This window comes from Mesoplodon mirus (assembly GCF_964341445.2).
Source record: "Mesoplodon mirus genome assembly, chromosome: 1".
Taxonomy (NCBI): domain Eukaryota; kingdom Metazoa; phylum Chordata; class Mammalia; order Artiodactyla; family Ziphiidae; genus Mesoplodon; species Mesoplodon mirus.
The window spans coordinates 23,566,005-23,680,100 of record NC_138976.1 but is presented as its reverse complement, the minus strand read 5'-3'; the positions used below and the strand labels follow the sequence as shown (position 1 = coordinate 23,680,100).

The 114,096-nt window shown below is 39.6% G+C and overlaps 4 protein-coding genes and 1 long non-coding RNA gene across 9 annotated transcripts; 2 read left to right on the top strand and 3 right to left on the bottom strand.

The window, feature by feature from the left end:
- The first annotated feature begins 809 nt into the window (after positions 1–809).
- On the top strand, positions 810–17,616 carry SLC25A51 (solute carrier family 25 member 51). Of its 3 annotated transcripts, none has more exons than XM_082644503.1 (3): positions 810–1,131; positions 4,946–5,220; positions 13,380–17,616. In XM_082644503.1, exons 2-3 carry the CDS (start codon positions 5,141–5,143, stop codon positions 14,308–14,310), a joined length of 1,011 nt encoding a protein of 336 aa, XP_082500629.1. In that variant the 5' UTR covers positions 810–1,131; positions 4,946–5,140; the 3' UTR covers positions 14,311–17,616. The 3 variants fall into 3 exon arrangements, with proteins under 3 accessions (XP_082500629.1, XP_082500628.1, XP_082500630.1); XM_082644502.1 differs by lacking the exon at positions 810–1,131 and adding an exon at positions 1,392–1,698; XM_082644504.1 differs by lacking the exon at positions 810–1,131 and adding an exon at positions 1,407–1,698 and having other exon boundaries at positions 4,946–5,068.
- Positions 17,617–22,028: 4,412 nt separating this feature from the next.
- DCAF10 (DDB1 and CUL4 associated factor 10) lies at positions 22,029–80,781 on the bottom strand. Of its 2 annotated transcripts, XM_082643004.1 has the most exons (7): positions 80,173–80,781; positions 66,225–66,338; positions 44,858–45,055; positions 34,662–34,864; positions 32,863–32,976; positions 30,405–30,550; positions 22,029–29,505 (listed from the first exon to the last, which is right to left on the bottom strand). In XM_082643004.1, the coding sequence occupies exons 1-7, from the start codon at positions 80,721–80,723 to the stop codon at positions 29,137–29,139; spliced, it is 1,695 nt and encodes a 564-aa protein (XP_082499130.1). In that variant the 5' UTR covers positions 80,724–80,781; the 3' UTR covers positions 22,029–29,136. The 2 variants fall into 2 exon arrangements, with proteins under 2 accessions (XP_082499130.1, XP_082499131.1); XM_082643005.1 differs by lacking the exon at positions 66,225–66,338.
- Positions 80,782–82,873: 2,092 nt separating this feature from the next.
- LOC309817180 lies at positions 82,874–89,269 on the bottom strand. The gene is made up of 3 exons (XR_014296099.1): positions 88,385–89,269; positions 88,124–88,236; positions 82,874–83,518 (listed from the first exon to the last, which is right to left on the bottom strand). It is a non-coding gene; the product is annotated as an uncharacterized lncRNA (long non-coding RNA).
- A 68-nt stretch (positions 89,270–89,337) lies between these two features.
- On the top strand, positions 89,338–94,662 carry EXOSC3 (exosome component 3). The gene is made up of 4 exons (XM_082644992.1): positions 89,338–89,674; positions 90,412–90,561; positions 93,084–93,235; positions 94,314–94,662. The coding sequence occupies exons 1-4, from the start codon at positions 89,351–89,353 to the stop codon at positions 94,513–94,515; spliced, it is 828 nt and encodes a 275-aa protein (XP_082501118.1). The 5' UTR covers positions 89,338–89,350; the 3' UTR covers positions 94,516–94,662.
- A 116-nt stretch (positions 94,663–94,778) lies between these two features.
- On the bottom strand, positions 94,779–110,233 carry TRMT10B (tRNA methyltransferase 10B). Of its 2 annotated transcripts, none has more exons than XM_082644307.1 (9): positions 110,184–110,233; positions 106,501–106,703; positions 105,817–105,925; positions 105,070–105,194; positions 102,922–103,074; positions 101,680–101,758; positions 100,966–101,033; positions 97,380–97,503; positions 94,779–96,781 (listed from the first exon to the last, which is right to left on the bottom strand). In XM_082644307.1, the coding sequence occupies exons 2-9, from the start codon at positions 106,684–106,686 to the stop codon at positions 96,675–96,677; spliced, it is 951 nt and encodes a 316-aa protein (XP_082500433.1). In that variant the 5' UTR covers positions 106,687–106,703; positions 110,184–110,233; the 3' UTR covers positions 94,779–96,674. The 2 variants fall into 2 exon arrangements, with proteins under 2 accessions (XP_082500433.1, XP_082500432.1); XM_082644306.1 differs by lacking the exon at positions 110,184–110,233 and adding an exon at positions 109,842–110,108.
- Between the last annotated feature and the right edge of the window lie 3,863 nt (positions 110,234–114,096).

Genomic DNA, 114,096 nt, shown 5'->3' with positions numbered 1-114,096 from the left:
AGTAGGTACCTCAGCAGAACATTTGCTGAAATTAGGTAGCATGATCTCTCACATCCCAAGAAGCAGTTAATCAGGCCAACTCAAGCAGATGAGACAAAATTTTGGAGTCAATATCTACAAAGTGCTCTCAGGGGAAGTGGGCCGGGAGAGCCACCCACCTATAGCCATCCCGTATTTCACTCCAGTGGAGTTGCTTATTGGACTAATTCCAAGTAAAGAGCATACACTTCACATATTTGATGAACCTCCTGAGGAGCCTCGCTGTTGCTCTCCAGGCTGACCTTTCCATTTCCTTCAACCCCTCACATCTGTGTGCCTTCCAGTTTATAAGTTAGAGTCAGATCATTATTCCCAGTGATTCTTACAAGGGCCAAAGGATGCATGCAAGGCCGGCGTTACTTTTCAGAGATCTGGGGCTCAGGGACCAGTGACTTGTCCGAGGTCACTCCCAGCAAGGGTCAGGGCTAGGCCCTGACCTAGGCCTAGGCCTCCTAACTCCGGGTGCAGTGAAGTCCAAGACGTGCAAGTTGTCTGAGACTGAAAAGAAACAGGTTTTTTTTAATGATTTGTATATTCTAAAGCACACACAGGTGTTCTGTGAACTGCAGTATCAGTAGCTGACACAAGGCCACTCCAAGGGTTTGATGAAATCTAACGAAGGATACAAAGGGAAGCGAGGCGGGGACTTTTAAGGCCTGGGCGCACGTGCGCTTGCCACGCACACTATCACTTCCCAGTGGTCCTCCCGCAGGCTGCGCATTAGAGAACGCGTTGGCTGTTTGTGGCACGGCAAGGCCACCGTACGGCACCAAAGGTACGGCATTCCAGCAAGTGGAACCCGAAAGCCTGACAATAGGTGTGATGGATGACCCTACACCTGCCCTGCCGCGCCGAACCGCTGCCAGGAGCTGGCCAGCGTCACTCGACCCTCCGCGGGTTTAGAGAGAGGCGGCGCGGCGGCGTCTCCCTCACGTGACCGGGCTCGACGGCATAGAGCGCGTCACGCTCCGCCCTGAGCTCGGGTCGGTCAAGGTCTGCGCCTGCGCCGGCTCGCTGGCTCGCGGGCTCGCGAGCTCGCCGACCTGCAGGCGGGCCGTAACCGGGCGTGAAGCCGGGCGCCCGCGGCGATGGGTGAGTACAGGAAGCGGCCGAGAGGAAAGCACGGGGCTCCCCCGGCCTCCGCGTGGAGTGAGTGGAAGCACGAAGGAGGGTCTGAGGAGGCCGCCTGCACGGCCCTCTGGCGCGGCCGTTGAGGACTCACCCGCCCCCTCCGCGCGCGCGCAGTGCGCCCCCCCGGTGCGCCCCGCCGTTCCCGCGCGCGCCATCCCGGGTGGGACCTGCAGGGCCCAGTTCTTGCCTCCCAGCTCTGCCGCCCGCTGCCGGGCTTCGCTGGGCCGGGAGCGCCGTCCGACTACCGGAACGAGCCTTTCCGGCGGAGGAGGCAGTGCGTTCATTTGGGCGCGCCCCGGGAAGGAAGGTGCCTCGCGCCTCGAGAGCGGGGCGGGGAGGGGCCGGGCTTTGCCTGCGGCCCGGGAGAGCGGCGTTGGAACCGCGGAAGGGCGCCTGCCCTCTCGGGGTCTGGGATTCCGGGACCCCTGGCTCCGTTGAATGTCCGGGACGGAAGGGCCTTGGTCGACCCCGTCCGCCACCATCCCCTCCCCCTTACTACAGACCGGGGAAATGGACGCCTGGAGAGCGGTAAGTTCAGCCACACAGTCAGACAATGGTTATTTTGCGACACCATGTTGCTTCGCGTTGTGGGAAACTCGGTGGTACAGTGCTTTTTTCGGAGATGCGGGGGGCATTGTTGTTAATTGAAAATCTCTGTACCAATTATTTAGTGTTAAGCTTATCTAGGTGGAGCGTGTCGATGCCTCAGCTATATTTACCGTTTTTTTTTTTTTGCTCCTTAGAGCTGTACACGTCTGGTCTTAATCCCCACCTTCTGTTTCTCTACCTGCAAGCTGTGAAACAGAAAACCTTAAATAACTGTGTAGTGCCCTTGCTAGTCTGAGCTTCCTCTGACCTTGTTTCGAAGGGATTCCATAAAATCAAAAGGTGCTAGGACCGGTCAGATCCGCTAGTGGTTCCAGAGCACAGGTCAGGCACTTTGGATCTGGAGTCACCTTGAGTGCATCTCGGGGAAAGATCACAAGCTGTTACCTTTAAGAGGAGTGGACTTGTCTGGTCTCTCCTTTGGTAGATTAAAGTAAGCCCAGAGAAATGGATTTTTAAATTGTAGACATGGCTTTGTATTTATAGTAGTAAGATAGTGTCCTTACTAGGACTAGAACCCAGTTTAATCTTGTCCTGAATGCTGACTCAGACCTGCTGACTTGTGGGAGTTAACATCCTTTGAGAATTACAATTGCTTTCTCCCCAGTTTTTGCACAGAGACCTTTGTGATGGATCACATCTCGGTCTTATCCACGTGGGCTATAAATCACAGTGAGCATTTAGACCTTACACTGTTTTCTTACGCCACAGAAGTTTGATTGACTCTTGGAGTTGCTTGAAAGTCAGCGTAATTAACTTTGCTTCCTAATGTTAACATAGGTTGAGTGTTTTAGGTAGCAAACAAATGTAAAGTTATGGTAGATAAATTTTGCAATAAAGTGCAAAGAATTATTATCCATGTTAAAGAATTTAAATATAGAGGAAAGTTTAGCAAAGAAATTTAGTCATGTTCACAGAATAAACATGAAAAAATTTAAAGTCCACTGCTACAGAATACTGTGCACACTAGCCTTTGTTCTCTTGCCAAATTAAGAACCTATTCACACGATCCTGGTGTGTAGGACAAAATGAGGGGGGAAGCTTTAAATCTGTGAAGTCTGGAAAGGTTTCATTACATTCCTTTTTTCTATGTCCCGGCCTGTTTTTAAAAATCTGAGACCCTAAATGTACACTAATGTTCTTTAAATTTCTTAGAATAGTTCAGTACAGCGGTCAATAAATGACTGGCTAACTTCTGTTAGCCACAGTTTTCTATCTGTTTAATAACAGACCCAAAGAGTCATGACAAAACTAGTTGAAGTAACTTTAATTTGCAAAATTTTGGAAAGTAATGCAAGTGCCATTCCAGTAAAACTTAAAAGTGAACATGGACAAAATTTTGTTGTTCAAGTGTTTAAGTAACTGGGTTTGTGTTATCAAGGAACATATATTGTTAAACAGCTGGTAGGTAGTGACTTTATAATTTAAAATATATTGTTATGTGTTTAGTAGGTAAAAATGAAACTTTTTTACATTCATAAATTGTCACAACGTGTTATGGTATAATAACACATACATCTGGATACTTCTGTTGATTTTAACATTTAGTCCTGAAACTGAAGAAGAGCAAAGCATTACATAAAGTATTTCTATGCTAAGTTGTTTTTAACTGTTGGTTAATCTTAGATTGGCAAGTATAGTACTGATGAGAGTTTAAACTCCTGTCTGGCAGCTAAAGTGATAAGCAGTAAGTGTGTAGAAGACTGATTAATAATTATCAAACTTTGTACCCTGGGGAACTTCTCAAGCATTTATAAAACAATTTTTCTTAAAATGCCATTGATTCCTTTCACTGGTTAACAGCACAAAATGTAACAGACAGAATGTCTGTTTTAAACAAATTAAAAAGCTGTGGGGTTTTTTTTGTTTGTTTTTTCAATTCTCCCTAAGTCAGACTTATGCATACCCACAAAAGCTGTGTGTGAAGGACAGCTGTCATACATAAGGAGTTGTAGCTGAATTAAGGGAAACAGCTGTTGAAAGGGGAGTTAGCACAATTAGTCAGCAACAGGTTAACAAGTTTAAAAATTGAGTCTTCAGATGTTCCTTGGCACAATGCTCATACTACATGAAGTACTTCAGGTGTTGAAGAAGTCTATACAGCTTTTAGGAAAAACGCTTTCCTAGAAAAGCACGTCAAAACAATGGGATCAGCAGGTTAGGGAGGTCCCACCTAGATATCAGAGCTACAGCTTCTCATATCTGTGCTGGAAAATCCTATTTTTCCTGGATGGACTAAAAGTTCAGAACAAAACAGGGACATTTTTAACATTTCTTTCTTTCTTCATTTTAAGATCTCAGTTTCTTTCCCCCTCACCCTGTATTTCAGCATGATCTAGCAGAAAGATGGCTGCTTTTAGAAGTGGCTATTTTATTTTTCTTTCTGGGGTGAGACTGTTATGGAGCCTGGATACTTCAGGCTCATATGCATCCATGACCAGTGTCCTGCTGTGGTCAAAAAACTTAGCAATGGACTTGGGGAACTTGGCTGCCTGCTGCTGCTTTGTTCTGCCACTGATGAAGGTCAACCTCAAGGTGTATTTGTCATCAAACCTTTTAAGACTGGAGGCCAGTTGCCAGATATCAGGGTCCATCCCTGCAGGATCTTTCCTGTGGGCCACGAGAAAGATGCTCTTCCCCTGAGCGTAAATTAAGGATATGCTGCGATGTACGAAGCCTAAACAGGCTTGGACTCTGGAAAGGGTGCATATCACCCCAGGTCAAAGCCACTGTGGTGAAGAAACACAAGATGGTACAGATGGTAAGGTGACTGCCAATTAGACCAAAACTCTCCATGGAATGTCTTAAAAAGTAATAGTCAAGGTTTTGCTTAAAGCAAAATATATAGCCTTAAACACTCAAATTATGAAACAAAGAATAAATAAAAATAAGAAATTTCCCTTCAATAAATTAGAAGAAAATAAACCCAGACAAAGCAGGAGAAATGAGATGATAAAGAGGAAAAAGAAATTTAAAAACTGAAAAATAGTAAAATTGCTAAATTTAAGAACTGGTTCTTTGCTGGGATGAGAGGAATGTGAATTAGGTAAACTGACTACCCTGCTCAAGAAAAAAGTGAATATAGGCACACAAGATTAGAAGTGTTTTTTTAAAACAGCAAGTGCTTTATAAGACTATATAAATAAACCAGACTTTTTTTTTTTTTAAGGAACTCCAGTTATCAAAGTTGACTCCAGAAGAGAGAACCTAACAGACCTAACAATGGAAGAAATTGAGAAAGTTATCAAAAAGCTACCATCCCCCAAAACACCAGTCCCAGATGGTGTTTCAGGTGAATTCTTTTAACTTTCAAGAAAAAGATAATTATAAGATTTAAATTGTTCACCAGCTTAAAGAAGGAAAAATGACAGATTTCTTTTACAAAGCCAGTGGAACATTGACACCTGAACTTGACATGAAGATAGTACTGAAATTGGAAACTTGGTATGTTATGAATAGTGATGTGAAATTTTAAAATTTTTAAATAAAATGTTAGCAAACTGTATTTAATGACACATTAAAGGAATATTTCACTGTGGCCAAGTGGGATTCACCTCCATATTGCAAGGGTGAGAAATACACTAATGTATACACCAAATGAATACATCAGAAAAGAACAATAATAATAGTTTATCCTTGTTGAGCCACCTGCTGTGCTGTAGACTACTTTCCTGGGTGCTTCACATGTATTAATTCAGTTAATTGGCCGACCTATGAGGTAGGTAACATTCTTATTTTATAAACGAGGAAACTAAGCCACAGAGATATTGAGTAACTTGCTGGAGGTCACACAATAGATGTGTAGTGGAGCCAGAATTTGAACCCAGGCAATTAACTATCTGTTAAATGTTACACTGGCTCTGTTTCCAGTATCCGTATGATCTTCTCAGTAGCTTCCTAAAAGCATCTGACCTAAGTTCAAAATAGATTCCTGACTTAGTGGCAGTGGAAAGGGGTGGAGGTGGTAGTAAAACAGGAATCAATGTACATCCCTCCCGTGTTTGGAAATTCTAAGAGACCCTTATTATCAGTTGACCATTAGTACTAGAAAAATGGAATCCATTTTTAATGGGAAACCAATTTCCTAGTAAATAACAGGGGACAGGGGCTTCAATTATAATTGCGGATATACTGATTCTTAGCATGAATGCAGAATGAAGATTTGGGAGTTATAGTATAATTTGTCAGATGAAATTATATGATAGCACTGGGAAGACATGCTCCACTTCATGTTTGCAGAACAATCCTAAAGATGGGCAGGGATAGATGGCAAACGGGAAATATTACTTGAGAGGGAACAAATTTTATATGGGCCAATTGATCAGTGAATATTTTTGTGTCATGATGACTTTTTTCCCTCTGTAAACTTGAAACTGCTAGGACTTGGATTATGAACACTCAGATGACGAGAACTTCCTCCTCAAACCAAAAGCCAGTGTCATGCTTCACAGTTAATCCCTGTGGAGTTGTCACAGATGTCAAAGTATAAGGATGTTTACTATTACCATAATTTAATTATGTTCAGGAGGTATATGCCAATCCAATAAGAAGAAAGAAAGGTGCATACTATAATGGAGAAGGCAAAATTATTTGTGATATATAGTAGAAACAAGCAAATCCACCAAAAAACTGAGAAATACAGGACTATTGGCTGCTTCTAACTTTAATACACAGGAATTGGTAGCTTTTTCATATGCAGACAAAAAGCAGTTAGAAAATTAATTGGAAGAAAACAACCCTCTCATAATAGGGACCGAAAAGGTAAAATACCTTTCAAGGTCTATATGAAAAAAAAATTTTAATGCTAAGGTTTGTAAAAAGAAACAAGTAAACAGGAAGATATCACATCCTTGTAAAGTAGGGTACAATTTTTTTTTTAAGGTTCAATTTTGAAAAAGTGACAGTACTTTAAATTTATAAAGTCAATTCTGCCATAAAATACCAAGATTTTGGGGAGGAATATGACAAAAATACACTAAAGTTTACCTGGAAAAGTGTAAGAGCCCGGAAAACTGATGATTCTGACAAGAGTAAAAGGGAAAGCCCTACTAGTTGATGAAATCTATTCTGATGCTACAGCAGGTTAAAATCAGTTGGACCTAGAGAAGAAATACAAGGCTATTGTGGAACAGAGTGGAGTGCAGAAATAAATGCAGATGCTTGTGAGTATTTAGATGATGCTAACCCGTGAGGAAAAGAAGGCTCATCAGTCAGTTTCTAGGCAATCTCTTATCTTTGCTTCATTCCTTATACTGAAATTCCAGAGAAATTAAAATACAGATGGTAAATGAAACCATAGAAGTTGTAGAAGGAAGCATGGATTACTTGTTTATAATTTTAGAATAATGAAGGCCTTCTATGAAGGACAGAAAACCTAGAAGCCAAGATCAATAGATTTCATATCCATATTAGGAACTTCAGCATCACAAAAATGATACAAAGTAGGGAAAGTATATGCCACAACTTGATTAATATAACTAGGATTGATTTTCTTCATTCACAAAGAAATTTTCCAAATCAACAAGGAAAAAAACAAAGTGCCTACAGAAAAATGGATAATGTGAAATTTTACAGTACTAAAAATTCAAATGGTCAATAAAAATGAAAAATGCTGAATTGTGTGTATGTATGTATGTCTGCGTTGGGTCTTCATTGCTGCGCCTGGGCTTTCTACAGTTGTGGCGAGCGGGGGCCACTCTTCGCTGCAGTGCATGGGCCTCTCACTGCAGTGGCTTCTCTTGTTGCGGAGCACGGTCTCTAGGTGCACGAGCTTCAGCAGTTATGGCTCGCAGGCTCCAGAGCGCAGGCTCAGTAGTTGTGGTGATTCAGTTATACATATATGCATTCTTTTTCATATTCTTTTCCATTATGGTTTATCACAGGATATTGAATATAGTTCCCTGTACCATAGAGTAGGACCTTGTTGTTTATCCATTCTCTATATAATAATTTGCATCTGCTAATCCTAAACACCCACTGCATCCCTCTCCCAACCCGCTTCCCCTTGGCAACCATAAGTCTGTTCTCTATGTCTGTGAGTCTGTTTCTATTTGGTAGATAAGTTCAAGTTCGTTTGTATCATATTTTAGATTCCACGTATAAGTGATACCAAATGGTATTTGTCTTTCTCTTTCTCTTTCTGACTTGCTTCACTTAGTTTGATAATCTCTAGAGTCATCCACGTTGCTGCATATTTCTTTCTTTTTTTTTTTAAATTATTTTTGGCTGCGTTGGGTCTTTGCTGCTGCGCACGGGCTTTCTCTAGTTGCAGTGAGCGGAGGCTACTCTTCGTTGCGGTTTGTGGGCTTCTCATTGCGGTGGCTTCTCTTGTTGCAGAGCATGGGCTCTAGGTGCATGGGCTTAGTTGCTCCGTGGCATGTGGGATCTTCCTGGACCAGGGCTCAAACCCGCATCCCCTGCATTGGCAGGCGGATTCTTTGTTTTTTTTTTTTAATATAAATTTATTTATTTTATTTTATTTTTGGCTGCATTGGGTCTTCGTTGCTGCACGCGGGCTTTTTCTCGTTGCTGCGAGTGGGGGCTACTCTTTGTTGTGGTGCACAGGCTTCTCGTGGTGGCTTCTTGTTGGGAGCACGGGCTCTAGGCGCGTGGGCTTCAGTAGTTGTGGCTTGCGGGCTCAGTAGTTGTGGCGCACAGGCTTAGTTTCTCCACGGCTTGTGGGATCTTCCCGGACCAGGGCTCAAACCTGTGTCTCCTGCATTGGCAGGTGGATTCTTAACCACTGCGCCACCAGGGAATGGCAGGCAGATTCTTAACCACTATGCCACCAGGGAAGTCCTGCTCTATTAAGTGTATTTTTAATGTATAAATTTAATGTGTAACTTTTTCTAAAGTAATATACATTTCTTCTGTGAATTTTTGTTTAAATGATTCATTTGTTGTTTTATTGGATCTACGAGCAGCCCAGCTCCAAGTATTCTGGCCTCTTGGTAAAGCATATTGGTGACTTCATAATCTAACTGCTTTAATACCTGCCAAAGTTAGAAATAATTCCTCTCTCTGAGCCGGGCCTTTCTTTGGTTATTTAAATTACAGTGGAACAAATTTTTAGAATGTCAGGGGACAGTTTTTTACTGTCCCTTTATTCCCCATCATGATAGTGCTAAGCAGCATTTAGAGACAAGTCCCACTCCTCTAGCCTATTCCAAAGGAGAGGTTTATTCAAATGAACACAGAGTTTTGGTGCCCAGGAGTAGTGTGGCTGCCCTGGTGTTGGGGGTGGACAGTGAAAGGTTGGGGCTCTGGTGCTGTCTACTTCTACAGGTGTGACCAGGTGACAGCGGGGAGAAGATTCCTGACCCCTTTTATTACCTTCCTTATGGCAGACTTCAGGCCTGCAGTGGTTTCCAGGCATAAGTCTTCTCAACTGAGGGCACGTTTATCTTTTCTAACAGAAATGTGATAGCAAGCCAGTCCAACTACAAACAAAGAGGCATTGGGCTAGAGTGTACAGATGTTACATTTTCTTCTTAATATAGTCTGTCTTCTGGGAAAAGGGCACACAGATCTAGGTGTAACATGCCTAAGGAAAATAATTTGTTTCTATTAGTTTCACATGAGAAAGGAAAAAAATAGTACATAGTAGCACCAGAGGGTCTTGGGATCATCCTGAGGGTCTCTGGTAATGCAGGTCCTAGCCTGCTTTTCCATCATCGTCTGCCACCCATCCAACTCACACCCACATTAAGCTCCAGCCAGACACCCTCCTCAGGAATGTGATGCTGCTGCTCCTTTGACACGGGGCCTACACCTTAGCCTGTGCTGCCTTTGGCTAAAATGTGCCTCACCCTTAGGTACATCCAGAGTCCTATTCACCTTTCAGAGCCCTGCCCAGAGGTCACAGACCCCCCTGTCTTTCCCTCCAGACAGCTAATTAATGACCCCTTCCTCTGTGGGGCCTTGATACCTTCTATATATTTCTGTGGTTGCATTTACCACACTGTGGTCCAATTGTTTGCATGTCGTATCTCCCGAGGCCAGCGTGCTTTTATCTCTAATCTCTGAACATTACAGGAGTTGAATAAGTTGGTTGAATTAAAATCTCTTAGTATACTGAGGAGGCCAGTGTAAAAGCAGGCAAAGAAGAAGAAATTCCCAACAAAAGTAAATGAAAGTCTTCTTGATAATGTTATCCTGTAAGTCTGAATGAAGCAAATACAAAAATCAGTACAGTGCTCACTGTGTCCCCAGAACAGCAGTGGGACCTGGTGCACTGTACTCTTTAGCTGACTTCTGCCTCAGTGTGCAGGGTGGGTGGCATTGGCCCGTTATAACTGTGGAAGCAGCCTCAGAGAGGTACAGCAATTTGCCTTTGTTCACTTGGGAACTTTGTCACATCCTTCTGTCACTGTTGGCCTTGTCCTGATTAGACCTTAGTTTTGTCAGTCTCCAACTTTTGAAAATAGAGTAAATTGAGACAAATTCAACTTGAAAAATATAGAAAAGGAAAATACAGCATTATTATGAAATTAGAAAATGTAAACTACTTATTTTGGCTTTTCTATATGTATATTGATAAAAGGATTGTGCCAGGTCAATAAAAATATTCTCCTTTATTTTTTCTTCTGTAACACTTTACTGATCAAAAAAAGGACTCACAGCTATCCATTAATACCATTAAAAATTCAAAATTAATATACTGAACCTTAAATATAAATACTCTTTTATTTTTAGTACCTATATGACATCCCATCAGGTGGCTACATCTTCATGTACGCAGTGTGTCCCTTACTGTTGCGCATTTAATTTTTACTCCATATTTCTGTTAAAAGCATTGTAATTGTCCTATAGTTGAGTCTTTGTGTACCTCTCTTGTTAATAATTCTTTCCCTAGGCTATATTTCTAGAAGGAAAATTAGAGTTGTGTATGTGTGTTCCATATTTTATGTTACATGTGTGTGGCTCCTGCACATATAAGCTCCTCAAGAACTGATGCTTTCTGATTATGTGCCTCACTCTGCTCTGCCTTCACATGATGACATTTCTCTTTAACACCTTTTGTCCTGATGCTTAGCGGTTTACAGCAACGTGTGTGTATGGGGAGGGGGAAAAAAAGGAACTTGTTTTTTGTTTGTTTTTGTCATAAGTCAAAGAGCTAGATGGTTTACCTGACTTATTTTGTTCTTATTTATTTATAATTGAAACTGTGGTTTAAAAAAAAATCAGGGACTTTCCTGGTGGTGCAGTGGTTGGGAGTCCACCTGCCAATGCAGGGGACACGGGTTCGAGCCCTGGGCTGGGAAGATCCCACATGCCATGGAGCAACCAAGCCCGTGCACCACAACTACTGGGCCTGCGCCCTACAGCCCGCGAGGCACAACTACTGATCCCACGCACCACAACTACTGAAGCCCGCGTGCCCTAGAGCCCGTGCTCCACGACAAAAGAAACCACTGCAATGAGAAGCCCACGCACCACAACAAAGAGTAGCCCCCGCTCACTGCAACTAGGAAAAGTCCGCGCACAGCAATGAAGACCCAACACAGCCCCCCTCAAAAATAATAAATAAATTAATTAATTAAAAATTAAAATTCATAAGATTTACCATCTTAACCAATTTTAAGTGTAAGTTCAGTAACATTAAGTATATTTACATTGTTATAAAACAGATTTCCGGAAATTTTTCATCTTGCAGAACTGAAACTATACCCATTAAACAATAACTGTTCCCACCTCCCCCAACCCCTGATAATAACCACTATTCATCTCTATGAATTTGACTACTTTAGGTACCTCATATAAGTGGAATTACACTGTATTTGCCATTTTATGACTGGCTTATTTCACTTATCCTCAAGGTTCATCCATGTTGTAGCATGTGACAGGATTTCCTTCCTTTTTAAGGCCACATAATATTCTGTTGTATGTACATACCATGTTTTGTTTATCCATTCGTTCATCAGGGGACACTTGGGATGCTTTCACCTCTTGGCTATTTGTGAATAGTTCTGCTGTGAACTTGGATGTACAAATCTCTCTTGGAGACCCTACAGTAAATTCTTTTGGATATATACCCAGAAGTGGAATTGGCGATGATATCATATGGTAGTTCTATTTTTAATTTTTTGAAGAACTGCCATACTGTTTTTCCATAGTGGTTGCACCATTTTGCATCCCCACTAACGCTTGTTATTTTCTTTTTTTTTTTTTTTAATAGTAGCTGTCCTAATGGGTATGAGGTTTTCATTTGCATTTCTCTGATAATAAGTGATGTTGAGCATCTTTTCATATGTCCGTTGGCCATTTGTACATCTTCTTTGGAGAAGTGTCTGTTAAGTCCTTTGCTTGTTTTTAATCAGGTTATAGATGACTGGCAAGGAATGATCTTGCCATTTTAAAAAGCAGTTGTATTCTAGGGGTAGGACCTTGCCTTCATTCCATTCAGTGGGCTAAGCTTGTGTATTTAGGCTTCAAATCTTTTTCAGCATGGTCTGGTACGGCCGTCTGGTACGGCCACTCTTTGTCCCAAGGCAGCCTCCCAAAGTCATTGCCATCTGTGGTATGACAGCAGGAACATGAACTCTGCAGGCAGACTTCATTTCAAGATGCCAGCTCCACCAGTTACTAACTACCTTGGATGAAGATGAGTATTGGTTTTTCCATTTGTAAAACTGGGAAAATAATGTTTACTTTATGGAGGTGTTTTGAGAATTAAATATGTGAAAATTGTGCTTAGTATATACCTGCAGGCCTTCCTTGACCCTGTTCTCGCAGCCTCCACCTCACAAAGTGTATACTCACTGTCCCTTAACCTGTGTTCCCATAGTATATATTTATCATAGAAGGTATTACACTGTGGAGTGATTGTATACCTTGGCAGAGCCTTCTGTTAGATTGCAAGTTCCTTGTCTTTGAATCTCTAGCACTTAGCAGAGGGCCTAGTTTACAGTAGATAGTAAGTGTTAGTGAACAGAATGACTGAATGTATGTCTTGCTATTTTATTTCTCATGAGAGGACTTTGTTTCAGAAGGATAACAGCATGTACCATTATGTAGTGTAGGCATTACATATGAACTAGTCCAGTGGTTCTCAAATTTTTTGGTCTCAGGACCGCTTTACACTTAAAAAATTTTTGTGGACCCCAAAGAGCCTTTATTTATACAGATTAATATTCATGGTCTTAGAAATAAAAACAAAATTTTAAAATATTTATGAATTCACTTTAACAATGATAAACCCATTCATGTTAATATAATCAACACATTTTCATGAAAAATAATTATTTCCCCCCTAAAAAATTAATAAGTATGTTTTACAGTTTTGTAAGTCTGTTTAACGTCTGACTTAAAAGGTTGGTGGAGTCTCATATCTACCTCTGCATTTGTTCTGTTGTGATAAGTTGTTTTAGTTGAAGTATGTGCAGAAAATCCAGCCTCACATGGATATGTAGTTGGAAAGGGGAGGACCTCCTGGACTGCTGAAAGGGCCTCAGGGCCCTCCAAAAATACTTGAAGAAACACTGATCTAGTTTAAAAGGGAAAAATGTAATAGAGTCCAGAAATTGGAGGAAGGATTAGGGGAAATTTTCATATGTTTAGCACTGTATATAAAGGTTTACCTATTATCATTTTATTACTTATAGGTTAAAAAAATCCTTCCCGAAGAAGATCTTAAGCAACACGATGGATTCAGAAGCTCATGAAAAGAGGCCACCAATCCTAACATCTTCAAAGCAAGATATAGCACCTCATATTGCAAGTGTTAGTGAAATGAAGCATTACTTGTGTGGCTGCTGTGCGGCTTTCAACAATATAGCCATCACATTTCCCATTCAGAAGGTCCTCTTTCGGCAACAGCTGTATGGAATCAAAACCCGGGATGCAGTACTTCAGTTGAGGAGGGATGGGTTTCGAAACTTGTATCGCGGAATCCTTCCCCCTTTAATGCAGAAGACGACTACACTGGCACTTATGTTTGGTCTGTATGAGGATTTATCTTGCCTTCTCCGTAAGCATATCAGTACCCCGGAGTTTGCAACCCGTAGCCTGGCCGCAGTACTTGCAGGAACGACAGAAGCAATTTTCACTCCATTGGAAAGGGTTCAAACATTGCTTCAAGACCACAAGCATCATGACAAATTTACAAACACTTATCAGGCTTTCAAAGCACTGAAATGCCATGGAATTAGAGAGTATTATCGAGGCTTGGTGCCTGTTCTTTTCCGTAACGGATTCAGCAATGTCCTTTTTTTTGGCCTTCGAGGTCCCATCAAGGAGCACCTGCCTACGGCAACAACCCACGGTGCTCATTTGGTCAATGATTTTATCTGCGGGGGCCTGTTGGGGGCCATGTTGGGGATCTTGTTTTTTCCAGTTAATGTTGTAAAAACTCGCATGCAGTCTCAGATTGGTGGGGAATTTCAGTCTTTCCCTAAGGTTTTCCAAAAAATCTGGCTAGAACGGGACAGGAAACTGACAAATCTTTTCAGAGGTGCCCATCTGAATTACCATCGGTCCCTCATCTCTTGGGGCATAATTAATGCGACTTATGAGTTCTTGTTAAAGATTATATGAAAGAAATCAGTTAAGTGCCATTAATCAACTGAGTAGACCTAAGAAGAATGCAGTTTGGCCTTGTTTCTAATTGGTCAAATACAAGTTGGTGTCATAAGTCCAGGGCACAGTGAATTACGGGCAAAGCTGTTTTTCTTAAGCACCAACAAATTCAGAATAAAAGGTTTCAGTAGGAAAATTTAAGGTTTTGGGGGGAGGGTGTTTGTATTTTTTTTAATCATTATCTGAGAACTTTAGGCTAATTGCCTGGTTAATAGCTGTCTATCTGATGGCTTTTGACAAGGAAACTAACAGCCAAGATATATGATTCTTTTTTCCACAAGTCTTCTGTATTGAAGCATAAGTGGCCATGACCAGCCAGAGGAAAGGCTCTTAAGGTCCCATGATTTCTCAGGCTTGCTTCTATTACTCCATTTCTTCTCTGCTTTTGGGAGGAGTTACAAAGGGTAGTTTTTGTTAACTTAAACATATACGTGGTAGGACAAAGGAGCAGAAGAGAGAAGAAAAACAGCTTATGTGTAGGTTTTTCATGATAAATTGTTTGTATTCGTTTTGAAACTAAGCACCTGTTGGGATGGTCATTATCCAAATTATTTCTCTTTAGACGTGGTAGACTAAAGCAACTAATGATATCTCCCATTTCGCTTTCTAGGGTAGAAAGTTTTCTCTGTATTTCTCAATGTGACCTTAAACCTTCCCAAAATATTTTTATATTAATTTCACTATTTTGTTGCCAAAAAATGTGGAGACTTAAATTTTGTTAAAGGTGTCTCATCCCATTAAGAAGGTTCATATTACAGGTATCCCCCACTTCTCCAGAGTTTCCTTTATGCCACTTCGCTTTTACAAAAGACCTACGTTAGTACCTGTTTTCACTAACCAAAAGAAATACGAAGATGATTTTTGCCTTTACAAGAAAAGGTGATTGCTTCCTCACTCTATGCCATTTCGGCTTACAAAAAGTTCCACGGGAATGCGGGGGAAACCTGTAATTGCATTACAGATCCAATTCTGTTTAGCTCAGCTTCTTTGAATTGTTGCCAACTTAGTGAGGAGCTTTGGAGTTTTGGTACTTTTTCCTTTGAGTAGTAGTTTGTCATAGTCAAGTATCCTGTTCTCTTGAAACTCCCTTTAAAAAAACAACAAAATGCTTCCATAAAATTTTATTTTGGAAGTCTATTAATAGGACCTCATATTTTTTTTTCTGGTTTCTAAGTGTTCTAGGGAAGGGGAAAAAAACTCAGTACTTTTTCCCAGATAAATAAGGCAAAGTGACTCATACACCAATTGAATAACTAATAAAACATACGAGACATCCTAGAAAAGTGGTTTATCAATATTTTAAAACTCCACGTCTGTAAGTATTATGCCGTTAAGGTTACCTTCCAGCATCTGACATGGGGCAGAGCACGTAGGTTTTATTACCAGGCTTCCATCATTCTGGGTAATTGCATGTGAATATGTGCACACGCTGACCAAAATAAAGTCAGGGTCTCAATTGGTAGTTTACTCAGTTTCTGGACAGATAGTCCAAAAAAGATGTTTACCTCTCAATGCAGGGCGGCTGGTCAAATGACAGGAACATCTTCCTTCCAGCTGTGACGGATTAGGAGGCATTATCAAGCATTTGCCAGGCAGTAATGAAGCTCACTAGCTTTACGAAGGCTCTGTTTGACATCGTTGTGCTGGAAATGGCAGTTAATTCTAGAAACCAAGGTGCAGATGTAGGGATTTGAGAAAACAAGAATTTGACCCCAAATAAATGAGAGGAGCATCCTTTGGCCTATGGAATAGAGTCAGGATTTCAAGTGGGTTGAGTTTCAGGAATGAGTGGCAAGGGCACTATGGTGCCTGACCCCCTTGCTCACGTGTGTGTCCAGCACTCCTGGGCATATCTGAGTGCTCAGCATGTGGCCGGTGAGTTAGCCTGGGGTCACACCCTGACCCTGGGAGGAGACTTCACTGGCCTTCAGTTCCAGGGGGCTTCCTTTTGCCTATACACTCCATGTAGGTGATAGAAATCTAAACTCTAAAGCACTTTTGTGAAATACAAGTGAAGTGAGAATTTGAAGGAGGATGCTTCCTTTTCTGCCATCTCAAACGTGGCATTTAAAACAAATATTTTTTAATGGTTTTAACTCATTATATTTTTTTATTTCTTTGTCACTTTTTACAGCTTTTGAAGACCAAACTGCAAATACGTTACCAGGGTTGGTTTTATGTTGTCCTATATTTTCTTAAATTTGACAAAAAACTCAACAGAACTTGTGGTAGCCAACAGCTTTGTCTGAAATTTAAAAGAAGTCAAAATGTGTTATTAGTAAGGAAGAGATTCTAACTATTGTTTTTGCCTCAGTGTGAACTAGTATGGTAATAATTTTGAAAAGGCAAACATGAGTGAATAACTTATCTGCAAAGCTTTAAAAGTGGCCTTTCTGTGGCACAGACAGCTCATGAGCGCAGGGCACTTCTGGTCTTGCCTCCTATACTTCATTCTTATGCCACCAGAAATATGTTATGGATTCTATACTTAACACCCTTAGAGTGGTATGAGCCCTCAGGACTATACTACAGAGTAAACACAACCTCTGTACGGTGGCAAATATATGTGTCTTTGTTTCATTTGTGGTTGGAGACAAAGTTGATGCTTTAGTCTCAATAGTCAATATTCATCTTTATGGTTGGTTATATAATCACCTGCTATATATTACGAACTGTGCAATGAGACAGAATTGTGCATATATAATCATCTTTGGAGACCTGAAATTCCCTGGCTTGATTACAGTGGTGATGCTCAGTTATAAGGCTGTACAAACCTTAATAAGAGGATAACGGGTGGTACTGGAGGGCTTCATGGTAAGCCAACCATGTTGACCAACACTTCAGTGTAGATGAAGTACTGTCATGTGAGGGGCATGCAGTCAAGATGGAAGCGAGGTGGTAGATCACATTTAAAGAAAGGGTAAGCACTCAGACTTGGTTTCTTTTAAAATAGTCTTTGTTTTCTCACGTGCTTATAAATGTGTATCAAAGACTTGAATAGGCATTCTCCTTAAATCTGAGGATTTTTAGTTTTTAATGCTGTCCTTTTGCCTAATAGTGAATATTTGCTTGCCTAAATGGCTCCTAAATTGTGGAGGAGTCTACATGTTTCCTTTTTTAAAGTTTCATTATTAAAAGTGGTTGTTTTTGTTTGATATTTTGAGTTTTGTGACTATATGAGTTTAAATGAAATCTGTTAAATGTTTCAGAGTTAACATGTTTCTTTTGGTATTTCTGATTGGAATAAATTTTTTTTTAAGTCCAGTTTTCTGGTCTCTTGTGGCTGGGTTAGGGTTAGTAGCACTTTCCTTTTTGTGGCAGATTAGTCTATTAGTCTTTTTGTTGGTAAAACATTCAGCACACTACTTTGACTATTAGTGACGTCACCTGATAACTTTGTAGGTAGAACAGTTCTTCATTTATCCATTTTGTTTGGTCAAGAGGAGTTCCAGATAAGTTAATTTTCTACATAGGTTAACTACAAAGCATTTTGTTTTTTAAAGGTTGTTGTCAAATGAAATAAACTTTTCCCTACTGAGTATAAACTGTTCTGGTAAGTTCGGTATATCAGTACTTTCTGTTGTAATTATGTACCTTCAGGTCATGCTTACCCCCAGGCTAAATGATCTGGATGTTTGTGCTTTTTGAGTTTTTTATATCTGCTTTTGATTTCATACTGCTTGTTTCTGTTAGGAGACTGAAATCATATTAGCTACACTGTTGGTTTACACATTAAATGATAAGGTGCTTCCTGACTCTAGGGATAGTTGAGGCTGCCTGATGAGGTCCGCCAAGTAAGGGAGCAGTTGTCATATAAAACACTCCTGTTTTAGAAATTTTTTTAGAAATTCAGTATAAAAGTGAATATCCTGAAATCTAGAATTCATGAAAGGGGTTTGACACATCATCTGATGAAATGTCATTGTAACCCTTCGGCAGAGTGAGGGGAGTAGAGAGCATTGCTCTTGGTGTGACGGGGAGGGGCCCGAGGGAGGTCTGCCGTAGCTGCAGTGCCTCCCAGTCTCCAAAGGCTGGTCCCAGCTTAATCCCTTCAGCATCTAGTTTCCAGTGGGGAACTTTTTCTCCAGATGAGTATATGTGATTTTGAAGTAGAAATTGAGGATAAAATAGGATTTATCAAAATTCTCATCTGCCTTCAATCCATTCTTCATATTCCTATCATTTTTCTAGATGAAATGATCCAGGCCCTGTCTCCCTTGTTGTCATCTCCAGCTAAAACTGCCCTGCCCAGCCACTGCCGTGGGGACTTCTGTACTCTCTAGCCTCCCAGCCTTACCCATGTGGAGTCCCGCTGCACTGAACCCTGCTCTCTCCTCTGGTTCACGCAGTAACTCTTACTGAGGCCTTCAGATCTCAGCTCAAACGTCACTTCCTCGGGGAAGCCAGCTCACACTTTAAGGACCAAGTCAGGTTCCCCTCTTACATATTCTTGTGCTGCCACATTCCTGTGCTGTTTTCATAGCACTTACCTGTTTTAATTATATTGTCATTATTTGATGTCTTTGGCCCTTTTGAATGTCAGCTCCATAAGGCAGGGACTCTGCTCTAGTTTCCACAGTTTCAAGTTCCTGGCACAGTGCCTGACACCTTGTAGATGTCTGACAAATGTTTCTTTAAGAATCAAAAGAGTGAAGGGACGCGCGAGTATTTAGGATCACAGCATTCTGGAATATCCTGACTTTAGTTCCTTGATGGGTCATGGAAGTTGTTTCAGAAACAAATTTTAACACTGCTTGGGCTGCCATAATGAAATACCATAGACTAAATATTTAGGCTTAAACAACATTTCTCAGTTCCAGACATTGGGAAGTCCAAGATCAAGGTGCTGGCAGATTTGGTTCCTTGTGAGAGACCTCTTCTTGGTGTACAGACTTCTGTGTCTTCACATGGCAGAGAGAGAACCTCTTGACCTCATCTAAACCTAATCACCTCCAGATACCATCACACTGCGGGTCAGGGCTGCAACCTGCAAGCTTGGGGTCGTGGGGGACACAAGCATTCAGCCCATAACATACATGAGCTAAAGGATGAGGCTCTTCTTTGCTCTCCTTCATGTGTAACACTTCGCTATGATTTTTTTTTAATTTTTATTTTATATGGGAGTAGAGTTGATTTACAATGTTGTGTTAGTTTCAGGTGTACAGCAAAGTGATTCAGTTTTACATTCACCTATCCTTTACTCTCAGAAATATCCAGCCAATCTGAGACAAGTCTCTGTACTAGTCAGGACTCCAATGTACAGGCTCCATTTTTCTTATTCTTGCACTGTTTGTGAATTGTGGATCTCAGCTGAGTGAAGCTGACCAAGAAGGACAAGAAGAAAGTATTCCTTAAAATAATTAGTGTGTCATTGCTGCTTTGTTACTGTAGAAGTGCCATGAAGGCAGTGGCTTGTTTTGTTTAGAGCAGACCACCTCAGTAGTTGCTTTACCTTTCACCACCACCATTCAGTTCAGGAACCAGTCATTAGTCAGCAGTGGCTTGCTCCTTACAGAGTACACCAAAAAGGGGGAATGCATCTATTTACATTGAGATGCTATATACCTTTTTGTTTCAGAGATAATAGGGAAAAGAAACTAATTTCTTTCAAGGGTCATCATATCTATAGTAATACGAGGCACCTGGTATATAGCTTTCTCCTTTCCTGTTGGTAAAAAGGAAGCCTCCAAACTTTCCTTACCCCTCTCATACGTTGCTGAAAAAGAGTGATTAAACAAATTTCGAGGTTTTCCTGGCCTCCCCACTTCTCACTCCCCACTGAAAAAGAGCCATAGAGTTTTCAAGACATAATAGGGAAAAGTGGGTATGTAAGGGATCCAGGTACTTTTCATTTGTAATTTGTGTGTAAAATATGAAGGTAACAAGTGAAAAGGAGTTAGGAGGTGAGGGCCTAAACTTGGAGATATAATGGGTGTGATAAGCCTTGAGAAAGCTAAGGCAAAGTCCAAGAAGATTTAAAGCTTTGCTGTTGCTGTTTGGAGGCCTTCAAAACTTCTGCCACTTGTGGTCCAGGAACAGAAAAGCATGGTGTTTTTATGTTTGGAATCAATACTAAATATATTTGAATTATATCAAGTCAAACTAGAGAAGAAAACATCCCTAATTTCAATTTGTACCTTTTATAGTTTCTTTATCTTGTTTAGCAGATTTGCCTTACATCTGCTCAGTACTGTAAAGCTGCCCTTTTAAGGACAAATCATTTCGAGTTTCAAGATTCTAGACTTGTGGACTATACAGAGCATTGGCTGCCTGTGACAGGTAAAACCTTAAATTTCCCTTGATTCCCTACTGGCTCCCAGGCTGGATTAGGTCTCCTGTGGCACGTGATGACTGTCTCAACCCCAGCTCTCTGGCCAAGATGTTTGTGCTGTATCCCTTAAGACAGTGTGAATGCCTTGAGGGCAGGGGCTGTCTTTCTGATCTTTGTATCCACGGACTAGAGGTTCTCATAATACCTATTCAATGAATGACTCATACTCTGATCCCAGGTGTTATCTTTATCACTATTCTCCCTGTTTCAGAGACACTGAATTTTTTCGGAATTTATCTTTTAAAGATCATCATGGAGAATACATAATGTCTGATTCCATTTATGTAAAGTTCTAGAAGAGGCAAATCTGTTGGGAAAAAAAACTGGTTAACTCTGGGAAGGGGCATGAAGGAACTTTCTGCCTCTGGGGTAACGGTAGTGATCTATATCTTGATAGGGGTTTGGGTTACACAAGTGTATACATTGGCCTAAACTTATTTAGCAAGCATACTGTTAATATTTGTGCACTTCATTGTATGGAAGTTTTACAACAGAAAAATATTGAACTTTAGTTAATGATATGTATTGCTGAGGAGTTAAAAGGATGGGTACAGATATCTGCAATTTATTCATCAAAATACATCAAAAATTAAGATGGTGGGGCTTCCCTGGTGGCGCAGTGGTTGAGAGTCCGTCTGCCGATACAGGGGACACGGGTTCGGGCCCCGGTCCGGGAAAATCCCACATATACCGCGGAGCGGCTGGGCCCGCGAGCCATGGCCGCTGAGCCTGCGCGTCCGGAGCCTGTGCTCCGCAACGGGAGAGGCCACAACAGTGAGAGGCCCGCATACCGAAAAAAAAAAAAAAAAAAAAAAAAAAAGATGGATTGATGGATGGGTAGAATATTGGATAACTGATAAAACAGGCTTAGTAAAGTGTTGACAGTAGAATCTTGTAAAATTCTTTCATCTTTGCTGTATGTTTGAACATCTCATAATAAACTATTAAGACAAATCATTAGGGTGTTTATCACAATACTTGATGTTGCAATGTATTGAGGGACTCAGTTCAGTTCAGTTCTTTTAATATACTAGTTATTCTAGACTGCCATGAAGTCATAGAATACTACAGAAATACCTGCTAGAGGGGAATACAGGCCTATGGCATATTACTAACTTATCCTTCCCACTAGTCCTAATGACGTGGTGGCCACCTCCTCTCTCTCAAGCCCAGAATACACACCAGATTGTGACAGGGCTGGTGAGTAACATGGTGGCTGATGGACTGATGTTTTTCTTAAGTTGGCCCCAAAAGTGAGTGGTCTACTCACCCCTGAAGTGACCAGGGTAGGGTTCATGATCTTCCCACCAATACTCTGCAACTTTCAACAAAGGCCAGGAAGTCCTTCTTTTATACATACATTTATTATGTACACACACAAAACCTCTTCAGTAATAACTGCCTAAGAATAAATTCAATGTATTCAGAACAGATCTGATACTTTGTATTTAACTTTTATAAAGTAATCCTTTTACAATGAAATTTGGATCCTTCATTTTACCCAAAAACTCATCTTTTATAGTGATGGGCTTTTGCAAGTTAACGTAAGCACAGCAGCCTCGTGTACCCATAATTTAAATAGCTTTCAAAGGAGACAGCTGTTTCCCCCCAAAAAGGGTTGAAAAGCTGTTCTGAGTTGTCTGTGCTCTGCTTAGAGCTTCTGTTGCTCCTGTTTTGAATTTGTCCGCAGCAGTTGGAAGCTGTTTGGAGCTCACAGTGTGTTTCTGTTGCGGCTCCTCTCGTGGAGTTAGAAGATAAGGCACACAGCACCAGGTCTGTTCCTGAGAAGGTAAGATGATCATAGTGTAATTAACTGCTCAGTAACTTAAATACCACTTAAAAATAGGGAAGTCTTAGCTCTCGCTGAAGGAAGATGGTGTAACTGATGGGATGCATGGTTGTCCATCTCTCAAGCTCCAAAGTTAATATGTTCTCCAAACAGGCTTTCTTTATCTTCACAGAGATCCATGGAACTGTCATCCATGAAGAATCTAAACCCTAACTGCATTTTCTAAACCCCTAGTTCTCAAACTGTGGTCCCCAGACCTACAGCATCAACTGGGAACTGGTTAGAAATGCAGAATGGGGCCTCCCACCCCAGACCTGTGAAATAAGCAGCTCTGGATGTCAACCTAGCAATCTGTTTTAACAAGCCCTCCTGGTGATGCTAATGCCTGCACCACTTTTCATGTTCTGTGCCAGAAGGGAAGGGCCTAGAAGGAAATCTCAGTGGACATGTATTTGTGCTGTTTTAAGTTTGTGGTAATTTGTTACGTCAGTAATAGGAAACTGATGTAAATATAAATCGTTAAAATCACTTCCTTTTAAATAAAAAAATCAATTTTTAAATAGTCCAAAATATGTCAATCGTATTTCAGGAATAACTGAAATAGTGATCATTAGTACTATGGTCAGTTAAGTTAGCTAAAGAATGATTAATTTCTCAAAAAATTAATTTCTCAAAAATCTGAAAGGGATTCACTCTTTTTCTTTTCAGTGACTTCCCAAAAAAGCATCCCAAATAGGATTGTCATTTTTCTAGTAAATTTAAAATAGTATGGCAAAATGAACCATCAATCACAGTTAAATAACACAAGAAAATGTCATTCTAGGGAACAGTGTGGAAATTAGCATGTTATAAATTTATCTATATGAGAACCAATCACTGTATACAGCTTGACAAAAATTTATCAACTATGCTTCCTACTGGTATGAATAATTTTCACTGAATAATTTATAAAACTACACACGATTCATATCAAACTTGTAAATGACCAGAACATTAGTGAACAGATGTGAATGGTTCAGATCTTAGTAAATGTGTTTTCAGTGCAAAATGCCATTTCTATGTTTGAGAACAGTAGGCTTCAAAAAATGAAGTGTGCATATGCCAGTGGAAGGACAAGGTGAACCCTGGAAGTGCAAGAGGTAATGTAGAACTTTGATTTTTTAAACATCTTATCCTTTTAAAATTTCCTTATACATGTTTTATAATGTACATAATAGATCAGTATAACAATATATATAATTTATAAATGATCAAAATTTGGAGTGTATTCTCTAATTTTTTCTGTTAAGAGTTACATGATCAAAAAAGTTTAGAATATCACTAACAAGAACCACCAAGCCACTGCCTCTGTCACAGCCTTATGCTTGATTCTAAAAGTGAACAAAATGTAAACAAAAATTTTCAAACTAATGCTAAATGCAAGGTTGTTGTTGTTTTTTCCAGAGGTGGGGTCTCTGACAAGATTAGGGTGTGAACAGGACTTGCACTCCCTTAATCTAGCCCCAGGTGGTCTCCTAATCTTTTTTAAATTTAATTTATTTAATTTTGGCTGCTTTGGTTCTTTGTTGCTGTGTGCGGCTTTCTCTAGTTGTGGCGAGCGAGGGCTACTCTTCGTTGCGTTGCGCAGGGCTTCTCGTTGCAGTGGCTTCTCTTGCGGATCATGGTCTCTAGGCGCGTGGGCTTCAGTAGTTGTGGTGCGTGGGCTCAGTAGTTATGGCCAGAGGGCTCTAGAGCGCAGGCTCAGTAGTTGTGGCCAGAGGGCTCTAGAGCGCAGGCTCAGTAGTTGTGGCGCACAGGCTTAGTTGCTCCGCGGCATGTGGGATCTTCCCAGACCGGGGCTTGAACCCGTGTCCCCTGCATTGGCAGGCAGATTCCTAACCACTGCAATGCAAATTTGCCATCAACCTTTTAAATAGGTTAACCACACACAAAAAGTGTGGCACCTGTATAGAGGTGTGTGCATGTGAGATGTATTGCCTGGAGTTTTTGATAAAACCCATTTTTCTATCACTAATTCATTTACAACTAAAAAAGTGGCATACAGGTAAATTTGAGACTTTCCTTTTGATAATAATTTCCATTATGTTTGAATGGAAGAAATTCTTACGAATTGTGTTCAGGGTATAAATTTCGGTACACTCTCATTTTGCACTGAGACTTAACTGTGTCTTTGTACAATGTGTGATAATTTAACCATTTATTTTATTTTATTTTTTAACCATATATTTAATAACTACTGACAGTTTAATGGCATCAAAAATACTCTTAAGTCTATCTGGATTTTCACTTTTTTTTCCCCTCTGCACTCTTCTTTTTTCTTAAAAGCATGAAAGACCCCTGTGCAACTACAGAGCCTTTGTTTTTGCTTCCCTGTACTTTGGTACATTGCTTCTCCTTAATCTAGCAGCATCCTTAGCTTGTAGTATTTTACTTAGTGGCAACTGAAAAAAATCACTAGCTTGGGCTTTAACTGGGAACTATTATCCAGAAGGTTATTATGAACCTGTCAGGAAGGTGGTGAGCAACCAAAAGAGCTGTCTCACAGACTGTGCACCCAGAGCTCACCCAGCCCATTAGAAACTAAGCAGGCTTGGTTATCTCACGTCCCAGCTCATAACAGATGAACACAGCACATTAGAAGGAAGTGGGGAGCCTGTTAGAGGCAGGTATATTGATAGTGTGGTAGGAGACCACTATATAAGCAAAACAAACTGCTTAGCAGATACAAAATTTTTTAAATTAAAAAAAAAACAAAAACCACACCAGGAATCTGAGGCAAATGATTATATATACCTCAAGGCTGAGGGAATCGCTTTATAATAATTAATATCAATTTGTTATAGCCCTTTACAACTTATGAATTATTTTACATACATCAGAGCTCATTAGATATTTGTAATAACACATGAATATAACTTTTACTTTCATCATGAATAAGTGAATTGTACTGAGCATGCTGTTTAGGAAGGCGGGTAGGTATACTGACATATCTGAAAGACTTGCATCAAAAATAATTACAAGTTTTAAATTTTGGCACTTAAGATATATGCATTAATTATCCCAACATTAATATATATGCTTTCCTTCATGACCAACACTGTGTTACTGAATTTTCATAGCTCTCAGTGACTGCTGGTCATTAAATGGGGATGATTGTCATCAGCAAGTTATCAGACCATTTCTCCTGTTAAACACAAACTTAACAGATTCTTATGGATGCCAACACCATATATTCTAATATGGGAAACACTAGGCTCCTAAAAGAGTCTCAGAGTGTTTTTCCTATATTGCACTTTCTAGAAAACAGCCTTAACAATGATATGATGTGATCTTGGTTCTAGACATAGGAGTGAGGAATATGTGATTTACCTTTACCATGTTGTTTTCCTAAAATTTTTGGTATAGCCTCTTCTCGGGGATGTAACAAGGAGAAAAAAAATATACATGCTCTTTGGGCTTCTGAGAAAAAAGACCACAGACATTTTCAAAAGATAAAAATAGAGGTCTCTTCTGCATCAGCCACTTCATTTTCACAACTGAAAATAAGGAACTGCGGTATATTTGATGTTTTTAAACTCATTCAACATAGCTTTGCCATAAATATACTGTTCTGCAGAAAGCTTTTTAAAACAGTTGTATAATTTATACTATACTTACCAACAATTATATCATCAATTATAATACATTTACCAATTATCATTAAAAATGACTAAATAAAACTTTAGAGTTAAAAACACCAGATTAGATTTTATACACTAAGTGAAATGGGACCTTGAAATTTTAAGTGTAATCTCCAATAGTATGGCATTCCTGATGCCCTTTAATTCCTTGATTAATATCCCCTGATGACTTTCTAATCATGACAATACCTCAGAGAGGACAAAGGTTTTGTTGAGTTTGCTATTTTTAATTCTCATCTGTGAGGCTCTGTTTTTGTATAACGCTATTAATCCTCCATTTTTCTTTATTTTATAGCTACTTACCCTACATGAGGGTTTTTAGTTAGGAACGGACCGTATGTGTGCCCTGCAGTTTATGGCATTAATTCTAATGGAAATTGTCTATCTTGTAAATATTCTTTTGCATGGTGCAGAAAATGAGACAGCTCTGAAATAAACAACTTCCAGAGGGTGTTAAAATAATTAACAGGCCAGTTTACCATCCTTTACAAACTAAAGGGCAAAATGGTAGAGTAAGTAAGCACAGGCTTGGAACTCAAACAAACATTGAGTTTGAATCTCAGTGCTGCCACCCCATCCATGCCAGCTCTGTGACTTATGGCAAATCAACCTTTCTGACCCTCCATTTCCCCCAAAGTACATTGGTGCTCATGCCACCTACCTTGCAGTTTTTGTGAGAGTTAGTAGTAAAGTATGTACATTATTTGACACGATAGATATTCTAGAATCATAGACTGAAATTTATTAGAGTTGGGCAACATTTGGGCCCAGCATCTGACATGGAGCGCTCTCCCAAGGAGATGCAATATATGGAAACTTCTTTTGATTATCAATACAACCATCGTACTTGGTAGCTTATTTTTAATGTCAACATAAGGTGTTTTTGTCTCTTTATTTTCTCTTAAATATGTGTTTTTAAGAAAGTTTATGGCAAACCTGTGTTTTCATTGTGGGTACTTTTTTTGATGACTAAAAAATTTCCAATTTTTTTTTAACATCCATGGTAAGAAAGATCTAATTTTTAAAATTTGTCCTAGAGCCAACATTATCCAAGTGAGATGTAACCTCTGTACGTGTGTGAATGGCTGTCTGGCAGGTTCTACAAAAAGTGTCATTTTTATTCATGTATTTGGGTTGCTTAAACATTTCTATAAGATTTAAAACACTTTTCTTCTTATGGCTGGAATTCTCAGCATTGATACTCCCATGCCTTCCTCTTTCAATCTACTGGCCAGTTTAAAGGTATTCACAATAATACAACTTAAAGAAAAAAGAAGTGTTCATAAGTCACTGTTTTAACAGCCAGCATAATACAGTAGAAATTGCCCTGAGCAAGGAATTAAGACTTGAATTCAAGTCCTGGCTCTGCCACTAATTTTGCAGGATGACTTTAGGCAAGTCACTTAACTTCTCTCATTCATCTAATAACGAGATTGAGTCCATTTTAAGTTATTTTCTACCTCTAAAATTGCTTTTATTTGCTTATTTTTTTTAATAATCAAAACACCTTCTGGGAGTTGTGTTAAGCACCTGATGGGTACAGAAATATTTACTGATGTTTAAGGTAGTAATATTTGAAGCTGTGATCCAGGAACCACCTGAATACAGATTACTTGGGGTTCGTGTTAAAAATACAGATTCCTGTCCTCTCCCTGTCTGAATCAGAACCTCCTAAGGTGAGGGCCAGGTTTCTCTGTTTTTCACAAGCTCCCCAGTGATTATAATGCACCCTAATGTTTGAGAACCACTGGCCTAAGAGAATGTGTTCTAAGAGGGAAAAAGCTAGCATGTGGCTCAAATTACTCCAGCCTCTGGCAAATCTCTTCTAAGGATAGTCCCATTCAAAGTGGAGGAGACTAGAAAAAAGCTGCTTACTTCAGCAGAGTAGTCAGCCTTATGCCTGGCCCCTGAATGATGCTTTCTACTTGCTGTGTTCCATAACAAAACATAACAAAAGGTCTTAGTCACGACACCGAAGTCACGGACCACCACAGTTATGACAACAGCTTGAAAACAATCACAGTTCTCCATTAATGGTAAGAGAGCTGAGCTCAAGGATGATCAGAAAAACACAACGTCTTTACTCTCGATTTTCCCTCCACCTGTCATCCTCTGTGATTCAAATAATCTGACAGAGGAAACAGAAAATCTAAGCCACATTGTTCTCATCACTCTGTGGCCAGATAGAGAGTATAATCTAATAAATAAATTCTCTTCTATATAATAGAAATGACCAAAGCCCATTCCTTCTCCTCTTTTCCTTTCTAATGCTGTTGACAGGAACAAAATACCAAGTAAGGACACATGCTACAGATTTAAAAATTCGTACAAATAAACTACAAAGAGGTGGTAATTTTTTTTTCTAGAATTTCACAACAAAATCCCTCTCACAGTAAAAAAATATGTATAACTTTAACAGGAAACTTAAAAGACATTTTGCTGCAAAACTATAACAGTTGTAAGAATAATGCCATTATCTGTGCTCATTATAGAGAAACAACAGCAACTTTAAAAGGCCAAGTATACTGATAAGATGAAATTTCTTTTCAACGACCAGTATGCCAACGTCAAACTTCTGGGTTTTATTCAACACTAGCATCACGAGTTTCTCCTAATCCAACCAAAACTCCTGCCAAATGTCCACAAAATTCACACCAAGATCAAAAAACAGAAAAGAGAATTAAAAGAAAGAAACTTGACAAGAGCTACCATGCAAAACAACCAGCAGAACTGGAGTTCAGTGGCACAGATCAGCAGGAGCCTAGGAATGCTGCAAAAGATGGTGCTGCCTGGAGTCCAACTTGGCGATGCCCCTGTGATGCTGGACGACCAAGTACTCAGGTCACAGGTGTGTTCATGGACCCGTAAGAACTAGGATCTTGACCCAAACTTTTAAGATCTTCTAAAAAGAAAATACTTCACCTAAATTGAAGTAATATATAATTCAAATACCAGAAGAGTTCCTTATTTGATGTAAGTTGTGCCTAAAACTTTGGCTGATACAAAGAAACCCGTCCACTAAGGCACCCAGAGGCGATCTGACAATGTGTTGGAGAGAACTTTGTCGTCAGTACCACATCATTATGAGAGTACAGAGAACGGATCACCCGCAGGGGACTGGCTTCTTTGGGCAAACAGTCAATAAGTTCACTGCACTGTTTGTCAAATCCCAACAAGCGAATCCCGTAGCCATGTGGGGAAGAAATCATTCGCCCATCGGGGCTGAAGCAAAGTTCTTTGATATAACCCCTGCCTACATTGGCTTCTTCAATGTAATGAGTCAGTCGTAGAGAACAGCGAGGTGAGACTGGTCGCACGGGGGCTCCTTCTTGGAATTCATAGACACAAGTCCACTAGAGGGAGAGAAGAGAGACAAATCATAGAGCCTCATAAATGGAGTATAACCTTTAAAAATTGTGAATAACTATACTGTCACCTGTAACTTATATAATATTGTACAGCAACTATATTTCAACTAATTAAAAAACAAAAAGTTACAGAGTCCCAAACAGTGCTACAGATAATCTTTTTTTTTTTAAAAAAAAGCTCCACAGAATGCCAAAGCTTCAGAATTGTTGCAAGAAATCATTCAGATGAATGCTACCCCTCTCCCAACTAACAAAACTTGTAGGTCCCATACTGTCTTATCTACATTCATACCAAGGTTATTCTGTACTATGACACTTTAAAGCCTTTTATTCCCTGAGGCCACTGTGACTTCTGAAGTAATAATTCCCTTTTCTGAGAGTAACAAGAATCTTGATATTTTAGGGTTAAGACATCTAAGCCCTAGAATACCTCTCCTCCTAAACACTTCAAAGACTCTAGAGCTAGTGACTAGCTAGCTAGCTCTGGAAAGACTCCTGCTTTCCAGAGTAAGGAGAATCATAAGGTCATATAAGATCTTTTCCCCTAGTTATCAGTTCAGTCCCTTCCTTTCCCAAAGCTTTCCCTGGTTTTTAAAAAGAGAAAATCATAGTACTCCATTGGCTTTTATAGCAAAACCTCCCATTTAGCCAGCTTAGCTCAGTCCTATGTTTACTATATAAGGGGTTTTTTACAATGAGATGAAGGAGGCAAGAATTAAGCTGGGCTCAGTCTGAGCTGATGACTCCTTTAAAGTACTTCCTGCTTGACACACACAGGCCAGAGAGGAGGAAGGATTTTGACGGGATAAAGACACCATGAGCACACATGGCAACGGCAGTTTGTTCAGTCAGCCCCACTGAAGGTGGGGTGCTGCTGCCCATACCTCCTGATCATCAGTGTTGCTTGAGCACCGAAGAAGAGTGGCCCAGCCTTTTGGGTGCAGCTGTAACGATGTGATGCAATTTCCACGGTCTCTCTCACCAGGAACTTCAGGGGTTAAGACTTCAAGACTGTTCCGTGGTGAAATTCCTGAGATATGAGAAAATTAGGATGTGGAATTTGTATTATCAAAGGACTAAGGTAGCTCATCAAAGCTTTGATTTCTGGCAGCCACCCTCATGCCTTTATTCCTTTATCTGCCCCTTATGCTACCACATGTAAAAAACCATGGTGCCCCTCAACGTTTGGGGTATGTGTCTTTGGGGTGGGTATGAGGGAAGGGGTATGATAGAACTAAAGAATCCAAGTTCCTGCAGCAGGAATCAACAATAACCTAACGCCAAGGCGTTAAAGCTGACTAGGAATCCTTTTGATTTGGATCTACATCTCAAGTTATGTGACATGAAAGGAATCTGGAAAAGTAAAAGACAACAATTCTCATCTCAGAAGACCTGATGCTCTCTAGTCCAGAGAAGGAAATACCTGGAAGCCATGAGGACTGCCTTTATATAGATGAAAGATGTGTGCAAGGAGCAGGACTTATGGCCCCCAAGGACAGTACTCTAAACAACAAATCAATGTATAATTTTGGAGGTAAGAGAGGACAACTCACAAAGACATGTCAAAACAAGGGGTGGGAGATACTGCCAATTGTACATATTCCTGGTACTCTGCTATGGCCCATCATTTCTTTCTACCTGGCCCCCAATGAAACTGACTGCTGTAGTGAGCCATTGTTACAAATGGAAGTATGTCATATCCCTCAAGTATGTGGAGAACCACTTTCATACACATTGTAAGGAAGCAGCTTAGAAATTATCAAGAGAAATATTTCAACACTTCTCTGCCTATAGGAGTTGCTTTAAAAATAATGAGCTGCCTGTCAGACCCTTTGTGAATTATTTTGCACTTAGATGTGTTATCTTCTTTTAAAAGCTTCCCTTTAGATTACTGCAGCATTGACAGAAACCTGTGACGATCTAAATTACATTCTCACAACCAAATTATACCTAAATAATTATTTCACATGTGATTGAACCTTAACAATTTTAGAAAAAAAAACCTATTTCAAGAATTTTGAAAATCTATAACAAAAGCAGAAAAGAAACCCATTCTGAATAAGTAAGCAGTGGTTTTTGAGTTCTGCTCCTTGGAGGTTGCTCAAGAGCTGGCAAAAGGGGGAAACCATACAGGGCCAGGGTGGAGATGGGGTAGGGAAGACTGGAGGGTCAAGTGCCTCCTTAATTTTACTTGAACCAAAGTTACTTCACTTTTATTTGTGCTACATCCCTAAGAATCCACAGGAGGAATGTTACATATGTGGGCATAAATCTCTAAGAGGAGGAATATTTAACCTTAAAATGAGACATTGTAGTCTTCAACATCCAGAGGACAGGATGGTGGATAGTCTATAGGTTTAGGTTAGGAAGGTCTCTCAAACCATTCTTGGAAGTAGTCAGGCAAAGTAATCAAGAATGCATTTATTGAGCACTTACCAGATGAGGCCACCCAGGGAAAACACTAATTAGAAGTCTAAGTATAGTCCTGCCTCTAAATATCTAGGTAGGAGATATGCTTATATCCAAAAGCTGACCCAAAATTACAAAAATATATATATATGGCCATCAGTCCATCAAGAGGAGAACAAACAAAAAGTGCTGTAAGAGCGTAGATGTGAATTAGTACGGAGAGGGGTGATGGGTGAAATCTGCATACATAGAATTAAGGGGTGGATAGAACAGACTGAGCAGCTAGTCCTCCCAGATTGGCTGGGGGAAAACTGGCAAAAGTAGAGTGGGGCCAGATTATAGCTCTTTATCCCACAACCCCTCTGAGGCTGCCAGGCATTGCTGAGATAAGGAAATGGCAAAGCGAAAAGCCTGCTGGGCTGGAACCAGGCAACTTTCACAAGCACCTGATAAACTCATCCCTTTATATTTACATAGCACTATCACATGCATAGTCTCATTTAATTTCTATAACAACCTTGATTGGAGTCTATATTTCCCAACCATTCCCTCTCCAAACTAGACCAAACTAAATCCAGAAAATAAAGCTAAAGTTCAAATTCCAACAAAAATGTAAACCCAAGATATTCAACCCTAGAGACTGGTTAGCTTTTGGGGGGTTTGTTTGTTTTTTGGTTTTTTTGGCCATACTGTGTGGCATGCGGGATCTTAGTTCCCCAACCAGGGATTGAACCCACGCCCCCTGCAGTGGAAGTGCTAAGTCCTAACCACTAGACTGCCAGGGAATAACCTGGTTAGCTTTTTGAAAATGTTACTGAGGAGCAAGGAATAGCCTCATCTCTATTGGCTTTTATTTTTAAGGATTAAAATCAAACCAAAAAATGCTATTTTAGAATATATATTCAAGATTATGAAATCCAACTTTTGACCTACCTTCTCTTTGTGAGGCTCGTGACATGTGTTTCTCAGAAGATGAATTAGAATCACTATGATGAGAAGGTGAACCAGAAACTCTAGGACCAGATGAACTCGACAAAGTGGTAAGATCTTGAAAATACAAAACGTTCCGACAGTAAAGCTAGCAAAACTCTGGTAGTGTCTCTTAACTTTTTAATCATCTACTTGAACCATATTGTTAAAGTTCATCTGAAACATGCTAAGTACATATCCACCTAAAAGTGTCCTATAAAAAAGACTCAGGTGGGCAAGATAGCTCTTTGGAATGTCCAATCTAAGGCCTAGTCCCTTTCTAAAACCCTTTTTACATCAATGACTTCCTTAAGTGAAATAAAAATGAAAAACCAAATAAACATAGGAACATCTTAGGTTTCCCATCATTTCTGTAGTGAAATGGAACAAGAAAATTCAGCAAGAATGAAAACTGAGCTGTTCAGCCTGTTTTATGTTAGAATGGCATCCAAACAACAGGTCCATGACCGAGAACATGAACAGATCCTTCTTAAAGCATACCAACAACTTCTATCATCATTACTGAAATTATGTGAATACCATCTTTGAAATGTAATACAAACTTAACACTGAAATCTGGGAAAATAAAATGAATATCAGATAGGTGAGTCTGATGTATCACTCCAAATAGCAGTCTCTATTTCACACTTTTCTTGTGGCCACACATTTCTGTGGGGACTTCTTATTAATCTGATTTCTTTGGATGGTATTAAGTATCAGAATTACCTTTAGAAGACAGAAAACCTTCCTGGTTTTTAAGCAAAACATGCCAATTTAGACCTTCTAAATCACTACTTCTCACTAAGCTCACTAAACTAAAGTTGATTATTAATGTTTAACCTAAAAATCTGAAATGAAAAGGACTGTACTTGCATATTAATGAAATCCCTTGCTTGCAAACAAGTTGGTAAAACTTAAATTTCTACTTTTAGCAGTGAAATTAGGCAACTGCAATACGATGAGGCCTGCACATTCCCAAAGGAGTCTTCAGAAGTGGCCCCATGCATAGAGAAAGATTCCAACCATTTGAAGTTGATTTTAAACAACAATTTATGAACATTATGTTTTCCAAATGCTTAAGTATTTTTTTTCTGAGTTCTTGTTCATAAACACAATATTATAACTAGTGAGTATGTTCCTATATCAGCCCTCTTCTTCCTAAAGGTAGATATAATATAGTCTCTATCACGTAATATAGTACAAAGTTTTCCTGAGCCCCCATTTCGCTTAAGTCCAATGGAATTGGCAACAGGAAAAGGAACAGGGCTTTAGCAAGAGGATGTTTATAGGTCATGAGATAAGATGGCACCAACTACCTATGTCTGGACATCTGAAAGTCTAGGATGCAATACAGACTTAAAATTAAAACTCTATATTGACTATAACTTAACAGCTCTGCTGGGTTCCAGGAAAACTTTAAAAAGATTGACAGTACTTTGGGCCATCACTAATTTTTGAGATAATGATGATCTATAAATACTGATGAAGACTTTCTGGCTAGCAGAGGGCTAAAAAAATTTTTTTTGGAGTTAGAAGTTATTCTTCCTAGATCATTTGTGATACAGAGGAACAAATTAATACTATGTCAGAGATACATGTAGATCATTATACTTCCTTGGGAAAAAAGCTATTACTGAGCTTTCCAAAGAATATCTTTTAACTTTCTTCCCTTCTTTCTGCTGTCATTCTCAGAATAGAAACATATACCATCCCCATGTCTGAGATTATTTAGAAAAAACTTTAATCAAAAAAGGAAAGCTTACCTGAACTCGATGTTGTTCTTCTTGCTCTCAAAATGGGATAGCTGCCTACTTCTAAAGACTTGGTTAAGTCAAGATCATGCAAAATCAAGAGATATCCAGAGGACGTTGAGATCAACATTTTGGAACAATCTGGTGTTAATCTCATTCGCATGAGAAAACGTGTGTGAAAGAATTTCTTATGTGGACACCCATCTTCTGTACACCTACAAAAGAAATCAAACCAACAAAACCTAGAGTTATCATGAATATAAGCATTCAGTGATAGTCATATTTTTGCCCTTCAAACTAGAATTTACACTTGATGTACACTCAGACTTATACACATGAAAAGATTTTGCTCACCATTCCTTCCATCTCTTAACTTTTTTTTGAAGATTATTTCTTTCTGAAGTATATTAAATAAAATTTTGTTGAGATAAACTCACTTTTTATTGTTCTGAAAATCTTCATTTCACTCTTTGATTAAAGGTTTAGCTGAGCCTATAACTTTAGGTTGATAGTTATTTCTTTCTGAATATTGAGGATAATATTCCAGTGAGTTCTGGCTTCTATTGCTGCTATTTTTAAGTCTACTATCAGTCGAATTGTTACTTTGGATAATTTTTTTTCCTTTGGTTGATCTTCTTGTTTTGGAGTATTGCAGTTTCACTATGACGTGTAAATTTGGATTTCTTTTCATTTGTCTTCATTGGGATTCATTTGACTTTCTAAATCTTAAGCTTCATATTATTTATATATTCTGGAAAATTTTCCATCATTATTCCAATATTGCCTCTCACCTATTTTCTCTATTCTTTTGGAGCTCTAGATAGATATTTGAAACATTCCCATTTGACTCTCCTTGTCTAATAACTGCTCTTTCATGTTTTCTATCTCCTCATTTGCATATGTTGCCATCTTGGTAATTTTTCAATATCTTTCTTAATCTGTTTTTTAAGCTGTGTCTGCTACTTGTTTTTATAAACTTCAATAGTTCTATTTCCTTACTTCTTTAAGTTCTATTTGGCTCTATTTCAAATCTGTATGATCTTTTGAATAGATTTTTTTTTTTTTTTTTTTTTTTTTTGCGGTAGGCGGGCCTCTCACTGTTGTGGCCTCTCCCGTTGCGGAGCACAGGCTCCGGACATGCAGGCTCAGCGGCCATGGCTCACGGGCCTAGGTGCTCTGCGGTATGTGGGATCTTCCCAGACCGGGGCACGAACCCGTGTCCCCTGCATCAGCAGGCGGACTCTCAACCACTGCGCCACCAGGGAAGCCCTTTTGAATAGATTTTTATTCCTTGCCTATGTTTTTTAGTCCCCATTTTATTTCCTTTTTTTTATTAATTATTTTTAAAACTGTGAACTTTGTCATCCCTACAGAAAAGTACATAAATAAGACAAATGTAGAGTTTAAAGAAAAATGAACAGCTGTGATTCATCACCCATGTTAAGAGGTAGAACAATACCAGTACTTTAAAAGTCCCCTCTGTTTCTCTCTTCTGTAGCATCCTTCAGTCAGCATGCAGTGCTTCAAGCATGCAATAACTTTTCTTATCTCTCTGAGGATATTTATAGGTTTTTAAAATTTTAAGTTTTCTCCCTATGTAGTCTCTACTTTTTCCAAGGTATCTCCCCATTTGTGTAAGTCTTTTCATAGAAACTTTTGTCAAATGTCTGATTATGTTTGGCTGTCTGCTCATAATTAAGAGTGGGGAACTAAAAAGCTGACTGGGAACTCTGAGTGCAAGGGTAGGCTTGAGCTTCACTAAATAGGGTGAAGCCATTTTTTGAGGAACTCCTAATGTCAGTACCTTTAGTTCATTAACCGAAAGAACTTGTGAGGATCTCTAGATTCAATATTCAGTGTGCATATGGTCACTCAATCCCCCTGATTTTGGTAAGGTACCCAAGCCTTCAAACTGTGTCTGGTATCCTTTAATACAGATATCCTCTATTTTACCTCTTTAGAGAATAAAATTCAAAATTCCTGCTGAAATGCGAGGAGGTAAATAGCCCAGCAGTATGGATTCAGGGAGGAGATATAAGTTCTTAAATATCTTTCATTTGAATCCTTATTTTAGCTACCCTTTCTGTTACAGAGTACCGAGAGTTGCCAGTTACTGTGATTTTTGAGGATTTTGTATAAATATTCTTAAGTTCTTAACTTTTTCCCACTGCCAGTTTAGGATTCAGCTTTCTTGTACTTACTAATAAGTAAGTTTAAGTGAGTTGCTGAGTCGGTTGCCACTCATCTTCCTGCCTTCCAGATTTTAAAACTTTATTGTCATTCCTTCCTTTCCTATTTCCCCATCTTATGAGTTTATACCCTTCATTTTAAAATTTGCTTATATTTAATTTTAGAGGAATCTTCTCATCCATAGATTCTATTTAGGTCTTATGATAACTTAAATGAAATTTTACAGTTTTCTCCATAATGGTTATACAGATTTTCTGTTGCAATTTATTCCTGTGTACCAACTTTTTTTTTTTTTCTTTTTTTTTTGCGGTATGCGGGCCTCCTACTGTTGTGGCCTCTCCCGTTGCGGAGCACAGGCTCCGGACACGCAGGCTCAGCAGCCATGGCTCACGGACCGAGCCGCTCCGCGGCATGTGGGATCTTCCCGGACCGGGGCACGAACCCATGTCCCCTGCATCGGCAGGCAGACTCTCAACCACTGCACCACCAGGGAAGCCCCCAACTAAATTTTTTTAAGAGCACTTATTCATTCATTCAATCATTTATTTATTTTATTTGGCTGCGCCACACGGCATGCGTGATCTTAGTTCCCCCACCAGGGATCGAACCTGTGCCCCCTGCAGTGGAGTCATGGAGTCTTAACCACTGGACCACCAGGGAAGTCCCCAACTAAAATTTTTAATTACTAAAAACTATGTACCTAAAAAAAATTTAAATTGTTTGTAGTGATGTATAGGAACACTACTGATTTTTACATTTTGATCTTATATCTAACAATCCTAGTTAACGCTGATTAATTCTGATAATCTGTCAGTAGAATTTCTAGGGTTTTCTATATAGACCCTAGGTGTCTAAAAACTGTGGCCTATGGGCAAAATCTGGCTCACTGCCTGTTTTTATATAAAAAGTTTGTTGGAACATAGCCATACCCATTCATGCATTGTCTATGGCTGCTCAGAGACAATATAACACACAAAGCCTAAACTATTTATTACACAGTCCTTTATAGAAAGTTTGCCAGCCCCTGATACAGACAATCATATCATCTGAGAATGATATTGTTTCATTTTTTCCTTTCCAATCCTTATATATTCCAATCCTTATTTATTTTACTGCACCAACTAGGACCCTGCCTCCCTCCAACCCAAAACAATAGTGAACAGCAGTAGTAATAGCAAGCATGGGGCTTCCCTGGTGGCGCAGTGGTTGAGAGTCCGCCTGCTGATGCAGGGGACACAGGTTCGTGCCCCGGCCTGGGAAGATCCCACATGCCGTGGAGCGGCTGGGCCCGTGAGCCACGGCCGCTGAGCCTGCACATCCAGAGCCTGTGCTCCGCAACGGGAGAGGCCACAACAATGAGAGGCCCGTGTACGCAAAAAAAAAAAAAAAAAAATAGCAAGCATGTTCTCCTTCCTGATTTTATAGAGAAAACTTCTAAAGTTTCACCATTTAAAAATGTGCTATAGGTTTTTAGTGCCTACTTTTGATCAGTTTCCTTCTGTCTAGTCATCAATACAATCCAATTTTAGGACATTTTCATCACTCTAAAAAATCACTCTTGCCCAAAGAGCAGTCATTCCCTTTCCTACTCCCAGCCACAGATAACCACTAATCTACTTCCTGCCTATTGCTGACATTTCATATAAATAGAATCATACAATAAGTTGTCTTTTGGTTTGGCTTTTTCACTTAACTTTTTTGAGTTTCAGCCATATTGCAGCACGTAATAGTACTTTGTTCCTTTTCAGTACCACATAGTATTCTATTGTATAGATATACCACATTTTGTTCAGCCTTTTACCAGTTGATAAGTATTTGGATTGGTTCTATTTTTTTGCTATTATGAGGAACACTATTATAAGCATTCTTTGTGTGGATATATATATATATATTCATTTCTCTTGGGTATATATCTAGAAGTGGAATTGCTGGGTCATATGGCAACTCTATGTTTAACATTTTAAGAAGCTGCCAAACTGTTTTCTAAAATGGCTGTACCATTTTATATTCCTACCAGCAATATATGAAGTTCCAGTTTCTCCATATTCTTGCCAATATTTGTTGCTGTCTTTTTTGTTAAAGCCATCTTATCAGATGTGAAGTGGTATCTCATTTTGGTTTTAATTTGCATTTCCCTTAAGACTAATGATGTCAAACATCTTTTCAGGTGCTTATTAATCATTTGTGTATCACCCTTGGTGAAATGTCTATGTCAATATCTCGCCCATTTTTAAATTGGGTTATCTGAATACATGTAAATGAGTTAGAAGAATTCTTTATTCTGGACACAAATCCTTTAGCAGATGTGATTTATAAATATACCCATCCTGTAGTTTTTCTTTTCACTTTCATTTGTTGAATAGACTATCCTTTCCTGAACTACTGAATTACTTTAGTACCTTTATTGAAAATCAGCTGATCATAAATATAAGGGTTGATTTCTGGACTCAATTCTGTTCCCTTAATTTATATTAGACGTCTATCCTATGCCAGTACCACACTGTCTTGATTACTATGGCTTTGTAGAAATTTCTGAAATCAGGAAGTGTGAGTCTTCCAATCTGTCCAAAAAAAAGGCAGCTGGAATTTTGATAGGGGTTGCCTTGAATCCATAGATTAATTTGGAGAGAACTGCCATCTTAATGATATTGAGTCTTCCAATCCATGAGCATGGAATGGTCTCTCCATTCATTTGTATCTTCTTACATTTCTTACAGCAATGTTTTAGTTTTCAGTGTACAAATCTTGTACTTCTTTTGTTAAATTCATTCCTAGGTATTTTATTGTTTTTTAATGCTATTAGTGGAATTTTTTCCTTCATTTTTGGACTGTTCATTGCTTATGAATAGAAATACAATTGATTTTTATATATTAATCTAGTATATTTTATGACCTTGCTGAACTTATTAGTTCTAGTAGTTTTGTGAATTCAAGATTTTTTTTTTTTTTTTGCGGTACGCCGGCCTCTCACTGTTGTGGCCTCGCCCGTTGCGGAGCACAGGCTCCGGACGCGCAGGCTCAGCAGCCATGGCTCACGGGCCTAGCCGCTCCGCGGCATGTGAGATCTTCCCAGACCGGGGCACGAACCTGTGTCCCCTGCATCGGCAGGCGGACTCTCAACCACTGCGCCACCAGGGAAGCCCCAAGATTTTTGATATATAAAATCGTATCTTCTACATATGAAGATAGTTTTACTTCTTTCTTTCCAATCTAGATGCCTGTTATTTTTCTTGTCTGTACTTCCAGTGCAGTTGTACTTCCAATACAATGTTGTATAAAAGTGGTGAGAGCAGACATCCTTGCCTTGTTCCCAGTCTTAGGGGGGATGTATTTAGTCTTTCAACATTAAGTATGATTTTAACTGTAGGTTTTTCATAGCTGTCCTTTATCAGGTTGAGGAAGTTCCCTATTATTCCTAGTTTTATCACAAATGGGTGTTGGATTTTGTCAAGTGCTTTTTCTGACTTTATTGAGATGATCATATATATGGGCTTTGATCTTTATTAATGTGATGTATTACATTGATTTTTAGATGTTAAACCAACCCTATCTATATAGCTGGAATAAATTCCACTTGGTTGTGACATATAATCCTTTATATATGTTGCTAGGTTTGATTTGCTAATATTTTGTTGAGGACTTTTATCATATTTTTGGGAGAGGGATATTGGTCTGTAGTTTTCTATTCTTAATGTTTGTCTGGTTTGGTATCAGAGTAATACTAGCCTCATAAAATGAGTTGGGAAGTGCTCTCCCCTCCTCTATTTACTGTAAAAGTTTGTGAAGGATTAATATTATTTATTCTCTAAATGTTTAGTAAAATTCACCAGTGAAGCGTTTTGGACCTGGGCTTTTCATTGTGGGAAGATTTTAAAATTCAATTTTAAACCAATTCAATTCCTTTACTTGCTGTGTAGGTCAGTAGGTCTATAGATTTTCTATTTGCTCTTGAGTCAGTTTAAGGAATTTGTGATTCTGTAGATATTTGTTTATGTAAATTGTCTGATTTGTTGCCATAGAGTTGTTCATTGTATTTCTTTGTAATCCTTTTATTTTTTTATAAGGTTGGTAATGATGTCCCTTCTTTTTTTTTTTTTTTTTTTTTTTGCGGTACGCGGGCGTCTCGCTGTTGTGGTCTCTCCCGTTGCGGAGCACAGGCTCAGCGACCATGGCTCACGGGCCCAGCCGCTCCGTGGCATGTGGGATCCTCCCGGACCGGGGCACGAACCCGTGTCCCCTGCATCGGCAGGCGGACTCTCAACCACTGCACCACCAGGGAAGCCCCTCTTTTGTTTTTAATTATGAACGAATGTTGAATTTTATTCTTCAGTCGAAACAATCATGGATTTTTCTATTTAACCTGGTGTGATAAATTATACTAATAGAATTTCTATTGATAAATATTTTCATTTCTAGAATAAACCCAACTTGGTCATGATATATATATATTTTTTTAAATTAATTAATTAATTTATTTATTTTTGGCTGTGTTGGGTCTTCGTTTCTGTGCGAGGGCTTTCTCCAGTTGCGGCGAGCGGGGGCCACTCTTCATCGTGGTGCGCGGGCCTCTCACTATTGCGGCCTCTCATTGCAGAGCACAGGCTCCAGACGCGCAGGCTCAGTAGTTGTGGCTCACGGGCCCAGTTGCTCCGCGGCATGTGGGATCCTCCCAGACCAGGGCTCGAACCTGTGTCCCCTGCATCGGCAGGCAGACTCTCAACCACTGCGCCACCAGGGAAGCCCGGTCATGATATTTTGATTAATATCTTACAGGATCCAGTTTCCCTTTTTTAGAATATTTGCATCTACATTCATAGTACAGACTGACCTTTCATTTTGAGTTTGTGTATCAAGGTCATACCTAAGGTAAGAATTCCATTTTTCTGGAATCTGAACAGTTTAATAAGATTGGAATGTTCTGTTTCTTGTAATATTTGGTAGAAGTCACCTGTAAAATTGAAAGGCTGCTGTTTTATTAGTAGATAGGTTTTTTAAAAAATATATTTATTTACTTATTTGGTGGTGCCGGGTCTTCATTGCTGTGTGTGGGATCTTCATTGCAGCATGCGGGCTCTTTTCTTTCTTTTATTTTTAAAAAATCTTTTGTTATTATTATTAATTTATTTATTTAGGCTGTGCTGGGTCTTAGTTGCAACATACGGACCTCTTAGTTGCCACACATATGTGGGATCTAGTTCCCCAACCAGGGATCGAACTCAGGCCCCCTACATGGGAGTGTGGACCACCAGGGAAGTCCCAGTAGATAGGTTTTAACTGATTTTTTTTCATTTCTCTAATAGCTAAGGCAGAAGTGACATTCAAAATATTTAAATAACCAGCCCTGCATGAAAACTAGCCAGAGCTGATGCAGGTGGCAGTGCTGGAACTGGATACTGCGATTAGTCTGCTATGTAAGGGGGGCTTCAGCTACTAGATCATCGGGAGAGATCTTGAGGAAAGTATCTCTAGAAGAGGTGCCACAGTACCCAGAAGGTGCCAGGATATGACACATGGGGATGATTCATGACAGTGACTATTTATCAGTTAGTATGGAAGAAGTTCAATCTTTTAACAACCTTTTCAGCTGAACCAGTGCGTAATGGTTAAATATCAGTCCTGGTAATAAGTCTATTTCAGGTTTTCTATTTCTTCCTTGATCAGTTTTGCATAGGTGTATTTTTTTGTGTAAACTATTTCATCAAAGTTTTCAAGTATATTGGCAAAAGGTGATCTTATTATCTTACTCTATATTTTTTATTGTCTTCTTTCTCATTGCTAAGATTGTGTCCTCTCTTTTTTTCTTAATGTATCTTATCAGAGAAGAGCAGGCTTTTAAAAAATCTTTATTGTATTTCATTTTCTATTTCATTAATTTCTGCTTTTTTAGAAAAAGATATTTATCATTTCCATACATCTACTTTCATCAGGTTTACCCTTTTTTATCTTTTTCAGACTTTTTGAGTAAGATGTTTAGTTCATTAATTTTTAGTCTATCTATCTCCTGATTTCACTATGATTTTTTTCTTTGATCCATGAATTATTTAGGAAGTAAGTTTATAAGTCTCCAAACCTGGGAATTTTTATTTACCTGTGGTTCATTAAACTGTACTGGGATCAGGGAAAATGGTTTATGTGATAACAATTCTTTGATATTGGTTGAGATTTACTTCGTAGTCCAGAACATGCTCAATTTTTGTACATGTTCAAACATTGCTTTAGAGGATGTATTCACTATTTGGGAGCAGAATTCTATATATGCCTACTAAATCAAGCTTATTAATAATATTAAAATCTTCTATAGACTTAATAGTTTTTTGGTCTATTTTATCTATTAGTAAATGAGAGAATGATGTTAATATTTTCCACTGAGATGGAGATTCTCACTTTTTTCTTGTCTGTCCGTTTTTGCTTTTTGTGGTTTGAGGCTATGTTATTAGGTACACACAATATAAGAATTTTTATGTTCTAGTGAAATAAAGCTTCTAATATAGTACCTTTTTAAAATCACTAATAATGCTGTATGCCTTAAACTCTATTTTGTCTGCTATTAATGTAGATATAACTATTTTTCTTTCATTTGTATTTATCTTTTATTTTTTCCCATCATTTTACTTTCAAACTTTCTGTGTTTGTATGTTTTAGGTATACTCCTTATGAAGAACATAGAGTTTGTTTCTGTTTTTTAATCCTAGTACTATCTAATAACTGGTTACATTAGTCCATATATACTTATTCTAATTGTTGATATTCGATTATCTGCCTGTCATATTCTTGTGCTTCCTAATTTACCTGTTTTTTTAAAAAAATGATTATCCCCCCTTCTTCTCTGCCTCTATTGGATTGATTGTATTTTTTAGCTTTTATCCTTCTACTAATTTGGAAGTTATTTATATTCCTATTCAAATTTTATTTCTAAACTAAAAAATAATTAGTCCTAAATTTAAACAGGCACGCTTGTCTTAGTTTAAAGATAATCAGTAGCTCTATGCTTTGCTCAAACAATATGAATAACTAGAAATCTTTTCTACATATCTATGTAAAAATCTAGTTTTACATATGAGCTCTAAAAAGAATATTTCAGAAATATTCCTGGTGTATTACTGTATTGTCATTTTACCAAAGCTAGCAACAGGAATATTATAATTATTTCCCAAACTTCAATTCTTTCAATTCTCTATCAGGAGATATTCTACTGAAGTGTTTCACAACACAGGCATTAGTGACATTTTAGATGGGATGACTGGTCCCCTGTGCAAACTGTCCCACGCACTGCAGAATGTTTAGAAACTCTGATCCCTGCTGACTAAATGCCAGTAGAAATCCTCCTCTTCTCCTGTAGTGACAACTAAAACTGCACCACACATTATTTCCAAACATTCCCCTAAGGATCAGTACCACTCCAACTGAGAAACCACTGTTTTTTTTTTTTTTTTTTTTGCTGTACGCGGGCCTCTCACTGCTGTGGCCTCTCCCGTTGCGGAGCACAGGCTCCGGACACACAGGCTCCGCGGCCATGGCTCGCGGGCCCAGCCGCTCCGCGGCATGTGGGATCTTCCGGGATCGGGGCACGAACCCGTGTCCCCTGCATCGGCAGGCGGACTCTCAACCACTGCGCCACCAGGGAAGCCCGAAACCACTGTTTTAATGCATGAAAAAAGTGCAAAAATTACAAAACAGATTTAGAATTGAAGGACCAAAGAGTGAAAAACAGTTCCACAAAGGAAATAATAACAAAAATACTTTTCCTTAAATTCAGGAAACTCATCTTATAAACCAGTTTTCATCATTAACTATATTACTTGGTCTCCTTTCCACATAATTTTCTCCAAGTTTTTTAGTCACAATATGTGACTAAGTGCAAGGAACAAAAGATGGAATCATTTTCTGATTGTTTCTTCCCAAAGCCAGTTTCTTTCTCCTAAAGAGATATGAGCTAAGACAGAACACTGAATTTGTTTACCATCTTAAAAACATTTTTTTGTTGTTCATAATCCTAGCATGATCTCCTATTCACAAACCTGTTGGTGTCCCAAATAATGACATTTCCATCAAATCCTGACGTTACTAAGAGTCTTGTATTAGTATCATATTCGATGTTCTTCACCCAGCTAGTGTGACCATGTAAAGTGCATACTTTGCTGTTCAGTTTTCTCAGATCCCACAGTGCTATTGTAGTGTCATCAGAGCAGGTAGCAAACAGCCGGTTATCAAGAAATCTACAAAGCAGAAAAGAAAAACTAGTTCATTTAATCTCTTATTAAAGAAAAACTGAGAAGCAGTCTCTGTATTAGGAATCAAGAAAACAAATCAAAAAAGGACCACAAACTCACTGTTATAAACCCAGTGATTCTAATATATAATAAATAGTATAATTCACATAACCACAGAGAAGGATACTATGATTTAGTGAGGGCCATGTTGCAATTTTATCTGTTTTACATTATTGATTTTTACTCAAAACTAGAAATAGGGGTGGGTGTTTAGAGAACAGTGCTAGAGAAAACAAATTTTAGAATCTGTATAGGAAACACAAATGGTGAGAGACAATTTAATAGGAGACAAAGGAGATTTTGAATACTTAATTGCAAGTGAAACATGTTAAGCATAAAGTGTTCAAAATTATGAGAAATATTTACTCTGCTACCAATAACATCTCTATTTAGAGTACATTTCTCTTTAGAATACATTTACATACAAAAATTGCTACTAAAGTGCCATAATTTTTAATCTATTAATTCAAAGCCATTCCCCAAATAATCTCACTTCTAGGACAACCAAGAAGAAATGGAAAAATTCTTAAAAAGGTACAGTTTCCCAAGACTGAACCAGGAAGAAGTAGAAAATATGAACAGATCAATTATCAGCAATGAAATTGAATCAGTACTTTAAAAACTCCCCACAGGGAATTCCCTGGCAGTCCAATGGTTAGGACTCTGCGCTTTCACTGCCGAGGGCCCAGATTCAATCCCTGGTCTGGGAACTAAGATCCTGAAAGCTGTGTGGTGCAGCCAAATAAATAGATAAATAAATTTTTTAAAAATTAAAAAATAAAAATAGGGCTTCCCTGGTGGCACAGTGGTTAAGAATCTGCCTGCCAACACAGAGGACATGGATTCGAGCCCTGGTCCAGGAAGATCCTGCATGCCGTGGAACAACTAAGCCCGTGCGCCACAACTACTGAGCCTGTGCTCTAGAGCCTGTGAGCCACAACTACTGAGCCCACATGCCACAACTACTGAAGCCCATGCACCTATAGAGCCTGTGCTCCACAACAAAAGAAGTCACCTCAATAAGAAGCCCATGCACCACAACGAAGAGTAGCCCCCTCTTGCCACAACTAGAGAAAGCCCGCATGCAGCAACAAAGACCCAACGCAGCCCAAAAATAAATTAAAAAAACAAAAAACAAAAAAAACAAGGACCCTGTGCTACTCTATAGCACAGGGAAATCTACTCAGTACTCTGTAATAACTATATGGGAAAAGACTCTGAAAAAGAATACATATATATATACATATATATATATAAAACTAAATCACTTTGCTGTACACCTGAAGCTAACAAAACACTGTAAATCAACTATACTCCAATATAAAATAAATCTTTTTAATTTAAAAAAATAAAAAAAATGACTTAGGGTGGGAAGCTGTTGTTACTTAGTGATTATATATATTTCAAAATAATTTTATGGCTATGCATAAATTAGTTTGTAAACTACATTAATAAGTTAATAAGATTTTTTTAAAAAACTTAAAAGCTTTTGTACAGCAAAGGAAACTATTGACAAAATAGTTTGAAAAGACAACCTACTGAATGGGAGAAGATACTGCAAATGATACAACTGATAAAAGGTTAATATCCAAAATATATAAACAGCTTATACAACTCAACATCAAAAAATACTAACAACCCATCTTTTAATTTTTAATTTTTCCGAAGAGAAAATGCAGATGGCCAAAAGGCACATGAAAAGATTAAAAAACCACAATGAGGTATCACCTCACACCTGTCAGAATGGCTATTATCAAAAAGAACACAAATATCAAATGTTGGTGGGTATGAGGAGAAAAAGGAACCCTCATACACTGCTGGTGGGAATGTAAATGGGTACAGGCACTGTGGAAAACAATATAGAGGTTTCTCAGAAACTAAAAATAGAACTACCATATGACCCGGCAATTCCACTCCTGGGTATATATCTGAAAAAAACAAAAACACTAATTCAAAAAGATACATGCACTCCAATGTTTATAGCAGCATTATTTACAATTGCCATGGTATGAAATCAACTTATGTGTCCATCAACAGATGAATGGATAAAGAAGATGTGTTATATATATATACAATCAAATACTACTCAGCCATAAAAAGGAATGAAACTTTGCCATTTGCAGCAACATGGATGGACTTAGAGGGCATTATGCTAAGTGAAATAAGTCAGAGAAAGACAAATACTATATGATACCACTTTTATGTAGAATCTAAAAAATACAACAAACTAGTGAATAAAACAAAAAAGAAGGCAGACAGATATAGAGAATAAACAAGTGGTTACCAGTGGGGAGAGGGAAGCAGGGAGGGGCAGGAGAGGGGTAGGAGGCAGGAAAAAAATGGGGTTATTATGGGATTACATGAAATCATCTGTGTGAAACTTTTGAAAATTGTAAAGCACTACAGAACTTTAAAAAATCTTTCATTCAGTAAAAAAAGAGAAAACATACCATCATTTTTTATCTATTCAAAAGCATTCCCCAAATAATCTCACTTAGCAACATTTTATTAGGACCAGTCAAGAGTTTTCCAAGGCAATAGAAATAAAAGCAAAACTACATAAATGGGACCTAATCAAACTTATAAGCTTTTGCACAGCAAAGGAAACCATAAACCAAATGAAAAGACAACCTATGGACTGGGAGAAAATACCTGCAAACGATGTGACCTCCAAGGGCTTAATTTCCAAAATATACAAACAGCTTGTATAACTCAATAACAAAAAAACAAACAACCCAATCAAAAAATGGGCAGAAGACCTAAATAGGCATTTCTCCAAAGAAGACATACAGATGGCCAATAGGCACATGAAAAGATGTTCAACATTGCTAATTATTAGAGAAATGCAAATCAAAACTACGATGAGGTATCACCTTACAAAATGGCCATCATTAAAAAGTATACAAATAATGCTGGAGAGGGTGTGGAGAAAAGGGAACCCTCCTACACTGTTGGTGGGAATGTAAATTGGTATATCCACTATGGAAAACAGTATGGAGGTTCCTTAAACTAAAAATAGAATTGCCATACGATCCAGCAACCCCAACTCCTGGGAATATATCAGGAAACTCTAATTGAAAAAAAGACATGTACCCCAATGTTCATTGCAGCACTATTACAATAGCTAAGACATGGAAGCAACCTAAATGTCCATGGACAGATGAACAGATAAAGAAGACGTGATATATATGTACAAAGGAATACTACTCAGCCATAAAAAAGAATGAAATAATGCCATTTGCAATAATAACATGGATGGACCTAGAGATTATCATACTAAGTGAAATAAGACAGAGAAAGACAAATATGGTATGATATCACTTATATGTGGAATCTAAAAGATGAACTTATTTATAAAACAGAAACAGACTCATAGCCCTAGAAAACAAACTTATGGTTACAAAAGGGGAAAGGGGGGTGGATGAACTAGGAGTTTGGGATTAGCAGATACAAACTACTATATAGAAAATAGATAAACAACAAGGTCCTACTGTATAGCACAGTAGGACACAGTAGGGAACTATATTCAATATGTTGTAATAAACCATAATGGAGAGAATGTGAAAAAAATATATATATAACTGAATCACTTTGCTGTATATCAGAAAATAACACAACATTGTAAATCAACTACTTCTATAAAAACAAACAAAATAGACAATTAAAATACTCTATAATTCAGATTTTTAATTATTTTACAGTAATTTCTCAATCCTTAGAATATATTTTATACAAACACTTAAAAAATAATAACCTACCTATCACATTTTAATTTCTGCTTAATTCAACATTAGGATGCTTTCTCTAACATATTCTTTTATATATAACTACCTAATCTCTCACAGAAGAATTCTGGAGTTTCTTCTAAGATATATATATAATTATTTTGAATTATTATTATTTAGAATTATATATAATTATTTTGTCTCAGAAATCAATCTCAATATCCACAACACCATAATGGCCTTCCTGAAACTAACACGATTTTAAAATCCCAGGCTTTTGTACAGGCTGTTTCTGCTACCTGAAACCACATCCTCCCTACCTCTTGACCTGGATAACACTTGCTTTCTTTTTAATAGTCAGCTATCATCCCTTCCAGGAAGCTTCTCTCTCTATCCAGCCTGGGCCAGATTTACCGATCTTCTAATTTCCCAAAGCACTCTACAGTTCTATGGTAATACTTAATGTTACAGTGTAAGGAATAAATTTACAAGGCTATAAACTCCTTGAAGGCAGCGGAAACCTGTCTGCATAATCCATGATTAGATCTGCAGTACCGAACACACACAGTCCCACTCACAAATATTTATTAAATGAATGAATAAGATAGAAGTTCACTGCCTAGTGGAGAAGACAATATAAATACAGTTATACAAAATGTGTGGGGAGTAAGCAAAGAAAAGAGGATGTTTAGGACAGGTTTCATGGTGGTGTCATTTGAACTGACTTAAAAAAAAATGAGCAGGAACACCCTAAGTGGCCAAGGGGTAAGCAAAGGTACAAAGGTGTGTACGGGGATGGTGTACTCTGAGAGGCAACAGCAGTTAGAAGCGTTGTGTGTGGAAAAGTAGAGACAAGTAGAGAATATATCATGGTATTATTCTATAGTGATTCCCAATAACTATTTCTTAATTAAAAATACATGCCCATTGAAAATATTTTTTAAATGGAAAAAAATCCACCACCAAAAATAACCACTGTAATTGATATTTAGCCTAATTCATGTATTTCAAGCCTAATATTATTTCATAACTATTTTGCCATGTCATTAAAGATTTATTGACAAAATAATTCTTAATGGCTGAATAGCGTTCACCGTATGAGTGAACCATAATCTTTTCTCTTTTTTAATCTAAATTGCAATTTTTGGATGTTTAGATTGCTGCCAATTTATTACTATTCAAAACACTATGATGAATATGCTAACAGCCAGATATTAATCACATTCCTAGTTATTTTTCTAAATACATTTCCAGAAAAATGTATTGTTAAGTAAAAAGGGATTTTTTAAAAAGGTAAGGCTTTTGATACATATAGACAAATTGTCCTCAAAAGAACATACCAATATCTAGTTCTACCAGCGGTTACGAGAGTGTCCGCTTCTCCAAACCCTTCCCACAGAGGTATTTTTTAATACCTGTGCTAAGTGCTAGGAAAAAATATCTTGTTTTAAGTTGAAACTTATTTTTAGTAAAGTTGAACTTTTTTCATATTAATTGGAAGATTATATTTCTTTGGGGAATTGCTATTCATGTTCCTTGCTGATTTTCCTCTTGCAATATTATTTTCATTATTGAGTTACAAAATATGACTAATATCCTTCAGTTTTTCAAATACAATATGTTGAATATGTTTTCCATATATTTCTATCTTTAAATGTGGTTCACATGTTTTCTTACCATATCAAAATTTAATTATTATATTGTCAAATCCATTTTTTCCCCTTATAGTTTTACCTTTACTGATGAGGCTTTTAAAAGTAAAAATATTTCAATGACTTCCACACTTGACAGGAATTATACGATTTAAAAAAATACAAAATAACAAAGGCTACTGGAAAGTCAAGTCAAACTTTTAAAATAAATTGATCATCATCATAGAAACATATTTATATATTTGAAAAATTTAGGAAAAAAAACACTACGCTATCTTATTTCGTACAGAAAATAATGCACATATGGATTCAAAACCCCAATGGGATTATATTGCTGTAGGCCGCAGTGGTCCACCCTGAAGGGTTTTAAGCAAGAAAGTGACATGATTGGTTAAGACTTTGAGAAGGATCTCTGAGCTGGCTAGGTTCCAAAACTATATTCATAAAAAATAAAGTGAGGGATTGGTTTAAAAATTTTTGTCAGTAAGGCCACTGAAAAAAATTACTATTGTTGCATGGATATTTTACTATCAGTAATGCAGAAAATATAATCATGGAACAAAAGTTAATAATTTTTAATTGAATGTTTACTTTAATGAAAAATTCAATACTTAGAATTTGGTTTTCTCATTTTTGCCTCAAAGTATTACCTGTTAAAAATTTTGGTACTGGAGAATCATTGGTAAAGAGAGTAGATAAATTATAGAAAATTAAGAATGTAGACTAGGAGACCAGTTAAAGCACCCTCAACAATTCTTATCCCAAAGTAAGCAGACACAGAAAGTGTAAAGCGGTAGATAAGTCTTGGAGATCTGGCCCAATCCTCTCAAATTAAAACTTAGTCTACCTAATAAGTTAATAATTATAAAGTATTTTTAACTACATGGTCTATAATAAATAAGAGACACTCCTTCACACACACTGAAATCTATGAGTTTCTGAATTACAGAACTTTTCCATATGTCTCCATTAAACTCCAATATATGACAGCTCTGGATAAATTGAGGTCTTCATTATCAGAGGATGATTGGTAAAGGATAACAGCAATTGAAATTGACTTTTCTTAAAACAGGTACCAACATTTCATTGTACAAGGGAAAGAAAGTGTATATTAAAAAAAAAAAACAACTAAAAATCATCAAAAAAGGCCTTTTTAAATTTATTTAACTATATGCAAATTCTCAGAACAAGAATAAATTAAATGTTTGGGTTTTTTGCATAATCTTTCCAATGAAATTATGAAGCAGAATATGACATCCTTACTTCATATCTGAATTTTGTACTATAATAAAAAGAGGGCCATTTCTGTATAACATTCAAGGTCTTTATCAATTTTCCTAAAGGCCTTTCCTTAGTCCTGTGGGATATTCACATAATTCTTTGAAGTTTCTATCATGTCATCATTTCTGTCGTTCCCTTTTCTCTAATTGATAACTGGTCGCACTCTATCAGATCCTCATTTGCCAATGATTTTGACCAGTTCTCTAACATCACTCTCAAGGCCTCGCAAAATTTTACATCTTTTGCAAGATCAGAAATTTCATGTTCCCCATGATAAGCACTGCACCTACATTATATTGTTTGAAATATAACAATCAGGAAAAGACCAACAAAGACAGTGGGAGGGAAAAGCAGATCCTGGAATATTTAAATGGGTTCTAATTTTTTAACTGCCATATCACTAAGTAAATATTCTTAGGATAACCTTAGTTCCCCCTCTATCCTCATAACTGGGGGACCTTGATTATTAAATGGACTCTTAAACCTTCATACAGAGTCCTCATGAATGAGAAGTAATGCTGTATATTGGGCTTAAGAATTTAATTTACATATTTTTCCCTTACTTTCATATGAAGCAACAGAAAATACTCTCCACAACTATCAAAATTTTTATTTTACAATATAAGCAAACCTCAAAACTAAGAAATGAACTAGAAGACATTACTAAGTATGTGGAAAATGACTATCTAGAACCAAACCAGAAAATGCATGTCCAAATCTCTGAACAGTACAGTGAGGTGGTCTAATGGAACTGAGTATGAATTCCAGCTCTACCACTTCCTATAAAAAGACCCTGGGGAAATCTCTTTATCTGAGTTGCAGTTTCTTCATTCCTTAAAATGGGTACAATATCTGTCTCACATCGGGATACTGTGAGGATTAAACAATATAATGTATCAAAAAGTGCTTCACAAAAGGTTTGGCACATGGTAAGCACTCAAAAAATTAATAAGTAATACACAATTAAGCTCATGCCAGAGGACCCTTCAGATCCTTACTCAAAACACTTAAGTGATATGTACTTCTAAATAGCTTCAAAATCTGTTTTTCTAACAAACAGATAAGAAGCAAATTCAAATTTGTAGGTGTGGGGTACTAGGGCAGGCACATTGATAGCAGCAAATGAGAACTGACATTGAAAAAGAACACAAATTCTAATAGCAAATTAGTCAGAGGTCATTTTGAGTAGGGGCAAACGACATGTCTTTTCTTTTTGAGATAAGAAATTTTTAAATTGTAAAATATTAGAAACATAAAGAAAATTATGAAGAATATAACAAACATCTGTGATACCCACCACCCAGCTTTATCAAATTTTAACATTTGGTTATATTTCAGATATTTTTGGAACATTACAAACACAATTGAAGACCCCTGTATATCCCTCCCCAATCCCATTCCCCTCCCTCCCTCTCCAGAGGGAACCACTATCCAAAATTTGTTTGTCACTCCCCTAGCAAGTTTTTAATACTATGAATTCATAAGTATGTATCCATAAGTAATTTACAGTTTTGTTTTGCATTCAACTTATTCTGTTAATATTTAATGAGCACCCACTATGTGGCACAGTTTTAGGTGCTGGGGATACAGCAGAGAACAAACAAATACATGCCTTCATCAAGTTTATGTTTTATTTTTGAATTTTATATAAATGGTATCACACTGTACAGCTCATTCTACAATTTGCTTTTCTGGCTCGACCCTGAATTTCTGATATATCTCAGATGCTGATGCTTCTAGTTCATTTATTTTTAACTGATGTATAGTATTCCATCGTATGAGTAAACAATTCATTTATCTTCCTCTTTTGTTTTATGTTTTGTTTTTTTGGCCACGAGGCATGTGGGATCTTAGCTTCCCGACCAGGGATTGAACCTGCACCCCCTGCCTTGGAAGGCAAAGTCTTAACCACTGGACTGCCAGGGAAGTCCCTTATCTTCCTCTTGATGGAGATTTGTTTTCAACTTCTATTACTAACGATGCTGTAATGAACCTTCTTTACACATTTCCTTGTTCACATGTGCTTTAATTTCTTTTAAACAATCGATCTTCAATTTTACCAGATATTGCTAAATTGCTCAAAATAATTTTACCAATTTATATTCCATCAATAATGTCTAAGAGTTTTCTATTTCTCAGCATCTTTGTCAATACTTGATATTTCTTCATTGTTATTTTTATTTGCATTTCCATAACTAGTAAGCTTGAAAATCTTTCCAAATTTATTGCTCATTTTATTTTCTCTTATGCGAGTCTCTGCCTATTTTGCTCTAAGGTAATTGTTTCATATATTCTGGATACTAATCCTTTTTTTGGCTATGTACATTGAAAATATCTTCTCCCACCAGCTTATAGCTTACCTTCTCACACTGTTATGTCTTTGGTTATAATGAAGTTTTAAATTTTAATGCAGTTGAATTTATCAGTCCTCAATGGTTTATACTTTTTGTGTCTTAAAAAAAATCCTTTCTTGTACTTAGAACATAAATATTCTATATTTCTTCTAAAAAGGTTTGCTTTCATAACTACGTCTTTAACTGGCAGTTATTTTTAGTTATGGTATGAGATAGAAATCTAATTTCATTTTCTTTTTTCATACATATAACAAATTCTCTTTTCCATTTTCCCCCACTGGTTTATAATTCCCCTGCTGTCATATATAAAATTTTCATATATGCATGGGTCTGTTTCTGGAAGTTCTATTCCATTCCATAGGTCAATTAATCTATCCCTGTCCTAAGACAACGTCTAATATCTGGAGGGGTGAGTACTCCTACAATATCAGTCTTCCTCAAAATTTTCTCAGACATTCTTGCCACTTTGCTGTTCAATATGAACTTTTAAATCAAGTTAAAAAAAAAACATTCTGTTGGGATTTGATTAAAACTGCACTAAATTCATAGATTAATTTGGGAAGAACTGACTTCTTTATAATACTTAGTTTTCTCCTTCAGAGAAGATTTGCGTTTCTTTTTGCAGTACCTGACAGCCCTGCCAAGCTGGATCCAATTTAAAATTGCTGGCTGGAGGGTTTTGTACCATATGGCAGTGTGAAGGCTGCATGAAGGCTGGCTTGTGGTTAGAAATACAGAGATTTTCTGACATCCCTCTACCCAATGCCACAGTCTAGATGAACAAGGTGGTTTATTTCTAGATCACCTTTATGCTGAAATTGTAGCCCTTTGGAGTCCCCAGCCTTATGCAGAGTTTTCTACTAGACTCCTCACCTTGAACTGGACATAGAATTAACTCTCCTGTCCTTTGTACTCCTCACACCTGTCAAAACAGAAACTCAAGAGTCACAGGCATTTGGCAGATGCCTTTAGGGTGAAAGCCAGCTGAGTACGTGTTTACTTCTTTGCATTCCTGCTTCATTTTTGGCCCTAGGATTCCTTTCTTTCTTATCAGTTCAACTCTACATTAAAAAAATATTTTAAAAAATTTATCCAGCATTTCTATTTTTAGTAGAAAGGCTGTTCAAGGTGTTTACAATCTTCTACAACCTAATTTTTATCTGCTTGATTTACCAGTTTTGGACAGAACTGTATTAAAATCTCTTAATATGATTATAGACATGTAATTCATTATTATTCTGTTTTTACTTTCTTAATTTCAAGTTATATACAACCTCATGATTATGATATCTTCTTGGTGGATTTTTCTTTTTATTAATATTTACTGTTGCACTTTCCTTATTAAAACCTTTGGTCTGGAGAAGTCAGGGAAGGTGGCGAAAGAGTAAGACGCAGAGATCACCTTCCTCCCCACAGATACATCATAAATACATCTACATGTGGAACAACTCCTACAGAACACCTACTGAACGCTGGCATAAGACCTCAGACCTCCCAAAAGGCAAGAAACTCCCCACATACCTGGGTAGGGCAAAAGAAAAAAGAATAAACAGAAACAAAAGAATAGGGATGGGACCTGCACCAGTGGGAGGGAGCTGTGAAGGAGGAAAGGTTTCCACACACTAGGAAGCGGGTGGCGGAGGGGGGAAGCTTCGGAGCCGCGGAGGAGAGCACAACAACAGGGGTGCGGAGAGGAAAGCGGAGAGATTCCCGCACAGAGGATCGGTGCTGATCGGCACTCACCAGCCCGAGAGGCTCGTCTGCTCACCCACCAGGGCGGGCGGGGCTGGGAGCTGAGGCTCGGGCTTTGGTCGGACAGGGAGAGGACTGAGGTTGGCGGCGTGAACACAGCCTGCAGGGGGTTAGTGCACCACGGCTAGCCAGGAGGGAGTCCGGAGAAAAGTCTGGACCTGCCGAAGAGGCAAGAGACTTTTCCTTCCCTCTTTGTTTCCTGGTGCGCGAGGAGAGGGGATTAAGAGCGCTGCTTAAAGGAGCTCCACAGCCGCGGCTAACAGCGCGGACCCCAGAGACGGGCATGAGACGCTAAGGCTGCTGCTGCCGCCACCAAGAAGCCTGTGTGCGAGCACAGGTCACTATCCACACCTCCCTTCCGGGAGCCTGTGCAGCCCGCCACTGCCAGGGGTCCCATGATCCAGGGACAACTTCCCCGGGAGAACGCACGGTGCGCCTCAGGCTGCTGCAACGTCACGCCGGCCTCTGCCGCCGCAGGCTCACCCCGCACTCCGTACCCCTCCCTCCCCCCGGCCTGAGTGAGCCAGAGCCCCCGAATCAGCGGCTCCTTTAACCCCGTCCTGTCTGAGCGAAGAACAGACGCCCTGCAGCGACCTACACACAGAGGCGAGGCCAAATCCAAAGCTGAACCCCAGGAGCTGTGCGAACAAAGAGAAAGGGAAATCTCTCCCAGCAGCCTCAGGAGCAGTGGATTAAATCTCCACAATCAACTTGATGTACCCTGCATCTGTGGAATACCTGAATAGACAACGAATCATCCCAAATTGAGGAGGTGGACTTTGAGAGCAAGATTTATTATTTTTTCCCCTTTTCCTCTTTTTGTGAGTGTGTATGTATATGCTTCTGTGTGAGATTTTGTCTGTATAGCTTTGCTTTCACCATTTGTCCTAGGGTTCTCTACATCCTTTTTTTTTTTTTTTTACTTAAAAAAATTTTTTTTCTTAATAATTATTTTTTATTTTAATAACTTTATCTTACTTTATTTTATTTTCTTTTATCCTCTTTCTTTCTTCCTACCTCCCTCCCACCCTCCCTCTCTTTCTTTCTTTCTACTTTTTCTCCCTTTTATTCTGAGCCCTGTGGATGAAAGGCTCTTCGTGCTGCAGCCAGGAGTCAGTGCTGTCCCTCTGAGGTGGGAGAGCCAACATCAGGACACTGGTCCACAAGAGACCTCCCAGTTCCACGTAATATCAAAGGGCAAAAATCTCCCAGAGATCTCCATCTCAACACCAACACCCAGCTTCACTCAACGACCAGCAAGCTACAGTGCTGGACACCCTATGCCAAACAACTAGCAAGACAGGAACACAACCCCACCCATTAGCAGAGAGGCTGCCTAAAATCATAAGTCCACAGACACCCCCAAAACACACCACCAGACGTGGACCTGCCCACCAGAAAGACAAGATCCAGCCTCATCCACCAGAACACAGGCACTAGTTCCCTCCACCAGGAAGCCTACACAACCTACTGAACCAACTTTAGCTACTGGGGACAGACACCAAAAACAACGGGAACTACAAACCTGCAGCCTGCAAAAAAGAGACCCCAAACACAGTAAGATAAGCAAAATGAGAAGACAGAAAAACACACAGCAGATGAAGGAGCAAGATAAAAACCCACCAGACCTAACAAATGAAGAGGAAATAGGCAGTCTACATGAAAAAGAATTCAGAATAATGATAGTAAAGATGATCCAAAATCTTGGAAATAGAATAGAGAAAATGCAAGAAACATTTAACAAGGACCTAGAAGAACTAAAGATGAAACAAGCAACGATGAAGAACACAATAAATGAAATAAAAAATACTCTAGAAGGGATCAATAGCAGAATAACTGAGGCAGAAGAACGGATAAGTGACGTGGAAGATAAAATAGTGGAAATAGCTACCGCAGAGCAGAATAAAGAAAAAAGAATGAAAAGAATTGAGGACAGTCTCAGAGACCTCTGGGACAACATTAAATGCACCAACATTAAAATTATAGGGGTTCCAGAAGAAGAAGAGAAAAAGAAAGGGATTGAGAAAATATCTGAAGACATTATAGTTGAAAACTTCCCTAATATGGGAAAGGAAATAGTTAATCAAGTCCAGGAAGCACAGAGAGCTCCATACAGGATAAATCCAAGGAGAAACACGCCAAGACACATATTAATCAAACTGTCAAAAATTAAATACAAAGAAAACATATTAAAAGCAGCAAGGGAAAAACAATAAATAACACACAAGGGAATCCCCATAAGGTTAACAGCTGATCTTTCAGCAGAAACTCTGCCAGCCCAAAGGGACTGGCAGGACATATTTAAAGTGATAAAGGAGAAAAACCTGCAACCAAGATTACTCTACCCAGCAAGGATCTCATGCACATTTAATGGAGAAATTAAGACCTTTACAGACAAGCAAAAGCTGAGAGAGTTCAGCACCACCAAATCAGCTTTACAACAAATGCTAAAGGAACTTCTCTAGGCAAGAAACACAACAGAAGGAAAAGACCTACAATAACAAACCCAAAACAATTAAGAAAATGGGAATAGGAACATACATATCGATAATTACCTTGAATGTAAATGGATTAAATGCTCCCACCAAAAGACACAGACTGGTTGAATGGATACAAAAACAAGACCCATATATATGCTGTCTACAAGAGACCCACTTCAGACCTAGAGACACATACAGACTGAAAGTGAGGGGATGGAAAAAGATATTCCATGCAAATGGAAACCAAAAGAAAGCTGAAGTAGCAATTCTCATATCAGACAAAATAGACTTTAAAATAAAGACTGTTAGAAGAGACAAAGAAGGACACTACATAATGATCAAGGGATCGATCCAAGAAGATACAACAATTATAAATATTTATGCACCCAACATAGGAGCACCTCAATACATAAGGCAAATACTAACAGCCATAAAAAGGGAAATCGACAGTAACACGTTCATAGAAGGGGACTTTAACACCCCACTTTCACCAATGGACAGATCACCCAAAATGAAAATAAATAAGGAAACACAAGCTTTAAATGATAAATTAAACAAGATGGACTTAATCAATATTTATAGGACATTTCATCCAAAAACAGAATACACATTTTTCCCAAGTGCTCATGGAACATTCTCCAGGATAGATCATATCTTGGGTCACAAATCAAGCCTTGGTAAATTTAAGAAAATTGAAATTGTATCAAGTATCTTTTCCGACTACAACGCTATAAGACTAGATATCAATTACAGGAAAAGATCTGTAAAAAATACAAACACATGGAGTCTAAACAATACACTACTTAATAACGAAGTGATCACTGAAGGAACCAAAGAGGAAATCAAAAAATACCTAGAAACAAATGACAATGGAGACACGATGACCCAAAACCTATGGGATGCAGCAAAAACAGTTCTAAGAGGGAAGTTTATAGCAATACAATCCTACCTTAAGAAACAGGAGGGCTTCCCTGGTGGCGCAGTGGTTGAGAGTCTGCCTGCCGATGCAGGGGACACGGGTTCGCGCCCCAGTCCGGGAAGATCCCACATGCCGCGGAGCAGCTGGGCCCGTGAGCCATGGCCGCTAAGCGTGCGCGTCCGGAGCCTGTGCTCCGCAACGGGAGAGGCCACAACACTGAGTGGCCCGTGTACCACAAAAAAAAAAAAAAGAAAGAAACAGGAAACATCTTGAATAAACAACCTAACCTTGCACCTAAAGCAATTAGAGAAGGAAGAACAAAAAAACCCCAAAGTTAGCAGAAGGAAAGAAATCATAAAGATCAGATCAGAAATAAATGAAAAAGAAATGAAGGAAACGATAGCAAAGATAAATAAAACTAAAACCTGATTCTTTAAGAAGATAAACAAAATTGATAAACCATTAGCCAGACTCACCAAGAAAAAAAGGGAGAAGACTCAAATCAATAGAATTAGAAATGAAAAAGGAGAAGTAACAACTGACACTGCAGAAATACAAAAGATCATGAGAGATTACTACAAGCAACTCTATGACAATAAAATGGACAACCTGGAGGAAATGGACAAATTCTTAGAAATGCACAACCTGCCAAGACTGAATCAGGAAGAAATAGAAAATATGAACAGACCAATCACAAGTAATGAAATTGAAACTGGGATTAAAAATCTTCCAACAAACAAAAGCTCAGGGCCAGATGGCTTCACAGGCGAATTCTATCAAACATTTAGAGAAGAGCTAACACCTATCCTTCTCAAACTCTTCCAAAATATAGGAGAGGAAAACTCCCAAACTCATTCTACGAGGCCACCATCACCCTGATACCAAAACCAGACAAGGATGTCACAAAGAAAGAAAACTACAGGCCAATATCACTGATGAACATAGATGCAAAAATCCTGAACAAAATGCTAGCAAACAGAATCCAACAGCACATTAAAAGGATCATACACCATGATCAAGTGGGGTTTATCCCAGGAATGCAAGGATTCTTCAATATACGCATATCAATCAATGTGATACACCATATTAACAAATTGAAGGAGAAAAACCATATGGTCATCTCAATAGATGCAGAGAAAGCTTTCGACAAAATTCAACACCCATTTATGATAAAAACCCTCCAGAAAGTAGGCATAGAGGGAACTTTCCTCAACATAATAAAGGCCATATGTGACAAACCCACAGCCAACATCGTCCTCAATGGTGAAAAACTGAAAGCATTTCCGCAAAGATCAGGAACAAGACAAGGCTGCCCACTCTCACCACTCTTATTCAACATAGTTTTGGAAGTTTTAGCCACAGCAATCAGAGAAGAAAAGGAAATAAAAGGAATCCAAATTGGAAAAGAAGTAGTAAAGCTGTCACTGTTTGCAGATCACATGATACTATACATAGAGAATCCTAAAGATGCTACCAGAAAACTACTAGAGATAATCAATGAATTTGGTAAAGTAGCAGGATACAAAATTAATGCACAGAAATCTCTGGCATTCCTGTACACTAATGATGAAAAATCTGAAAGTGAAATCAAGAAAACACTCCCATTTACCATTGCAACAAAAAGAATAAAATATCTAGGAATAAACCTACCTAAGGAGACAAAAGACCTGTATGCAGAAAATTATAAGACACTGATGAAAGAAATTAAAGATGATACAAATAGATGGAGAGATATACCATGTTCTTGGATTGGAAGAATCAACATTGTGAAAATGACTCTACTATCCAAAGCAATCTACAGATTCAATGCAATCCCTATCAAATTACCATTGGCATTTTTCACAGAACCAGAACAAGAAATTTCACCATTTGTATGGAAACACAAAAGACCCCGAATAGCCAAAGCAATCTTGAAAATGAAAAACGGAGCTGGAGGAATCAGGCTCCCTGACTTCGGACTATACTACAAAGCTACAGTAATCAAGACAGTATGGTACTGGCACAAAAACAGAAATATAGATCAATGGAACAGGATAGAAAGCCCAGAGATAAACCCACGCATATATGGGCAACTTATCTTTGATAAAGGAGGCAGGAATGTACAGTGGAGAAAGAACAGCCTCTTCAATAAGTGGTGCTGGGAAAACTGGACAGGTACATGTAAAAGTATGAGATTAGAACACTCCCTAACACCATACACAAAAATAAGCTCAAAATGGATTAAAGACCTAAATGTAAGGCCAGACACTATCAAACTCTTAGAGGAAAACATAGGCAGAACACTCTATGACATAAATCACAGCAAGATCCTTTTGGACCCACCTCCTAGAGAAATGGAAATAAAAACAAAAATAAACAAATGGGACCTAATGAAACTTCAAAGCTTTTGCACAGCAAAGGAAACCATAAACAAGACCAAAAGACAACCCTCAGAATGGGAGAAAATATTTGCAAATGAAGCAACTGACAAAGGATTAATCTCCAAAATTTATAAGCAGCTCATGCAGCTCAATAACAAAAAAACAAACAACCCAATCCAAAATGGGCAGAAGACCTAAATAGACATTTCTGCAAAGAAGATATACAGACTGCCAACAAACACATGAAAGAATGCTCAACATCATTAATCATTAGGGAAATGCAAATCAAAACTACAATGAGATATCATCTCACACCAGTCAGAATGGCCATCATCAAAAAATCTAGAAACAATAAATGCTGGAGAGGGTGTGGAGAAAAGGGAACCCTCTTGCACTGCTGGTGGGAATGTGAATTGGTACAGCCACTATGGAGAACAGTATGGAGGTTCCTTAAAAAACTACAAATAGAACTACCATATGACCCAGCAATCCCACTACTGGGCATATACTCTGAGAAAACCATAATTCAAAAAGAGTCATGTACCACAATGTTCACTGCGGCTCTATTTACAATACCCAGGAGATGGAAACAACCTAAGTGTCCATCGACAGATGAATGGATAAAGAAGATGTGGCACATATATACAATGGAATATTACTCAGCCATAAAAAGAAACGAAATTGACTTATTTGTAGTGAGGTGGATGGACCTAGAGTCTGTCACACAGAGTGAAGTAAGTCAGAAACAGAAAGACAAATACCATATGCTAACACATATATATGGAATCTAAGAAAGAAAAAAAAATGTCATGAAGAACCTAGTGGTAAGATGGGAATAAAGACACATACCTACTAGAGAATGGACTTGAGGATATGGGGAGGGGGAAGGGTAAGCTGTGACAAAGTGAGAAAGTGGCATGGACATATATACACTACCAAACGAAAAAGAGATAGTTAGTGGGAAGCAGCCGCATAGCACAGGGAGATCAGCTCAGTGCTTTGTGACCACCTAGAGGGGTGGGATAGGGAGGGTGGGAGGGAGGGAGACGCAAGAGGGAAGAGATATGGGAACATACGTGTATGTATAACTGATTCACTTTGTTATAAAGCAGAAACTAACACACCACTGTAAAGCAATTATACTCCAATAAAGATGTCAAAAAATAATAATAATAAATACAAAAAACCTTTGGTCTTATATCTGTACAATAATGATAAGCTACATCAGTTTTCTTTACCCATTTCTGGGTAGTTTTATTTTTGGTATCTCCATAAAGAGTATATACGTGATTTTGTTTTTTATTCAAATTGCTATCTCTGCACCTTTTAATAAAGAAGATCAATCCATTTATATTTACTGTGAACTATTAATATATTTGGAACTATTTCTACTTCTTGTTTTCTATTTATCCTTCCTTTCTTTTGCTTATTTTTTTTTACTTGTTTAAGCTTTCCTTTCTTTTACTGAACTGATCAAGTTTTCAATATTCTCTGCCACCCACCTTTGCTGGTTTGGAAGCTATAAACTATAGTTTTATTATTTTATTTTAGTTTTTTTCATCATATATATTTAATTATAGATTGTTCTGAAAGAGTCTGAAATTAGTTAATATTTCTGTCCTCTTCTTGAACATGATGTGGACCTTAAATGTTATGCCTTCCCACTGAACAAAACTCACCCACACGTACAACCTATTTGTTGTTACCATCCAGAGCTACAATGTGCAATTTGGTAGCCATTAGCTACATGTGGCTAATGAGCCCTTAATATGTGGCCAGTCTGCATTGAGATGTGCTCTAAGTGTAATATATACACTGGATTTTGAAGATTTAGCATGAAAAAATGAAAGTATCAATAAAATATCTCAGTATTTTTTATACTGATTGCATGTTGAAATGATAACATTTTAGGCATACTGGAGTAAATAAAATATATTATTAAAAATTAATTTCATGTCTTTTTTTAAATGTGACTACTAGATAATTTTTAATTTAAAATTATAATTGTATTGGATAGTGCTAATCTAGAGTTTTCGTTTTAACTTTGTTTTAAATGCACCCTCCCCCACAAAAATCCTAAATTATTATCTTTCTGCTATTAATAATTAACATTTACAATTTCACTGAATCAAAATTCTTTATTCTAGAATAACAATTTACCTGGATATGAAATGGTATTAAACATTACTTTGTCTTAGTATTTAAGATATTACTTCTTTTTCTCCTAGCATCAACTGTTGTTGATAAGAAACTAGTCAGTTTAATAATTATCATACTTCTGAAGGTAATCTGGCCTCTAACTTTGGTGGCTTTTAAGATTTTCTCTTTATCTGATATTCTAGAATTTCACTACAACCTGTCTAGATGTAGCTTTATCTTTGTTTAACCCACTTGATTCTAGAGTTTACTTTTGATTCAAGGATTCAGGTCCTTCTTCAATGCTGAAAATTCTCAGCCTTTGTGTCTTCAAAATTTAGTTCTCCTCCAATCTCTGCAACTTCTTTCTTCTGTAACTGAGATATTATACATCTCAATCAATCTCTGGGTGAATTTTTTAGTAATATTTTCTAACCCATTAATTCTCTCATCGGTGCAAAGGGTAACGTTTATCCCATTTATTAAGTTTTTTAATATACCAACTATATTTTTAATTTACAAAAGTTCTAGTTGGTTTTTTTCCACATTAACCTATTTTTTTCATAATTTTGAACTCTCTATTAATGGGAAGTATCCCTTAATTTATTTCTTTGAGCATCCTAAAAATGCTTTAAAGTTTCTTCCAATCAATGGAATACTATGCAGCCGTTAAAAAGAATAAAATCATCCCATGGGTACAAATATGGAATGATCTTAAATATGTCATTAAGTGAAAAAGCCAACATATATAATAGTATGTGCAGAATGCTACCACTTATATAAAAGTTTATGTATATGTGTGTACATATGCTTGTACATGCATGAACTATCTCAGAAAGGATAGCAAGAAACTGGTAATAGTGGTTGCCTCTGGGGAGGGGAACTGGGTCGCTAGGGGAAAGAGGTGGGAGACAGACTTACTCTTCACTGTTTACCCTTTTGTACCTTTGAATTTTGTACCACGTGCATGTATTACCTAGTCGAAAAAAAATAAATAAAATAATTCATTTTTTAAAATAAAGTCTTTGTTGGACTACTCCAAAAAATTAATTTAATCCAGAGAAAATACCTGTTCTAGTTGCTGGTTTTGTTATGATATTATTATTAGATATCTTCATGAGTTTGGGAATTTTGGTTATAGGCTTATTTTGAGCAAGAAAGATTTAAAACTTTTTTCTCTCTCTTTCTTCCTATTTAATGGTTTTATAGTTGCCCCCACTTGGATTTCTGGAACCAAATCCACTACTAGGCCTCATAATGACATTAAGGCCTCCAGTTTCATGATAATATTGGAGCTATCACATATATACCTTCAGTCACCGACTCAACAATGGCTTCATTCAATTCCTGGTCATGAGGCTGTATCTTTATCATCTAAAACCTACAGCCCCAGGTAATTAATAGCTTTTTCCTTTTTTCAGCCTCATTCCAAGTAAACCCCTGGCTTCATATAGTAATTCTGGCTCTGGTTCCTGCCTCACGTCAAACACTTCTAGCATTTTTGATTCCTGACAGGAGCTAAACAGTAGTGTCAGTGCCTGACTGAAAACCCAGTGAGCTTATGGTTTCAACCCTGTAACAGCTTTGTGTCTGTGTTCCGGTCTGGCCATAATGGCCACAAAGATGTTTATGTTGTTTCAGAGCCTGGCTGTATCTTTTGTGCTATTTATTCTATTGTTCTATATGTTTGGAGCTAGAGGTTACATCAAAATTCAATATGTCACCTTGACTAGAAGTAATTTCCTCATTTATTTTTTTTTGAACATTAAAAGTAATCATTATGAAAGTCATATAATCTCATTATATAAAGTTTAGAAAATAGAAAATTAGTCATAATCCATTCATTCTAACACATCCACTGTAAGCATTTAAAAATATTTCCTTCTAATATTTTTCTTCTGCATCATGTCATATTTATATGATTTTTATGATTTTAACCTGTACTATTGCAAGCATTTGTCCATGCTGATATGTAGTCTCTGTAACCATCATTTTAATGATTGCATATTAGTCCACCAAGCTATTCAACTGTTACTTACTTCCCACATTATTGAGAATTTAAGGAGCTTCCAACAATGCTATAAAGAAGTTTTTCTGTGCATATGTGTTTTCTTCCCTCAATAGTATGAATTTGGGGGCTGGTGGTGAGAGAGGCTAAGCAATGGGACTGCCCAAAAGCATTACAGGACTATCATAATACATGGCTGAGATTCATAATGATGACCCTAATACACAAGGAGAAAAGGTGAGATCATATGGAAGTGAAAATGCATTTCAGAAAGATTCCAATCCAAAATGGTTAACAGTAAGTTTTGTAATTAAAGGGATAAGTTTCACAATTCCAAATATGTATCACCTAGTACTGCTGGACAAGGCATTATAAATGTTCATTAACTTCCAAAACAGAATATTTGGGGTCACATTAATAAAGTTCACTTTTTCACTACAATACTAACCTTATATTATTTACACAGTCTTCATGAGCTTCAGAAAGTGTTTTTATGTGCTTTGAAGATATAGGATCAAAAAGCAGAACTTCAGTCTGTTCACAAGCAACTGTCAGCACTGACCTGGAAGCAAATGACACATTTCTCTCATTTAGTTTTTTAGCATTCTCTGGTTATTGATATTCAACTATTTATAACTACACAAGTTATAGATGAATAACTTCTTTTTGTCCACATTAGTAGCAGATATTTAAAAGACTGACACTACTCACTGTTGAAAGTAGTAGTAGGAAATGGTACTCTCATACATTATGGTGAAGTGTAAACTGGTGTGGCTTGTGTGGAGAGTACCAAAATTTTAAACATGCATACCTTTTGACTCAGCAATTTTTTTCTGGGAATTCAATCTAAAGAAATAATCATTTCTAAATATAAAGAAGCACATTTAAAGATATGCTGCATTGTAGGGAGAAATTGAAAGTGACCTAATGTACGTAAAAGAAGGAATGGTTGATTATATAAGCCATAGTATATAATACTTTACAATATAGTACAACATTTAAAAAGAAAGGGATAACTTTATGTGAATATGAAGAACTCTAAAACATTTTTAAATGAGAAAAGCTGGTTGCAGAAAAACATGCACAAATGAGGCAACTTAGGAAAAAAATCATATACAACTAAATTAGGTATTTCTTCATCAGTATCTATTAAAATGCACTGAAAAGGTCTAGCATATACCCTACCAAACCAGTTTGACATAGTCAAACTTAACCTTTTCCTTTATGGATTTTTAGTATTATCTCTTGTTTCACCCCTTTCCTATTACAAAGTTGTATTTTTATAAACCTTTTATAAACCCCAATTTGATTTCTGAAAGTCTATTGTCATTTATTTATTTTGCCTTCGTTTTCTGTAGGTGCTGATCTTTGAGATTCAGACCTAGCAAATGAAATCCTGAGTCTTTGAAAGTTCAGGTCTTCTCAATTTATAGTTCCAATAACAAATGGTATTTTTACACTTTAAGATGAAAGTGCATAAGATGGAATTTTAAATGACCAAATTTTTCTACTCGGAACAAACTTTTTAGATAAAGTGGAGAGGGAAAAAAAATCTACTAAATTGAAATTTTTCCCATATGTAGTATTCATGAAATTATCCTTTAAAGAGTGTCTGCATAAACCCTTTTGTGAGGTATCTGGATTTCAAAAGTTTACTAATATGTTAATGATTTTTGTAGGATTTTTGTGCTAGTTGACCATCATGAGTAAAAGTATTCAAATGAATATATGTAATTTTAGAAGATGTATAAATAATTTCTTTTTGTTGGTCAGAAGAGTCATGAAATGAAATTTTCTCCTTTTTGTGCATAAAAGTAATGAATCAATGATTCTGGGAGAGTCTTAATCTTAAACATTGTACATAAGAGACCTATTAAAAAAAAGAGACCTATAAAACTGATAGTCTTTTTTTTAATTAATTAATTTTATTTATTTTTGGCTGTGTTGGGTCTTTGTTGCTGTGCGCGGGCCTTCTCTAGTTGCGGTGAGCGGGGGCTACTCTTCGTTGCGGTGCGCAGTCTTCTCATTGCGGTGGCTTCTCTTGTTGCAGAGCACGGGCTCTAGGCACGCGGGCTTCAGTAGTTGTGGCTTGCGAGCTCAGTAGTTCTGGCTCGCGGGCTCTAGAGCACAGGCTCAGAGGTTGTGGTGCATGGGCTTAGCTGCTCCGCGGCACGTGGGATCTTCCTGGACCAGGGCTTGAACTTGTGTCCCCTGCATTGGCAGGCAGATTGCTAACCACTCTACCACCAGGGAAACCCCATTTTTTTTGTTTTAATACCAAAACATCTATTACAATAGATTACAATCTATTTTTCTACATGGCATGATTTGTAACTTTTTAAAATGGATGTCATTTGTCCCAACATCAAAGCCTATACTTTTCCAAATGCCATCTTTATCATATACAAGTTTTTTGGGGGGACTCTATATTCTAGTCTATGCAATACCACCACACTGTTTTAATTTCTAAAAGGTTTGACAAGTGGCAAAGCAAGCCCTCATTGCCCCAATAAACATTTTTTGGGGATGCTAATGTCATACTTTCTCTTTCAAATGAATTTTAGATATAGCATTATCAGGTACTACTAAAAAATCTTGTTGGTATTTTTATTGGGATGCAGTAACTTTACAAATTAATTTGGTAGAATTTATATCATACAGTATTGAATCATCCCATCAGTAATATGCATAGTTGCCCACATATTCAAGATTTTCTTAGCAAGAGTATTGTAACAATCTTTGGACCTTTGAACATCCTTGTACATTTAGAATTGACTTAGGAAGTTATGTACACACACACCCACAGACACACAGATCCACCTGTGGATTTTAATTGAGATTGTAATAAATCTAAAGAAAAGTTTGCATAGAATTGACATCTTGACAATATGGAGTCTTCCAATCCTTGAACATGTCATATCTCCATTTACAACAGAGATTTTCTCGATATGGGTCATGCCTATCTTTTGTTATATCTATTCCTGGGTACTTGACAATTTTTTTTGATGCTTTTGTAAATGTTCTTTTTAAAATTGTTTCATTTGTTGCTGGTGTACAAAAGAGCAACTGATTTTTAAAATATTTATTATCAATCCTGCTACTTTATTTAATACTTTATCATAGGTTATTTTAGGTTCTCTTTGTCAATAATCATATCTATAAACAGTTGCTTTGTTCTTTTTTTAAATATAAATTTATTTATTTTTGGCTGCATTGGGTCTTTGTTGCTGCGCACAGGCTTTTCTCTAGCTGTGGTATGTGGGGGCTACTCTTCGTTGTGGTGCGTGGGCTCCTCATTGTGGTGGCTTCTCTTGTTGTAAAGCATAGGCTCTAGGCACATGGGCTTCAGTAGTTGTGGCTTATGGGCTCTACAGCGCAGGCTCAGTACTTGTGGTGCACGGGCTTAGTTGCTCTGAGGCATGTGCAATCTTCCCGGACCAGGGCTCGAACTCATGTCCCCTTCATTGGCAGGCAGATTCTTAACCACTGTGCCACCAGGGAAGTCCCTGCTTTGTTCTTTTTAATACTTTTTTTCCTTGTTGCACTGGCTAGGACTTTCAGTACAATGCTGAATAGAAATGTTAATATAGCGTGCACTCTTATCTTGTTCCTTATCTTCAACAATACATTCACCATTTCATCATTAAGCACAATGTTTGCTGTAGGGTTTACTTGTTTTGGTAGATTCCTATTATTGGATTAAGGAAATTAATTCTCTTCTACTTCAAATCTGCTGAGTGTTTTTTTCCATTAATATACATTAAAGTATATAAAACATTTTCTAACACTTATTGAAATTATCCTATAGTTTTCTTTTTAATATGTTAATGTAGTGATTTACATTAATTTATTTTCTAATGTCAAATCAATCTTTCATTTCTACCATATTGCTAGATTCAGTTGGCTAAAATGGTGGGTTCACATCTCTGGCTACCCTCCATTTGCAGATCTTGGCCCTGAAATTTCCTCATTGCCTCAATTCTCTAATCCCTTCAAACATAACTTTTTATATCTTACATTAGATATTTATGTTTTTCTCTAGCTTTTCTAATTATTCTCAGTTGGAGGGTTGGTCCAAATCATCTACTCCGCTACTTCTGGAAAGCTACAATCTCTACATCTTGTATCAGAAATTATGTCCCCCTTTCATTCTGAATGTTGTTTATTTGGGTATTCTCTTGATCAATTTAATGAGTGTTTTTCGTTATTCTTTGTCTTTTCGAAGACAGATTTTTGAGTATTTCTACTCAATTTTTAGAATTTCAGTAATTTTACTCTTTATTGCTCTATTTCTTTCCTTTTACTTTCTTCAGATTTACTTTACTATAACTTCACTATTTTTACTATTTCTTGAGGTGGATACTTAGCTAACTAATTTTCCTTGTCTTCCTATCTAGTTTATTAAAGATTATAGTTTTCCTACTAAGTGAGGATTTACTTATATCCCACAACTTTTGCAACGTGGTACTTTCATTATCATTTAGTTCTAAATAATTCTAATTTCCATTATCATTTCTACTTTGACTTATGAGTTATTTATAAATGTTTCTTAACTTGAAAATACATGAGGTTTTTCTAGTTATCTTTTTTTTTTTTTTTTGCGGTACGCAGGCCTCTCACTGTTGTGGCCTCTCCCGTTGCGGAGCACAGGCTCCGGACGTGCAGGCTCAGTGGCCATGGCTCACGGGCCCAGCCGCTCCGCGGCATGTGGGATCTTCCCGGATCGGGGCACGAACCCATGTCCCCTGCATCGGCAGGCGGATTCTCAACCACTGCACCACCAGGGAAGCCCTCTAGTTATCTTTTAGTTACTAATTTCTAGCAATCACATTATACTGAGAAACTACTTAATGATAATTTTTTGAAATATGTGGCCTTACAGGAGAGCAATTTTTAAATCATCTTTGTATGTTTGCAAAAAAAACCCATGAGGCAGCTGTTACATATAGTCAAATGTGATATTCAAAAAATATTAAATATTCAATAGTAATATAAATTAACATGAACAAAAATTTTAAAACATTAAAAAATTAAACTAACCTATAGGTTATAAAAATGCTTGCCAAGTGGTATTAGTTCTAACTCAAATTGTTCATCAAATTATTCTAGTAATTCCCAATCATTTATTAATTTTTGGAAATTGTAGCCATAATCGTTTTTTTGACCCAGATGCCTTTGTCTGAACCATGAACTGCCACAGGAAACTGCATAAAGCCCCTCCAAGAATTTCCACATTAAATAGGTAGTCATTTACATAAAACACACTTATGGTTACCAAAGGAGAAAGGGAAGGAGGGAAGGATAAATAAGGAGTATGGGATTGACAGATACGAAAAACAGAATAAGCAACAAGAATTTACTATATAGCACAGGGAATTATATTTAATATATTTTAACAACCTATAATGAAAAAAAATCTGAAAAAAATATAACTGAATCACTTTTCTGTATACCTGAAACTAACACAATATTGTATATCAACTATACTTCAATTTTAAAAACTTCCTCATAAATAGGTAGTCATCAAGTAACCTGTAGACTTGATAAGTAAAAAAAAATCACTCTTAATAGCAACAGAATTGTTAATGGGAGCTGAATTCTCTTTTCAGCTTTTGCTGCAGTTAACAGTAAGTATATTAAAAAATTTTTGGCCCTTATAATGCTTGCTGTTAATTTTTATATTCAATTATATAACTAAGTCACAAAATAATTTATTGATACATCATATTTAATGATATCAAACCTAATCCCTCAGCTCAAATGAGACATAATGTAATACAGCAGTTAACAGCATAAACCAGAATACAAATCGTTTGTGTTTCATGACCTTTCAGCTTCTCAGTTCTCTCAACTAAATGTTTCTGGTAAAGAGACTACTTATGTTGGCAGTCAAGTTCATTAATAGAGTGTTATTAATGTCCATGGTGGGCATGTATTCAGTGGCTTTTGGCAAACTTATCCCACTAAATAAAGGTGAAATTCAGTAAGAATGATAAAATTAGGGAAGTACATCCCAGGAGTCATTCATCCATAAACCATCCTCATAGACCTCATTCACCTGCCATGGATTGTATCCTGCAATGGGCATGCACACTTTGCCAAGAGAATTAATGTTTGGATGGTGCCTGCAGTAGTGCCATTACTCTCATCTGACTGCTCTTTTCATCTCTCTGGATCTCCCCAGAGGCTGCAGTTCCCACAAATGACCATGTGAGAATGACTGGGAGAGTGTGTGAGAAAGGCAGGCAGCCCCACACTAAGGGGAGCCAAATGGTCACTCAGCATTTGCCTATGGATTTTTTTTGGGTGGGGGAGGATACCTGGCATGGGGAGAAGAGCTTAGAGTGGATGCTAAAGCTCTTTAGTAAGATGTTTCTTGGCAGCTTGCTGTGCCAGTTCTTAAATCTTTAGTTGCTATATAATGGGTTACTCTGAGAGATCCTATGGAAGGTGCTTAAGCACTAGGAAGGCACTCAGTGAGCTTGGGGCAGTAACTAACTACTCAACCACCATGGATATATATTAATATTTTAACAACTGGTACAGGTGAACCAATGTGTACTAGCTGAATATCAGGCCTGAATGCAGTATTCTATACATGCCCTTTAGAGCAAGATTTTAAGTGGTGCTGTTTCTATCTTGTGTACCCTTATGTTTGTGTCTGCCTGCTTAATTGAGGTATGCCATGATGTGTATTAAGATCATCCCCTGTGATGATAAATTTTTCTCTTTTCTCCTTGAAGTTATCAATTTTTGATGTATATAAATTTAAAAAACTCAATTTCAGAGCTGTTTTATCTTCCAGGTGAATTGAGCTATGATCATTATGAAGTAACCTTCTATCTCTAGTAACTTTTTGCCTTAAAGCCTATTTTGTATATTAATATAGCTCACCAGCTTTCTTTTGTTTAGAATGTGTTTGATATGTCTTTCTCTACCCTTCTAGAATGTGTTTGATATATCCTCTCTATTCTATGTACAAGAAGTACTAGCACTTCTATATTATAATTAGTAATATTTGGATTTATTTTCAGCCATTCTTTGTGCTTTTTGTTATACCTTTTCTACGTTTTTCTCCTTTCCCTTTCTTGACTTCTTTTGGAATTTTTTCTTCTCATTCCAAAATATTTTCTTCTACTAGTCTGGAAATAATATATTTACTTGTCTTTTGGTGGTACGCACACATTAAAGCCTTAAGTTAATATATCACAATTCTCCCTCAAAAAAAAGAAGAAAGGAATTTAGAGCATCCCTTCATAATTTATATGCTATTGTTGTCTACTATTTTAGCTACATCTTTGTTAATCCCAAAAGAGAAAATCAGATTTAATTTTACATAGAAATTTTCCACTTCCTTTGTTCTTCATTCCTTCTAATATCTCTGACCTTACAGTTGTGATTGGGTGCATATGTATTTTATTTCATCTTTGTTCTTGACAACAAAGAACCTATCTTTGCTAGGTACAGACATCTAGATTGGCAGTTTTTTCCAGCATAGTAAAAAATAATCACAACTGTCCTCTAATTTACATGATTATTGATGACTAATTGGCTTTCACTCACATAGTTACTCCTTTGAAGGTTTTTTTCTCTAGCTTTTATAATTTTAGATTTGTTGTCCTGCAGTTTCACTACATGGCTAGGGAGAATTCCTGCTTGGGGTGTGCTGGGCTTCTCAAATCATGGTTTGGTACCTTTCTTCAATTCTGGAAAGCTCTCAGCTATTATTGCTTCAAGTTTGTTTTACCCTATTATCTATCTCATTTTCTTTAGGAACTGACCAAGTATACGATATGCACTTTCTCTCTACGCCTCATGTCACTAAGCCTCCTTCATATTTTCAGTCTCTGTCTCTCTTGTCTGCATTTTGGATAACTTCTTCACTTCTATTTTCCAATACTTCCAATAATTTTCTCTACAGCAGTGCCTAATGTGTTCTCATAGAGGATAGCCTAAGAAAGTCCCATATTAACTAATCTATTAACATCATATTTCCTTTTTCAAAATGTCATTTTAGGAGTTGACAGATTTATATTGACAGTGTTGCTATTGCTTAAAACATTTTTGGAATTCTTTAGAAATTACCTTCTAGTCCATGTATCCTTTCTTTTTTTTTTTTTTTTAAGTGCCAAATTCTAGTCTGGTCTCTATCAAATTCACAATTTTAATTTTTACCTTCTGTATCACCTCTTCTTTTTGTACTGAGAAGTCCTTGTGACAGTGGTTACGGTATCCAGTAAGCTGATTTAACTCATATATGACTGAAGGATATGAGAAATCATTTCATTTAACACAGTATATCATTTTATATAAAACCATTTTAAGTCCTATAAAAATTTGAGGTATATTAGATGTAGTCAAAAGACTAAAAAATTAAAACACTGAACCATTTTCACCTACCACCTTGACATAAGTGAAAAAGTATGGCAATGTGCAATATTGGCAAGGGTATGGGAAGGCAAGCACTTTCATATAGGACTGATAGGAATAAGAATTGGTACAGTCTTCACAGAGGGCAATTTAATAATAGGTATCCAAAATCTTCATAACCTTTGACTCATTCTAGGGACTTACCATAAGGGCATACATAAATCTAAAATGTTTGTTTTGAGAGAGTTTATTTAAACTAATGAAAAATTTTAAATAATGTTGTAGAAATATATTCATTAACATAAATAATTTGCAATATATTATATGAAAAAAAGCAGGCTAAAAAATAGTTTATTCTATCTTTATGTTAAAATAAACATACACAGGGAGTTCCCTGGTGGTCCAGTGGTTAGGACTCGGCACTTTCACTGCCATGGCCTGGGTTCAATCCCTGGTCAGGGAACTAAGATACCACAAGCTGCAGAGCATGACCCAAAAAAAAAAAAAATTTTTTTTTTAAATAAATAAAATAAATATATACAAGGAAAAAATTCCTTAGATAGCCATTCAATCTCTGGGATCATAAATGATATTTAGTTTCTTTTAGTTCAGTTACTGCCTATGTTTTCTAAAGTACATATTAATTGCATAATTACACATTATCAAATTATTTTAAGTACTAGAGTACCTAACCACCTTTTATAAAAATGTTACTATAGGAAAATGTAGCCCAGATTCATACAAGAACTATCAGTAATATACTCCTCATTCTAATAGCACTGGCAATGAGAATTCCTTCTTCATAACTCATTCTATCCCTCTCACCCTCTACCTAAAATCTCACCTCCAAAGAGTAGAAACAGCTACTTCTGAAGGCCAGAGATTGGGAGGAGAGGAACTGGGACATGCTGAAAAGAGGAACTGAAGGGTTATGAGGAATAGACTCCTGGTATTTTGGGAGAAGCTTTAGGAATAGGGCTTGAGGAAGGAAGTGGGGAGAGGAGGTTCCATGGATAAACTTCAGCAAAATAGTTTCTCCCCTCACCAATTTTCTCTGTATTCAGGTGCACAGTCACTGTTACAAGTCAACTGCTATAGGGAGAAACCCCAGAGATCCCAGAACTGAGTCTGATTAAGAAAAAGCATTTGCAACAGTGAAAGGAAACAGGGTGTACTTGCTCAGTGATTCCAGATTCTGTTGCTTTGCTCCTTTGTTAGCACATTTTATGTCTTTCTTCAGCACAATTTTTTACTTTGTTCACCTATCTTCTTTCAGCTTCTCTAACATGATATGCTGCTCCTCCAACCACAGGTCCTTTGACATACCAGTTCCTCCATCTAAAGTATTTCTATCCCCTTCCAAACACTATCTTGACTAATTTATCTTCTACTCATTTTTCCAATCTAGGTCAAGTGTCACTTTCTCAGGGAAACCTTGAAAACTCTAGTCCACAACAGATCCTTTCAAGCCTGTATCACAATTTGTAAATATACATTAAGAAATTATTTAGTATGGTTATTAATGTCTAGTTGAACCAATAGGTCCCAAGACCAATGAAAGCGGTGCCATTAGCTGGTTTGCTCACCACTGCCACCTCTGCCTCTGGAGCACAGCAAGTGCTCAACAAATACTGGGTTGGCCAAAAGGTTGTTCAGCTTTTTCTGTAAAATGGCTCTAGTAGCCCTTAGGTGTCTTTAACTTCATTCAAAACAATTTTGTTAGATTGTATGTGACAGCTGTCATATCAGTGTGCATTTTTTAAAAACTTATCAAAATTGGTGAATTTTTGTGTAGCCATTTTATTATTGAAGATGGAAGAAAAAAAGCAACATTTTCGGCATATTATGCTTTATTATTTCAAGAAAGGTAAAAACACAACTGAAATGCAAAAAAAGATTTGTGCAGTGTATGGAGAAGGCGCTGTGACTGATCAAACGTGTCAAAAGTGGTTTGTGAAGTTTCATGCTGGAGATTTCTTGCTGGACGATGTTCCATGGTTGGGTAGATCAGTTGAAGTTGATGACGATCAAATTAAGACATTAACTGAGAACAGTCAACGTTATACCATGCGGGAGATAGCCGACATACTCAAAATATCCAAATCAAGCACTGAAAATCATTTACACCGGCTTGGTTATATGAATCGCTTTGATGTTTGGGTTCCACATAAGTTAAGCAAAAAAACCTTCTTCACCGTATTTCTGCATGCGATTCTCTACTTAAACGTAATGAAAACATTCCATTTTAAAAACAAATTGTGACGGGCAATGAAAAGTGTATACTATACAATAATGTGGAACAGAAGAGATTGTGAGGCAAGTGAAATGAACCACCACCAACCACACCAAAGGCTGGTCTGCATCCGAAGAAGGTGATGTCGTGTATATGGTGGGATTGGAAGGGAGTCCTCTATTATGAGCTCCTTCCAAAAAAACCAAATGATTAATTCCAACAAGTACTGCTCCCAGTTAGACCAACTGTAAGCATCACTCGACGAAAAGTGTCCAGAATTAGTCAACAGAAAATGCATAATCTTCCATCAGGAAAACGCAAGACTGCATGTTTCTTTAATGGCCAGGCAAAAACTGTTAACAGCTTGGCTGGGAAGTTCTGATTCATCCGCCGTTTTCACCAGATATTGCAGCTTCAGATTTCCATTTATTTAGGTCTTTAAAAAATTCTCTTAATGGAAAAAATTTCAATTCCCTGGAAGACTGTAAAAGGCACCTGGAACAGTTTTTTGCTCAAAAAGATAAAAAGTTTTGGGAAGATGGAATTATGAAGTTGCCTGAAAAATGGCAGAAGATAGTGGAACAAAAGGATGACTATGTTGTTCAATAAAGATCTTGGTGAAAACAGAAGGCACTTTTTGGCCAACCCAATATTTGCTGAACGAGGGAGGGAACGAATGAATGAATGAATGAACAGCTAAGCAAATGACTAAGAATCCAGAGGCCTTGATGGGGTAAGAGCTGTATTATCTATGTCCGCTCATGGTGGAACCATGTGTAAATTTTTTCCTTTGATTGCTGTTGAACTTGTTCCTGTACTCACAAAACAAGGTTTAAAAAAATATATAGGGCTTCCCTGGTGGCGTAGTGGTTGAGAGTCTGCCTGTCGATGCAGGGGACACGGGTTCGTGCCCCGGTCCGGGAGGATCCCACATGCCACGGAGTGGCTAGGTCCGTAAGCCATGGCCGCTGAGCCTACGCGTCCAGAGACTGTGCTCCGCAACGGGAGAGGCCACAACAGTGAGAGGCCCGTGTACCACACACACACACACACAAAATATATATATATATATATACATACATATATATACATATACACACACACACACATATATATATATGTATGTATGTGTGTGTGTGTGTGTGTGTGTATATATATATATATATATATATATATATATATATCACTTTGAGCCTCCCGTTCCAGCTCCATGGCCCGGTCAGCTCCCTCCCGCCCTCCCCTGCAGCCCTCCGCACCCCACCCCCACACACACACAGAGCAGCTGCAGGCATCCGCTGCCTTTGGAGGCTAAGTCATCACTAGAGAGTGGGAAGGGCAGCAGCAGCAGAGAATCCAAACCTCAAAGGTGGTATCACAAAGTAGCTTTTCTCCAATTTGGGGGCTCAGAGGGGCACCATCATGAGCGATGTTACCACTGTGAAAGAAGGTTGGGTTCAGAAGAGGGGAGAATATATAAAAAACTGGAGGCCAAGATATTTCCTTTTGAAGACAGATGGCTCATTCATAGGACATAAAGAGAAACCCCAAGATGTGGATTTACCTTATCCCCTCAACAACTTTTCAGTAGCAAAATGCCAGTTAATGAAAACAGAACGACCAAAGCCAAACACATTTATTATCAGATGTCTCCAGTGGACCACTGTTAATAGAGAGAACATTTCATGTAGATACTCCAGAGGAAAGGGAAGAATGGACAGAAGCTACCCAGGCTGTAGCAGACAGACTCCAGAGGCAAGAAGAGGAGAGAGTGAATTGTAGTACAACTTCACAAATTGATAATATAGGAGAGGAAGAGATGGATGCTTCTACAACCCGTCATAAAAGAAAGGTAGAAAACAACATCTTACTCCCCTCCTCAGCACAACATTTATATGTGTGGAAGAAATATGTTAACAACTGCCATTTGCAAAAAGTGTTAGCCAATTATCTTATGATATGCTATTATATTGGTGTGGATGGTTTTTAATCAAGTGAATCTTAAACCTGTCATTGTTTAAAACCAAATAATTGAAACATCACTTTATTTCAGTGTTTCAGCAATTAGCACTGAATGTTAAAAGGGCTTGTTAGGAAGTTGTGATTGATGTGCCGTCATACTACTTTATATAATTTGCATTTTTCCCTTATTGTTTTAATACTATTTTAGAAACTTAGAAATAAAGTGTTTTCCCTAATGATATGGTCCTTTTCTATTTACCATTCTATGTTCTCCTGAAAGCAGAAGCTGAAATGGCTCTGGTGTACTTCATGCTTGGTGCCCCAGCCTCACTAATATCAGCAGGAAAGCGAATAATCTTGGAAGTTATAGCTTTTTATTTTAGTAGCTGCTTCTGAGCCAATGAGGGAAACAGATTTTTTCTTCCCTCAGTGCTCCAGAATAATAAGCGCCAATTTATATATTTATGAGAATTGTAAAATGTTTTTCATTGCTACAGAAAATTGAAAGCAACTCCCTATTGAAAAAGTGGTATTTTAAGATTAACGGTACAAGTATTCAAAATAGATGAACACGCCATATTTAATGTTAGAATATATTTGTTATAATAGATTTTAAATTAATCTTCAGGTAGGAAAATGCTAATTCTTAAGGTAATTATACACGTAATTTGGTATTAGTACAGTGATTAAGAACTCTGGAGTTAGACTGCCTGAGTTCAAATCCTCTTTTTCCTATGTGCTAACCATGTGAACTTGGTGAGCTTTACAGTTACAACTTAGATTTAGTTAATCGTCCTTTCCTTACCTGAAATTTCTATTCTAATTAGAATAATACTCTATACTTAATCTTGGCCAAATTTCTGAGAACCCTGTACGTCTTCCTTGAAGACTAATCCTCTATCTGTTAGTTGAATTGTATCCCTCTTTTCTTTTGAGTCACCTCAACTACGCTGCTCTGCCCTTGTTCCTCAGTTACTGCAAAGAGAAAAACACAATCTAGCTTTACCCACCTTCTCAGAGAGAAAAAAGCTTCTTTTGCTCATGTATGTGCACATGTACACAATTAATTTGTAATTTGACTGCGCTCATAACTTTAACGTCATATCCTGATTATTCTCACCCGTTGAGTAATAAACAACCTCGTTCAGTAAAATATATATATATATATATATATATACATACATATATCACTTTGAAATTTCTCCATAGCCCAAAGTAAACCAAGGCCAAACATGAAATTTTAGTCAGCCAGGAGAAAGGCTGGATACCCTTAACAGAAGAATGTAGTCTAGCCTGGAACTTCACAGATGTCCCACATCACAACATACCTCTCTGCAGTGTCTTACTATCTTACTGGAGCAAAGGAACGACGGACCGCGCACTTGTCCCCTCAGGGCAAGTCAGCACAGGGAACAGGGTCTGCAGGCTCCGTACCCTTGACCAAGCTTAGGTGGGAAAAATACAAGCCTAGTGTGACAGGGAAAGAACGGGCATTTATTCAAAGTGTACTTATTGAGCATCTACGGTGTGCCAGCAAACCCTAGCTCTGGACTGGCTCTGACAGACCTGTCGGGGGGCTTCTGGCACTTCTCCTTCACAGAGCGCCGGTCCTGAAGGGGAGCAAACCAGTCCCGGGCTCGCCTACCTCCAAGGGCCGGACGGAGCCTGCAATAGCGACAGAGCGCTTCATAAAGAGCCAGGGGCACGAAGGCCGGCCGCCCCAAACGGACTCGCAAACCCCGGTCCGGGCCGAGCGAGCGGGCCCCGGGCAGCCGCCCACCGGCAGCCGCGCCACGCGGAGACGGGTCCCCGCCTTCCGAGGGGCCGCACTTACCCGTCGGGCGAGTACTCGAGGTTGAAGACGGCCCCATGGGTGCGGGTGCTGAGGTACACCGAGTCCGCGGGATGGATGGAACCATAGAGGTTAGTCATGGTACGGAAATTGTCTCGCGCCGGATCCACGAACACCCCGCGGCCCAGGCTGCGCTCTCTCAGCCACCCGAACAGCCGGGCGCCAGGGCCGCCCAGGCGGGCGCTGAGGCAGTGCCGGCCCCGGCTCCCGGCCCCGCAGTCAGGCCCAGGTTGCCGGCGCGGTGGGGAGGGCGGTGACTGCTCTTCCTGGGCGGAAGCGGTTGAGGACTTTAGAGCTCCGGGCGGCCGGAGCTCCCCCGCGCGCCTAGCCTGGGGCTGCGAAGGGGCGCAGGGGCGGCGAGGGCTCCCGCAGGGCGACGGGGGAGGGGCTGCGTCAGCCCCCTGCTGTAGCGACGGGGGCGAAGAAGGGAGCGGCCCGGCAGCTGCCTCCTGTCTCGCGTCGGGTGCCGGCTCCTCAGCCCCGGCTCCGGCCGCCCTGTCCCCTCCGGGGCTACCGGGCCCGAAGGGAAACATGACCAACGCACCGACCCCCGGCTCCTGGCTGCTGCCCCGCCCGCCGACACCTCGGCACTCCCGCCCCAACCGCCACTTCCGGCGTGCGGCGGCCTCACCCCACCGGCTGGGAAACCCAAACCGCCTGTCGGCCATCATCCGCTGGGGACCAAGAAAGCGCGGACACCGCCCGACTGTGGGTACCGCGTCCCGGAGGGTTGGCGGTCTGGAGCGACTAGGTGCGTGGGCGCGCAACTGAGGATGCCCAGGGTCTGGGCTGCATGGAGTAACGTTAGCATCTGGGCACCGCTTGCGACATTATCAGTATGTGGTTGTCAGTGACCAGACTGTGTCCTTGGGGATGACAGGGCCTGACTAGTCAGTCCAAGAGGCTGGGTATGATTATGTACTGTTTACATAATCATCTCTACACTGAGACCAGCGAAGGTAAGAAATGACCATATTATGGGCTGCTCATGCATAGTAAGTAGCATGGTGTACTGCCTACACAGCCTGGGAATCTAGGGACTCGGGTTAACTTCTGCACTAAAAAGCCCTGGTTTGTACAGTGCCTGGAAAATGGGGCTTACTGGTGCGCTGGAGCTCTGCCCAACTCCCAGCTACTTGACCTACGAGGTCAAGACTTTATCAAGGCCAAAGCCTTCCTCTCTGCAGGAAGGAACATATATCCAGTCAGGAGTCACTGAGGGGAGCTGAAGACCTGAATTAATTCAGCCTTACAAGCAATAGAGCCCACCATCAGTCCTGCTTACCTCTGCCAAGCAGCGTATGGAGGGCATAACAGATGCAAGGCCCTTCAGCACTGCTGTTGAAGATAAATACATAGGACTTGTTTGCAGAAAAAGATTAACGAACTGGTGTGTTTCTTGGGGGAGGGAAGGAGAGTCTTCAATGAAGGGAAGCCTGAGGTATAAGAAGAGGTAGGTATAAGAACTGACAACCCTTCTAGGCCTTGATCAAGACCTGAGTTATAGAAAGCTCCCATTTGGTGACTGTTTAGCATAGTCTGAAAGATCTCAGAAGTAAAGGAATGAGATTCAGAGAGGGCTGAACATTCAGCAGTTCTTCCCACCAGCAAAGTTAGTAGTTATTCAACTCTCCTGCCCATGAGCTGACTGAAAAATGGCAAGAAGCAAGTGTCCAGTGTTCAGAGAAGATCCAGGCAGCCATTACTCTGGAGATATTCCCCATGTTAGGGGTAGAGGTCTGTTTTATAATTAACAAATAATGTCCCTTAGTGACCTACAACTTCTGGCTGCAACAAATACTTAATAAAGGCCCTCTACTTGATTCCCGAGTTATGGCCAATGGCTAAAATTATTTTGGTGTATAAAACCTTGACCATGATATATTCACCAATGTTATTAACTTTCTCAATAAGTAAAATAAAACTCAATTTTTTTCCTTTTTTTTTCTTTTTTATGCCCCTGCCTCCTCCCCTCAAAAGTCAGTTTTAAAAGGTTACATATTCCAAGGTATTTAAGATATAGTTCCAACAGAAAAACACAAGCTCTGCAACAAGAGTTGTGCTGTCTCAAGATAACGAGGTTTCACAGTTCAGGCAAAATTAACTCACTATCGCCTTCAAACTGATTAAGAACTATTCCCTGGCAGTTTAGAGAATCTAAAGAAGTCAAATGGAAACAAAGACATTTTGTAGGTTTGCATGTACCTCTATCAGTTAGATAATGAAAATGACTCCTGAAAAGTTAAGACAGCCACACACTTAAGGCAGTGTTGGTTGTAACATGCAGAACGAGTCGCTTAGTAATGTCAGGGTCGGTTTTTTCTTACACTTCTGCTTAAGATATGAGCACCCTCTTGTTCCAAATAATTTTTACTAAAACCTAAAATAAGGCTAAACTACATAAGGACTAAAATTCTATTGAGATGACCATGATTTAAACAAAGACCACCGGAGGTTAATGGAGAAGGCACTAAAGATAGAACAACTTGGTGCCTGCTTCTATTTACCCACTGCCTTTCAGAGCCTTTATATACCACCATGTTAACACAGAACTGATTTCAAACCACAGTCTAGGGCTTCCCTGGTGGCGCAGTGGTTGAGAGTCCAGAGCCTGTGCTCCGCAACGGGAGAGGCCACAACAGTGAGAGGCCCGCGAACCGCCCCCCCCAAAAAACCCACCACAGTCTATATAGACCAATTTCTATGTAACACTATTTTTAAAAGCTAAAATATGTTCAACTTCAATTCCTGAAATTCACAGATATCAGTTCATCAGAAATGCCTAAAGCATCCTCTGAACTCCTTTGTCCCTGATGTTCCTTTCAGATCACAACAAAAGTAAAAAAGTAAAAGGTTTCCCCGAGGCCCAGATATCACATGTCCCTTAGGATCTATCTCATCAAGCAGGCAGGGAACAAATTTATTTACTTTCTTCCCTATCCATTGACTAAACACTTAAAAAAATTACTTCCCAACTGGTGTCTTATAATGCAATGTGCTGGAAATGTAAACACTGGCCTTTCTGTTCAGGCTTTTATACTTTGGGAGCAGCAGGTTCACTCCTGATGTCTTTGACATCATTGGTTCTGCCCATCAAATAGAATTCTTTGTTGGGAACAAGATTGACAAAATGAGCAAGGCAGTTGGACATGGCATAAAAAGATGAAATTGCAGGTATATCCCAGGTATCTTCTTGGTTGAATCCATGCACCTCGAGCTTTTTGAAATGGTCATCTGTTATGATATCAGCTCGGGAAATAGCAAGTGCAAATTCCAGCATTGCCTTTTCCTGGGCAAGGAGGTCAGACTTTCTCCAGTTCACACAGACCTGCAAGAAAACACACAGTTAGAAGCAGAATCTCTGTCCATCACAATACAGCTAATAAAACACAAGGCCTAACAAAATAAGCGTTAATGAAAAAACCCAAGATTAGAGTAAAGAGGCAAAGTCAGGCCAAAATAAACTTTCCAGACAGGTAAGTATCTTGGTCAAGTTCAATATAATGCAAACCTGGAACTCTAGCTCTGCTGGGAAATCTTCTTTGCTCGCTCCAACTACTTCTTTCTCCTCTAAACACCCATGCATCAAAAACCTCAGAAGCAAGACACAGAGACTCTTCATACATAAGGACCCCCAAATACCAACCTTTTTGTATGAAAAAAGTGAAGCTTAGATAATTATCCCTTTGTCCCCACTTAATCCTAAATGACACAATATTTGTAAAATTAATAGCTGATACTTAAGCAATGAATATGTGTTAAGCATGTACTCAATGCTTCATATTCACTATCTCATATAATTCTTATAAAAATCCTAGGAAGCAATGCTTTTTATCACTCCCCATTTTATTGTCAAAGAAACTGAAGCTCAAAGAGGTCACACACTTCCCCAAGGTCACACAGCTAGAGAGTGACAGTGCTGGGATATGAATCCAAATGTATCTGATCCCAATGACTATACTAATAATCATTACCCTTGCTGAAGCAAAGTACTGGAAACCATTAACCACTTAAAAATAGGAAGAATAGTTCAGCAAACCATGGTGTGACAGTATGTCCTATGGTCATTAGGGAGACAATGCTTGAGAGACTGATCCTGGATGAGCAAAGGTCTGGCGAGTAGGCAGGAGGATCTCTGCAGGGAAAAGGGGATGATGCACCTATCTCATTTAGCTTCTGGCTGGCAACAGAGGCCTTCAGGGAACAATTTTCAAGGTTTCCACTCAGGTGGCGTCAGGAGGGAAGGCTGGGGGATAGGAAGACTGAATCTGAAAGTGAAATTAAGAAAACGCTCCCATTTACCATTGCAACAAAAAGAATAAAAAATCTAGGAATAGGGGCTTCCCTGGTGGCGCAGTGGTTGAGAGTCCGCCTGCCAATGCAGGGGACACAGGTTCGTGCCCCGGTCTGGGAAGATCCCACATGCCGCGGAGCGGCTAGGCCCGTGAGCCATGGCCGCTAAGTCTGTGCTCCGCAACGGGAGAGGCCACGACAGTGAGAGGCCCACGTACCGAAAAAAAAAATAAACTAGGAATACACCTACCTAAGGAGACAAAAGACCTGTATGCAGAAAATTATAAGACGCTGATGAAAGAAATTAATGATACAAATTGATGGAGAGATACACCATGTTCTTGGATTGGAAGAATCAACATTGTGAAAATGACTCTACTACCCAAAGCCATCTACAGATTCAATGCAATCCCTATCAAATTACCACTGGCATTTTTCACAGAACTAGAACAAAACATTTCACAATTTGTATGGAAACACAAAAGACCCCGAATAACCAAAGCAATCTTGAAAATGAAAAACGGAGCTGGAGGAATCAGGCTCCCTGACTTCAGACTATACTACAAAGCTACAGTAATCAAGACAGTATGGTACTGGCACAAAAACAGAAATATAGATCAATGGAACAGGATAGAAAGCTCAGAGATAAACCCACGCACATGTGGTCACCTTATCTTTGATAAAGGAGGCAAGAATATACAATGGAGAAAAGACAGCCTCTTCAATAAGTGGTGCTGGGAAAACTGGACAGGTACATGTAAAAGTATGAAATTAGAACACTCCCTAACACCATACACAAAAATAAGCTCAAAATGGATTAAAGACCTAAATGTAAGGCCAGACACTATCAAACTCTTAGAGGAGAACATAGGCAGAACACTCTATGACATAAATCACAGCAAGATCCTTTTTGACTCACCTCCTAGAGAAATGGAAATAAAAACAAAAATAAACAAATGGGACCTAATGAAACTTCAAAGCTTTTGCACAGCAAAGGAAACCATAAACAAGACCAAAAGACAACCCTCAGAATGGGAGAAAATATTTGCAAATGAAGCAACTGACAAAGGATTAATCTCCAAAATTTACAAGCAGCTCATGCAGCTCAATATCAAAAAAACAAACAAACCAATCCAAAAATGGGCAGAAGACCTAAACAGACATTGCTCCAAAGAAGATATACAGATTGCCAACAAACACATGAAAAAATGCTCAACATCGTTAATCATTAGAGAAATGCAAATCAAAACTACAATGAGATATCATCTCACACTGGTCAGAATGGCCATCATCAAAAAATCTAAAAACAATAAATGCTGGAGAGGGTGTGGAGAAAAGGGAACCCTCTTGCACTGTTTGTGGGAATGTAAATTGATACAGCCACTATGGAAAACAGTATGCAGCTTCCTTAAAAAACTAAAAATAGAACTACCATATGACCCAGCAATCCCACTACTGGGCATATACTCTGAGAAAACCATAATTCAAAAAGTCATGTACCAAAATGTTCATTGCAGCTCTATTTACAATAGCCAGGACATGGAAGCAACCTAAGTATCCATCAACAGATGAGTGGATAAAGAAGATGTGGCACATATATACAATGGAATATTACTCAGCCATAAAAAGAAATGAAATTGAGTTATTTGTAGTGAGGTGGGTGGACCTACAGTCTGTCATACAGAGTGGAGTAAGTCAGAAAGAGAAAAACAAATACCGTATGCTAACACATATATATGGAATCTAAGAAAAAAAAAAGGTCATGAAGAACCTAGGGGCAAGACGGGAATAAAGACACAGACCTACTAGAGAATGGACTTGAGGATATGGGGAGGGGGAAGGGTAAGCTGTGACAAAGTTTGAGAGTGGCATGGACATATATACACTACCAAATGTAAAATAGAGAGCTAGTGGGAAGCAGCCACATAGCACAGGGAGATCAGCTTGGTGCTTTGTGACCACCTAGGGGGGTGGGATAGGGAGGGTGGGAGGGAGGGAGATGAAAGAGGGAAGAGATATGGGAACATATGTATATATATATAACTGATTCACTTTGTTATAAAGCAGAAACTAACACACCATTGTAAAGCAATTATACTCCAATAAAGATGTTAAAAAAAAAAGAAGAAGCCACCGCAATGAGAAGCCTGCCGCACCACAACGAAGAGTAACCCTCACTCACCGCAACTAGAGAAAGCCTGCGCGCAGCAACGAAGACCCAACGCAGCCAAAAATAAATAGATAAATAAATAAATTTATAAAAAGAAAATCAGCATGCAGTTCATTTGTAATTTTTAGAATCCAATGAACTAAAAAAATTTAAAGATTCATTCAAATACTACTTCCTTCAGGACACCTATCTTGACTCCTACCTTCCTCCCACACAGAGGCAATCATTTCATCCTTTGTATTCTCAGGGCTGACACCCTAATCAGGTTGTTACAGACACCGTAACACTTGGTATTTTCACGTGGTGACAGTGAACTCCCCCAGGGCATGGACGGTGATTCAGCTGAATTTCTGGCTCAGAGCAAAAGCTCAATTAGTCTTGTTGATAGAAAGTTACAGACTTCACCGGTCAACAAAGAAAAGGAACCGAGAGATACCACTTTTCCAACTTCTCAAGTAGCATAGATTTCTAAAGAGGAAGTTTTGGGAAAGAGTCCAGAAGGCCGTGGTCCGGCCCAACCTCTGCGAAGGGCAATTCGGTCATTTCCCCGAGGGAAATACTGAGAAATGGTAAGGTGTATCCCAGAGGCAGTCGAGGGCAGCACCGTCCCTGCTGCACTGGCTCCAGGCCGTCAAGTCCCCCAAACAAGAAGCGGTCCTAATCCACCCGGGCAGATCTCCTGGGAAGACCCCACGCTCTGGCCGAAAGGAAGGCGCGGTCTCGACGCTGGAAGGCGCACCGCCGACTGCACTGGCCCGGGCCTTATCTGCATTCCCCAGTCGCAGCGGCCACTTTCACACCAAGAAAAGGCTGCACACGACGTTCCGAAACGCGAACTTCGCAACCGCTGCCCAGTCGGACCCCAACACCGCACCGGCGCGCTGCCTTAGTCCGGGTCCGCGGCTCGGAGACGGTCTCTGCACACTTGCTTGCGGTCTTGGCTTCCAGCCACTTGCACGTGGACGGACCTCTGCATCCCCGGGCCTGCCCGCCACCCCGGCCTCGGCCATACGCGCTCACTCACCATCGGCAGCACGACGCCAAGGCGGCAAAGCACTGACACGGCGGCACGCGGCGTGAAGGCCAGGTGGCCTTCCCACGTGCCCAGCCCTCTGGGCCCGACGCGCAGGGCACCGCCTGCGAGATGCTTTCAACCCAACCCCTCCAGGCCTGAGCTTCAGGTCTCAGGTGACTACTCTTCTCAAGGCCTCTGATATCATCTGTGGACTTGGGAATGAGCCAGACGGATGCCCACGTGCTGCCCGCACAGAAGTGCCCTTGATAGGCCTCCTCAGCCAGGTTTGGGCCGAGTTTCTGACAGAGACTCCTCTATTGACGTGGGGGTGCCTGAGGGACAATCCAGGGACCATTTCCTGACCCCTCACTCTGGCCCAGACCCGACGTCACTGAGTACCATACAGGCATGGCCTTGGGTCAGCCGCGATCAAGGTAGTCATGGTCACCGAATACCTGCTGGATCCAGACCCTCTCGAACTGGGTTGGAGTGGGGAGGAGAGAAAAAGAATCTGTGCCATCCCTTCTGCAAAGGTAACCGACCAAGAACAGCTCCTGCGATAATCTGACTGCAAAACAACAAAAGTTACACTTCAGTTGGCCTCTATTATCTTATTCAGTTGGCTCAGCAGCATCTTACAGAATTTCGAGGGTATGTTAGAGATCATCTGTCTTAAACATCCTAAAAATCTAAAAATTAAGGTTGGAAACAGATACCTCAGAGATGGGCAGAAGAAATGGAGGACAGCTAAAAGCCATCAGTCAGAGCCAAGCCCTTCCAGTCCCCAGGAGCTCCGACTCCTACTGGATTATCTGACCGAGTGCTAATTGGAGGTGCCAGTTGACAGATGAAACTGTGATTTCGAGTGAGAGCCCTGAAAGTCAGAAGGGCAGACCTGACGTGCTATTGATTTGCAATTCAGCTGCTTCTCACATAGGCAACTAAAGCGTGCTCCAGCGACAGCAGCAGCAAGGATTTAACTGCAGTTACTGATTTTCCCAGGCCATGTAGGGGTAGCTCAATTATGTGGAAATATGCATGTGATATGTATATATTTGCGGAGAAAAAAAAAAGCCTAGGGAGAAACGCACACCAAAATGTTAACATTCATTCATTCACCAGGTGTTATCTATTTCGTGCCAGAACCTGCGCTACCAAAAATTAGAACTAGCTGACAGCCTAGCAAGGGAGACAAACGGGGCGGCAAGACTAACACGTTTCATTTTCTTCTGATTCTTCCCTGTGTCTTCCACAATGTGAAAAGATACAAGTTTCCCACTGAAAAAGAAAATACTTTTCCTGGCAAAAGGTCAGCAGTCCTTCTGAGGCCGGAGTCAGAAGAGAGAGCCAACTCCTGAAGGCCCTCTGCTAACTTGGTTCCCACGGAAAGAAAAGTGGCGCCGTCTTGTATCCCACTGTGCGATCCGAGACACCGGAAGTGGAGGCTCCGCGACTGACTCAAGCTGCGCGTTTCTCCTGCGGACCTGCAGACAGACTGCAGGACAGGCGGCCGGCTAAAGACACAATCACGGCCACCTTGAAGGAACCCGCCGGCCCAGAACTACCCAGCTTCACAACAGGTTCAAGTCCCACAGGCCTGTGCTGCCGGAAACGGACAGCCTGGGGCGGGCTGGCGATTGGACGCGGAGCCAGAAACCGGAAACTGTGTGGTGACGCTCGCTATGGCTGAGGCGGCGGCTGTCGTTGAGGAATCCCTGGCGGGCTACAGGGCTCGGGCGGCGCGTGCGGTGCTAGAGCAAGTGGTGCTCCCGGGTGAGGAGCTGCTGCTGCCTGAACAGGAGGACGGAGAAGGCCCAGGAGGTACAGGGGAGCGACCGCTGCGCCTGAACGCCGGGGCGCGCTCCCGGGGGCGCGTGGTGTGCGGCCCGGGCTTGCGGCGCTGCGGCGACCGGCTGCTGGTCACCAAGTGCGGCCGCCTCCGTCACAAGGAGCCCGGCAGTGGCAACGGCGGTGGCATTTACTGGGTGGACTCGCAGCAGAAGCGGGTGAGCTGGGACTCCAGAGGAGTTGTACGGCCGGGAGAGGGCTGGGAATACTCTTCGGAAGAAGCACGGAAGGGGCCCTGGAGCCCTCCTCTGTTAAGGCTAGCCAAGAGCCGCCGTAGTCCTGTGCTTACCTCTGCACCTCCTTTAGAGGTACCGTGAACAACTGGAACGTGGCCCGAGACGGGCGACCAGGAGAGAAAGGAGTCTGGGAATCTTGGGGATAAGGGCTGTGAGACATGGTTATTGTCTTCAAAACCCCATAGGTCAGGGAGCAGAAGACTTGTCTTTCGGGGTCCCAAAGAGCCAGGCTTAATTAATAGATGTCACAGAGAGCTCAATTTCTCTTAGAATAAATAAGAACTCTCACATAGGAAAAAATTGTCTGACAATGGAATGGCCTTCCTTGGTTGGAAGGACCCCGTGTCACTGGACTCATATGCAAACAGAAGCTAGGGAGTTTCTGATAAGAATACAGAAGAGGTAGGTGATAGTGACTTAAATGAACAGACTGTTAGAAGCTGGAACTCCGAGAGTTTATCATGTGATTGTTTTTCTTTTACTGAAAGTGACATAATCAAGTTTGTTGTAAGATTTTTATCGATTTATAAACATGGATTTCAAAATATTTTCTAAATATTTACAATGACAAACATAAAGTAACCACTAAGGACTTGCTGAAGATGTCTTAAAAATGATTGTCATTTGTGGTTGTGCTCTCATTGTGTTTTCTTTTGTAGTATGTCCCAGTGAAAGGAGACCATGTGATTGGCATAGTGACAGCTAAGTCTGGAGATATATTCAAAGTGGATGTTGGAGGGAGTGAGCCAGCTTCTTTGTCTTACTTGTCATTTGAAGGTGCAACTAAAAGAAACAGACCAAATGTGCAGGTAATGACAGGACCTTTGGTTTCAAAAGTAAGAGAAATATCCGTTCCCTAAACACTCAAATATCCAGAAGGCTACCGGAATGATCCTGTTTCCCTAGTTGTATAGGATGATCTCGAAGGATCTGTGTAATCACCTCAGGCTTCAAGAGTTCCTTCAGATGCTCCAGCTCTGGGACCAGAACCACATACTTATTTTACATTTGCTATGTTGTTGGATGTTTTCATCTCTACTGAGCTGGAAGGTTATATGTGTTCTGTTATGTTATGTCCATATACACCAGACAAGGAAGTAAGCCATAGGCTCAGAGAGGAGGGAGAGAAGAGTGGTGGAAATTGCCATATCAGCCATCCATCTATCTTGGATGTGGGTCCCAGGACTGGCATTTCACAGCTTCAGTCACATCACTGTTTGCCAACAATCCCTTTTTGCAGCCGACAGAGGAGCAGTCTTGTTACCTCAAGTTTCAATTTGGGCTTTTCAGGTAGCATGGCCATACTCTTCCTGTCCATCCAAGCAAGCCAGAAATTTGGTGGTTTCTTTGCCCTTTCTCACTCATCTCTCTTGTGTCTTTAGTTGCTTTATCTTACTGATCCTTTTTGAGTTTCTCTGATCTTCCACATCCACCCCTTTATTTCCACTTTGCAAGTTCAGGCCTTAGCTATCCCTTGATTGGATTTAGTCACTGACCTCCTTAGTAAAGCCTGCCTGTACACTTTTGCCCCACCTTTTAAGAGCTGACAGCCTCACACAACCCTTTCTCAAAAAAAAAAAAAAAGTTCTTCAAAGCCTACATGTTTCCTTGGCATTATGCTCCAGAGGTCTTCCCTCATCTGTAATTATATCCTCCATGTGGCCCTGCCTGAACCACACCAAACTATTTAAGAGCACTACTGAATTCATAATTTCCTGCCCTTGTACCTTTGCTCATGCGGTTTCTTCTGCTTGGATTACTCTTTCCCCTTCTTAGCCTGTGGAATACATGCTTATCTTTCAAGACCCAGGCTGAGCACCACCACCTCCATAAAAACATCACTAATTTTCAGTCACTTTTCTTATTTACTAGATTCAGCCTTGAATGAAGTTTGTTGTTTATATGTACATCCCTACTGCTCTCCAAAACCAAATGCTTCTAAAGGCAGAGAATGTTTTGTTCCTCTAGTTCTTTGTGGGACTAACAATGCTAGGTACTTAACAGAACAAGTTTACTCTCCCATTTCCTTAGTTTTGTCATTTTGAAGTTCAACTCTTTGAGGTTTTTAAAGTAAAATTTTTTATTTATTTATTTATTTATATTTATTTTTGGCTACGTTGGGTCTTCATTGACGCTTGCAGGCTTTCTAGTTATGGCGAGTGGGGGCTACTCTTCGTTGTGGTGTGCAGGCTTCTCATTGCGGTGGCTTCTCTTGCTGCAGAGCACGGGCTCTAGGCGCGCGGGCTTCAGTAGTTGTGGCACGCGGGCTCTAGAGCACAGGCTCAGTAGTTGTGGTGCATGGGCTTAGTTGCTCCGTGGCATGTGGGATCTTCCCAGACCAGGGCTTGAACGCATGTCCCCTGCATTGGCAGGTGGATTCTTAACCACTGCACCACCAGGGAAGCCCCTAAAGTAAATCTTGCATGGAGAAATGTCACTGAATTACCAATGTTCCATTTTGCTTTGAATAATTTGCATGCCAGGGGTTTCTGTAATTCTTTAAAGCAGTGCTGTGTAATAGAATTTTTTGTGATGCTGCTAATGTTTTACATATGCACTGACTATTATGGTAGCCATTAGCCACACATGGCTGCTGAGCATTTGAAATGTGGCTAATGCAACTGAGAAAGTGAATTTTAAATATATAGTTTTAATTAATTTAAATGTAAGTTTACATAACTACATGTGGGTAGTGGCTACTATATTTTACAGTGTAACCCCAGAGGGTATTCTCTGGCTTTTTTTTTGTTTTTAAATCAATTATTTATTTATTTATTTTTGGTTGCGTTGGGTCTTCGTTGCTGTGCGCCGGCTTTCTCTAGTTGCAGCGAGCGGGGGCTACGCTTCGTTGCGCTTTGTGGGCTTCTCATTGCGGTTGCTTCTCTTGTTGCGGAGCACGGGCTCTAGGCTCGCGGGCTTCAATAGTTATGGCACAGGGGTTCTAGAGCGCAGGCTCAGTAGTTGTAGCACATGGGCTTAGGTGCTCCGCGGCATGTAGGATCTTCCTGGCCCAGGGCTCAAACCCATGTCCCCTGCATTGGCAGGCGGATTCTTAACCACTGTGTCACCAGGGAAGTCCTATTCTCTGGCTTTGAGATGGCTCCCAGTCTGGGGATTTTTTTGGTGGGGTAAGGGTGGGGGTACATACGTTAATTTTGCCTTCTTTTAAGGCACAACTCCAGAGTGACTGTGAGAATCCTGAAGCGTAGTCAGTCATTTAGCCACAGAACTGCAGGTGGCTGGCGTTGCTGCCTATGGAAAAGAACCAACAGCGGCACCTACAGCATGGTTTGCTGAGAGGAAATGAGCCGGTTTTTAATTATCATTGTAGGTTGGAGATCTCATCTATGGCCAGTTTGTGGTTGCTAATAAAGACATGGAGCCAGAGATGGTCTGTATTGACAGCTGTGGACGAGCCAATGGCATGGGTGTGATTGGACAGGATGGTCTGCTTTTTAAAGTGACTTTGGGCTTAATTAGAAGGTAAGTCCTGATGCCTTCTGGCTTGCCTGTTGTCTTTTATATTATACCTTCTTAGAAAGCTGACTTATCTGTGGGATTTAGGTTCTTCATAACAATGGCTATAGCTCCTCAAAGTTAAAAATCAGTATCCATTTCAGCACAGTTGTAAACTTATGCATTTAGTCCCATCCTCTCAATGTGAATACATCAAATTCCGATGTATTTGGCGTTATAGTTTCTGTGTTGATACGGAGTCTGGATTTCTCTGCTGGAAGGTTGGTTGTTCCTTACAGCTGATATACTGAGACCAAATGTGAAAACTGGCCTTCCCCCACTTCTTAGTCACTTGTATACAGGTGCAATTTACTATTGTACAAAATCATCAGATTTCTCTCATAATGGAAGCCAAATGAAGGTAGGCTGACATGATCCTCAAGCTTATACAGACATTCACAGAAAGCTCCTTCTTTTCTGTCCTGGTAGATTTAATAGTTCTCAGAAGCAGACTCTCTTTGTTAAGTTTAGACCTTTACCTACCCAAAGCTATGCCCTATTAAAGGGCTTTACTCCTAGAGCCACTGAGGTTCAGAGCTATCTTGCATATCTCTTTGCTACTTATTCTGCAGATCTGCAGAATTAGTTCAAGACATTAAAGAAGTATGTTATTAACCAAGCAGCACCTTTATGTTTTGCAAGAGTCAACACTTTAAGTATTGAATTTAATACCAAGGAATAACTTACATGGTCAGGAAAACAAGGTTAAAGTGTTCTCTTAGCACCACAGACAATAAAAAAGCTACAGTTTGAAAGTCTAGAATTAAGGTGCTCTGACAATGTGGAGGAAGAACTTTATACGTTTTTTGTAAAGTTGGTGACATAGGGAGTTTGATTTCTTTGGAGAGGATAGTCCACTGTTGTGACCTGTGGTAAGCTTCTTGGAAGAAAGAGGGCAGCAGATGTTGTCATGTGCCTTGTTCTTGGGATGATGCTGGTGAAGCTCTGAATGACTGGAGAACTGCTCAGAAAAGGAGACTTCTAAAGGAAAATCAGGTCACACCCTGCCACTTTATTGTTTCATTTTCTTTCTCTTCCTCACCAGGCTGCTAGCTCCAGACTGTGAAATCCTACAAGAAGTGGGAAAACTCTACCCACTGGAGATAGTATTTGGAATGAATGGAAGAATATGGGTTAAGGCAAAAACCATTCAGCAGACTTTGATTTTGGCAAACATTTTAGAAGCTTGTGAACACATGACAGCAGATCAAAGAAAACAGATCTTCTCCAGATTGGCAGAAAGTTGATCTATGTGGGCTTTTTTATGGGTCAGTTGAGCCAAGAGACTCTGGGTTTCCCTGGGGGGAATGTTTCTCAGATGAACCTCTCCCCATTAAATCTTCAGAAGACAAGATGTCTTACTAGAGTCCTAAATAAAATATTTTTATTAAAAAGTTACTGGCTGCCACTCATGTTCTTGTGGGTGAGACAAATCATTATAAAGTAATGATGTAGTTTTTTGTATTTTACAATAAAGTTTACGAAAAGTTACTATTATGGTTTATTTGATGTTAACTCCCTTAGTTTTGCTAGAGTGCAGCTTCTGTAATAAACTGGAAGTGAGCATTAAAATAACAGGTATTTTCTAATGATAGTAAAACATGTTCACCAAAGAAAATGTAGACTACGTAGAAAATATAAAGCAAACAAAAACCACCTGTAATCCTATTGTTTAATGGGTGAGTATGTAACAGCTAACAATTATTGTGTGCTTACCATGTTATCAAGTATTGTTCCAAAAATGTTCTGCATGGATTAATTCATTTAGTCTTAGTAACTGCAAAGACACTTAACCTCCCAGTTGAAGAAACTGAGGCACAGACTTTAACTTGGCCTACATTCTCAACTACTATTTGTGAATGTATATTTTTCAAATTAGAACTACAGGATTATACTTTATATACTACTTTGTTATATACTTTGCTTCAAACAACATTTAATATATTTCTTTCATGACTGCTATTAAAAATTCAATAGTTGTACAATATTTCATTTTCACGTTATAGGATATTTTGGACATGTCTAGTTTTTTGTTGTTCTGTAGATAATACAATGATTAGGATCTCTGATTCCAAGTCTAGCCAAATCTTAACTTTGTTAGGATCATTTCCAGGAAGCCAAACAAAAAACTACCTGCCTGGGTTTTGAAAAAATAATAGAGGTTTGTGATGGAGAGGAAATTTGCATTTTAAGCAAAGCCTTTAAAGGTGAAAATGAAGCCTGACAGATGATCCAGGTCAGTGGTTCTGGGGTCAGAGACCTCCCTGAGAATATATATGATAAGAGTTACAGACCCTGAAGCCTATCTATAGGAGGTCCCTTTTGGATGACAGAGATTATAGAACTCATTCAGTATGTTGATAAAGACCAAGCAGCATTATGTATTCCTAAAGATGTTTCCTGAAGACTGGGCCATTTTAAAGTAGTAAACTGATATAATTTATCAAGTGATCATAGCTCTTGAGGGAATAAATTGTGAAGGGGAGGGGACAGCACAGAAGTAACCTTTTGGCTCTTTTGAGATATAGAATACATTTTCTGGATTTGCTAGCAGCTTAGTTATCAAGTTTACTAACCCAAACTGGCCAGAGTAACTGAAGCAACTCTACCTGACTAGGACATGAGAAAAGGTCACTGAGATTTAGGTTACCTAACATGCTTGTGTCAGATGCAATGTATTTTCTGGCTTTCTTCAAGTTAGACTTATCAATACTGTGTTTTTGCTTCTCATTTTGACCTGTTAATCACAACTATATATGAAGAATCTAGTTTGTACAAGGCTCAGAAGGATACAAAGATACTCCCACAAATTGTTAGGAGGCTACTTGTTCAGAAGAGAGAAGCCCTCCACACTCATACTCAGAATAGGGGAGACAGAGTAGGAGCCATAGATGGAAAAAAGTGCTATGGGGGGCTTAAAGCAGGGCTAGGTTAGGAAAGGCTGATCCTGCAAAGCCTATGTACAACATATTACTTGAGTTGGGGAAAATCAGCATGATCGAGATGGCTGGAGAAAGTCATACCACTTTATGATGCCCGTGTAGTGAAAATTAGACTCAATAGTATAATACCTACTTGATTATTTAAGCTGTCTCTAAAGAGTAGGTATTTCACAAATAGATGTACAGAACATGAATGAACACATCCAAAGCCATGTAGTTTTAGGGCTAATTCATTATTATGTAAACTTTTTAGTCAACACGTATCTGGGCACTTCCTATGAGCCAGGCACTATGGGAGATACAAAAGAGCATAAAATATGGTCACTGTTAGTAACTCCTATCCCAGTGAAGAGCCAAGATGTCAAGTAAAGGCAAATGAGTACCACCACCATCCTCTGATCTGTTCTTTGGTCAAGGCAACTCCAGCAACTTCACCTCCTGCACCTGCAATCTTAGGCTGTCCATCATTCCACTGAGTTCTGAAGAGTATAGCCTTTTCTGGAACAAACTCCTTTCTTCAATGCTTCAGGCCAGTTTTGAGTCTCAAAGTAAGTGGACAGGATATCAAACACTGTTAGAAAGGTAAACAGAAAACATAGTGACCATACAGAAGAAAAAGAGAACTAGTAAATGACTAATGAGGAAAAAAGTGTTCTGGAATATTTTATTCAACAATCTTACTCTACCACACATGGTACTAGATCCTGGGGAGACAGAGGCAAAGACACAGGCCCTGCTTACCTACAAGGACCTCAGCCTACACTGAGAGATACAGGCCTGTGAATGGACAATGCTGCAACAGAGAGAAACACAGTACAGTGGGAACAAAACAGGCCCTGACGTGGCCTGGGATGTGGAGGGGAGCAGCCAAGATGCCTGTGAACTGAATCCTGAAGGACAAATAGGAATTCACTGTTCAATGATAGATTGAAGGCATGGCATTCTAGGACAAGGGAATAATTTCAACTATCTTTAACATAGTTGGGAACCAGGAAGAAAATGAAAACTGCCTCTGAGAGGCCAGAATACGTGTCACAAAGTACATACGATAAAGTCCAAGCACATCAGTCACAGGGGAGACTGCTTCAAGGGCCGTTTATACTGAAACACAACGCAAAGAAGCAGCAGCAGAACTAATACATGTTAAGCATGGGCCATGTGAGCAGTACCTTGATTGATGGCCAGTATCTCTGAATGATAGTTTTTCCCATTCTGGCATCTGACCATGTATTCCTGGATTGGTAAGCGAGCAGTCTTGACAGAGTGTTCTTGGGCCTTTTGAAATGTCACCTTCTGTAAATCACAAATATTTTTCTTATAAAAATAATACACAAAGATAGTCTTATTGTAATATGCAGAGCAAACTGTAAGAATCCTCATGTACCACCATCCCAATTTCCATCTGTAATTAAATGGTAAGTGTATTAAAATTAAGTAGCCTATAGTAGAATGGGAGAAAATGTAGATAAGGAAAAATGGCTTGTGCAGCAACACCTCACTTACTTGGGATTCATTTATCTGCTGGCTTCCACTCACTACTACTTACAACCATGAAGGAAATAAGTAAAAAGAGGCACATCTGCAGCCACAATCTGCATCCAAAAATCCAAGCCGTCTAATCAATGAGAGGAGAACACTCCTGGCCCTAACTCAGTAAGACCCAATTCTGGACCTCTGGAGTTTTCAGTCATAGCCAATTGGTAGCAGCAAATGAGAAATAAGGGAGACAGGATTCGAGTCAGGTATACCACCAGCAACAAGACAGCGTTAAGGTATGACAGCGTATAGTCCAATGAAAAGGCAAGGCTCTGAAAACTACAAAAAGAAGGCAGAACTCAAAAAATCCAACAATCTGAGGCCATTTAGTGTCAGTACAGTAACTAATGTCCCTTTAAAGATGTCCCTGAGTCATGGACTGAAGTTTAAATTATACTCACTACCTTGTAAGAAGCTCTGGGAAGGTCATCTACTTATTTGTGATTTCGGGATTAAAGGTTTAGATTACTGAGAAAATTAGCATACTCAGGTTTGGAAGGGACCTCGGTAGTTAACTATTCCACTCCAAGCACCCACCCAATGTTTGTCTATCCTCTACGAACTTTCTCCCAGGTGGCCTCTGGCTTTAAATGGACAACCCTTGTGACAGGGAGTTCATGCATCCTGGGGTAACCCATTTCAATTTTGATAGTAGCAGTTAACAGGAAATCTTCTTGATATTGAGGCAAATTTTCTATTTTCCCTGAGACTTCCAGTCATCTGTCCTAGTTCTGTTCCCCCAGGGCCACACCAGGCAAGTAAAATGGCCCTTCCACAGGACAGCCATTCAGACACTTGAAGGCAGGGATCATGCCCTATGAATCCTCTCATCTCCAGACTGACAACCTCAGTTCTGTTGACTTTTCCTTGACTATAATTTAGTTTTGAGTCCCTTCATTATTCAGGTCAACCTCTTCTGAACTTGTTCTAGCTTGTCAATGTCTTTTCATTTACTGGCCCATATTGACTGGCCACTGTATGGTCTAACCAACTGGAACAGTGTGAAGCAGGCCTAGCACCTTCTTTGTTCTGACACTGGACTACCTGCCTCTCAGATTCACATGAAACACAATTCCAAAAGAGGACGTCCAAAAATGTTTTAAGTGATGCAATTCAGATGGGATAAAGGTACAGCTACTCAAAGGACTTCTTTGAAGGATAACACTCCTTTGCATATATGAGCTATGATTATGTTTTAAGTCTATTCCTTTATAATCACTTTGAACTGAAGTACAGAATTCAAAGTTAGTAGGAAACTTGGATGCTGCCCTGAAGGAGTTTATAGTCTAGTTTCTGTTCTTTGAACATTTAAAGATAAAATGACTCCCCTTGAAGAAATCTTCTTCTTAGCATATTTCTGTGAAGAAGCCAAACTCTTAAGTAACAACTAAACACATCTTTGTGCCAGTTATTTTCAGTTTAAATGTTGGTGGAAAATAAAGAGGACAGTGTGTTAAATTTGCGCATCTATAGATCATACACTGCTCACTGGCCCTCTAGAATTGTCTGCTTCAAAAAAGGGGATGTCACTCTGCTGTGGAAGACTGTATCTGGTTGTTATGTCTCTTTAATCTCTTTTAACCTTAAATAGCCCCCATGACTATTTCAGTTTTCATTACATTGACTTTTTTTGAAAGTCTGGTCCAGGTGTCTTGTAGAATGTCTCACATCCTGGATCTGTTTATGATTAAATTCAGTTTAAACATTTTCTAATAAGAATACTTCACAGGTGAGATTCCATCACATCAGGAGGCACATGTCACTACTGGTGATTCTAAGTTTGATCATTTGTTAAGATGGTGACCTCCAGATCACTTTATTGTAATGGTACTCTTTTGTGGGCTGGTACTTCGAGACCACTTGGAATAGTCAGTTCCCTCACAACCTTTCGTTCAGTCAATTCCCTGAATCAATGACTACACTGAGAGTGACAAAATGATGATTTCTCAATTCTATTATGCATTTCTCATTTATTAACTGGCATTCTTTAGAGCTCTCTCCTCCCCCCACCTCCTGCCCATTTTTTAGATTATCACTATGGAGTCATGGAACTCTTTTTTAGAATAAATGCAATTCAGTTAAGTATCATTTGTGTCAAATATGTGTATGTATCTCATATATAAATGAAAAAATACACTCACATATATGAAAAAAATATATATATAAAATATACCCATAAACACATACTTGTGTGATCACAGACTATATCAAGAGGGATACACAAGAAAAGCACGGTTGCCTCATGCAGCAGGTACTAGGTGACAAGGATGAGAGGTAGACTTACTTTTCACTGTGCTCCTTTTTATACATTTTAACCATTATATCATTATTTATTAACTATGCAATATGCTAAATATTAAAAAATTATCTCAACAAATATTTGTATAATAGAAACATATTTCAAAACTCCAATTATTCCAATAAAATTCCAATTCAACAAAAGAAATCTGGACGGTCCTACTAAGGTAGAGATTATGGGATGAGACTCTGTCAACAGGGAAGATGGCCTAAGAAGGAACAAACTGCTCCTTCACAAAGAACAAACAGCTGGTAAGAATGCTGAGTCAGGGCTTCCCTGGTGGCGCAGTGGTTGAGAGTCTGCCTGCCAATGCAGGGGACACGGGTTCGAGCCCTGGTCTGGGATGATCCCACATGCCGCGGAGCAACTGGGCCCGTGAGCCACAATTACTGAGCCTGCGCGTCTGGAGCCTGTGCTCCGCAACAAGAGAGGCCGCGATAGTGAGAGGCCCGCGCACCGCGATGAAGAGTGGCCCCCGCTTGCCACAACTAGAGAAAGCCCTCACGCAGAAACGAAGACCCAACACAGCCATAAATAAATTAATTAATTTTAAAAAAATATTTAAAAATAAAAGAATGCTGAGTCAAAGCTTCCTTGGTCAAGATCAGAGTCATCTTTGCAGAACTGAAGAGAGGAGAGAAGAAAGGAGTTCAATAATGGTTATTTATGTAATTACCAAATACTTCCCATTCCAGTCCCTGACTGGATTCTGTCAGGTCAGTGCTGCTGACACTGCTGATGAGAAGAGAGGGAAGTTGGCAAGTAGGAGGGCCAACCTAGGCAGAATAGGCTCCTACTTCCTATTGCCTCTGAGTTTTTAGGCCTTTTGGCCTAAGATTATGACAGGGCAAGGATTTCTTTCTCTAAAAGAAAGCGCCACTTTTCAAAATGCAGTTGTCAGGCCTAAAATGTACACCTACCTTCTGAATGCTTTCGTCCACAAGTCCACCAAGGATGTAAACTTTGTTTAGATCAACATCTTCAAGAGCTAATGAAAAAATGAAGGCCACTGAGGTCAATCTGTTTTATAATTTCTAAATCCAAAGACTGTAAAAGGAAAGAATTATTAATGATAAAAGTAGAAATTTAATGAAATAGAAAACAAAAGATAGATTTGCTAATTAGATTTGCTAATTCCCTGAAAAGATCAATTAAATGTCAATTAATTAGACATATCTAATCAGATATGCAGACTCAAATCACCATTAGGATTCAGAAAGGAGGCAAAATGTCAAAGGAAGGTAAAATTGAAGAGAATACTGAGATCAACTTACTACCATAAAATTGAAAATTATGCAAAATAGATGATTTTCTGGGGAAAAAATATTTATCTAACATCAATCTGAGAAGGGTCAATGTGAGGAGGTGATGAGGAAAACTCACGAGGGTTACCAGGTAACTCACAAGCTCCGGCTGAGGATGGAGACCCTAAATCTGTGCAGCTGTGTGCACATGGCAGGACAAATATGAAGCATTCAGTGAGGTCTCTGTCCATAAGAGGTGTGCAATTAACGTCCATTCCTTTTTTTTCTTGGATACACCTTGGGTGGCTTTAACAAACTCTGACCCCAGGAATAATGAAATAAAGGGCTGGATGCAATGTGCTACATGAATGCATGCAGTAAAGTACATACCATGTTCTGAGTCAGGAGTCAGGTACACAAGGGTTTCCAGAGGAAATAAACTAAAGCAGTCTTCTTCTGTTATGTCTAGCTGAAAAATGTAAACAATCCAATGTAGTGTGAACTAGGTTAAGACACAGCCCACGCTGCAGCAACTAGTTACAGGGCATGTAGTTTCTATCAGGCATGGCTCCGGGTACATCAAGAGGATACATGTCTGACAACCTGTTCTCAGAAAGTGCTCAGTTGGGTAGCGGAAGTAGAAAGGTACAGACATTCGACCCTACAAAATGAGACAGAAAGTGGTATGAGGCCCTAAGAGACATACTGGGAGCATGCCCCAGGACTACAGAGAGGGAATGACAACACCTGGGACAATGTTCTAGCAAAGGGAATGCTGGAACTGGGTTTCTGAAGAGGTGAGATTGACACACGTACAAAAGGAAGAAGTATTCAAAGTGGAGGGAATCACCTAAGAAAAGCATGAAGACAGGAAAGCAAGGGGACTGAACTATGTGGCTCTTAGAGTGGATCTGTTTGGCTCACATACAGGAATCATAAAACACATACAGAAAAGTAAAGCTGGGAATGGCTGTGTTACAGGAGGGATCGTTAAGGTAACAGCAACCATGACTAATTGTGCAGCACCACACAGGGCGCTTTTCACACTCGGTGCAGCAGAGGACCTCTCTGGAAAAGGCCACACTACCCAGTCTCAGCTACATAATGCAAACACACAAGCGCACTTTTAGTGGCACTTCTTAGGCACTGATCTGGATTCTTGCCTGTATATCAATCACTACATTTAAGAGGTCCTAGGGAAAGTATTGAAAAGTAACTTAGTACTCCCTAAAACTCATCTTAAATCCATATTACTTCCAAAAGGATTCTCTCTCTTTCCCCCAAAATTCATGTTCCCTAATTCTGCACTACTAAGAACAAGAAAGGAATCATGGCATGTCCCTAAAACATTCCTGGTACATAGTCTAGCATACAATACACTGGATACAAAATACAGCCCGAGATACTGGTAATATTAGTTTGCCAATGCAGAGGAAGGATGAAAATTTTAAAACATAAGAACTGATGAGAGGTTCTAAATTTTTAAAGATTGTAATAGTGAAAACATATAACATATACACATAAACATATTTTTTTACATTGAAATGTGAAAAAGTAAAAAAAAATTTACTATTACCCCCTCCAACCTACTTTTCAGATGACAATCCAAATAATATGCAAAATGAGGCTTACCAGATAACTAGAAAATCCATCATTCATCCTCAAACACTCTTCATACAGGGGACTGTCTGTGGTGAATCCAGTGAGGCAGATCCAAAATGGCCTGTCAGCTTTTTTATTTGAACCATACAACCTTCGGATCTGTCCAGCCAGCCTACTTAATTCCTTCGAAAAAGTAAGGATAATTTATGGTAGGAACATGCCCACTCTTTCTAAATTCATTATCAACAAATGGTTACTCAGTAAGTTCACTGAATACTACTCTGGGAAAGCTCATGAATTCAATGGCCCTTTTACTCCAGGAGTGAGTACATGCATGTATGCACGTGTGTTACATCCCATGGTATCACACCTTATAGATGAAAGTTAAGGTAATGATACTAGCCCAGAAAACCAAGACCTCTCCCTCCTTCTGGATCTGCTGATATATATGTATATATAAATATATACATATATATATGTAAAATTTTTCTTTTAGCTTCTACCTAAAATCTTACCATGTGGGCTTCCCTGGTGGCACAGTGGTTACGAATCCGCCTGCCAATGCAGGGGACATGGGTTCAAGCCCTGGTCAGGGAAGATCCCACATGCCATGGAGCAACTAAGCCCGTGCGCCACAACTACTGAGCCTGCGCTCTAGATCCTGTGAGCCACAACTACTGAATCCCAGGCCTAGAGCCCGTGTTCCGCAACAAGAGAAGCCACTGCAATGAGAAGCCGCGCACTGCAATGAAGAGTAGCCCCCACTCACTGCAACTAGAGAAAGCCCGTGCCCAGCAACAAAGACCCAATGCAGCCAAAAATAAATAAATAAAATAAATAAATTTATATATAAAAAAAAATCTTACCATGTGATGGTTACTGTTTATCAAAAAGAGATTAGATTACTGTGCAGACGTTTGTATACTCCATCAATTAAACTTGGCACCTTCTCCCTAACTTCAGGAGCTGTCATAGGTTTGGAAGTTTTAACTTTCCATTCTGATTTATTAGAGATATCACCCGTATAGAAAGGTAGTTTCACAATCTGGCCTGATTTGGTTCAGTACAGGGAAAAAAAAAAAAAAAAGCTTTGGATTTGATTTAATCTGATATCTCAATTAATATAAACATTAGAAAATTCTTAGTTGACCTTTTCAGAGGGCTATAGTTAGAGGTTCCATGGAAGAAACCCAGATCCTAATTTCTCTGAAAAACATGCAAACACTAGCATGTATAACAGGGACGTTGGAAAACACAGATTTCTTTTGTGGTGTAAGGCCTAAAATCAAGGCCCAATATTGTGTGCCGCTTTGATATCTGGTGAAAATGAGAGGCCTTGAATGGCCTAACTGCAAGCTCCCTTCCCAATTCTGCTCCCATGGATAAGGTTCACTAGCTAAACAATTTTTTTTTTTTTATCAAAGGGATTCCTTTGATAAAGGGTTCCTGCTATCCCTGAGTAATGGGTTTCAATTCTCTGCCAGCCCATGGAATTATTACAGCAAACCAATCACATCTTCCTGTAGGAATCTAATTTCTTGATACTACAAAACTTACCCCCCACGGCCCCTGGTTGTTCATTCTGTTCCCGAGTGCCATCCCATGTGGCCCTGCATGATGTCCAGTGTCATCCTCCCCTCGGGCTGAGTATATGTGACCAATAAACTGCTATCGATATTATCTGTCCAGTGTCGAGTGTTGTGTGTTCAGCCATCCCCAGAATCACAGGGTGAAAAATCCCTCCTTCACCGACAGGGTAAATGGCGGCTTTTTAAAACACACACACTGTAGAAAGACCTCCCACCAGGTAATCTCCCCACAACATGCAACCAGGCAAATATTCCTCTCCCCGGCAGAAGGCCAAAGATTTCATCTCTGGAGAATTAAACCTGAAAGGCTCCATCTAGACTGGGGATACCATAAGCAAAGAGGAAAAGGCAGTGGGCTCAAAACAGAAGATAAAGGAAAAAATTTTAAACTAAACCATATGTCTATTCTCTTCCTGATTCTTTACAACAGCCATCTCAGAACTTAGTAGCCATGTGTAGAAAACTAAACACATTTGCTGGTTTACCAGAGAATCATAGAAGCTGGAGCTGGTCATGTTCTTTGTGAAAGCTGTTCCCACCTGGACCTCCCTCAGGTGAGCAGGAATTCAAAGTTCATTGGATGTTTTACCTTCTTAGACATGTGGTGGGTCATACTCAAATCGATACAGAGTCTTGGTCCTGAGTGTTTGGCTTCCAAAAGTCTTTCCTTGGTTAAGGATCTCAGAAAACGTTTGCTGTGCTGGGGGTAGATGCCTAGAGTAGAAATATCAGAAAGGAATAAACATGGAAAAACTGAAAAATGTTATTCAGTAAGAAATAAATCTCCCCAGCCAGGTGAGTAGTTTTTGCATATGAAGAGAAACTGGAAGCTCATGCAAGGTATTCATTCATTAGGCAATTTAGGTATAGCAGAACGGTGAAATGAGTGCTCTGGAGCACACTGCTGGATATAAGAGTTCAGTTTGTTCATTTATTACCTATATGATCTTGGGCATGTTATTTAATTTCTTTGAGCTTCAATCCCTTCACCTAGAAAATGAGGATCATAAAAGTACTTACCCTTATGGTAATCCATGTAAAATTCTCAGCACTGAACCTTGCACACAGTACTGAATAAACATTGGCTGTTGCTGGTATCATTCTTTCTGCTTCTGAGCTTATAAACACATACATGCACTAGACCACTTATATTTGAAAGGCAGCCTCAAATGTTGCTCTCTTTGATACTTTGATTCCCAACAAAATAGGCTAATAGGCCCTATCTCCCAGATGTTTGTTTTACTTAAAAACACTATCCCTACTCTCCTAGGTACAGGTAGATACCAGTTTGCTAAGAAATAAATATAATTACACCAGCAATCTGATTTATTGTTACCTGAATTTTCTACACGGTTGGCTTTTCTTCTTTCTTTCTCTTGTTTTCTTTTACTCTTCTTTGCTGCAACTATCTTTTCCCAGTGTCTCTGTTTTCTTTGGACATTTTTCTTATGTTATCCAGAAAACAAAATTGTTTGAGAACTTCATAAGCACCAAAAAGGAAAATGAATATTAGAAATAGTTACTTAATTATTTTTTATATTTAAAGTTAGGAGAGAAAAAGGGTATTAGTCTTAAAAACAAAAATGGAAGGGAAAAGATATGGGAACATATGTATATGTATAATTGATTCACTTTGTTATAAAGCAGAAACGAACACACCATTGTAAAGCAATTATACTCCAATAAAGATGTTAAAAAAAAAAAGGACTAGATTGTGTTTAGAGAAAGCAGAACCCCAGAAAAGAGATGTGACATGCCCAAGGTCACAGTAAATTTATTAGGGACAGGGTTGAGATTTCCTGACCCTTCTGAGGTGTACAAAAATTCCCCTTAACTTTACTTACTTTTTCTATGACTCAAATGGAACTGAAACCTTAAACCAGGAAACTCATCCCTGGGAATACACCTAACTCATTCCCAGTCTTTTTCTTTTTTTACCAATATCTATCCTTAGAACAGGGGTCTCTGGAACATTCCGTCATCTCAAAGCCCATGACCATAAACAATCCACTCCACTCACCGAGTGCCACACTGCATTGCTTGTAGGCAGGGTCATCTCCTCTCGATGCTCACATTCCACGTCAATCTGTAGAAGCTGGAAGCTTTCAGAGATGCCATCTTCACCTGTGTCCTCTAGGGTGACTTCTTGCTCCTGCAGCACGTGTGACTCTGTTTTCTGAGCGCTCCCTTCTAACTTCCAGTCCATGTGCTTAGTCCTCTGTCCTTTTCACCCAGATTAGGAAAAGGCACAATTATGTGAGACATTACATTATTTAACTTGCAGAGGTATTTCCCTATATCCAAATGACAAACAGGGTTACTGCGTTACTGAAGGAGTAGAAGTGTGTAAAATACTAACACAGATTAACTGAACTGAGAAAAGCATGTGTGTCTTCTAGAGAAATAAGCCAGCACAGAAACCTTTCAGCAGTAAGGAAGCCAAATTCACTTCTTAGAAGACAAGCACAACTCCTGACAACCCCAAGAAATCAATGATTATTCACTGCTGCAGTGACACAGATAATGAGTTCATTTACTGTATTCTTTGAAATGCATGTATGAGTTGAGGGCAAGACAGAGATGGCAAAATCCACCTATCCCATTATGTTTCTGTTTATTTTCAAAACCATTCCTTTAGCAAATATTTACTGAGCACCTACTCTATGCAAAGTCCTGTACTAGAAACATCCTGGGAGGTTTAGAGCTAGCCAAAAATTATGGTAAAGAGCGGCCTAAAACCAACCAAGAATTCTAGGTTGCACAAATTCCCTCCCCCAACTCAGTATCATTGCAGCAGAAAGCCACAGTCATAGTGGAAACGGCTAATATCCATCAAAGTGCCAAGGCAGAAAAATATGAAGAACCATTGTTACAACACACTTAACTAATGTAATAATTTCCAAGTGGTGTTAAAAATCCTTGAGGAAGATATGACTAAGAAGTGTTCTAGTCTACAGCTAAGTGTCACAAAGAATGGTATAACCATTGCTCATGGCTGCTCCTCTGAGCCTAGTGTGCTACCTACATATTAGGAAAAGTGTATCGTTGAAAAATAAATCTATGTAATATGATCCATGCACATGGTAAAAAGACTTAGTTGTAAGAAAAGTAATGATCAGGGCTTCCCTGGTGGCGCAGCGGTTGAGGGTCCACCTGCCGATGCAGGGGACATGGGTTCGTGCCCCGGTGCGGGAGGATCCCACATGCCGCGGAGCAGCTGGGCCCGTGAACCATGGCCGCTGAGCCTGAGCGTCCGGAGCCTGTGCTCCGCAGCGGGAGAGGCCGCAGCAGTGAGAGGCCCGCGTACGGCAAAAAAAAAAAAAAAAAAAAAAAAAAAAGTAATGATCAATTCTCTGACCCCTTCCACCTCTGGGGGGGGGCGGCGGCAACGCTTGTTAACCAGGTGTTTTTAGTTCTGGTAATTTACTCCTTAACCTGAAATCATATGCTTACACCATTACTTCCTGATTCATCAACTTTCCCTATGAAACACTAAAATTCAAGTCACTTTAATTAGCCCCTTTTATTTTTAGCTCTTCTCTTAGTTACCTTGACCTTTAAATTCTTTTGAGGTATAATTTATACACAATAAAATGCCAAGATTTTAAAGGGTGTAGCTCAACAAGTTTGTGGGTCGGGAGGGATGGTGGGGGGAGGTTTGAAGGGGTTGGAAGTGAGGGATGGGAATATACAAGCTCAATGAGTTTTTGACAAGTGCGTAGGGCCTGTATTACCCACACCCCATCAAGATACAGAACATTTCCATCACTCCAGAAAGTTCCCTTCCATCTGCACTTTCCAAGTCAATCTCCATCCCATTCTCACTGCTTTCCAAACGCAATCATTGCTCTTTTTTCTATAACCATAGATTAGCTGTGCCTTATGGTATTTAAATGGACTCAAATAGTGTGTACTCTTTTGAACTTGGCATCTTGCCTCACAACTTGTTTTTGAGATTCATATATATTGCTTCATGTATCAGTAGCTTGTTCCTTTTTATTGCTGAGCAGTATTCCACATATGAATATACCACAATTTGTTTATTCTCCTGTTGATAGACATTTGAGATTTTTCCAGTTTATGGCTTTTACGAATAAAGCGGCCAAGAAATTCTCATACAAACGTTTTTGTGGACATATGTTTTCGTATCTGTTGGCTAAGTACTAACAGAATTGCTGGGTCATAGGATGGGTGCTATTTAACTCGTAAGAAACTGCCATCAATTTCCCAGAATGATTGTAACATTACACACTGCTGCAGTCAGCAGTCTGTGAGAGTTCCAGCTGGTCTGCATCATCCCCAACATTTGCTGTTGTCAGGGTTCTTAATTTTAACCATTTTTGTGTAGTGGAACCTCACTGTTTTAATTTGCATTTGTTTGATTATTAATGATATTGAGCTTTTTTTCATGCAACTTATTGGTAATTCATGATATATCTCTGTGAGATACCTGTTCAAGTTGATGACATTGAAATTAAAATGGAGTAACGGTTCAGGAATACAAAAATGGGGATGGGTGGCCATTGAAGATCTGGTCTCAGGCACATCTGCATCACTGAGAACTTGAACTTTCTCTGAACTGTACCACACCCAAGGACACCATCAGTCATACTCAGAACAACACCGGCCAGCTGCAATATTACGGTCTCAAGGTCTCCCCTTGTAACTATGCAACCATTTCAGACCCCAACCAATCCTTACTTAATAAGCACCCTTACTTCTTGCCAGCTCCAATTATAATTCTTGATAAATAGCTCATGTAACTAACTGTAACCTTGAAGTTTTTGCCTTTATAAGCTTGCCCCATTTTGTAGCCTGGAGGAACACAATTCAAGTGCTTCTTGAATCTGTGTCTCCCATGCTATAGTCCTCAATGTGGCTAGAATAAAACTCTCTTCTATTCCTATTATAGACTGTTTACTGATTATTTGTCTGGACACTTACAATGGCCTATATTGATAAATTAATGATCATCCACTGTTCTCTGCACTATCTGGTCTACTTGCTGTTGCTGTTCCTTAAACATACCAAGGATATTCCCACCTTAGGGCCTTTGCACTTGCTGGTCTTTCTACCTCAATCCTCTTCCCCTAGATAATTATATGACTACCTTCCCCACTTCATTCAGATTCTCATTATCCAACATGGCACACGTTTTACTTATTTTTTTTGTCTGAACTTTCCCCTTCCTATAATGTAAGCAAGTGTTCTGTTTGCTTCGTTCACTACATCCTCAGTGCCTGGCAACGGGCTTCGTACATAACAGACGCTCCATAAAGACTTGCTGAATTAATAAATCCTCCACTCCACCATCTCTGCGTTGACAGAGGCCTCAGAACTTTTTTCTAACCCAAGTCCCACCTGATGAGCATATCCCTGGGCGCGAAGTGATGGAGGCTTCTCTCATCTCCTCATTCTAAGTTTTAGCCACCAAAGCCGGCTCCACTCCTCGGTCACCTTCAGCACTAGAACACCCTGACCCCAATCTCGAGTGTACCCCGCGTGCAGGCCCAGTCTGGTCCATAAGCTGCGAGTACGACGAGAAGCAGGAAGGAAGAGCGCCAAGAAGGTGGGGGACATGAGGCCACACGACTGCTGGGCGGGCGCCTGCTCCCCAGGCGTCTGCCCTGCCCGCGAACGAGGCAACACTCCCAGGACGGACCCCCAGCCCCCAACCCTGCCGGCAACGAGGCCCCGGCGTACCTGAACCCGCCACCTCACGCAGCAGCAGAGAACCCCACCAAGCCCCGCCTCCGACGTCATTTCCGGTTCCTGCCCCTCTCCGAGTAGCATTCTGGGAGTTGTCGTTTTCAGCCTAGCGGCTGTGTGTTCCGCGAAGACTTGGGCTTCGGCTGCCGTGCCCACGGTAGTACTAAGGAGCTGCGTCCCGCCAGAAGGTTTCCTCGCATGTTAGCTGGGCATACAATCCCAGCCGCTCGCCGACCGCACAGGGCTGCTGCAGGTGACAGGCGCTTTGATGGCTGTCAAGGGCTGGACACGGCGAAGGTGGGCTGAAACCAGACTCGAACCACCCCTCATCTCGCAACCTGGGGGCCTTGCCTTCCCCTGGTCTCCCTGGGCTTCCCCACAACCAGAAGAGCCCACGAGCTGACATAGTTCCCCTCACCACTAGCTGGCCATCCAGGATCATAACAGATATCCCAGCTTGGGCAGGTCACGAATGAGTCTAGCCTCTGGCCACTCTCCCTCCTCTTTCTCGCCTCACAGATCCACGGGGAAACTTGAGTCTCAGAGACCTGAAGCGACTTGTCCAAGCCTTGGCCTGATAAAAGCTATCAACCACTCTTCCCTTTATTCCTGCGGTCCTAGGGGTCTCACGCTTTCGAGAGACCCTACCATGAATGAGCCTGAAATACCTCCTGCCCAAGAAACCACAGCCTTGTTGGACCCGTCCTTGGCCTCACGGTTTCCCCTCAGGACTTTTCTTTCCACAGCTTCTCCAGCACCTCCCACCCCTTCCCCAGTCCATGCTTTAACCCATCCTTTATAACCTGCTACTGGAGCAACTTGTAAAATACGAAAACTAAACATGCTTTCTTCCTCAAAGGGCTTTTTCGGAAACCCAGCTGTCTTCTCTGCTCAGAAGCTGGCCTTGGCTTTCCACTCAGCAGGACTTGCAAAGTGGCTCAGATGGTCTTCAGTTGCTCCCACCACACCTGCCAGTCCCTGAACCTTGCACTCAGCTGTACCGAATACCTTTCCTCCCTCCCTGCCACTGCTCTGGTGTCTCTTCACTTTTTAATGAGCTCATGAAGCTCATTCAAAAGTGGGGCTTTTCCCCACAGAAAAGGCCACCTAGCTGGTATCACTGCTCAGCCCCCTCCGGCCTCCATCCATTTGCCGAATGATTATGTGTCTCCCTTACTCCAAACCCCTCAGTGGTTTCCCATTGTAATTGGATGTAAAATCTAACCTCCCCAAGGCCTTGAATGGCCTGGTTCCTGGCTGGTTCATCCTGGTTCATCTATCACTCTTCCTCCAGCTTGCTGTGTTCCAGTCGCACCCATCTTCTTGAAATGCTTTAAACACAACAAAAGGCTTTGCAGTTACTGTTCCCTTTTCTCTCACTTTTTACATGGCTGGCTCCTTCTTACCCTTTAAGATTCTGCTTAAACCTTCCCTCTTCAGAGAGGCCTTTACTGACCACCCCGCCCCCCCCCAGGGAAGATTGGCTCATCCCAGCCCCATCTTGGCACACTTCGTTTTCTTTATTTCAATCTTCACCTATCAGTAATCTTTTTTTCCCCCTATGTCTTCCCTGCTGATTATAAGTTCCTTGAGGGGACTTACATCTATCATGTTAGTGATTGTATTCCCTGTGCCAATACACAGTAAATATTTGTCAACAGGATAAACAAGTGATTTTTCTCCCTTCTTGAGAAAAACTTACCTTCCTATCTACCAAAATCAGGACCTGACACACAATAGCTACTCAATCAATACTTCTTTTTTTTTTTTTAAAAAAAAAAACGACTTTATTTTTATAAATTTATTTATTTATTTTTGGCTGTGTTGAGTCTTCCTTGCTGCGTGTGGGTTTTCTCTAGTTGCAGCGAGCAGGGTCTACTCTTCCTTGCGGTGTGCAGGCTTCTCATTGTGGTGGCTTCTCTTGTTGCGGAGCACGGGCTCTAGGCGCGTGGGCTTCAGTAGTTGTGGCACACAGGCTCAGTAGTTGTGGCTCATGTGCTCTAGAGCACAGGCTCAGTAGTTGTGGTGCACGGGCTTAGTTGCCCCGTGGCATGTGGGATCTTCCCAGATCAGGGCTCGAAGCCATGTCCCCCGCATTGGCAGGCGGACTCTTAACCACTGCGCCACCAGGGAAGTCCCCAATCAACACTTCTTGACATACTAGTTCTAATTAATGCTGCCTCCTACAGGAAGCCTTCCCTGATCACCACTGCCCCCAACACCCCCCCAATTACTTCTCTCCTTTGAGCTCTTACAGCACCTTATCTGTTCTCTTTGGTGGTCCTGAGGACACCATGCCTTACGTAGGTCTCTATCTCTACATGTCATCTTACCTCTTGGACCAGGAGCCCTTGCAGATAAGATTCTCACCCAACTATTTACATCCATAATCCTACATCAGGCACCCTGGCATGGGTGTACCATAAATGTTTGTTTAAAGAAATAAATCCAATATGATGGTGGGTGGAAAAATGAAGGAGTGTAAATATCCAGTCGTTTCTCAGTCATTAAAAACAATTGATTCTTGTGTTGGGGAGTAGGCAGTCCTGTCCTGCTCTCATGTAGGGAGCTGTGTATCTCAGAGAAAGTGCTAAACATGGCAAACCCCCTGTACTTTGCCTTCTCAACAAGCAATGAGGGGTTGCTTCAGAACTCCTGGGACTTAGTACACCTCATGGAGGCTCAGAGCAAAAATGCCGGCTCCATACAGTAGCAACCCAAGGAAGCTAATGGATTTGAGGGGAGAGGAAGCAAAGGAAGAAGGAAACAAAACATTTGAGTGCCTGTGCCTGAGGCTTCACAGTCTCCATCCTGCCTTCCATGAGAATTTATTTCTCACAATAATGCTGAATGTGTATTATATAACAATCTCTAGTTTGGGGTGTTGTGTTGATAAGAAAATGCATTCAAGTTATCCAAATAAGGCATCTGGCACATTGTAGGCCGTCACTAAATGAGACTAGTGTTATTTCCTTTTGTCATTTGGGGAAAATAAGGCTCAGAGAAGCATCTATAACAACACTGGCAGGATTCAAGCTCTGATTGAGTTGAAGTCCTGAGCTCCTTCCCTAAGCTTGTGAACACAGTAAAAGTATTCAAGTCCTGTTTAGCATCATACAATTTTTAGTATTTGAGTGTCCTATTGTTCCTCTTTTCCATTGTCATGAAATCACTTTAAATCTGTTTTCAAGAGCCTTATTTAAATTTTATTCAAAGTATTCTGTGAAAAGAAACAGGCCTTTAAGAAAATAAATCTTTTCCTGGCACTAGTACTGGTTAACTGGCTACTAAGTAACTGGTAACAGGGGATGGGTAGATTCTCTTCTCTTCTCCCCAAATATTGCTTTCCTTCTGATTGGCAAGAGCTTGGGTATGTCACTTAACACCCTCATCTTTGCCCTGCTTTTGCTGGGTGAAGGAGAGAAATAAGGGAGCTTTAGAGACAAATTGCAGAGGAACCACTGAGCCCACAACTGATCAGGAGCCCCAGAAGGACCCCTTGAGTAAACTCTGATAGCCCAAAGTGAGTGTCTAAACCACGTTTTGCCTGGACAGAAAAGCCAGGGGAAAAAGGCCTCCCAAGACTGTCTTCAGGTCCTGGAGTCTGAAAACAAAATGCAAGGAAGGGTTTCAGACTAGGAGAAGAATCCATAAACTTTGGGGATTATTACTAACTTTTATTGAGTATTTACTAGATATCTACCCTACAAAGCAGGCACTAGTATCCCCAATATTCAGAAGAGAAAACCAAAGCACTGAGAGGTTAAGTAGCATGTCCGACCAAGGTCCCACCAAGATTAACAGGGATTAAGTGGCTCTACTGGATTTAGTGAGAAAGGTACTGAATATATTTCTTTTGCTCTAATATTATTCTTAAAAAGGCAAATCTAGTTCAGGGTTTTAATGT

Excerpts from the sequence above, each read along its gene's own strand:
- SLC25A51 (XM_082644503.1), top strand. The coding sequence starts at position 5,141 with ATGACAGATTTCTTTTACAAAGCCAGTGGAACATTGACACCTGAACTT. Across the intron at positions 5,221-13,379 it reads GTACTGAAATTGGAAACTTG|GTTAAAAAAATCCTTCCCGA; the intron begins GTATGTTATGAA and ends TATTACTTATAG.
- DCAF10 (XM_082643004.1), bottom strand. The coding sequence starts at position 80,723 with ATGTTTCCCTTCGGGCCCGGTAGCCCCGGAGGGGACAGGGCGGCCGGA. Across the intron at positions 66,339-80,172 it reads CTCGAGTACTCGCCCGACGG|GTCAGTGCTGACAGTTGCTT; the intron begins GTAAGTGCGGCC and ends ATTTGCTTCCAG. Across the intron at positions 32,977-34,661 it reads AAGAACAACATCGAGTTCAG|ATCTTACCACTTTGTCGAGT; the intron begins GTAAGCTTTCCT and ends TGTATTTTCAAG.
- EXOSC3 (XM_082644992.1), top strand. The coding sequence starts at position 89,351 with ATGGCTGAGGCGGCGGCTGTCGTTGAGGAATCCCTGGCGGGCTACAGG. Across the intron at positions 89,675-90,411 it reads TGGACTCGCAGCAGAAGCGG|TATGTCCCAGTGAAAGGAGA; the intron begins GTGAGCTGGGAC and ends TTTCTTTTGTAG. Across the intron at positions 93,236-94,313 it reads ACTTTGGGCTTAATTAGAAG|GCTGCTAGCTCCAGACTGTG; the intron begins GTAAGTCCTGAT and ends CTTCCTCACCAG.
- TRMT10B (XM_082644306.1), bottom strand. The coding sequence starts at position 109,887 with ATGAGAGAAGCCTCCATCACTTCGCGCCCAGGGATATGCTCATCAG. Across the intron at positions 101,759-102,921 it reads ATGGATTTTCTAGTTATCTG|CTAGACATAACAGAAGAAGA; the intron begins GTAAGCCTCATT and ends TACATTTTTCAG. Across the intron at positions 101,034-101,679 it reads GACTCCTGACTCAGAACATG|CTCTTGAAGATGTTGATCTA; the intron begins GTATGTACTTTA and ends TTTTTTCATTAG.